Genomic DNA, 114,535 nt, shown 5'->3' with positions numbered 1-114,535 from the left:
GAAGTGCATTCACGTGGGGGGAAAGGAGTGGGCTAACAAGTAAAAATGTGTAATCCAAAAATGTTCACATCAGCCACACCTCTGGGGGTCCATGCAATCTGGGCCTAAGAAATCAGGGTAAACACATGCACTTGTGGTGGGAAGTGGGCATGGGCAATTGCGAGAACTTTAGATCTAAGCAGATTGGGACCAGGAAAGCTATTAGCTCTCTACTGCAAGGGATTCCTAGAGGAGGTGGGATTTCAAAAATATCTAAGTGACTGAACCAAATGGCCATAAGGTATTTGCAACCTGAGGTGAGAGTGGGATTAGCAGATGGAGTAGATTTTGATCAGGAAACTTTGAATCTCCAGTAATTGATATTCCTCCTCCTCCCCTCTCAACACACATTTATTGAGTGCCAACTCTGCCCTGGATACTGGGAACATAAAAATAATAATGATAGCAAATAGGTATTGAGAGTATTCACAATGTGCTAGGTACTGTGTTGGAAATCCTGGTGGTGTAGCGGTTAAGTGCTACGGCTGCTAACCAAAAGGTCGGCAGTTCAAATCCACCAGGTGCTCCCTGGAAACTGCACAGGACAGTTCAACTCTGTCCTGTAGGGTCACTATGAGTCAGAATCAACTCCACAGCAGCGAGTTTTGGTTTGGTTTTTAGGTACTATGCTAAGCACATTATATTACTTAAATTTCACATTAACCTTATGATGTTACTGTATTTTTATACAAATAACACACGTTATACATTTTTTTTCCCAACCGAGCCCTCCCCCTGTGAGGTATTTTCCTAAGCATGCTATGCTAATTTTTTGTGGGTGGGGGGCATGGTTGAAACATATAATGCACACATTATTTGTGTAAAATATGGTAGCTCTCATTATTATGCCCATTTTGCAGATAAGCCAACCATGCTTCAAAGAGATGAGGTGACTTGCCCCAAGATCATACAACCAGCTGTAAGTGTAAGAAGTGGGATTTGAATTGAAGCAGTTAGAGTCTAGAGCTCATCAATTTAACCAACATGCTCCACCCAATCTCTGTCTTCTAATTGAACAATGATAAAAATGGGACTCCTTTGGTGGCAGGGGAAGCTAGAAGAGGGAGGGCGAGAACTTTGAGAGCAGACAGATGGAACAGGGTAAAGCAAATATCCTGGAAGATCACAGCAGAACCAGCAACAGACCTGCCTTGGTTATCTAGTGCTGCTATAACAGAAATACCACAAGCAGATGCCTTTAGCAAAGAGAAATTTATCCTCTCACAGTTTAGAAAGCTAGAGATCCAAATTCAGGGTGCCAGCCCCAGGGGAAGGCTTTCTCTCTCTGCTGGTTCTGGGGGAAGGTTCTTATCCTCAATCTTCCCCTGGTTTAGGAGCTTCTCAGCACAGGGACCCTGGCTCCAAAGGACACACTCCCCTCCTGGTTCTTCGTTTTTGGTGGTAGGAGGTCCTTATGCCTCTCTGTTGGCTTCTCTCTTTGACATCTCAAAAGAGATTGACTCAAGATACAACCTAATCTTGTAGATTGAGTTCTGCCTCATTGACATCATAGAGGTGGGATTTACAACACATAGGAAAATCACATCAGATGATGAAATGGTGGACAACCACACAATACTGGAAATCATGGCCTAGCCAAGTTGACACACATTTTGGGGGGACACAATCCAATCCATAACAAGACCCCTTAACTAGCTATTTAAACAGGCAGGTAGAGCAAGCATCTGGGTAACCAGGAGGCAGCTGACACTAGGAGGAAGCCCAGGCAGGCAGGTGGTTGGCAGCCAGAGAGTCTGGCAACCAGTGACAAAGGCCCTGTCATGAGGCCTGGGCTTCCAGAGCAGGGTGCCAGGTGTCAAAAGGACTGGCAAGAGCTAAATGAAGTACTATTCCTGTGAAGACTAAGGTGCCAGACAGAGCACCAAAGTAGGACTCAGGAGCTGGAGGTATCAGAATAGGGGCTTAAGGCAGGGGTTTTTATTCAGTGAACCAAGAAGCAGCCAGTTATTAGAGCTAGGGACCAACTCCATTCATTCGCCCTCTTTTGAGCTCTGACTATGTTCCAAGTGGGATGCTAGGCTCTGGGTCACAGAGAAAAGTAAGACACACCCTAGTAGAGGAGCGAGGCTTGTAAAACAGATAGCTACAATACTGTGTCATAAGTTGTATATTAGAGGCACAAATTGTGTGCAGTGGAGGGAGAGTAACTTTTCTTGGGAGAGTTCACAGGAGTATTAACTCTAAGCTGGGTCTTTAAAGAAGAGGAGAAATTTCCTGGGCTCAGAGTCGTAGGGAGAATTTCAGCCAGAGGGACTAACATGGGCGAAGGCCCAAAGTTTTGAAAGAGTAAGGCACTTTTGGGGAACAGTAAGCAACTGATACTGAACCATGGGGTACATGGTAGGGAGGGGTAGGGAACATGAGTCTGAAGAAGACCTGAGGCCAGATTACGAAGCCTTTTGTGGGTACTGCTGAAGATCTTGGACATTCTCCCCTAGGAAAAGTGAAGCCAGCTGAGGTCTTTCAGCCTGCAAGTGACTGGATTGTATTAGGATATTTTAGAAAGAGGAACCCTGGTGGCCAGTGGTTAAAATGCTCAGCTGCTAACTGAAAGGTCAGTGGTTCGAACCTAACAGCCACTCCGCAGGAGAAAGATGTGGCGGTCTGTCTCCATAAAGATTTCCAGCCTTGGAAACACTATGGGGCAGTTCTACTCTGTCCCATAGTGTCGCTGTGAGTCAGAATCAACTCAACGGCAACGGGATTTTTATTTTAGGAAGACCACATGGGAAGTAGTGTCCAGATACACTGGAGGCAGGCAGATCACTCAAGACCTTATTGCAATTATCCAGGCAGAAAAGAAAAATGATGGGAACTTGAACTAAGATAGTGACAGAGAATATTAGTTCAGGAAAACATTTTTGAGGGAGAGTTGACAAGACTGTGATTGATGTAGTGAGGGGAAGAGAGGAATCGTGAACAACTCCAAAGATTTCTTGCTTGAGAAACTGGGTCTATGGTGATAGCATTCATACAGAGATTGGGAATCTAGGATGGGGAGCAGGTTTTATAGGAGGAGATAAGGAGTTCAGTTTGGGACATGTTGAGTTGGAGATGCCCAGTGGTAAATGTTTAACAACCAGCCCTGGGGGTAGGGAGAGCATCGATTTACCAGTTTCTGTGGTGTGAATAGTCTCACCGATGTGATATCAAGTCACTCACAAAATTACTGAAAATTTCACAATCAGCTGCTGGGACACGCAGGCTCCAGCATACGAGTAGAGGTGCCCAAGGAACATACAGGAGATGTTTAGAAGGCCATTGGAAATGCAGGTCTAGAGCCAACAAGGTTGAGGCTAATCTGCCCTTACCGTGATCTTTGCTCTGCCCCAGCTATTCCAGATGAGTCTGCCCCTCAGCCTTCTCCTAGAACCAGAGAGAGCAGCAGGTCAGGATCAGGAATCCACCCCCTACAAACCAATTGGATTGTGATTTAATCTTTTTGCAACTCAGTGCAAGAGTGTCTTGTTAGACTCTCCCAGAACACAGTTTAACCCAGTTCTCTCCCCTCCACCCTCCCTGAATACTCTGGCAATATTTCTCAAACTTTAATCACGCAAATATCACCTTCACAATTTTTGCCATATCCATGTGACTACTTGTACTGTTACTTACTTAATATTTTTCTTTAAACTGCCTTTAAGTCAACTCCTTCCCCATTTTTGTGTTTTTGCTTCTTCCCAAGCAACAGTACTTAAACTCACCCTAAAAAATTCATGAGGAAGATGTCACCCTGGAGACCGACATACTTTCCTTTCAAGAAATTCAACATAGCCATCTTAGGACAGATTGTTGTTTCTCAAGTTAAGCCCCTGATGAAGTTGTAGGCATGCAGTTAGGAGCCATGTTGTTGAAAAAGCCTTAAATTTGAGGCCCACTTTGTCTCGTGAGATTCCCTTGGGGCTGGAGATCAATTAGGAGAAAACAACAGATCCACATATCCTATGGTACTTACTCCAGACTACACATTCACTGATAGGGTATAGTAGTGTGAGGTTTCCCAGATTTGCACTATTTAAATATCTTTTGTTCTGTCTAAAAATCTTTACGTAGATTGATTCATCTCAGTTTAACGTGCTTATGATGGACATTACCCTGTCCACAAATGGCAGCTCTCTGATACATTCACAGGAGTGCCCTGCACCTTCGTCCTTCACCATAGAACATCATATAAATGGATTAAAAATCTTCTCATATGTGAGGCAAAGACTCCTGACATAGTTATTTACTGACCTCGCACAGGTTCCAGGAGAGGAGTGGGGAAGTCTGCAGATAAATGGATGCTCACACTGGGAAAGCTGTAATGGGCTGGAGGGTTGAGAGTGGGAAGGAACTTTCAAAACCTGAAATAGAGATGTAGGCATCATCGACATACAGACTGTACTTGAAATCAAGAGAGTCAAGTAAGTCACTCAGTAAGAATGTTGGAGTAAGAAGAGGACTGAGGCTAGAATTCTGGGGAACACATAGAGAGGAGAAGAAGCCAGGGAAGGAGAGTGAGGAGTTGAATCATGAGCATGACATCATGGAAGCCAAAGGAGGAGAAATTTTCTGGAAGCGAGGTTTGTTCTTAGCATGGAATACTACAGAGAAGTTCCCCTTGAAGTATGTCTATTGGTTTTGGCAATATGGAAGTCGCTTATGAGCATAATGAAAGCACTTTCAACCGATGGTGGGAGCACAGGCCAGATGGCAGTAGACTGAATCTTGATGGGGGTAAGAAAGTAGAGATAGTGAGCAAGGACTACTTTTTCTGGAAACCTAGCTGGGAAAAGAAGGAAGAAGATAGGTCAGTAGCTAGAGGGGGATCTTTTTTAAAAAATGTGTTTTGGAGTGTTCTGGAGAATTGAGCACTGTGCAGGCTGATAGAAAAGGATGTAAAGGAAGAGGTTGCAAGAGAGAGAAGATAACTGATAGGACAAGGTCTCTAGAAGAGGAGAAAGTACAAATGCAGAGCAGACTTCATGCCCAGCTGCCAAATTACTTAAAATTCTCCATGAGTAGGTACAGGCCTGGTCTGGAATCCCAGACAGGACTAAGCTTGTGGGTGGATGCTTAATGATTCTTGCTCAATGATTGGAGAGGTAAGAGAGCAAGGACCCTGGTGGGTTATTACAGGGAGATCAAAATCTGGCCATTTCTTTAAAAAGTAGCAATATCAGTTACCATGTGTTAAATAACAAATGTACAGAAAGTGAATATTAAAATTTCAATTCCACATCCAGAAAGAAGATCAACAAGGAAACAGAGGCCCTGGGGCAGGGTCTGGAAGGCAGGAGGGAACAGGAAAGCTGGTAATAGGGAACCCAGGGTTGAGAAGGAAGAGTGTCGACATGTCGTGGGGTTGTTAACCAATGTCATAGAACAATGTGTGTACTAACTGATGAGAAACTAGTTTGTTCTGTAAACCGTCATCTAAAGTACAATTAAAAAAGAAGGAAACAGAGGACGAATGACACTATAAACCAACTAGACTTAACAGGCACTCCATCCCAAAACAGCACAATATACATTCTACTCCAGTGCACAGGGATCATTCTCCAGAATAGAGGGCATTTTAGGTCACAAAGCAAGTCTTAGTAAATTTAAAAAGGTTGAAATTATATCAGGTATTTTCTCTGACCACAGAGGAGTGAAGCTGGGAATCAATTAAAAAAAAACTGAAAAATACACAAACACATGGACATCAGACAACAAGGGAGAAATCAAAAGAGAAATCACAAATGTCTTAGAGTCAAATGAAAATAAAAGCATAACATACCAAAACTTATGGAATGCAGCAAAGGCAGTACTCAGAGGGAAACTTATAGCAATAAATGTCTACATGAAAAAAGAAGAAAGATCTCAAATTAACAGCCTAACTTCGACAACTCCAGGAACCAGAAAGAGAAGTGCAAACTAAGCCTAAACATGCCAGAAAAGAAATAACAAGGATCAGAGCAGAAATAAATAATATTGAACACATAAAAACAAAGGTAAATAAAACCAGAAGTTGGTTCTTTGAAAAGATCAATAAAATTGACAAGCCTTGACAAGCTTTTAGCTAGACTGACAAAGAAGAGAAAAAGTGCAAATAACCAAAGTAAAAATGTGTACTGTTTAATGAGAAACTAGTTCGTTCTGTAAACCTTCATCTAAAGTAAAATAAAAAAAAAAATTCACACACACAGGCTCAAAAAAAATCAATTGAGTTTCTATACACTAGCAATGAGAAATCTCAAAGAGAAATTAGGGCAACAATTCCATTTACAATAGCATCCAAGAGAGTTAAATGCCGAGGAATAAGTCTAACCAGGAATGTGAAGGACTTGTACAATGAAAACTATAAAACACTGCTGAGAGAGATTAAAGAAGACTTAAATGAGTGGAAAGATGTTCCATGTCCGTGGGTTGGAAGACTTAATATTGTTAAGATGTCAATACTACCCAAAATGATCTATGGATTCAGCACAATCCCAACCAAAATTCCAACAGAGTTCTTTACAGAAATGGAAAAACCAATCCTCGGCTTTATACAGAATGGCAAAAGGCACCAAATAGCTCAAAAGCAATGTTGAAAGAGAAGAACAAAGTAGGAGGACTAACACTTCCTGATTTTAAAACATTTTATACAGCTATAGTAATCAAAACAGCCTGGTCCTGGTATAACAATAGACCCATAGGCCAACGGAATTGAATTGAGAGTCCAGAAATAAACCCATACATCTTACAGTCAACCGATTTTTTATAAGGGTGCTAAGTCTATTCCATGGGGGAAAAGAGTCTCTTTAATAAATGGTGCTGGGAAAATTGGATTTTCACATGCAGAAAAATGGAACAGGATGTATGCCTCAAACTATATACAAAAAACAAATTCAAAATGGATTAAGGACCTAAATGTGCAAAACGAAACCATAAAATTCTTATAAGTACAAGCAGGGGCAATTCTGTCAGGCCTAGCTTTCCACAATGGATTACTGAATATAATAACAAAAGCACAAACAGCAGAAGATAAAATAAATAAATGGGACCTCATAAAAATTAAAAACTTTTGTTCATCAAAAGACTAACAAAAAAATGAAAAGACAAGCTGCTAACTGGGAGAATATCTTCGGAGACCAAATATCCAGCAAGAATCTAATAACCTATACATATAACTTTGACAACTTAAGAACAAAAACCAAATAACTCAAATTCAAAGGACTTGAATTGACATTTCACCAAAGAGGACTTTCAAATGGCCATCAAACACAGGAAAAGATGCTCAGCATCATTAGCCATCACAGAAATACAAATCAAAACCACAGTGAGATATCATTTCACTCCCACTAGAATGGCTAAGATTAAAAAAACAGAAAATAACAAATTTTGGCGAGGATGTGGAAAAATCACTGGTGGGAATGCAAAATGGTACAGCCATTGAGGAAAACAGTGTGGGGGTTCCCCAAAAAACTAAAAATAGAACTACCATATGACCCAGCATTTCTATTCCTAGGTATACACCCAAAGACTTGAAAGCAGAGACTCAGAAACTTGTACACCAGTGTTCACCGCAGCACTATTCACAATAGCCAAAAGGTGGAAACAACATGAATGCCCATCAACAGATGAATGGATAAACAAAATGTGCTACATACATACGATAGAATACTACTCAGCCAGTAGGAAAAATGAAGTCTTGATACGTGCTACAGTATGGATGGAGCTTAAAGACATCATGCTGAGTGAAATAAGCCAATCTCAAAAGGACAAATATTGTATGACCTCACTTACACAAAAAGACAAGAAAAGGCAAATGTATAGAGACCAAAATTTATCAGTCATTACCAGGGACAGGAGGGAGGGGGAAAAGGGCAGCTAACAGTCATGGAAAAATCACATTGATTAAGGGTAGGTTTGCATAGTCAATTATTGTAATTACTGTCAATAAGTTTTACACCTGTAAAAAGCTGAACTGGCAAAAGTTATGTGATAGTTATATTTACAACCATGGCACACACACACAAAAAAAGAGTAGCTGCTGTGGCTGCTTATGGACAACCAAATACCTCAGTGGAGTTGGTTCCTTGGTTGGAAGGTTTAAGGTCATGGTTTCGTGGGACATACCAGTTAATTAGCCTAATAATGTGTTTAGTGCTTCTGTTCTACCTCCTAGTTCTTTGCATAGTGCCTGGAGTCTTAAAAGCTTACAAATGGCCCTCTAAGACACAACTAGTCTCTATTCACCTGAGGAAGATGAAGGAGGATATGGAATGTGTGGCTAATTGCCTCCATGAACAACTGCCTCCTTTGCCATGCATGAGACCAGAAGAACTGGATGGTGCCTGGCCACTGTTACTGAACATTTAGAGCAGATCCCATAGACGAATCCTGATCAAAAGGGAGGAGTAGGAATGCAGAACAGAATTTCAAATTCTTCTGAGCTCCAGACTTTCTGGAGCCACAGAGAACGGATAAACCCCTGAAACTATTGCCCTGAGATAACCTTTAAACCTTAAACCAAAAATATCCCCCTGAAGTCTTCTTAAAACCAAACAATAGTTTAGCTTAACTAGTAAAAAAGGTCTGCCTTGAGCATTATGCTCTTTTAAAAACTATCTCTAAAGGATCAAATTGACAACAGCAACTCGAAAGATTAGATAGGAACCTTAGGAGGCAGTAAGTTATGGGCAGTGTGTTAATGGGGAGGAATAACTCAGAAAAGGAGGGTGAGAATGGTTGCACAACTCGAAGTGTCACTAAATTGTACATGTAGAAACTGTTTGAATTGGTGTATATTTTGCTTGTATATTCTCCACAACAACAAAATAAATAAATAATAAAACAGAAAAAAAAATTTAATTCCAGCAAACATTTAATGGGTGCCTTGGCTGTTGGGGATTCGAAGAGGAACATGACATGGTCACTATCCCCAAGGTGATCATAGTGTAGTAGGAGACAGACATAGAGATCTGGGAGCACAGAGGAGGGAGCATCATTTCTGTCAGAAGGGATTGGGAATCTGAAAAGTCTTCACAGAATAAATGACAATGGAGCTGGGATTTGAAAGATGAGTAGACATTCCTTGATGAAGGCTGGGGAAGGCATTCCAGGTAGAGGAACGCGTGAGCAAAAGCATGCAGATGTGAATGCCTATGTCCTGTTTGGGGATGACTAATGGCTCAGTAAGAGCTCTGGTGCGCAGTGGTTAAAGCGCTTGGCTGCTAATCAAAAGGTCGGCAGTTGGAACCTGCCAGCTTCTCCAAGCGAGGAAGATGTGGTGGTCTGCTTCCGTAAAGATTACAGCCTTGGAAACCCAATGGGGCAGTTTTACTCTGTCCTATAGGGGTCGCTATGAGTCGGAATTGACTAGACAGCAATGGCTTTTGGCTCTTTAATGGTTCTGTGCAGCTAAAGTGCTGGGTGCTTGGGGCTAGATTGTGAAGGGGATCTTTTAGTCATGTTGGGAGTTTGGACTTTATTCTGCGATGTAGATAATGAGAAGCCTTCAGAGTTGTTTTTAAGCCAGGTTGGTCTCATGTCCAGAATAGGAAGGGTAAAACTGCAAGTAGAGAGACCAGATGAGAGACTTCCATAATTGTCTGAGCATGAGGGGCTGGGAGGCTGTTCTAAGACCGTGGCAAGATGTTGGAGGAGAATGAAACAAAAGTAGAGAAAAGGGAGATGAGCTGGTTTAGGAAATAAAGATGATCACTTCATTTTACATTGATCATAGTGAAACTATTAAGCTCTTGGGCTCTGGAATCAGGAAGAATCTTCGTTCTGCAGCACCCCAGTTGTGTTACCTTGGGCACATTATCTAACATCTCTGAGTCTCAGTTTCTTTTCTGCAAAATGGGAGTAATAAAACACCTCGTAAGACGTAAAGAAGATAAACCATGTGATATGCTTAGCACAGGAAGGACCTAGAACAGAGTAAGTATTCAATTAAATGTTAGCTATTATTATTAATATTGTTTTTACTGTAAGCTAAATTCCAGTGACTGGTGGAAATGCCCAGTTACTGTTGTTGTGCGCCGCTGAGTAGATTCTGACTCATAGCGACCCCGTAGGAGCAGAATTCAGCTACCCCATAGGGTTCCCAAGGCCGTAGTCATCTTTACAGAAGCAGATTGCTAAATCATTCTCCCCACATCTTTCTCACGTGGAGCGGCTGGCGGGTTCAAACCGCCAACCTTTTGCTTAGCAGTCGAGTGCTTAACCAGGGCTCCTGGAAATGTTCAGTAGGCAGCTGGACATGTGAATTGAAGTGCAAAAGGAAGGTAGGGACCAGAGACTTCTGATTCATCTTAAGAGATAACAGTTGATCTGGGAGAGTGACTGAGTTTCCGTGAGGGGCAGAGATTTGAATCTTACAGAATGTTCACATTTAAAGGGCACAGAAAATTAGCGGCATGAGAGGCAGGGAGAGAGTCCTACCTGAGAGATGATCTTTGAATTGCTAAACGCACTGGTTTCATCTAAGTTCTCAGCCCCTGACACCTCTACAGCATTGGATGCAAATGACCCCTTAAAACCTTCTTTTAGAAACTTCTCCTTCAGTTTCCATGGTGTCTGATCTCTGCTATCTTCTCTCATTATGCATACAATGTCATAGCTAAAAGCCTTACAGAGCTCACTTATTCCAACCCCCTCATTTGACAAACAAGGAGACTAAAGAGCCAGAAAATGGAAGTAGCTTGTTTAAGGTTCACAGGCAGTTGTTCCTTCCTTGTCTTTTTTTCCTTTTTTCACTTCCCATGGTTCTTTTCTCTTTGCTCTCTTATACTCGCTTCCTCTTTCTGCATAGCTTTAAGTATAGCCTTTAGGCTTTTGATGTTGTTGTTAGGTGCCCTCGAGTCAGTTCCGACTCATAGCGAGACTGTAGGACAGAGTAGAGAACTACCACATAGGGTTTCCAAGGAACGGCTGGTGGATTCAGACTGCCAGCCTTTTGATTAACAGCCTGAGCTCTTAACCACTGCACCACCAGGGCTCCAGGCTTTTGGCAGCCAAATTGAAATCCCCCACCCTTGCCTCTCTCCAGAACGTCTATCCCACCCTTCCAATAATTCACTAGCTATCTCACTAACACCTCACACTCAGCGTGTCTGAAACATCATCTTTTCCCCACAAGGCCAGCTTCCCTCTTTGACTCCACTATTGCTATTAGTAGGAAGTCCATTCTCCTAGTCAGCTAATCCCTTACCAAGTCTGACCAATTATCACTTGCAATCGAGTCAATTCCAACTCATGGCAACCCCATGTGTGTCAGAGTAAAACTGTGCTCCATAGGGTTTTCAATGGCTGATTTTTCGGAAGTAGATCACCAGGCCTTTCTTCTGAGGCACCTCTGGGTTGACTCGAACCTCCAACCTTCCAGTTAGCAGCTGAGTGCATTAACTGTTTGCACCACCCAGGGACTCCACTGGTCAATTGTTGCTGTGTGCCATCGAGTGACCCTATATGATGGAGTAGAACTGCCCCACAGGATTTCCTAGGCTGAAGCAAATCGCCAGGTCTTTTCTCCCCTGGAGCTGCTGGTGGGTTCAAACTGCTAATCTTTCACTTAGCAGGCTAGCTCTTAACGATTGCTCCACCAGGACTCCCTACTGGTCAATAATTCCTATGTAAATGTCAATGTAGTGCAGTGGTTAAGCACCCTGACCCTAAAGATGTGACCGATTGGGCCCAAATCCTGGCTCTGTGATCTTGGGCAAGTGACTTAGCCTGAATCAGAGACTAACAGAGCTGTGAGAGTCCTTAAAGATACTTATTTCTCCAAGCTTCACCTCTCCTTTTTTTTTTTTTAACTGTGCTTTAGGTGAAAGTTTACAGAGCAAATTAGTTTTTCATTAAACAATTAATACACAAATTGTTTTGTGGCATTGGCTGCGAACCCCTCGATGTGCCAACACTCTCCCCTTCTCCACCCCAGGTTCCCCATTTCCATGTGCCCAATTTTCTTGTCCCTTCCTGCCTTCTCATCTTTGCTTTTGGGCTGGTGCGCCCATCAGTCTCATATACATGATCAAACTATGAAGCACGTTCTTCACGTGTTACTGTTGGCCCTATCGACCTGTCTAAATCTTTAGCTGAAGGGTGAACCTCGGAAGTGACTTCAGTACTGAGTTAAAAGGGTGTCCGGGGCCACACTCTCAGGGTTTCTCCAGTCTCTGACAGACTAGCAAGCCTGGTCTTTTCTGTGTGTGAATTTGAGTTTTGTTCTACGTTTTTCTCCCACTCTGTCTGGGGCCCTCTACTGTGATCCCTGTCAAAGCAGTTGGTGGTGGTAGCCGGGCACAATCTAGGTGTTCTGGGCTCAGTCTGGTAGAGGCTGTGGTAGTGGTGGTTCATTAATCCTTTGGACTAATCTTTACCTTGTGTTTTTGGTTTTCATTCTCCTTTGCTCCAGCTGGGATGGGACCAGTAGATGTATCTTAGATGGCTGCTCGCAGGCTTTTAAGACCGATGCTACTTACCACAGTCAGATGTAGAACATTTTCTTTATAAACTATATTATGCCAATTGAGCTAGATGTCCTCCGAGACCATGGTCCCTGGCCCTCAGTCCAGTAATTCGGTCCCTCAGGGAGTTTGGATGTGTCTGTGAAGCTTCTATGACGACTTTGCCTTAGTCGAGTTGTGCTGACTTTCCCAGTATTGTGTACTCTTACCCTTCACCGTTTATCTAGTGTCTAGTGTTTTTCCTTCCCTACCTCTCACCTCCCTTGTAACTATCGAAGATTGTTTCTTTCTCTGTGTAAACCTTTTCATGATTTTTTATAATAGTGGCCTTATACAATATTTAGCTCTGATACTGTGTGCGTAATGAGAGGAGATAGACGAGATCAGACACCCTGGAAACTGAAGGAGTTTCTAAAAGAAGGTTATAAGGGGTCATTTGCATCCAATGCTGTAGAGGTGTCAGGCTTTTTTGTGATTGACTTATTTCACTCAGCATAACGCCCTCCAGGTTCATCCACATTGTGAGAAGTTTCGGGGGTTCATCATTGTTCTTTATTGTTGCATAGTATTCCATTGTGTGTATGCATCATAATTTGTTTATCCATTCATCTGTTGATGGGCACTTAGGTTGTTTCCATCTTTTTGCTATTGGGAACAATGCTGCAATGAACATGAGAATGCATATGCCTATTCATGTGAAGGCTCTTATTTCTCTAGGACATACTCCTAGGAGAGCTGCACCTTTTTCTGAAAAGAAAATGTGCCCTTGAAAGGTAAAGCCACGCAGACTGTAAGTGGAAATCAGGACTGAAACCCAGGGTTATTGGAGCCCCAGTCTGACGTATTTTGTAACTATGCCATATTGCCTCTTGCAGACTTGTTGAAACTGTCACCTCTTTTTCATCACCATTACCTAGATCAAATAATTAATGCCTGATTTTTAACACAGCCTCCTACCTACTTTGCTACCTTTAGTCTATTCCATCCCCAGTTCATTCTGTCAAGTTAACCCTCCTAAAGCATCATTTCTATCTTGTCATTCCCCTCATTGAAAAGCTTTCAGTGGTTCCTCGTTGCCTGCTAAATAAAATTCAAATATCCACGTCAGACTTTAAAACTCCCAAATCTGGCACCAGCACCCATTTGCATGCCTCCTTTCCCATACTACCATTTTATACCCCATGGTCCAGCCATGCCCAATATTTTGTGTTCCTTGCACACAAAGAACAAGGCTTATGTACTTTCATGGCCTGTTGCCTTTTTACATACTGTTTTCTCAACTTTGAATATTCTCCCTTTGATTTCCCTCCTATCCAATTCTTATTTACCTTTTAAGGCCCAAATCAAATGTCCTAGTGCACGAAGACTTCTCAGATTTCCCCAGTCAAAATTAATTTCTGTGATAATATATGTGACAGGACTTGCCATAGATAAACCGAAAAAACCAAACCCATGGCCTTCAAGTCGATTCTGACTCATAGCAACACTGTAGGACAGAGTAGAAGTGCTCCATAGAGTTTCCAAGGCTATAAATCTTTACAGAAGCAGACTGCCACATTTTTATCCCGTGGAGCAGGTGGTGGATTCCAAGTGCAGACCTTTAGGTTAGGAGCCAAGTGCTTTAACCACCACCAGGGCTCCTCTTTGCCATAGGTAGGTGTTTAGTAAACATGAGTTCCCATCTTCCTTCCTTTTTTCACCTTGTGTTCCCACAGCATATTGCTTATACCTCTGTTGAACACTTTTTTCACTTACCTTGCATTGGGGCCAGTTATTTGAACAACTATTGAAACTTATCTCATTCATCTTTGTATCTTCCAAAGCCTCTATCACAGATCTTGGCACAAAACAGGTCCTTAACAAATATTTGTTGAAATGAAATGGAATGAAAGCTGTGGGGCCAAGCCTTAAGATATCGTCTCATTAGTAATTCAGCAAGACCGACTCCTGTTGCTCAACGTGGAGTGACATGTTGAGAGAAGAGAAACCTGGGAAAGTTTGTTGGTGAATTTCCAACCTTGGTAATTTTCACTGCCCTTTCAACTTCACAGTTTGCTTCCTGAGGGTGGTAAAGTAGGAACGGTGACAGCTCAGATAAGAGTCTCGTCTACACACCCTTTAAAATCAGCTAAGGTCAATACAGACCAATTGTCTCCAGCCAGTGGATTATGAGTAGCTGGAGAGAGCAGTGACTGGTGCTGAAAAGGCAAGGAAGTGGAAGCGGAAGCTCTTTGGAGCCATTTATGAAAGAAAGCTACCATGATCCAGAAATTAATCTTTCCCTGGCAAGGGATTCTTGACCGAAGTCCCAGGATCATTTCCCTTGGAAGAGTGGGTAACTGTGATGGGTGAGCCAGGACAAGTAGGTTGGCATGTGTGACACACCTTTATGGTCTCTCACTAGCAGGGTCTCTTCCAGGCCACTTTGAACACAGCTTTTTAGCTGAGGCTACTGTGAAGATCATTCCAATTCTGGAAGTGCTATCTGGGGTATGGCCAAGATTAAAAAGAAAAAAAAAAAGGACTGCATTCTCATGTTGATAGGTCAAGGACAACTTGAAGGCCTCAAGTCATTTCCTTGTTGGCCACCTTCATTCATTCATCCATTCATCATTCATCAAGCTTTTTCTAAACACCTACTATGTGCCAGGTACATAAGTACTGATACAGAGATGAATGGTCCCTGCCCTTAAGAAGTATCTTGTCCACTGAATTGTGCATGTAGAAACTGTTGAATTGGTGTATGTTTTGGTGTGTATATTCTCAATCATGACAGCAACAAAATAAATTATAAAATAAAGAAATATCTTGTATAATGTAGGAGACGCACAAGTAAAGACAATACAGTGGGCTATGATACATGCTATCATAGAGATATACAGGGCAGAAGAGAAAAAGAAGAGTCAAGAAAGTGAGGGGAATAAAACTTAAACTCTTGAATTTAGTGCAAAAGGCAACTGGCTACTTCTTACCATTCTTCAGCCTTTGTATGTGAAGGGCAGAGCATGTAAGCTGAGTTTTGAAGAACGAATAAGAGTTGGAAAAGAAACTGGAAAAAGTTGTTATAGATAGATTTTATTCTAAAGGCAATGAGGGGCCAATGAAGGATTTTGAGCAGGGGAGTGACTTGATCATATAAACATTTTAGAAAGATGACTCTGAAGATAGTTTGGAGAATGGATTGGAAGGGTCCATGAATGGAGGTGGGAGACAGGAAGCAGATTTACTAATCCAGTTGAAAAATTATTGGAGTTTACACTAAGGTGGTGGAAGTGAGTAGAAATGAAGGGAAGGAGTCAAAAGATATAAGGAGATAGAACCTAAAGGATATGGTTATTTATTGAATATAGAGTGGTGGAAAGGTAAGCAAGAGGGGGCAACCAATGCTGACTCCCCAGATTCTTGACTTGGGTAATTGAATGGATGTGATACCGTTCAATGGGATAAGGGAGCACTGAAGGAGAAGCAGATTCAGAAGCAGAAGAAAGGAGATGGACATCCAATATATATATTTGGAGACCAGAAGTGAGGTCTTGCCTAAAGATACAGACTTGGAGCTGTCAATTATCAAGGCCACGGGAGTGGATGACACTGCTCAGGAAGAGTTTGAAAAGTGAGAAGAACAGAGAACAAAAAATGGAACCCTGAAGAACATCATTATTGAAGGAGAAAAGTAAAGGAAAGCATGGAGCAGTCTGAGAGATAAGAGAGTGACCAGTAGGAAAAATGTAACAAAAATCAAAACAGACCATGCAGCCATTAAAAATTGCGTTTTAGAGGAATATTCATTGACATTCTAAAATGATCATGATATAATGGCAAATGAAAAGAGCAGAATACAAAAAATTATATATTGTATTATGACAATTTTATTTTAAAAATACATGTATATATTTTTCATTGGAAGACTACTGTAAGGTTTCACAGTTAGTAATGAATATCTCTCGGTGGTAGAGTTACAAACCACTTTTATTTTTATCCGTAGGATTTTTTTTGTATTTTCCAGTTTTTTTCTATAAAGAACACACATTACTCGTATAATCAGCAAATTAAAATGTTAATATAAAAAGAAAAAAATCAAAGGAGAAGAAAGTTTCAAGAATGTGGGAGTGGTCAGCTGGATCAAACACCTCAGAAAGGTGCAGTAAGACTAGTTCTGAAGGGCGTCCATTGGATTTAGCAACAAAGTGACCTCATGAAAATTGTTTCAGTGAAGTGAGGAGTGGAGGCAGAGGGCAGGTTGAAGGTGGAATCTAAGCATGAATGGGAGAGGAAGACATGTAGATAGCAAGTGTAGAAACAGCTTTCAAAAAACTTAGCTAACAGCATCAAAGATCTTTAAACCAAAACCAAATCAAACTCACTGCTGTCGGATCGACTCCCACTCGTGGCAGGCAACCCAATGTGTTACAGAGTAGAACTACTCTGTAGGGTTTTCTTGGTTGTAATCTTAACTGAAGCAGATTGCCAGGCCTTTCTTCTGTGGTACCTCTGATTGGGTTTGAACCACCAACCTTTAGGTTAGGAGTTGAGCACAAACCGTTTGCGACACCTAGGGACCTTCCAAATGTCATTAGGAAATTGCAAGTAAAAACCACAAAGAGATATCATTGCAAGCCTGTTAAAAAAATGGCTAAAATTCAGAACACTGACAACACCAAATGCTGGTGAGGACATGGAGCAACAGAATTCTCAAGCATTGCTAATGGGAATGCAAAATGGTACAGTCACTTTGGAAGACAGTTTGACAATTTCTTACAAAGCTAAACATAGGCTTCCCATATGATCCAGCAATCATGCTCTTGGGTATTTACCCACATGCATGGAAAACTCATGTCCACACAAAAACCTGCACATAAATGTTTATGGTGGTTTTATTCACAATTGCCAAAAACTGGAAGCAACCAAGATGTCTTTCAAAAGGTGAATGGGTAAACAAACTGTGGTATATCCATACAATGGAATATCATTCGGCCAAAAAAATGAGTTATTAAGCCACAGAAAGACATGGAGGAAACTTCAATGCATATTGGTTATTGAAAGAAGCCAGTCTGAAAAAGCTTCATACTGCATGATTGCAACTATATGACATTCTGGAAAAGTCAAAACTATAGAGACAGTGAAAAGATCAGTGGTTGCCAGGAGGTCGGGGAGAGGGAGAAGAGGGAAAGGGATGAATAGGTGGAGAACAGGAGATTAGGGTAGTGAAACTATTCTGTATGCTACTCATTTGTGAAAACCTGTAGAACTATACAACGCAAAGAATGAATCCTAGTGTAAACTATGTGGTGTGTGGGGAACTATAGACTGTATTTAATAATGATGTATCAATATTGGAGCCCTGGTGGCACGGTGGTTAAGAGCTTGGCTGCTTACCAAAAGGTTGGCAGTTTGAATCCACCAGCCGCTCCTTGGAAACCCTATGGGGAGGTTCTACTCTGTCTTATAGGATTGGCAACAGGCTTGTTGTTTTTGTTTGTTTGTATCAATATTGGTTCGTCAATCATAACAAATGTACCACACTAATGTAAGATGTTAATAATAGGGAAAACTGTGAGTGAAGGAGAGAGGAAGTGTATGGGAACCACCTGTAGTGTCTGATCAATCTTCTGAAAACCTAAAACTGCTCTAAAAAATCAAGTCAGGGATCACAATAGAGGGTCCCAGACAAAGCTGGAGAAAAATGTGGAAGAAAATTCAAACTCACACACACACAAAAAGACCAGACTTACTGGTCTGACAGAGACTGGAGAAACCCCTAGAGTATGACCCCCAGACACCTTTTTAACTCAGTACTGAAGCCACTCCTGAGGTTCACCCTTCAGCCAAAGATTAGACAGGCCTATAAAACAAACAATGACACAGGTAATTCAACCATGTATATGCAACTAAATGGGCACACCAGCCCCTGGGCAAGGAAGAGAAAGCAGGTGGGGACAGGAAAAGCTGGACGAATGGAAATGGAGAATCCAAGGTAGAGAAGAGGAGAGTGTTGACATGTCTCAGAGTTGGCAACCAATGTCACAAAACAATACGTGTATTAATTGTTTAATGAGAAACTAATTTGCTCTGTAAACTTTCACCTAAATCACAATAAAAAAATAAAAATAAAGTCTACTTTTTTCAAATAATCCTTTCAACTAAATATCAAATAAAATTTTGGGGGGAAAAAAACTCAGCTAAAAAGGGAAAGAGGGAGGGCAGAAGCCCAGTTTAGCATACCATCCCGTTTGAAACTGGTGTGTAAACAAACCTTCACTGAAAACACAATGAAATATTATTTAAAAAAAAGATGCCATCCCATTTGGGAATCCCACTGTATGTTTGGTGGCTTTGAGCACCCTGGAGAGGTAGGTTATGAACGTCTTCTGACATCCAGTCTTTCAGTGTAAGGGATACAGCACAGTCTGGAATTGGAAGTGGCAGCCAGCTTAGGGCATCAACATCAGAAATTGCCCTTCCAGGCTTAAAGACAGACTTATCATTAAAACTGAACAAAATACTTCAATGCTGCATATGTGACCACATAATTGAGAGTGTAGGTTAATCCTTGGAAAAGAGCCCCTAAAAAAGCTTGTGATGAGTTTTAATCATAGCTGCATTTTGAAGTAGTCATGGAAGTTCTTGTGACTCGCGTGATAACAGTGAGGGCCCCTCTATCAATGTGTGTAGCTCAGTTCTGTAGACAATATTGTTCTCTAGGAATAAGCCAAACCTCAGTGTATCCTGTGACTCAACCTGGCCCTGACACTGTGAGGTGAAATGTCAATAGTGAGAAAGAGCATACTATGTTTATTGTGAAGCACTAGCTCAGATTCAGAAATCAATAACTGCTTGACATTCTGGAAAGCACTCTCATGATGGCAAGTCCTGTGTCACTGAACACCCATTTCCTAGTAGACAATGAAGTAGATCAAAAATTCTTGTCTTTTGTAGGAGGAAAACATAACCAAAATGGAGACTTCCTCAGAGCAGGGGCCCCGTAGATTGTGGAGTCCCTATTCTGGGGTCAGCAGAGGGAGGCAAGACGTTCAACTAGAAGAGACTTTCACCTGAGGAGACCCAGGGCAACAAAGCCATAGAGGAGAATTATAATCTTCAATTAAGCAGCAAGAAGAAGGTGGAAATAGAAGAGGGAAGATAAAATCTTTGGCTGGAAGACTTGGGAGCAGGATCGTCCTGTTCAGGTGCAAGGAACAGATTAAGAAGAGTACCACCAATGACCGCCCTGGACAGAGCAGGAGAAAAATGTAGAACAGAACTCAAGTTCACACAAAAAGATCAGACTTCATGGTCTGACAGAGACTGGAGGAGCCCCCGAGACTATGGCCCCCAGACGCACTGTTAACTCAGAACTGAAACCATTCCTGAAGCCCACTCTTCAGGCAAAGATTAGACAGGACTATAAAACAAAAAATAATACACGTGAGGAGTGTGCTTCTTAGTTCAATCAGATACTTGAGACCAAATGGGTGGCTCCTGCCCGGAGGCAGAATGAGAAGGCAGGAAAGGACAGGAACTGGTTGAGTGGACACAGGGAAACTGGGGTGGAAAGGGGGAGTGTGCTGTCACATTGTGGGGATTGCAACTAATGTCACAAAACAACATGTGTAGAAATTTTTGTATGAGAAATTAACTTGAGTTGTAAAGTTTCACCTAAAGCACAATAAAAATAAAATAAAATACGTATTGTAAAAAAAAAAAAAAGATTAAGAAGAGTAGGTTAGAATGAAGGCTGTGAAGGATGAGGGTGTATTAGAAAAACCAAAACCAAACCCATTGCCATCGAGTGGATCCCAACTCATGGCAACCCCATGAGAACTCTTCTGTCTGCAGGTTTTCTTGGCTGTAATCTTTATGGAAGCAGCTTGCCAGGCCTTTCTTCTGCGGCACCACTGAGTGGGTTTGAATTGGCAATCTTTTAGGTTAGTAGTTGAGCACAAGCCATTGCACCACTCAGGAACCTCAGGTTATTAGAGCCCCTCTTTTTCTTATGGTGTTCAGAGCCTGTTGTAGGGACTAATACAGCAGTTTAAAGAAGGCATACAGGACTGGATCCCATCTTTCCTTTGAATCCCTCTCACTCCCCGCTCTACAGGCTGAGGATGGAGCTGAGTTGGCTCTATAGAAGGAACAAAGCATTATGGATGGGGGTTAAAGTTAAGCTCTTATGGATGCCCCTCTGGCCCATAGTTCTCTCCACAGACCAGGTGCTGGAATCTACCTTGGTGGGGCTGAGTCCAGAAATCCCTGTAACCACATACTCTGGCTCCCTAACCCTGATAGGATGGTTGGATGTACATAGACAGGGAGGTGAGGAGCTTTAGGCAGAAGACAACGGAGTTCACGATTTTAGAGATCTGAACGAGTCTAGGAATCTGTCCTCTAATTTGCAGCAGGGTTGGATGGGGAAGGTGCAGTAGGAGGAAAACATCCTGGATTTCCTGGACAGCCCACCCTCCCTCCTCCTGTGAACAGTGCTTGTCAGCAGAAGCTTGGCTTGCAAGGTGTCATCAGCAGCCTGGCACTCCCCAAGACTGAGTAGTGCTGAGTGGTTCGGAGAAGTAGCAGGTATATGGTTGTTATTACCAAGGCAGGGGGATCCTGGATGAGGCATCCATGGTGTTACTGTTGGCAAATGTGGCTGCCAGGGAGGGCAGGGGAGCCCAAAGTTTTTTTCAACAGAAAGGGACAACACCAGGGCTTCTATTTAGGGCCTGGTTTACATGCTTCATTGGATCATCAGTTTGAGGAAATAGATGATAAACCAGTAGATCCATCTGGAAGACCTGGAAAAGGATCCTATGGGAAAAATATCTCCTGTATATATAATATGATTTCGATCACGGGTGTATATATAAAGAAAAAAAATGAAAGGAAATGTTAAATGCTTAATGGACAGAGCATTGACTCATCTGGTTGGCTGCCCAAACTTGGTCTATTAGAAGAACACTACCTCTAAGTCCCCTTGGGTAAAATTCCAGGATTGGATTCAACCGGGGAGCTTTATACCCCCATGCCACTTCATAGGACCTACAGTCCTCACTATACCCTCAAGAGCAGAAAGAGCAGGAAATGGACATCAAGCTGTATGAGCTGAATACCAGCAACATTAAGACAGGAGCCCAATGTCCCATTTCACCTGGCTACCTGATCTAGTGAAAGGATGTGGAACTTTCTGGAGTCTTTTGCAAGCACACCCTCTGTTAATCCAGTGATGGGACATCAGCGAAATACAGTACCATTCCTCAAACCTCAGGAATTAGGGTCTTCATAAAACACAACGGGGGCAAAATTAATTCCAAACTGCAATGAGTGGATGTGGTGCGGCTTAAGGGGCTTATTCCCAGTAAGTTTATATGCTCCAAGAAGTATTACATCACCTTTAGACTTTAATACTGGCAGAATGAGTATACCATCCTGACTATGTGAAGCTGATTTTAGGATGTTTCATGCAGTTGTTTTTTGGGGGGAGGGCTGTAATAATTTTGTTTTTGTTCCCCATTCCCCACTGTCCTTAGAGCAAAAGGTATAGGTCCAACTGTCAGGTGAATTGATGCAATATCTGAGTACGGTTCTTCAGAAAACCCCTTGGAAAAATTGTGATAACTCCCTGTAGTTGGCCTCTTCTAAAAATACGAATTCCAGGGGCACATATTCATTCATATAATTACGTGGCCTTTTGAGAAGGATTTGTGAAAAATAATACCAATCATGAACATAGAGCCACTTCCATCTTTCCCGAGCAGCCCAGACCAGGAACAGTTTGCATAACCTTCCACAGCCTGAGCTGGGGCGGGAACTGAAATGTTCTGCAGATTTTAGGAGTTGGATACTTTCTTAATCCTATGGACCCATTTGGGAAGTTTTTACCTGGGTGGCATGAGCAACATTTATATTGGAAGCTGTCCCCTCTGATTTCTGAGCCATACAGCAATGCTGTTTCATCGATAAAAAGTCACACAAAATGCCACATTTTGTTTGGTAATGAGTCCCAGGGATTACTGCACAGTCAAGGGAGTGCGGCTCCATGCCACCCAAGAAAGCCTCAAGATTGTCCTGCTGAGGCAGCCGGCACTACGCCATGATGCAATGCTCACCAGGTTGCTGATTCTGTTTGTGAGCCCTGAGCCTCTGAACTATGACAGATATTGCCTGCGAGACGTGCTCTTAGAGAACATGTGCTAAATTTCTTCTGTCAACTGTCCTTGTCTTGAGTAGAACAGGAGTGGTGAAAGCCATGTCGGAGCTCCATGCCCGAGCCATGTTGGAGGCAGCAGGCTTATGTTTAGGGTCTCTTACTTTGTTTGTCTCAAGATCTAATGACGATCTCCCTGAGTGAATCTTAGGAAATAAACAGACTGACATACAATTTTAAAATATTCTCCCAAAACATCCACTGTAAGAAGGTCTGCTCAGGAATCAAAGCGGAAGCTGAATCCAGCTGCTTACCAGGAACAAATAGATTTACTTTGTTCACTATAGTACAGTTTTCCTCCTTGCCTCTCCTTTTTCCCTCCCCTCCCCCGTCTTCCCTCTCCTCACCTTTTCTCTCCTGCAGCAGCAGTACCATCCTACCCAGAAGTTGTGCTCAAGTAGCAGTAAACAGGCAGTGAACAAGTTGATTCTAGCAATAGCATTTTTTATTCAGCTAAAAACTACTCAAATAGACTTCCAGTAGCCTAGAATTGCAAGCACCCCAAAGAAACCCTGCCAGGACTTCAAGGAACAATGAGTACACACTAATATTGACCTGTAGTTCCTGTCCCAGGAGCTCCAATATAGGAGCTCTGTCTTCTGGTCAAACAGGTCTGCCTACCATTAGCTAATCACATAGCTTCCTGTCATCTGGAATGCTTGGTCCCTCCATCTTCTTAAGGACCCAAGTCCAACTTCGCCTCCATTAAGTCTAGCCTTTTCTCATATGTTTGAACTCCTTCTGGTGCCTCATGTCTGCATATGACATTTAGAACATACTCCCTTGTTGTAGTTACTCAGGTGCATGTCTCATCTCTCCTATTAGCTCAGAACCTTCTGGGATTAGGGATCATTCCTTATTCAGATTCTCAGTGGGACCAGAGCTTATGAGCTATGATGCAGCGGTTAAGCAAACAAGTTCTGGAGCCAGACAGCTTGGGTTCAAATAACTTTTTTAATTTATTTTTTAATGGCTGATTTTGGGGAGGTAGATTGCCAGGCCTTTCTTCTGAGGTGCCTTGGTGTGGACTCGAACCTCCAGCCTAATATGTGGCTGAGCATGTTAACCATTTGTACCACCCAGGGACTCTGGGCTCAAATCTAACTTTGTTACTTACTAGCTGGGTGACATCAGGTATGTCACTTAACCTCTCTGTGCCTTAATTCTCCAGTAACATGGGAATATTAATATTAATAGTGCCTACTTAATAGGTAATTTTGAGAATCAAACAAGATAATAGGTATGAAGCACTTTAAACATTGCCTTTTACACATTAAAGTACTCAAGAAAGGCTAGTTAGTCCTTCTTATCTACCCAAGCTCTATTCTCAGCAGGAATTGCTGAATACCAAAGAATAGCATTCAGCCTGTCCTCCACAAGCTCTAGCTCTATTTTGCCTTCTACCAAGTTCACCAGATGCTCACTAAGGAATTCTCTAAAGCAAGTCCGTTGCTATCCAGTCGATTCCAACTCATAGTGACCCTGCAAGGCAGAGTAGAATGGCCTCATAGGGTTTCCAAGGCTGTAAGTTTTCCAGAAACAGATTGCCATATCTTACTCCCGCGGCGCAGCTGGTGGGTCCGCACTGCCAACCTTTCGGCTTGCAGCCAAGCGCTTAACCAGTGCACCACTGGGGCTCCTCAGAAATTGTCTACCTGACTTTAAATGTCTTCCATACTCTGAGCCCCTTACCTAACTTATCATATCTTCTACAGCTCCCCTACATAGTCCTGCCTCCTTATTGTCTCCCAGACATGTCTTGCTCATTCCTACCTCTGTGCTTTTACTCACATTGTTCCTCCTCCCTGGAATGCTAACCCTATATTTCCTGTTTTCAAATCCTACCCATCCTTTACTTCTCCACCTAAACCTCACCTCTTCTAGGAAGCCTTCCCTGATTACTTCAGTTTACTCTTATCTTCCCCTTCTTTGAACCCCCTCAGCAGTCAAAGTTGGAATCACGTAATTGAACATACACTGATATTTTTCATGATTATTTCTTGGGTCTTGGCCTTGTATCCTCAGAAAATTGACAAATTGCTTAAGAACAGCTGGCATGTTTTCCCCTCCCCTGCCACCTACCCCCAGCAGTAGCCCTAGGCTGGATACTCATTAGGTGTCCAGGAAAGTAAAGACTTGTTGGCTGATGTATTGATATGCCTGAGTTTGGCCAAGGGAGGCTCAGGCTCTGGCTATCTTTCCGGCAGTGAACACAAACTGGGTGAAGAGCAGAAGGCAGAGGGACTGGTGTCTGCTGACTTCACTTATTTGTTTACTGCCACACAGGCTTTAGACATGGCAGGGTCTTCAGGTTCAGCTAAGCCCTCAATGTGGAGACCTTGAAACTAGACTGATCCCTCAGTTAATGGTTGACATTCCCTGTTTACCTTAATGATTGCCAAGATTTGTTACTGCGCAAGATACACTTTGCGGTTCAACTGCTTTGGCCCCCAGGATGGAAGGCAATTTCTGAGGAGGTGTTAGGGTTCTGGGATGGGATTGGAAATACTCTGGTCCATTCCCAGTCGTTCAGGACATGGACAATAAGCAGGGGTCAAAGTACCTTGGTACTGCCATATGGGTGGGAAGCACTGTCATTCCCCACCTTGACCTCAGGAGCCAGTAGACATCGCCCATGGCTTTTTTTCTTCTGAGCGTCAAGTAATTTTAAAGCATCAAAGCTAGAAGGGATGGCACCCAATGCAGGATCCCTCTCTGCAGCTTGCCCACACTTAGATCTACCTGAGGCCAGCTTCAGGGCGTGGGGGAAGGCTGAAAGCTGTTGATGATCTCAGGTTCAGTTTTGCCTTGTACCAAGTTTACCAGACACTCACTAAGGAATTCTCTAAACCAAATCCATTGCCATCCAGTAGACTCCAACTCATAGTGACCTTATAAGACACAGTAGAATGGCCCCATAGGGTTTCCAAGACTGTAATCTTTACAGAAGCAGATTGCCACATCTTTCTCCCACAGAGCAGCTGGTGGGTTCGAACTGCCTACCAGATGGACTAAACATGGGCACGCAGGTGACAATGATGCCTCTCTTCCTCCGGGACAGGGCACTAACTCCAGGCTATGTGATCTGTCTCTCCAAACTCATTGGGAGTTCAGGGGATCAATCTTGTTTAATGATTGTGTGTGGGAAGAGGTGGGGCTGGTTAATGTTTGGTTCCTCTTGGGCTGTGGGCCATATCTGGCTCCAGCCCTGGACTCGTCCCTCCCCTGGGCTGGGCTGACAATACCTAGTGGCACAGGGCAGACACGCCTGCAGACATTCCCTGGGAAAGGGCAGCAGCCGCCAGGTGTAGCAGTGTCGGGGAGGTGAGAAGGCTGGGGGCTGAGGGAGGTGGGCCAGGAGGGTTGGTGTGGCGCAGGGGGCAGAAATGGGGGCTGGGGAGAGGGCCAGGTCTTGCCTTCTCTTGGTCTGGGCATTCAGTCACTTAGATTCCTTCCATGCTTATCCTCTGAGCTGAGGTGAGGCCCCTCCTGCCAGGTGCCAAGCTTGCTAAGCCTATCTCTACAGCCCCCAACTCTTATCCTCTTCCCATGCTCAAAGCTGCTCCTCCTCTCACTCTTTTTTCTCAGACAAGGGTTTTTTCCCTCGTTCCCACAGGGCCAGATTCCCAGGAAGACTTGAGGGACTTCCTAGGCTCAGGGTGGCCAAGTTCTTCTCTGTACAACATTTCCTGCCACACAGGGTTAGGGTTAGGTGGAACTGTTGGGCACAGCCAGGTTCTGTTTTTCTTCCATGATTACAAGGTAAACCAGGTGTGCAACCAACATAGGGGCTGCAGGTGGAGGAATACAGTGCACTCAGTGGGCAGCAGAGGGTCAGCCAACAGGATTGAAGATTTGGGAGTGTGTACTTCCATTTTCTTGAGGGAGGCAGGGAGACTCAAGCTGAGCTCGGAGTCGCTGATGGTTTGGAGGTCTGAATAAGGGGTGCCCCTCTGGCTGTCTGGAACTTGTTCCAGCTGTTGGGAATGGCACAGCAGAATGTATGGGCTTAGAAAATGAAATAAGGAGAATGGAGACAAGAGGGGTTTGACTGGAGAGAAGTATAGATGAGGATACAGCATGGCAATGGGGAAGGGACCCAGGCTTTGGTGAGAGACCCAAGAATCCTAACCTGAGCCCCAGCACTTACCAGCTGTATGATAAGTTTCTCAGCTTCTTTGAGCCTCCTTTTTCTCAACTGCAAATTGGAGACAATAACCTGTGGCTCACAGGGTTGTTGTGAGGATGAGAGTTAATGAACATATGGCTCCTAGCACGCAGTGGGCATTCCATAAATGGTTACTGTTGTAATAAGTCCAAGTACAGACCAACAGGAAGTCTGATGAGTGATGGAGGAGTAAGGGGGTATAGTTCAAACAGTTGGTAAAGGAACTGACATTAGCAGAAGTTCTGTGAAAAGACCACAGCACAGTGAGGGAAAGAAAAAGTTGTAATGAGCTAGACTGGACCCATCCCAAGCCTAGCTACAGAGTATGACAGGGGTGGAGAGGGTAAGTCCAATGAGATGCTGTAGAACCACGGGGTAGAGGCAAGGAAGAGAAGCAAGGGAAGAGGAACAGAGCTTGAAAAGTTTGGCCTTAGCCACAAAAACTGACGAAGGTGGTCAGAAACTTAGAAGGAAATCTCAAAGGAAGCCCCATGTCCTTTCCTGATTAGAGGCTGGGTAATGGGTTGCCTGTGGAGAGGTGTTCATGAATGCCACTGAGAGAATCTGGGGTTGCCTGTGAAGTAGGAGGGGGAGTATGGGGTCTAAGGCTAAATGTGACCTCATCCAGCCCAACCAGGCTCCTCTTCCCCAAGCTCAAAAAACACAAGGGTTTTCTTGTGGTTAGAAGGACAGACAAGGAAATAGATGGGAGCAAAGGTGGGAGAGGCAGACCTGATGAATGTGCGTGTGCATGTGTGTGTGTGTACATAATGTGTGGCACCTGTGCACACATACAGTCCCACAGGAAGGAGTATAAGTTTTTGAGTTGCGGACCTAGTCTCAGCTAGAATGCAAACTCCTTAAAAGGTAGAGAGGCAGCCAAAGGTAGTGCTATATACAAAGGCTTTGAGATCAGATGAAGAAAAATTTGAAATTTGACTCTACCACTTCGCAGCAGTGCAACTGCCATTGAGACACATTACTTAATCTCTCTGATCCTCAATTTCCTTGCCTGAAAAATGGGGATAATATTACAGGATTGCTGTAAGGAGTAAGTAGGATCCCCTGATTTTGAACTGTGCTTGAGTACTGGGGCAAATCTGAGTCTGAGGACAGGGCCAAAGCCTGACATGAACAGGGAGTTCCTATCTAATTAAACAGGAGGGCAAAACATGCCTGGAGTAACACAGAGCATATCAGCACTTGGACTTTAACCCAAAGTCACTAAAATGGTTTGGATTTCAAAACCAGGTCACTGCCCTGGATGTTTTTGCAGTTGTTGGAGTCTTAAATGAAAGTCTTGAGGTATTGATGTTGACATAATAATCAGCTCCTCTTTCAAAGTGGAAGGCAAAAATTGAGATCTCAGTGCCCACACAAGAGTCATTAGGGGCACCAAAGGGAGCTTACTGGCTTATGTCTCAGAGGGCTGAAGAAGATGAGAAACGGACAGCTACAAGAACCTAGGAACTCAGGGGTCGCCAAGCTGTCTATGGGGACATGCCTGGGGGGCAAAGAGAAGAGAACAGCTGGGGCTTGCTTTGGTGTAAGAGTAAGCAGCCGGACAAAGATAAGGAAGGGAAAAAAAAAGAATAAATCAGGAGGCAATGGAAAGCCCTGGGAAGGAAGGAGAGGAAAAGAGTTGTCAGTTGATAGGAAAGGAGAGGAGGAGGGGCTAGAAGAGAAGAGAGACCAGTTTTGAATTTCCCTGTTTCTAATAGAAAAGCTGTAATTTTATCCAAGGCAGTAGAGTTTATGAGAAAGAGTATGAGCTCTAAACTTAGTTTGGCCTGGCTCAAAGGCCAGCTCTGTCACTTACTAACTGTGTGATTCTTGGACAAGTCCTATCACCTTCCTTTGCCTCGGTGTCCTCGTCTGTGAAATGAGGATAAAAATACCCACTTCACGGGGCTGTTCTGAGAATTACACAAGATATTGTGCATGCAAGGGCCTGGCATTCAAGTGCTCAGTGAACGGTTGTAATTAATTCTCCTTGACCACCTGTTTTCGAGCCTAACACATCTCAGTGAAGGAAGCACTTCTTTAGAACTAACTGTGGTCCCTCCTGCAGCAGCTCTGCCTTCAGAATCCCAGGCTTGGAGAAGGGGCACCTGTATTCCTGCCTCCCCACACTGGTTTGGGCAGAGAGCATGGACTCACTGAGCCTTTTTTTTTTTTTAGATAAATAAACTTTGTTCAGAGAAGTAACCTATGTCCCATGGACTGTCCCTTCTTCCATTTTCTTTCATCCCCTTCCCTCTCTTCCAGTTATTGATGTCCTACCCTTTCCCCCTACAACAGAGAGGCCCATCCAGAGATGAGTACGGGGCTTCTACTGAAGTGGAGTGACGATTGGGGGAAGGAAATGCCCCTGCATTTCCTACCTGTCCAGGCCTATGTGTTCTCAGTACATCCCAGTTCCTTGCTTCTAGCTTGATCTCCTTGCAACTCAATAGCATAAGTAGCAGGAGGTGGGGGAGAGGCCTTCTTTGCCTGCCTGAGGGGCAGAGGGGAATTTCTTCCCTAGAGCAACTGGCAAGCTCATGAAAGCAGGATGTTACAATATGTACTTGATACTGGGGGCAGGGCAGGAACCCGGAACAGTCTGTTCTATCCCAGACAGACGCTATAGGTCAACAACAGCTTCAGGAATTAAAAAAAAAGAGGGATCTTGGGTTTAGCAGACCACTTGGTCCCCCCAAAGCAACATTGATTTCTCTTCCTGAGAAGATTCTCACCCCCCCTTGATCACCAACTACGAAACTGGAGCTGAGCTAAAAACTTCTGCAGGTTGCCTCATAAAACTTCACAATAACTCTGGGTACTAACCTCATTTATAGATGAGCAAAGAGGCTCAGAGAAGTTCAGTAACTACTCAAGGTTGTATTAAGTGAAAAATCAGTATTCGAACCCAAGTCTATGTGACTCTTACATATTCCATCTCCTAACCTTCTGTCTGGTGGCGACCCTCTGCTTTCTCTTCTGTCTTGTACTTACCGCATACCCACCTCACCACCTCCTAGCTGGGTTCCCTTTCCTGAAGCTCCGTGAGGGATGGTCAGGGTTTGCTCTATGACGCTGGCACTGAAATGTGCTCACAGGTCCACAGCTTCCATGCTTCTTGTGCTTTTACCAGTAACATTAGCTTTTGCTTTTTTTTCACCACTAGCCTTTTCTTTTGCTGATACCATCTGTAAAAGCACAGGAAGTATACTGTGGAAAGACCCTAAACTTCTGCTTCAGATAACACTTTTGTGTTTCATCCTACCCTACGGCTTCCTAGCTGTGTGACTTGAATGAGTTACTTAACTTATCTGAGCTTCAGCTTCCTCATCTGGAAAATGTGGTAACAATCTTTAGAGGCTTACTAAAACCAAAAACCAAACCCACTGCCATCAGGTCAATTCCGACTCACACGGACCCTATAGGACAGAGTAGAACTGCCCCATAGGGTTTCCAAGGCTGTAAATCTTTACAGAAGCAGACTGCCACATCTTTCTCCCAGTGGTTTCCAACCTCTGACTTTTGGGTTGGCAGCCAAACACTTTAACCACTATGCTACCATGGCTCCTAAACTCAAACCAAACCAAACCCATTGCCATCAAGTCGATTCCGACTCATAGCAACTCTATAGGATAGAGCAGAACTGCCCCCATAGGGTTTCCAAGGAGCAGCTGGTGGATTCGAACTGCTGACCTTTTAGTTAGCAGCCGAGCTCTTAACCACTGTACCACCAGGGCTCCAGAGGCTTACTAAGCAGATTAAAAAAAATTGTACGGGAAAATGCTTAGCATGGTTCCTGGCTTGATAAATATGAACTCCTTTTTTTTTCTTTCCCCTCTACCCATACCCTGGAGGGGATCTAAACCTAGGAAAAACCCTGCTGATCCTAAATTTCTGGTAGGGCCATTGGGGGAAGGTCTCAGCCCAGAGCCTCCTGGTCCCCTGGGGTTCTTTCTTACATATACCTGTTCCATCTCTCCTCCTCTCCTCACCCCCTGTGACCGTTCTTCTGATGGGGCTATGGGGCGGGTGCGGCGATGGACCGGGCGGGCACAGAACAGGTGGGTGCCGGCTGGGTGTCGGGCACTGGGACACAAGTGCTCTGTGTATAGGGTGGGCGGAAGTCAGGGCGTTTGATCTGAATTCTAAAGGGCGTTGTTCAGAGCCCCACAAAGGTCCCATTGTGCAGACACTGGGTATAAAGCAGCATATGACTCCCCAGCACCGGGCGGTGATGAATTGGAACGCAGGCGCGGACCCAGGGACTACTCCCCCTGCACAGACATGAGACCATAGGGGACCTGTCTGAGTGGCCTCAGGGATAGGCGCTCCCCAAGGTAACAGGACTTTATTGGGTTTGCCCCAGGTCCAGAGCGAAGGAGCTGGGAGATGGGGAGCAAGAGGGGGTGGCTGCTGGGAGAGCAAGATAGGTCTGGCAAAGAGAGGGGCTGGAGAAGAAAGAATGTTGAATGAAAGTGAAGAAAGGGGATGGGGCTCAAGGAGGTCAAGATGAGTGAGGAGAAGGAGAGGCTGGCAAGGAAGATAGAGTGATGAGGAAAGCTATGGCTATCCTTCCTTTCCTGCACTGACTCTGACTCTTGGGGGAGGGGTGTGGTTGGCAGTGTTATGGACCTGAGCTTCTGTCCCAACTCTCTGACAGCTTGCTTTGTGGCTCATGTTTTGCAGGTGTGAATGAGGCAGGATGAACTGGACAGGTTTGTACACCTTGCTCAGTGGTGTGAACCGGCATTCTACGGCCATTGGCCGAGTATGGCTCTCGGTCATCTTCATCTTCAGAATCATGGTGCTGGTGGTGGCTGCGGAGAGTGTGTGGGGTGACGAGAAGTCTTCCTTCATTTGCAACACCCTCCAGCCTGGCTGTAACAGCGTCTGCTATGACCACTTTTTCCCCATTTCCCATGTGCGTCTGTGGTCCCTGCAGCTCATCTTGGTTTCCACCCCAGCTCTCCTCGTGGCCATGCACGTGGCTCACCAGCAGCACATAGAGAAGAAAATGCTTCGGCTTGAGGGCCATGGGGACCCCTTACACCTGGAGGAGGTGAAGAGGCACAAGGTCCACATCTCAGGGACACTGTGGTGGACCTATGTCATCAGCGTAGTGTTCCGGCTGCTGTTTGAGGCAGTCTTCATGTATGTCTTTTATCTGCTCTACCCTGGCTACGCCATGGTACGATTGGTCAAGTGTGAGGCCTACCCCTGCCCCAACACAGTGGACTGCTTTGTGTCCCGCCCCACGGAGAAAACCGTCTTCACTGTCTTTATGCTAGCCGCCTCGGGCATCTGCATCATCCTCAACGTGGCCGAGGTGGTGTACCTCATCATCCGAGCCTGTGCTCGCCGAGCCCAGCGCCGCTCCAATCCGCCCTCCCGCAAGGGCTCGGGCTTTGGCCACCGCCTCTCACCTGAATACAAGCAGAATGAGATCAACAAGCTGCTGAGCGAGCAGGATGGCTCCCTGAAAGACATACTGCGCCGCAGCCCCGGCACTGGTGCCGGGCTGGCTGAGAAGAGCGACCGCTGCTCGGCCTGCTGATGCCACATACCAGGCAACCTCCCATCCCGCCCCCACCCTGTCCTGGGCCTGCCCCTCCTTCTCCCCTGCTGCTGCACAGGCCTCTACCTGCTAGGGATCATTCGATCAAAAACTCCCCCCGCCACCTGCCTTCCTCCCAGGGCCTTCTGTCTGAGGGACTGGGTGGCGTGGGGAGCTGGAGGCCACCGGAACCAGTGCCCCAGGTTATGGGGGTGTGGGCAACTATTGCTGCCTATACTCCTTCCTCTTCCCTCTCCCTTTCCCTGGGACCACTGGGGACAAGAAATGAGATGCTCTGACAGCATCTCCAATTATGAAACTAATCTTAACCCCGTGAAGTCAGATACCCTATTTTCTGGAGTCACATCAGTGGGGGAGGGGATGTGGGCAAGTGAAGCGAAGGAAGGGGTGCTGTGGACTTGTGGGAGGAGAAGGGAAGGTAGCAAAAAAAAAAAAAAAAAAAGAAAAAAGCTTTCGGGAGGGAATGCCTGGGGTGGGGGAGTTAGGAAGGGAGAAGCAGGCAGATAAGTTGCAGCTGAGGTTGGTCAAGGCTGCCTTTGCCTCTAGTCCCCAAGGCCTCTCTCTGCCTGAAATGTTACACATTAAACAGGATTTTACAGTAAATGAGGAGGTGGCTTGTGTGTTTGTCAAGTTCTTTCTCCTGTAACCTCTGACTGCCCCCTGGTTGAGCTGGCCTTGGCTTTTTGTAGAACAAGAAAGGAATGGGGCAAAAGCAATAGTGATGTGAGGAACTGAAGCTGCAAAATGAGAGACCACCGCACTCCTGGCCCAGCAAAGCCACACCCTGAGTCATTCTCTCCTTTGTTGTGTTGTGTTGTTGTTGTTGTTTCATTTTTTAAAAAATAACAGCTTTATTAAGATATAATTCACCTACCTCCCTCCTCTGATTTTAAAGAGATTAAAATAAGAACTCCCTCTGGAGTGGTAGGAGACGATAGAAAGATTTCTTAAATCTGAGTGAGACTTGCAAATATTCCCTGGGCACCTTGTTGAAGGCTCCCTTTCCCACACTCCTGGGAGAGGTATTCTCCTTACTCCCTCAGAACTCAGCATTCCTTGCAAACTGATGTCCTGCAACCCACCTGTGGGATTGTACAATGACTCTGACCGCTTTCCTCCAGACATAGCCCCTGATTCTATCCTCCTCCTCAATTCCCTTCCCTTAGGAATCAATATTCTCCACCCCAGAGGCGCCTCCACCACAGGTCAAAAAATTTACAGCCGTAGTTTCCTGCTAATATCACTCTCCCAAATGGGAGGTAGCTTCCCCTATCCCTGGCAGCTGGGGTGAGAAAAGCCCCAGGCTGGGACTTGACAAAGCTGGGTTCAAGTCCTGGTTCTGTCACTTATGAGCAAGGCACTGTCTTCCCCAAAACTCAGTCTCCTTGTGAGCAAATACGGACTGGCCTAGCGCATCTCTAAGCTTCCTTTAACACCGCGTTTTGGGGATTCCTAAAGATTTCCTCAGCCTGACATCTCAGAATTACTGCCCTCACAAATGGCCCCTCATAGTAAAAGTTTCCTCCATGGCAAGTTTCCCTTCTCATCTTCCCAACCTCCCAAGCAGGAAAAATTATTTGCCACTCCCTCTCAGAATATGCTGACTCCATGTGGGGAGAATAGCAGAAAGGAAGAGAGACTCAGGCATAATCTCATTAGAATTGTTCTCCCTTTTGAAACAGTTATTTTTTTTTTCAGAAAGCATGGAAGGTTTCCTCATTCAAGGAAGTTTCTCCTTTAGAAAAGGAAGGAGAGAGTAAGTATTCCTTTCTCTCACACTCCACAACCGCTGAGAAAGAAAGCTTTTCCCCCACTCTCTAAAGGAGAAACATTCCTTTCCTGCAAGAGATTTCCTTTCTCCTTAGAAACTGACATCATACCCTGTCAGAGGAGAGGTCCCCACCCTCCTCAGGGTGGGAGAGGTTTCTTTTCATATTGAAATATATCGACTCCTCCCACAACACAACACAACAAACACAGAGTATCCCCCCTCAGTCCAAAAGGCCATCAAGAGAAAGATTTTCTTTTTTTTTTTTAAATTCCATCCTTGTCATGAGGGAGCCTCATGCCCTGCCCACACTGAGAGATGCTAAATCCATCATCTCCTCAGAAATTAGTTTCTTTTCAAAGGATTCTACCAACTCCCCTTGGAAAGAGGGCCCAACTCCAGATTGAGGCTTTCCTCCCCAGGGGGCAGTGGTGGGACAATAAAGCTACCAGTATGGGTGTCACTGCAAATAGAGGACACATTATTCTCATGTCCTGTGACCCAGGTGGGGGGCAGGCCAAAGGAACCTTGAAGGTAGCCAGTGTGCACAATGTCTCAGGGAGGTAGGAGGGAGGATCAGGCTAACCCCAGGGCTGCCTTTTTAATTTGAGGCTCTGTCACAAGAGTATGAAAGAGAGAGACAAGGAGGCAATTGGGGCTTATTACCTGCCTCAGAGTAGACACTCAATGTGCTGAGTAACTGGGGTGGTAAAGAGGGTATTCGAATTAGGGAACCTGGTTCTCCATTTACTAGCGGTGTCCCCTTGGACATGTTATATTTACCCTCTCCAGATCTCAGTTTCCTTGTCTATTACATAAGGTTAATAATAACCTTCCTACCTCTTTCACAGAGGATCAAATAAAATATGCTCAAAAACTGTTTATAAGCTGTAAAAAAAGGAAAGATGGTATCATAAGCCCTGAGACCATAGCCTCAAGGTATGCTAGGTACTTGAGATGAGCCAGAAAGGAGTGAGGCTGGTTCAACTACTATAAAGAATTTGGCAATAGGGCTGTCTCCCCCCAGGCAGTGGACAGCAGTCCAAACAGCAAAGTCCAAGAGATGTTGCAAACTGGAGCATGACCCATTTAGGGGTCAATATTCCAGGGGGTTGGTCTGGGGGCAGAATAGGCCTCACAAGAGGTTATTGCACACTGTCGCTCGTGGTATCAGAGCTTTTTAGGGACGTCTATGGTCTTTTTGTTTTACTGTGCTTTAGGTGAAAGTTTACAGAGCAAATTAGTTTCTCATTCAGTAATTTATAAACAAAGTGTTCCGTGACATTGGTTGCAATTCCAGCAATACGTCAGCACTCTCCCCATTGCAACCCTGAGTTCCTGGTTCCCATTCCTCTGGTTTTCCTACCCCTTCCTGTCTTCTCATCTTTGCTTTTGGGCAAATATTGCCCTGTTGGTCTCGTATAGTTCATTGTTCTAAGGAGCATTTTACTCACGGGTGTCATTGTTTATTTTATAGGCCCGTCTATTATTTGGCTGAAAGATGATCTCTGGGAGTAGCTTCGGATCCAAGTTAGAAGGGTTCATCTATGGTCTTTTAAAGAAGCCCTAGTGTCACAACAGTTAAGCACGTGGCTGACAACCCTAAGGTTGGCAGTTCGAGCCCACCCAGCCGCTCCACATGAGAAAGGCCTGGCGATCAGCTTTCACAAAGATTAGAGACAAGAAAACCCTATGGAGCAGTTCTACCCTGCCACACGGGGTCACCATGAGTCGGAATTGACAGCAAAGGTTTTTGTGTGTGTGTGTGTGTGTGTGATCTTTCAGGGGCATGTCTCTGCAGAGATGCCAGGAGCTGGGGGTAAAGAGACAGAATCAGCTCCTGGATGAAGGAGGCTGGCTGAACTAGGAGCTCAATCAAGGCCCCAGCCAGCTGAGTTGGGATTTCAAAGCAAGGTAGAGTATCCATAGAGAATTGGCATGGCAACCACAAACTGGTTCAGATGCCCAATCAGATAGCCTGGCACACACAGAGAGGACTAGAGGGGGAATGTTTCATCCATTTACTGATTCCACAATACTTAAATGCCAGGCCTGACCTATGGTAGAGAAGGGTCTATAAAATCCTACCAAGCTGGGCTCCCTTTGATTCCTGGACTAGGCTAGGCTGAACCTGCAGATTCAAGTCGGGGAAGGATTGGGGTGTTCTAGGAAGGGGGAATAATGTGGACAAAAACACACAGACATCTGAAAGGGCCTGGTGTATCTTTAAAACCCATTGCAGATGAGTCAATTCTGACTCATAGTGACCCTAAAGGACAGAGTAGAACTGTCCCATAGGGTTTCCAAGGCTGTGAACCTTTACAGAAGCAGACTGCCACATCTTTCACCTGGCTGCATCTTCAGAGTTTGGAAAATAATCTACTGTGGCTAGAATGGAGGGTTTGAGGAGTGGAATGGCTAAAGGTGAATTGGGAAAGATAAACTATGACCAGCTTGTGATGGGTCAGTAGGTAGAGGGAAACCATTAATAGTTTTGAGGAGGGAAGTGACACCTTCAGATTTGTATGTTTAGAAGCTCACTCTGGCAGCAGCATGGAGAATGAATTGGGGATTGGAAACATTAGAGGCAGAATGACTAGCTATGGAGCTGTGGCAATAGCCCATGTGGGGACTGTAGGACTAGGACATTGGCAGAGGGACAGATGTGAGAAAAACTTCGGGTGTAAAATCTACAACAAGACTTGATGTCTGAGTGCGGGGAGATAGAGGAGCCGTAGATAATCTGGCAGTTCCCTTTCCCTTCTTTGACTGGCAAACTCATCATTCAAGACTCAGCTCAGATGTCATTTCTTATGTAAAGGCTTCAACTCTCTTCTCTTCCTCCAACCAGGTTCCTCAGAGAGAACGAGTCTTCCCCTGTACCCTGAGTTCCCATAGTACTCTGGAGTATATGTCTATTAAACCTGTTGCCGTCGAGTCAATTCTGAATCATAGTGACCCATAGGACAGAGTAAAACTGCCCTATAGTGTTTCCAAGGAGCGGCTGGTGGATTCGAACTGCTGACCTTTTAGTTAGCAGCTGAGCTTTAACCACTGTGCCGCCAGGGCTCCATATGTCTATTAGAGTGTGGTAATTACTTGCATGCTTCACACATTGTAGGTGCTTAGTAGCTTGATGAATTAAGGGCAATCAGGAAAAGGACATAGGCATATGCAAAGGTTTAGTGTCTTGAAAGAGTGTTGGCTGTGACTACAGCAGAGAGTGCATGGGGTGAGGGGTGGGCTGGTTGTAGTAGGAGGTGAGACTGGCAAAGTAGGTTGGACTAGTCAGTGAAGGGTCTTAGATATTGTGCACAGAAGCTTGCACAGGAATTTGGACTCTCAGCTATCACATGTAGGTCTTAGAAGTTAGGCAACTACTACGCTGACAGGCCTCGTGGCACAATGATTAAGCATTTGGCTGCTAACCAAAAGGTTGGCAGTTCAGACCCATCCAGTGACTGTGGGAGAAAGACCTGGTTGGTGACCTGCTCCTGTAAAGCAGCCTAGAAAACCCTGTGGGGCAGTTCTACTCTGTCACGCGAGGTCACTATTGACTTGATGGTACCTAACCACAACAACAAAGTTAAGCCGTGTGCTCAGACAGGGAAGGGCGGTGTGGAGGGAGAGGGCCCATCCAGGGATCTGTACCTGGAGCAGGATCCAGAAATTGTCCATCCCCAGGAAGCAAGGCAATTTGTGGTGTGCAGGGACAGGAAGAGACAGTTATTCAGAATCCCTACCCCCAAATGCCTAAATTAAGATAAGCTTTTGAAACATGCCTGTGATTACAGCCTCCCCTCTAATCTCTCCTTTCTCCTTTCGGTTCCTCCTCCAGCTTCCCTTCCTCCCTGCCTGAAATTCCTTGAACAAGGGACAAAGCCTTTCTTTCCTCCCTTAGAGACAAATGTCTTGAAATGCAGATACCTTGGAGTATTAAAACCAACTAAAACTCACACTACAGTGTGTTCGGTTAATCAACAAGGTCTGGTAATTCTGCTTCCCAAATCTTTCACAAATCCCTTTACTTCTCAGCATTCCTATTGTCCCTGTTTCTTTACTTCGGGCCTTGCAATAATTCCTGATAATGTGGACAATAAGAGCTAACATTAAGCGCCTGCTTGGCACTGTGCTAAACGTCATCTCCTTTAAACCTTTTCATGACCGGTGGGATATATGGTTGCCCAACAAAATTTTCTTCCTCTCAGATTCATTGGGAAACTCCTTTCCCACTGATAGTGCATGCTGCCACAAGGCAAGGGGCCTTTATGACTGTTTGAAACTGAAAAAATGGGCATATGCTGCAAATTACTGTTTTTACAGGGTGTTGTATGAGGCATGTGCATTTTTTGTAGGAAAAATAGAAATTTTGAAAAAAAATTTTTGGGATGCATATGTCCCAGTGGACTCAGGGGGTGGGGAGCTCTGGGGGTAGAATTAGTGGGACAATATATGTCTCTCCAGACTCTAAGGGTAGGCTTGTGGGAGGGGGCAAGAAAAAAAATCCATACTACCTACCAAAAATTCAACAATACTCAATGATTCAGCATGCTTCCATTAATGAAAACACATGGTATCACCAAAAAATTCAAAGCAGAAAATAACTGGTTCTTGAAAGGGTTTTAATCCTCACCATTCTTTTCAGGTAAGCACCATTATTGTCCCCATTTTACAGATGAGGAAGCTGAGGCCTAGAGAGGTTAAGTAACTTTCCCAGGCTGCACAGATAGGAAAGAAGGAGCTGGTTGGGGGACTGGAACTCACATCTGCCAAAAGGTGACACACACAAACCGTTTCTTCACCATACTGCCTCCCTCAGGTTTCTCTAGCACGTAGTCCTCCACATCACCCAGACATACTAAAGTCATCTTAAAACATGAAACATATCCTGCCAGTTCCCTGTGAAAATTCTTTGATGGCTTTCTACTGCTTCTAGGATAACGTATGACAGGGCTAGGGGGACCAATATCCCAGTTTGCCAGGACTGAGGGATTTCCCAGGATGCGGGACATTCAGTGCTAAAACTGGGAGAGAGAGTCCTGGGCAAACTAAGATATGTTGGTCACCCTGGCAAGGGATGGCAGGGCAGAGCAGGGCATGGCATTCAATGCCTGTCACACCTTGATCTCTGTTTACCTTTCCAGCAACACCTTTTACCACTCCTAACTCTTTCACTAGGCCCTCTCCACCTTCTCTCTAGCCCAACCACCCTCCCTTTCCTGAAGACACACCATGTTCTGTTATGCCTCCATGCCTTTGTACACATTGATCCCCGCACCTCTACTTGGTCTGACAAACTATTGCCCAATCTTCATGAAAGACCCAGCTTTCATGTTGCTTCTGTGGCCTTTCTTGACTTCCTGGGGGAAAATGAGAAGCAATTACATTCTATTCTGGTTATTTTATTGACATGTGAGTCTTCCCCAGGGTCAGTACAAGGGTGAGGCAACTGAGGCACCTAAGGTGCAAAATTTAAAGATCGTGCAAGTACAGGATTGGCACTTGCATGATCCCAAGAGTGAGTGCCTTCTTCAGTTTGTGCCCTAGGCACCTCGCCTACCTTATGTTGGTCTTAGCCCTGGTCTTCCCTATCAGACTAGGGACTTCTCAAGAGCAGATCCTAAGTACTCATTTTTTTACCCTTAGTAACTAGCATAAAGCTAGACACAGAATAGAAATCTAGCTGAATAAATGACATCAGTTCCTTCCCTGTTCCAATAGGGGAAGGAGGTAAGAAAGCCAGATGGCTTTGGACCTTGTTGAGGATGGGAGAAGTAGAGGCAAAAATTTTTTTTACTGTTTTTTTTTTTAATGTACTTTAGATGGAAGGTTTACAGAGCAAATCAGTTTCTCGTTAAACAATTAATACATATATTGCTTTGTGACATTGGTTGCCCAACCCCACAACATGTCAACAGTCTCCCTTTCTTGAACTTGGTTCCCTGTTACCAGCTCTCCTGTCCCCTCCTGCCTTCTTGTCCTTGTCCCTGGGCTGGTGTGCCCATTTAGTCTTGTTTTATGGGCCTGTCTAATCTTTGGCTGCACGGTGAACCTCAGAAGTGACTTCAGTACTGAGTTAAACAGATGTCTGGGGGCCACACACTTCAAGTTTCTCCAGTCTCTGTCAGACCAGTAAGCCTGGTCTTTTTGTGTGTGTGTGTGTGTGTGTGTGTGTGTGTGTGTGTGTGTGTGTGTGTGAGTTACAATTTTGTTCTACACTTTCCTCCAGCTCTGTCTGGGACCCTCTATTGTGATCCCTGTCAGAGCAGTCAGTGGTGGTAGCTGGGCACCATCTAGTTGTGCTGGACTCAGTCTGGTGGAGGCTGTGGTAGTTGTGGTCCGTTAGTCCTTTGGACTAATCTTTCCCTTCTATCTTTGGTTTTCTTCACTCTCCCTGGCTCCAGATGGGGTGAAACCAGTGGAGTATCTTAGATGGCTGCTCACCAGCTTTTAAAATCCCAGACACTACTCACCCAAGTAGGACATAGAACATTTTCTTTATAAACTGTTATGTCAATTGAGCTAGGTGTTCCCCTCAGACCATGGTCCCCAGCCCTCAGCCCAGTAATTTGGTCCCTTAGGGAGTTTGGATGTGTCTGTGGAGCTTCTGCGACCTTGCCTTGGCCAAGTTGTGCTGGCTTCCCCAGTATTGTGTACTGTCTTATCTTTCACCAAAGTTACTACTTATCTATTGTTTATTTAGTGTCTTTCCGTAGAGGCAAATTTAATAGACTTCATTTTGGCTGGGGCTATGAGAACAGCTTTTTATCAAGTGGTTATGCCTTTGGCATCTGGCAGATTTGGGTCTCCTCCTCCTCTCTGATTCCTTTCTTTGGTTAATGAGATATTCTCCAAGATGCCAGTTTTTTTTTTCCTTTGTTTTTTCTTCATTCTATTTTTCCTTGGAATAATCTTATGCATTTCCAGAGCTTCAGCTACGAGTCCTTTGCAGATGATGTCTAAATGTACACCTCTTCTCTCTTCCAAGCCTCAGACTCAAATTTCCAACTGCCTAGTATATATGGGGTCCCTGGGTGGCACAACCAGTTAAATCCTCGACTACTAGCTGAAAGGCTGGTCATTCGAACCCACCCAGAGGTGCCTCGGAAGACAGGCCTGTCAGTCTGCTTCTGAAAGGTCACAGCCTAGAAAACTATGGAGCAGTTCTACCTGCACACATGGGGTCACCATGAGTTGAAATCAACTTGACGGCAACTAATAACAACAGTATATATGGTAATGCCTAGCATCAATATTGCTCTTTCATACCCATTTTCTCATCTGACCTGCCCGACAATTCTGTGAGAAAAGCAGGGCAGAGTAAGAACCCACTTTTTAGGTGAGGGATCAAAAAGGTAGGCCTGCCCAAGTTTTAGTGGCAGAGCTATTATAGGAAACTCGGGTTTCGGTGTTCTTTCTACTATACCATGTTGCATGGCCCACTACATGGGTATCTCAATGAAATCATAAACCTAACATGATCAAAATTTGAACTTATTATCGACCTCCCACCCACCCCTGGTCCAACAAACAACAGAACAAAAAAATTCTACCTTTGTGTTTCTCATCTTGGTTAAAGACACCATCACGCTCCCAATCATCAAAGCTAGAAACCTAGGAGTCATTCTTAATTTTTCTCTCTCCTGAAACCCCCATTCCCAGTCATTCATCAAATCCTGTAAATTGACCTTCAAAATGTCTTAAATTTTATTTTGAATCCATCCCTATCCCCACATTCCCATTGTGGCACATGGAATTTTAGCCACGCTCCTTCCACTGGTCTCCCAGCCTTCAGATCTGCCCCTGCCCCCTATCTTCTATATTGTTCCAGGAATCTTTACCCTAAAGTAACAGATCTAATCCTGTCACTCCCTGGTTGGAAAATCTCAGCTTTGCACTTTCTTGCCCCTATGCCTTTGTTTGTGCTGGCCTCTGTTACTCTCTGAGGCCCAGGTTAAATGCCACCTTCCTCAGTGAACCCTCACTCAACTTCCACATATACTTGAAACTGCTTGTATCTCTGCTGTCCCATAAAAAAAAACATAGCGCTAGATATTTATGTCTGTCTCTCCCGTAGCCTGCTGGGGATAGGGTCCTGGTCTAATCAATTTTAGTCTTTTCTAAGGCATGTAATTCAGGGTTTTAAACATATTAGGTCCTCAATAGATGGCTGTTGAATACCTTTTTTCTTAAGTGCTTAGAAAATTATCATAAAAAGGACTATATTCCTACCAGAGTCATTCAGAGAGGTGTTTCATGTGAGCAAAAATGATCCTCAAACTGGGGTGGTACACTTCCCTCTTTTACACCTTGAAATTTGAAGTTATCCAGCATTACTCCTCTATATCCTTCACCCCTCCCAATACCCCTCTCCCTCCCTCAGAGAAAGTAAAAGACAATTTTAACTCTTTATTTGAAACGAACAATTCCAGAGACAGAAGATTAGTCCTGACGACAGCTTTTCACTACAACACAAGGGCAGACATGGCTCACTGAAGGGACAGGCCAGGTGCCTCAGAACAATATATACAATTTAAACAGTGGCTAAACTGATGACAGTTATAAAAACACAAAAAGAAGGCTGGGGAACAGCAAAGCCAATAGGGAAAGAACTGGGTACCCCCTTTACCAGACACTAATCATTTTCTAGGACTACAAAGGCAAGATGGGAAAGGGAAGATGTAGGCAATGAGGGTAGGACCCATGCCCACAACTCCTCACCTTTGACCACAGATCCCATCTTGCATTACCCAGGGCACCCACAGGCTTGGCCTGGCTCTTATGATGGGAAAGAACAAGAGTGGGGAACCCAGCCCCAACCCAAGTCAGAAAGTAGTTTTTTTTTTGCCTTAGGAGCTCTGTCCATTGAATTAAAGGGAGGCAGTTACAGAGGGGAGCTAAGCATGTTGACACCATGGCTCATGCCAACCTAAGATGGCCGAGAGAAACAAATACATAAACTGAGGGGGCCAGGAGTCTGCTGCCTATACTTAGAGTCATCTTCTGCCTTTGAGGGGAAAAAAATGCATTTGGAAGTTTTTCAAATTGCAGCACCAAGGGTTGGTGCTTGCAGGGGGTGGGATACAAGGTGGTGAGAGGGTTCCCATGACCAAGTATCTCATGGGAAGAGAAAAGTGTCTAAGCCCTGTGCTTTAGGTAAATGGTCCCCTCATTACTTTCATAGTTTCTTTCATACCTTTCATACAAGACCTTTTAGCATGATACTTGGGAAGAGTAGGGAAGGAAGTGGGCACAGGACAAAGAAGGCAGCTGGGTTCTTCCCTGGGCCAAACCTAGGAACAAGGGGCTTGACCTACATGGGATGGGTTAGGAAACCCAAAGCCAACAGGATCACCAGAGCTATTAATACTCTACCCAGGGTCTGGCCTCAGGAGGAGGGGTTTACTCTGAACATAAAGAAAATTAAGTGAGCTGGTTTTTTGCCCATCACTGGGAAACCAGCCCCTGAGTACAGAAGACTGAGGCCCCAAGGTTGTCCAGTGGTATGGAAGAAGGTAAAAGCCAGGGGCTCCTAGGAAAGGCAGGGAACAGGTGAGTAGAAAGGAGTAGTCAGGGCCCTTCAGAATGAGTAGCATTGGCTCCTGGGCCAGTCATCTTGAGGGATGTAGCCACAGGACAAACATTGGTATGAAAGATGGATATGGATGGCACATGGGCTCAGTCCAGGTCTTCCTCCCCAGGACGACTCAACTCCTCATAAATCTCACGCACAGCCAGAATGCGATTAAGCATGCTCTCCAACATGCTTCGGTCCATGGGGATCACAGAATACCAGAGAGGTGACTCGGCGATGCAGGACCGCTCAGGTTGCAGGTAGAACACATCGTTGCGAGTCCGGAGGCTTTCAGGACTGCAATGGTGGAGGTGGGGGTGGGGTTGGGGGTGGTAGTACAGAAGATGAGTATCAAGGCAAAGTAGATCCTTTGGGTCCCCTGCTAATGACATTCCTGCAAACCCACCAACTCACCATTTTGAGAGATAAAATTCATAGAACTTGACAGGGCAGCGAAGGGGATTCATACGGTTCTCACGCTGCTCTAAGACGGGGGCTTCATCTTCTCTCTTCCGTTTCCCGGGACCAGTGTCTGTAGAGGAGGCAAGTGACTCAGACTCAGAAGAGCAGAGTCTCGAGGAGTCACCTCCAAGAGCTCAATCCAGGACACAGGGAGAGGGCCTCGGGACATAAAACACAGTCTCATAAAGAAATTAAAGCAGAAGATGAGTCAGTTGTCTCTCCTCCACACCAACCAAACATCTTGTAGCTGTGTTGCTCTACAACCCTCCCTGGTTCTGGCTGCCAATATGTCTATAATTTTCCTCAAGTTGATTTCCTGAAGAGCTGATCACAGAACTTAGACCAGCTGACAAAAACAGACCCTATGGCAAGGCTGGGCTTGCTTTCTGGGATAAAGACACAGTATTGGTCCCAGCCCTCTGTACCTCAGTCGAGGTAGAGGCTCAGGTACATAGAAGGGACCTTGGGAGCTGCACACAGATAGGACAAGGATTCCTGGGCCAGAAAGAACAGAAAGCAAGCTGCACTTCCTGTTATGCCTAATAAACAAAACCCACTGCCGTCGGGTCGATTCCAACTCATAGCGACCCTATAGGACAGAGTAGAACTGCACTGTAGAATTTCCAAGGAGCGCCTGGCAGATTCCAACCACCAACCTCTTGGTTAACAGCCATAGCACTTAGCCAGTATGCCACCAGGGTTTCCTAATAGCAAAGAAATACAGAAAGCCTGTCATCCACTCTGTCAACTCTCCCCCACAGGCAAACATACCCAACAGCTTCCTACCTGACCACCACCTAAAAAAACAAGTAGGCAAGCAAGTAAATTGCCTTGAAATGAAAAAAGAAGGAAAACAGGCAGCCGAGTGACCTCCTGTTTATGCAACAGCTGCTGCCCATCAGATTGAAGGACTGGAGTTTTTCAGCTTTTCTGCAAATGCAGAAATGGAAGGATAGGGAAAGTAGTGGCAATGGAGAAGGCCAACCAGGCAGTTATGGTGGCGCACAGAAGGTAAAAGCAGAGAAGGGTAAAAAAGTAAAGGCGAGGAGGGCAGTCTCCTACCTCGCCCTTTCCTCTGGCGGACTGGAGCGTAGTAGCGGATGCTCACCACCTTGGTGGTGCCCCGAGGGGTGGTACACTTGCGGGACTGCCGCACCACATTGGTGAAAGAGAGCTGCATATGTTCCTCAGCTGTCTGCAGCCCGAAGAACTTAGTGTTGAAGAACATGAGGGTATTGAGAAGGACAAAGGGTGAGTAGACCCCCAGCTGCTTACACTCCCAGAGGTGCTCTTCCTCCACTCGGGAGAACACTGTATCTGCAAGGGTGAAAGAGAAGGGACCAGTCAGGAGTGATCTACTTACTACACAAGCCCAACCACTTCTCATCCCAGATGTTTCTCCTCACAAGCATCTACTACACATTACTCACTCAGTGAGTGACCACTGTACAGAAAACCCTGACACCCTGCTACAGTTGACTATATACAAGGACTGGATTTTTCCTTACGGTTTCCAACTGCATTTGGAGCTTCCCTCTCATCACAGGTAGGTAGATGTAAACCTTGAGGAGTCCCACAACTTCTTGCTTTCTTTCTTTACTTTACCACCCAGCCCCAGGCCATCTTTTTCAGTCCCAGAAACAGCTCTTCAGGCCTAAGTTTTGATCCCCTCTTCATGTTCAAAGATAGGGGCTCCTGCTCCTCTAGCGCTAAATCCTGAGGCATCCAGCTACATGCCTCTACCCTTGGACCCTTTGTGAAGAGTGGCACACCAAACAGTACAGGTCTTTTGAAGTGGTGTATCGTAAGAATAGAGATAAGAATGTAGGGGTTGCTAAGTCCCTATTCCTTACTGTTGGGGAGGAGTGTGGGTTGCCAGGTACTTAGAGACTTGTTGAGTTCTTGAACAAAAGTCAGGTAGTAAAGGTCCGTGAAAATGTTCACCATTCGGTTATTTTCCAGCAAGTACTGGAGAAAGAAAAAAAGAGAGATGTACATAAAGCTAGATTCGAGATCCTAGAGGAAAGGCAATGATGCCAAAGGCCCCAAGAATGGTGTCCTTGATAGTTAGGAGACTATGAGAAACAGTTTCCTGATTAGGTGACCCTGAGTGCTTTTCCCCAGGTATACCTACAACTCTCAGGTAGCAAGGCTTTGCTGTAAGAGAAGGAGGCTTGTAGATGTGTCACAACTGGTTCCTCAGAAGCTCAGGCCCCCTTGTCAGCTGGTACATGGCTTATTTCTCCCAGTGGGAACTAAACATTACCCCACCACTTAAGAAGCCCAACTCTGCCCATGCCTCCCCTCTTAAAGTGGGTTTAGGGATTAAAAAGGGGACCCAGATAGCAATGAAAACTGCTCCTTGGCCACTAGTCCTGAAATGCAGCTTTGATTTTAGAAGAGTATTGCCATCTCTTGTCCTATTTGGGGTAGGAGATTAAAGGCAAGCTGCCTGCTTAGGGTAGGAGACAAGGTGAGGAACAGGGTGTGGGACAGAAATCATTTCTGGTGGGACCCTGCCTGCTGTGAGGGACAAGTGAGGCGGTGTACAAGAGGTACCTGCTGGATGCCAAGACACAGATAGTAGATACTGTCAGGTTCATATCGTTCGCCGTTGGGTCGGGTGATTTCTCTCACAAACTGGGCCAGGCCATAGTTGAGCTCAGCAGCTGAGCAGGCCAGAATATCCTCTTTGATACGCATGGGTTTGGCTGCAGTGATATGTAGTGGAGGTGGATGAGATTAAGAGAACTCCACAGGGAGATTTTCTCTCAGCTCCACCATTAACCCCTTCATCTTCATTCCCTGAACAAACCCATCAATTACAAAAAGAGCCCTCAGCCTTTTGAAACACCAGATAGCATACCCTTCATTCTACAACTCCTCCCCATCTTCACGGGGCATCCTTTAAGTGATCTCACCCTTATCACTCCTAGGCATCTTCAGCTGAATCACAGCTCCAGCCCCTCCCTCCTTCCCCTTCCTCCTCCTCCTCCCTCTCCCTGCCTTCCTCTCCTGGGCACTTACGGCCAAAGCGCAGCTCATCACCCTTGCTGGTTTCTCCATTGGCATATTTTGACTGCACCCAGCACTTCCAAGCATTGACACCGTATGAATAGTTGAGTCCAGTACAGCTAGGCTGGCTGCTCATAGAGTCCCGGGAACAGCTTTCTGAGAGCACCAGCCGCTTTTGACCCTGGGGAGAAAGGAAAGAAGTGGGGCATGGGGGTAAGACCAGAGGCACCATGGAAACTAGTCAAGGCAGTATGTAGCACCAGGGGACTGCTAGAAAAACACTGCACACTTCTACAGCACAGAGCCCCAGGAATAGCTTTGAGGACGTTGTGAATTGGAGAGAGGGCAAAGTTTGGCTATATCTCAGTACTCATGGTGGTGGAAAAAGGTGGTTAGGGAAGGTCAAACTGAGGTTGCTGGCTTGGCTAAGACAGCACTCCCTCCCCTTTGGGCCTCCATCCTTCTTTTGTGGATACAGCAGCCCCAGCCCTCACCTTCCTCACGGTTCGGGGTAGGTCTTGTTCAGTAGACACGTCCTCAGGCCCCACCAGACCACAGTCAAAGAGGAAGTCCACACTGGGGTTAATGTCCAAAGGATCTAACAGAAGAGAAACAAAAAAAAAAATTCAATGCTTAATATATTAACCCTGTACTCCTCCCTCCGCACCCCTGCTACTTGCCCACTTGACTCAAGATGAGCCTCTCAGACAGCTTCATTTTATTCAAGAGGAACCAGAAAGCTACATCAAAAACATGCTCAGAGGCACAAAATCAAGAATCAGAAGTTTAAAACAGTAGACCTGTCCTGGTATCTCTGGCACTACTCCCTATGGGAACCTTCTGTCTCAGGGTCACAAGGAACACTGCTCAGGATCATGCTCAGGGTCACAAGGAATACTCCCTTTCTGATGGCATGAATGCTACTGGTACTCAGTGAGCAGGCCTTGAATCTTACTCACTTTTGGGAAAGTCTGCCTCCAAGTCTTGCCCAGGCTCATCTAAGACATTGGCCATCTTGACAGCCATGGCCAAAACATCATCTCGAGCTGGCCCAAACAGGTCACAGTCTTCTAGAAGTCCCTCTGCACTCTGGTTGCTCACAAGGTCTGGGAGTCAGAGAAACTGGCACAGTCATTGCAGCTACTTCCCAGCACCCTCACAGATTTCCAGGGGTTGATCCCAAATACTTCCCCATTCTGCTAGGTACCAAGATCACCATTCTCCACCCCCTTAGGCAGAGGCAGACTGGTATCACCCTGTCTCCCTCAACGCCGCTGTCCATGGCATACCACAAAGGTCAGATGAGGCCTTGTCTAACTCCTCAGCCTCTGCAATCATTTCTGCCATAGCCAGGATGTCGGCCTCCAAAGGGTTGGAAGGGATCTTCACCTTCAGCTCCTCAATTGTCTCCACAATCTTGTCTGTGCTTTCCAAAGTAGTGGGCAGGAACATGGGCACAGGGACCTGGAGGCACAAATCCCAACTAAATGCCAAGGACCATACCAGGAGATGAGAGAGACAGCTAACGAGAGTAGAGGGAAGTGGTGGGTCTCAATTCTGGAAGGGCGGGGAAACTTACCGGGATAGGCATTGAGAAAGGCACTGGGACTTTCTGGCAGTACAGATGCATAGGCACTGGCACAAAGATGGGCACTGGGATGGGCAACACGATCACCTGTGGCTTCCACTCTTCTGCTGACAAGAAAGGCTCTCCTCAGAGCTTCTGCTAGATTGAAGCCACCCTACCCAGGACGTGATGATGTTTGCTGGCCACTCCCAAAAGCTCTACCACATGCCCAGTGTCAAAAACTGCCCTCGAACCAAAGGTTGAGAGACAACTCTGGGATTCTAGGACAACCACATACATCATACTTCATTTCAGCCAACTAAAAAAATCCCCCTATCTAGCTCCCAGGTACAGGGATGGAGGCCTAGGACTACAAAATACAGCCTGTGGTGTCTAGGTCCCCTAGCTCACCTGTCTGACTCCCTTTGGATTTCATCTCCACCTTGCAGGAGACCCCCCGATTCTGCATCAGTGGCTTACACATGGCAGCTTTGTTTTTGCGGGGTGTTGCTGGGGGCGGTGGGGGTGGAGGTGGAGGGGGAGCAGTTGGAGCTGATCGAGTCTTAGCTGGGATCTGCAGAAATAAAGGACTGTCAGTGCTGCCAACTACCTTACCCTCCTCTGAGATTATCCTCACCCTTGGCTTTTGCCACGACCTTGCCCAAATTCCCATTTTCCTCTGACGTCCTCACTGTGTTGCTGTTCTCCACTTTGGTTTGAGAGGGTGTCTGGGGCTTCGACTCAGGAGACTGACCTGCAGATCCAAACAAATGAATGTTCACATCTGAGGAACTAGCTCTGCATTTTCATCAACCCTGTTCCAGGAGAGCTTCATTAAGAGATACACCCGATATAAATGGAAGTCTAGGATTTCCCTTCCTCATCACCCCAGGCCTAGTCTTCTCTAAGCCCCAGCAATAGTGGCCAAGAAGATTCTTTGTTCCTGGATGCCAAGAAGAATACAAAATATTGCATTTTTTCCAATAACCCACACTTTGAGGCCTTCCATTCAGATACCCCTCAAGAGTTTGGTACTCCTAGAGTTCCAGAGGAGCAGGGGTAATGGTCAAGAACCAACAACATTCCTCAATCTCACTAAAAGTACAGCTTATGATGATACTTCCTTCTCTCTGAAAACTAGAATCATGGTTACCACAGCCCCACCCCATGCCCCATCCTACCTGGGCAAGCCAACTGTTCCCTAAAAATATATCCTCTATTGAAAACCAGAAGAATCTAACTCTTAAGAATTTCAAAACAAGACCTTCTCTACTACTTACAGGCTTCACAAGCTAAATGAGAACATAGTATCAGGAGGTCTGGCTAGGGATGAGGTGAAAGCAATAGAGGAAGGAGAAAGGTGTTGGGCCTAGGATTAGAAGATTCTAGCCCAGGTCTAACAGAGTGTGCCCTCTGCCCTGGACTCACTGTTCAGGAGGCTCTCAGGCCCACTCTGGGTATCCAAGTTGGGTTGGTTCTGCTGGCTGTAGAAGCGCAGCAGACACTGCTGGTTGCAGAAATGACGGATCTGCCCACGCCAGTGGATGGTCTCCAGCAGCTTCCCCTGGCGTTTACAGGCATGGCACCGGGCAGCCTGAGGGTATCAACAGGAAGATTAGATCCACCTTCCTAAAATATGCCGGGCCCTTTCCCCTGGCCTAAGCCAGGCTCCTCCCTCTAGAGATTGAGCCAGCTAGACGCCCCCCCTCCTCACCTCACTCTAGAGATCTGTCCATACCCTAATTGGACAGTACAACAGTCCATGTTCCCTACTGCCCCCTTTCCCTCCTTTCTAACCTGCTGGTACTCCTTACCTTGCAATACCACAACAGGTACTTGCTCTTACAGTCCTCACTGCAAAAGTCCCAGGTGCTGCCATCCAGTTGCTCAGTGACTCCACGCTGGCAGGTCTGGGAGCAGTAGGTACAAGTGATGCAGCACAAGCCCAGCTTCTTAGTGAAGTCCTGTTTGTACAGCAGCACACAGCCTGGAAAGAGGGACACAGGAAAGGGTCTAGAGACACCCGAGGGTTTGAGACCCAACATTTTAAAGGTGCTGCACCTGAAACCTCTCTAAAGACCTAAACACTGCCTCTGCCCAAAGCCTTAGACGGACAGGGGTAGAGCATGCTGAGCAGAAAACCCTGCCCCACAGACAGCACTCCAAAGCCTTCCTCCCTTCTCCACAGCTATGAGGTGCAGGGCCTTCTGCCATTCCCATGTCCTTACCTTCGCTGCAGAAGCTCTTTTCCACCCCACTGAATCGGAGTTTCTCATGCAGGAGTTTCTCCTGCCGGCAGTGCTCACACTGGGACACCACACCCCGAAGCCGCTTAAAGTCCTCACAGCAATCACGGCAGCAGAATTGGAACACCTGGTCCTGGGGTAGGGGCACAGGGCAGGAAGGACAGAGCTGTGACATTTGGACCTGGCAGGAGTCAAATAAAAGGACCCCTTCAGAAAGATGTCTGGTTGTGTGGCAAGATGTGGGTGGGGTAGGGGTCTTACCTGCCAGTCCAAAACCTCAGGCTTGCCACTGAAGAGGCTGTGGCAGTAGTGGCAGCTCAGGTGAATGCCCCCCTCAGGGCTTGTGCGCTGGAGGGAAGGAAGACAAGTAAGGGAGGGGCAAGATGTGTGTGTGGGGAGGGGGAGTCCGGCTTGTTCTTTGCTCTGCCCAGGCCTACCTACCCCAATTCTCCTACCCTCTCTCTGTTGCCACACCCTTTATCCCTGGTCCAGGGTCTCGAGTACCTGGAACTTGGTCCAGCAGCTGGGGCTGCAGAACTGGTAGACTGTGCGATCAACCTTGTTGTAGTAACAGGGGTCAGAGAGGCTGCGGCGGCAGAAGCTGCAGGGTCGGGGAGGGCCTGGGGCATAGTGAGAAAGAAAGAGGGGGGAGAGAAAGAGAGAAAAGGAGAGAGAGTACACAGAAGGTGTAAGGCAGTGCAGAGATGGAACAGGAAATCCACGGAAGACGTGGTTGGGGCTGAGGTTGGGCAGCAGGGATTACTTCAGAAGAGGGGAGTACGGGAGGTAGAAGGAAGGCCAGCAAGGGTCTCAGAGAAGAGGGCTTTGCACCTACCAGTGAGCCCTGCCTGCTTCACTTTGTAAGAAGTGGTACAGCACAGGGAACAGAACAAGCTGGTCTTGCCATTACGATCCACATGTGATAGCATCTCAAAGTTCTTACACAGGGTCTTGCACCAGACACATGGGTACACACGTGTGTTTTTCTGTGAGGATGGGGAAGGAGAGGCTGAGGCTGGGTTTGTCCCTTCGCTTTTATTTTTTAAATTTTTTAAACATGAAATATTCAGGCATACAAAAAAGTATAGATGATGATATAACAAAGACCTGTGTATCCACCAGCCAGCTTAAAAAATAAAACATAACAGATACAATTGAAACCCCCTTTATTTATTTTTTTTTTATTTCTCCCAGCCCTCGACCCATCAGGCACCTTTATTTATCACCCAAGAACCGCACCCCCTTCTAAAGCCCTCTAATTCACTACTCCCTCGGCCCCACCTTCTTGTACGCCCCCAAGCAGGTTGTGTTGCAGAACCGCTTTTGCTGGCCCTCATGGAAGAGGAGCTCGGGGCCAGGGCTCCCGGTCTTGGTGTAGATGTAAGCCCCACACTGGTCACAACAGTTGGTTTTTAGTCCCTTGTTGGCCCGAAATTTGGAGAAACAAGAATCGCTGCAGAGTCGGTGCACCACGCTGCCATTGCTGACCTCATGCAGGACCTGCCACACACACACACACATATCCTGAGCTAGGGATCGGTCACTACCACCCACCCCAACACAAGGACATATCCCCATCTCACCCTAGACCTTCACAGCAGACAATGGGCCCAGGGACCCCCCAACCTGCACATCAGGCTGCCGACTTGATGGTGAGGTCCTGGGAGGCAAGGAAGGCCAGCTGCATACATCCTGGAGAAGCTCTATCCTTGAATATGCTCCCTCATGATGGCTGCCTTTCCTCCCCACTCCCCCTTTTCCACAGGGCCTGGCCCCTGCAGCCCCAGGATACGAGGGGCAGGTCAGGGAAGGCCAGGCTCTGTAAATCAGCCCCCATCAAGCTTCCTCACCTCTCCAGTCTTCTGGCATATGCTGCAACGAGTGGCATCGGCAGGATCCCCAGACTGGGGGAGTGGACGCTGTTGCTGGGCCTCATACAGGGAGAGACAAACAGACGTGCAGAACTCATGGAACGAGCCTCCCGAACCAGTCTGTGCCACAACCGAATCCTTGGTGTTCCAGATCTCCCTGAAGGTGGGAACAGGTTTGAATATTCACCCGGTACCACCGCCTCATTTTATCAGCTTCCGACCCTCCTCTGGGATCAGTGATCACAGAGCCAAATACTCTCTGACTCCCTAAATTGTCTGTCTCCCAGCACCACTCCGTTAGGTTCCTTCCATCATAGCCCCTGACTTAATCCATTACTCCCAGCCTGATCCCTGCCCTCCCCACACCCTAGGACCCTCACGTACTTCTTGCAGAAGGTACAGGTCTTTTTGCCTGATGGCTTCTTGGAGAAAGTGGTGAGACAGGACGAAGAGCAAAAGAGCTGAGGCAGTCCCTTGCGCTGGTAGGCAGTCTGCCCCTTCTGCAGTGGTGTCCGGCAATGTGCACAAGTCATCTTGGTGCCCACTGCAGAGCGCCCAGCCCTTTGTGCCACACTTGAGCGCAGGGACATGCGAGGAGAGCGCCGGGGCCGGAATGGCACAAAGTCCTCATCATTGGGGTCATCTACCATGGCATCAGAATCCTCATCTGATACTGGAACTGAGGAAGCGGGGAGCAGTGAAAAAAGGCTACCCAACCAGGTCTCCACCCATCCCAGGACCAGTAGTTAATCAGTTCACTTATGATACTGGGATCTCCCTTGTTCTTGCCTTTACACCCCCTCTCCCCATTACGTTGGTATCTTCAGCCACTGGTGGCTAACTCCCTTGGTTGTAATATCCCAGGGAGAAGAAGGGAGGGCTCTATGTGAGAAGATTTGGGAACAGAGATGGCATAGCTGAAACAGGAAGCTCTCCATCCTCACTGCTCGTTTTCAATTTCCCCCACTGTCCCTGGTTCCCATGCCAACCCATAGCAGAGATAGGCACTTCATGCTCTGTCTGCATGGAGCAGAAATAAAGGAGCTAGAAGACTCATGCCCTGATGCATCCCACTTTCTGTTCTTCTCCCATCCAGAATTCCCAGATTACACTTTCTCAAGTCCTACTCACTACTCTCAGTGGAATCCACAACCTCAGGTTTTGGAGGTTCTATTCTTCGAACGCGCTCGCTTCTCTTCTGCACCTTGGAAACATGGGGAGGGGAGGAAAGTTGACACCAGAGGCAGACTAATGGGCCAGCTGTACTAGTACAGGGTTTGGGGGGATATAGAGATGGGAGGGGAAAAGAGAGTAGAGACCTTTAGCCCAGGAGGAAGGAAGAAAAGGGGGCTGGAGTTTCTCCTTAAGAAGACACAAGAGCTCCCTCCCTCCTAACTCCACACACACACACACACACACACACACACACTTCCACAGAACACACACACACACACACACACACTTCCACAGAACAACATCTGGGAGGGAAAATGAAGGGTCTGTCCTTCCCAGAGCTACAGGGGAACCAGACTCCTTCCATTCCCCTCCCCCCCTCACCCTCTCAGGCGGCTTCTCACTGGCCTTCCCAGTCAGGCCATCTCCTGCAAAGGAAGCAGAAGGCAGACTAAATTCTTGAGCCTGCCCTCACCACCCTCACCTGGCCCAACCCCTGCCTCCATTCCTGGGGAAGAACTTACTCAGAACTAAAAGGAAAAACTCAGAGTGCCTGTTGCTTCTTGGGGTCCCTTTCAGGGTTACCTCAGACTCTGTACTAAGGGGGTGGGGGTGCAGCTATTCTCCATAAGAAAAAAACCTATCCTCCCCACCAGCTTTCAGTCCCCAGGCATTGAGAGTTAAGGAAACACAAATACACTTTGCACCTAGAATATATATTTTACCAACAAAAACAAATTCAATTACCTAGAAACATAAATGTATGGGTAAGTTCACCTGGCCTCGGTGGTTATATAAGCCCCAAGACCTTGGTCACAGTGGTATGTGGGAGAGGCACATACCACTAGGAAGAGCGGGAGAAACTAGAGCCTCTCAAGTCCACACTGCCCCTTCCCCATCACAGACACAATCTTGGATCCTGCATTTCTATCATTTCCCCGAAATCATTATACTGTTGATGGCTCTTGAATCAAGTTAACATTCACCAAACCTAGAAACCCCGCTCCTATCTAGAATAAAACAGCCAGAAAGATCCTAGAACCAAGAAACCTGGTGTCCTCCTCAAATCCTAAAGGAAAAATTCTGCCACCAAAAGCTCACTGGGGTAAGAAAAAAGGAACCTCTCCCACCATATTCACTCCTCCCAACCCACCCTGACACCTCATTCCTACTTCTCCCCCAAGGCCCCTGGGCTTCCCCCCATCCCTACTTTCCTTTCTCTTCTTCACCACCCCCAAGTCCTCCTTCCCCACCCTCCTCCTCCCCTACTTTTCCCAAAATACATGCCCACCTCTCCTTACCCCTACCCTCTCCTCAGCCTTGGTTTTCCAGCTGATTAAATAACCTACCTGGCAAGGAAGGGTGTGCAGGGGGGCTAGGGACCCCAGGTTTGGTCTGAGAACCGTTGATTCCATCCCCCAGAGTCTCTCCCACTGAAGGGCTGGGGGGGCCATTGGGGCTCTGTGGTTGTCCCTGAGGAAGCTCCTCCTCCTGCCCGGGGGAGCCCCTTCTCCCTGTAGTTATAGAGGTGGTCTCCTCTTCTTCAATACGGGGGGACTGCAGGGTTATTGGAGAATCTGGAGCCAAAGGCTCTAGGAGCCCCTCAGGTGAAGAGGGATTTGCCTCAGCCCCTGGGTCAGGTGGCACCACCTCAGGGGTTTGGCCCCCTGGTCCAGGCTCTAGGGTCTGATCCCCCGCATCCCATGCAAGGGTCCCCTCAGGACCATGGTCCACCTCCGGGGGAGAGGGGGCTTTATAGAGCAGTCCCCCCAGCCCCAGCAGCTCAGTGGCTCCATCCAGGACGCCAGGGTCTTTTTCCAGGCCAGCAGGGGTATCAAGGAGGTCTAGGGCTCCCGAGGATGGAGAAGGGCCAGGGGGGGCCCATCCCCGAGTTGGGGCAGTCTGGGATTCCAGCAGATCTTCTCCAAATTCCATGTCTACTGGAAGGTCTCCAGCCAGGGGCTTCTCTGGCAGGGTCAAGGGGTCAAATGGACTGGGGAAATCACTGGGGTCCATGAGGATGGCTGGATATGGGCTGTAGATTAGGGGTAGAAGAGGAGGCAAAAGAGGTGGTCTTAGCCAGAATTCCTTCTTATATAGGCTCTGGGACACACCCCATCTTCCACTTGGATTTCACATGAACAGCCCCCACACACAACCGACAAGCATTTCTACTGGCTTTAGAACAAACAGGAGCCCTGGTGGCGCGGTGGTTAAGCTTTAAGGTTGCTAACCAAAAGGTCTACAGTTCGAATCCACCAGCCGCTCCTTGGAAACCCTATGGGGCAGTTCTACTCTGTCCTATAGGGTCGCTATCAGTCGGAATAGACTCGACCGCAAAGGCAACGGGTTTAGTCCAAATGACCACTCCCCCCCCAATACAGCGCCCCCTGTGGAGAGAGGCGTTCCCCGCCCTGGCCCTGTGCCCACACTAACCAGGCAGTCGGTCGTTCCACCCTCCCGCCTGCCCCCCCACCCCCGGCTGCAACTCCCAGTTCCCCTCCCCCCCTTACCTTTCACACACCCCCAACTCGGGCTGAACGCCCCCTTAGAGTCTCCTAGGGCCGGCGCCACCAGGAGCCTTTCCCGCCCCCGCGATCTCAGTTTCTATCTCCTTCCCACTCCCCTAAAGCCCTCCAGTTCCCCAGTCTTTACCCACCCTGTCTAGCCCCACCCCCCTCCCCACGTTGCCTAGTCCTCCCTCAGCCCTTCCCCCGCCCCCACAAACTGCCCTTCCTAACCCCTCCCCCCTTACCTTTCGGGGTCGCCCACTTCCTCAGACCCGTCCACCCTTTCCCATTGCTCCCCCAGTCCTCCCTTCTGTTGCCCACCCCCCACCTCAGGCATTTACAGGAAGACATTTTGGAGCTACGATCTCTCCTTAGACCCCCCCCCGGTCAAGGCTACAGCAAAATCCCGCCTGCAGGTTCGGTTCGGCTTGATCAGGCCGGACCCCTACCTGCGGCAGGGTTAGTGTAACGGCTACAAGCCTAGAACTGCAGACAGCAACGGCCCCGCGCTCCTTCTCCACCTCCCTCCCTAGCAGCCAGGACAGGGGTCGCGGCCCCTTTAAATGGCAGCGCCGCTCACAGCACCCAGCGCTCTGCACCAGGCGGGCGGGCGGCGTCAGCAACCAACCCCATTGGCTGGCTCGAGGAGGGGGCTCGCGAGACAGCGCCGGCCCCCGGCGCGAGACTCCCAGCCCAGTGGCCGCCTGGAAATTGCGGAGTGGAGCTTAGTCGTTGGAGATGGAGCTTGAGCCCCGCTAAGGGCCCCGTTAGTTGAGGAGGAAAAGATAGCCTCTGGAGCTTTGAAGCCCGCCCCCAGGAAAGGTGGCACCCTCTTTCCAATGAAGGGCCGAGTCCACTAACCCACAAAAAACACAGATCTACGCACCTGCTTCCCTTACCTGGCCCAAGAGTCTGGCCCCCGTCACACCCGTGCCTGCCCTACCTTCTGGAGCCCACTCTACCCGTGATCCCCTCCTCTCATTCAAATGGTTCCCGGTCCCCTCCCCCTCCCCGTGTCGCTCTTCTCTTCCCACTCGTGTTCAACAACCGCCCCCCGCGTCCGTCCCCCTCAGCAATCCCTACCTACGCCATGCAGCAGGCGCCTAAGATTACCCTCCCCCCCATCCCCACCTCCTCAGGGCCCGCCCCCTGGGCGACTGTTGGGGTAATGAGTGACAGCAGAGAGTGGGGGGAGGCAGGGACCCAGCCTTCACGTGCCCCTCCTCTCCTTGTCTGCAGCCTCGGGCCCCCAACCTGTCTGAGAGTCACAGTTATGGGGCGTCTTAAGCTTGTTCTCCAGCCACCCAGGGCGGGTTAAATGATTCTGGCTCAGTGACAACGCCTATGCAGTAACCGTTACTGCCTGATGACCCCAAAACCAGGCCCTGCACAAACACCCCACCACCCCCTTAAAGATCTAAGGGTAAGTTCTGGGATCTTCTCCCTGAGTCCTCCTGCAGGAGCTCACTGCATTATCTCTTGAGTGGTTTTCCTCACCGGGACCGATAGCTCTCCTTCCTTTCTGTCTCTCTCTCTGTCCCCCTCTCCCTCTTCCTCTCTCTATCTTCGTCTCTTTCTTCTCTCCCTCACGCGCTCTCTCTCTCCTGGTCTCTTTTTGTCTTGGTCTCTGTCTCTCAGCCTCTCATACCTCGAACACGCACGCGCGCAAACACTCACACTCCCCCTCCTGGATGGTCCTTAACATGTGGGTGTGGCTGAGGTTGAGGCTAGAGAGGTGGGATGGGGGGAGGGGCACTAACATTAGGCCTAAGTGCTTTAAAAATACGTGCAAAGCTCCCTTCTCAGTCGTCTTTATAGTTAGAGTACTTTACGATCCCTGCTCCCAGCTTCCTTTCTCCAGCCCTTAATGGCTGGGGAGCATTTAGTAGCTGAGATACTAAAGGGAGTTTGGCCAGAGGTTTAGGAACCTGTAGACTCTGTCCAGTGCCTACTCTGGCCTGCCTCTTTGCCCTCGGGCCTTTCCTCCTTCTCACGCCAAGCCTCTTCTAGCCCTATAGTCCTCTGGAGTTTTATCCTCCCTTTTCTCCTTTACTTTCCCAGAAACCTTATCCTTCCTAGTTTCCCACATGGCCTTGAGGTTATCTTTGCTGTCTCCTGTATACAAAGATAAAAGAGTTTTTTCCTTTTAGGTTTCCCAAACCCAGCTTTCTTTTTATCTTAATCAGTATTCTGTGTACCCATCTCCCATCTTCTGCTTCTTTTTATGTCCTTGTGCCCCGCCTTTACTTTTCAGCTTGTTTCATCTCAGTTGGGCTACCTAGTTCTTTTGTATTGCTTGTCCTCATTAACACATGTTTGAATCCTTCCCTACTGTGGTTGTGGAGAGTGACTGGTCACTAGCTTTCAAGTTGAAGGGAGACAATTAAGGAGTGGTTAATGGTATAGTATTAATTCTAAAGGCAGTGTACAGAGCCCTGGTGGTGCAGTGATTAAGTGCTACAGCTGCTAACCGAAAGGTTGGCAGTTTGAATCCACCAGCCGCTCCTTGGAAATCCTATGGGGCAGTTCTACTCTGTCTTATAGGGTTGCTATGAGTCGGAATCGATGGCAACAGGTTTGGTTTTATTTTGGTTTTGGAAGAGGCAGTGTGGTGGGGTAAAAAAGTGTGTGGGTTCTGGAGTCAGACCAGGATTGCAATCTAAACTCTACCCAATTTTTAGCCAGATGACTTTGGACAAGTTACTTGTCAAGTCACTGGGTTTCAACATCTTTAAAACAGAGATGAGGAGTGCTTGCTTCGGCAATACATTTACTAAAATAGGAACTATACAGAGAAGATTAGCATGGCCCCTGCACAAGGATGACACACAAATTCCTGAAGCATTCCATATTTTTACATGAGACTATGTGGGCAGCTTCTGTCTGAAGGTGAGATGAGACAGCAGAGGAGGACAGGAACTGGTTGAATGGACACGGGGGATACAGGGTGGAGAGGAGGAGTGTGCTGTCTTATTGGGGGAGAGCAGCTAGGAGTACACAGCAAGGTGGGTATAAGTTTTTGTATGACAGACTGACTTGATTTGTAAACTTTCACTTAGAGCACAATTAAAAAAAAAAAGATGAGGAAACAATCTAAGTGTCCAATACTAGGGAATTGATTAAATCAGTTTTGGTGCATTCACACAATGGATATAGTCATTAACAACCACATTTGAAGAAACTAATGATATACGAAAAGGCTCATGATATAATGTTAAGTGAGAAAAAAGGAGTTGAAATATTCTAATTTTGTAGAAAAATCTTATATTACATGTATACATAGAAAAGGACTGAATACTTCAAAACATTAAGAGTAATTATCTCTGTGTAGTGGGAATACATGAATTTAAAAAATAATTTTTTGCATTGTTGTTGTTGGTTGCTATTTAGTCGATTCCAATTCATGGCGACCTCGTATGTGCAGAGTAGAGCTGCTCCATAGGATTTTCTTGGCTGTAATCTTAATGGAAGCAGATTGCCAGGCCTGTCTTGCAATGCACCTCTGAGTAGCTTCCAACCGTCAACCTTTCGGCTAGTAGTCCAGTGTATAACTGCGCCATCAAGAGACTCCTATTTTCTGCATTACTTCTCTTTATTTTCTAAATTTTTTCAATGAGCACAGATTGCTTTTATAATCAGGGAAAAATATTAACATTTTAAAATAGTAATAATTAATACCTAATTTGCAGGGTTATTGTGAGAATTAGAAATAATGTGCCAGGCACACAATAGACTTTCAGTGATTTCTTTTTTAAGGATCCAGTGTACTGAGTAAAAAGACCTGTCCTTTTCAGTCAGAAAGATGAAGGCCCAAATCCTAATTCTGCCATTCGGTAGTTATGGGGCCACTTTGAACTTCAGTGTCCACAGATGTAAAATAGAAATAATAATACCTCAAAGGGATGCTATTAAGTGAGATGTGATACCTGCCTGATATCTAACAGGTGCTCAATAGACTGGTTACTATTATCATTATAAAATAAATACATCTGGTTTCTTGCATAGACTGGGGATTCAAACCTTGGAGCTGTCATATCCCTAAAAGAAATATTTTTTTATTTGACTAAGCCAAGAGTACTCACGGTTGATATGTTTTATCATGTGTCAGCCACAGATGAAAGGCACTCTGTAGAATCTTTACTAAACAGGCATCTGAAGGGTTAACTGTGAAAGAAAAGTTAAGCTGCAGGCTCTTTAACAGTCATTTGATTAAACTGAGGTTCACGCTTTAAAATCAACTCTGAAACCACATGGATTTCTATTTAATGTTTTTGTAGCATTCCAGAGTACCCTGGAATGAAGAAAAAGAAATGTTGTCTATTTACAGTACACAATACTGGGGACGCCAGCACAACTTGACCAAGGCAAGGTCATAGAAGCTTCATAGACACATCCAAACTCCCTAAGGGCCGAATTACTAGCCTAAGGGCTATGGAGACCATGGTCTTGGGGAACATCTAGCTCAACTGGCATAACATAGTTTATAAAGAAAATATTCTACATTCTACTATGGTGGATAGCGTCTGTGGTCTTAAAAGCCTGTGAGTGGCCATCTAAGATGCACCACTGGTCTCACCCCATCTGGAGCCAGGGAGAGTGAAGAAAACCAAAGACACAAGGGAAAGGTTAGTCCAAAGGACTAATGGACCACAACTGCCACAGCCTCCACCAGACTGAGTCCAGCACAACTAGATGGTGCCCAGCTACCACCACCGACTGCTCTGACAGGGATCACAATAGGGGGTCCCGGACAGAGCTGGAAAAAAATGTAGAACAAAATTCTAACTCACAAAAAAAGACCAGGCTTACTTGTCTGACAGGGACTGAAGAAACCCCAAAAGTATGGCCCCTGGACACCCTTTTAACTCAGTACTGAAGTCACTCCTGAAGTTCACCCTTCAGCCAAAGACTAGACAGACCCATAAAACAAAATGAGACTAAATGGGCATACCAGCTCAGGGGTAAGGATGAGAAGGCAGGAGGGCACAGGAAAGCTGGTAATGGGGTCGAGAAGGGGAGGGTGTTGACACCTTGTGGGGTTGGGCAACCAATGTCACAAAACAATATGTGTATTCATTGTTTAATGAGAAAGTATTTTGCTCTGTAAACTCTCATCTAAAGTACAATAAAAAAATTAAAAAAGAAATATTGTCTCTTTAGGGAGACATTGGGAAAATGTTAGACTGTGAGCTCCTCAAATGTAGGGGCCACTTCTCACTCATCTCTATCTCCAGCATTTATCACAGTCTCTGGCAGATACTCAACAAATGTTTATTGGATGAACTGATGGATGGATGAATAAGGGAAAGAAAGAAAAGCCCTAATGAACTCAAATTATAATACTTTTATAAGGTGTAATAAGGAAAGAGATAAGAATGAAACGAGAGGAACAAAAGCAGGCAGGCAAAGATAAAAATTCTTCATCTTTACCTTTAAAAAGGATAAGTGAAATAGAGTGAGTCCAATGATGTGAATCAGAATTAATAGGGTGATTCTAGCTATACCCACTCTCTCTTTTTTATTTTCTTTGTGCTTTAGGTGAAAGTTTACAGCTCAAGTTAATTTCTCATTCAAAAATTTATACACATATTATTTTGTGACATTAGTTGCAATCCCCAATGTGACAACACACTCTCCCTTTCCACCCCAGGTTCCCTGTGTCCATTTAACTGATTCTTGTCCCTTCCTGCCTTCTCATCCTGCCTCCGGACAGGAGCTGCCCATTTGGTCTCCTGTATCTGATTGAACTGAGAAGCACATTCCTTAAGTGTATTTTTTTTTTAGTCTTGTCTAATCTTTGGAAACCCTGGTGGTGTAGTGGTTAAGCGCTATGGCTGCTAACCAAATGGTCGGCAGTTCAAATCCACCAGGCACTCCTTGGAAACTCTATGGGGCAGTTCTACTCTGTCCTATAGGGTCGCTATGAGTTGGAATCGACTTAACGGCACTGGGTTGTTTTGTTTGTTTGTTTGTTTGTTTGTTTTGGTCTAATCTTTGTCAGTAGAGTGAGCTTTTGGAATGGTTTCAGTTCTGGGTTAACAGTGCGTCTGGGGGCCATAGTTTTGGGGGTTCCTTCAGTCTCTGTCAGACCATGAAGTCTGGTCTTTTTATGTGAATTTGACTTTTACATTTTTCTCTTGCTCTGTCTGGGACTCTCTGTTGTGTCCCTGTTAGGGCAGTCATTGGTGGTAGCTGGGCATTATCTAGTTATTCTAGTCTCAGGCTGTTGGAGTCTCTGGTTCATTTGGTCCTTTAGTCCTTTGGGCTAGTATATTCCCTATGTCTTTGGTATTCTTCATTCTCCTTTGCTCCAAGTGGGATGGGACCAATTGATGTTATCTTAGATGGCCACTCGATATACTCCATTCTTTAACATTCACTTTATGCTGTCCAAACATCTGTCCCAATTTTGGAGGCAACATATCCCAGTCTACTCCACAGAAGGTCAACTGACTTTATAAGACACATGGCCCTAGGGTCTATGTGGGTACCAAGGCCTCTATAGGATTTTTTGGTATGGCATTGTCCTTTAGGAAATCAGCTTAGATTAAAACTACTTTCTTGGATTCCACTTATAGTTCTTTTTGTTTTTTTATGACAGCTTTGTTGAGCTATAATTCACAAGCCATACGATTTACTTATTTAAAGTGTACAATTCATTGGTTTTTAGTATATTCACAGAAATATGCAACCATCACCACAATCAATTTTAGAACATTTTATCACCTCAAAAAGAAATCCTGTACCCTTTAGCTATCACTCCCCTATGCCCCTATCCTCTGAGCACTAAGCAACCACCAATCTACTTCTTGTGTCTATAGAATTGGACATTTCATATAAATGGAATCATATAATATGTGGTCTTTTGTGACTGCCTTCTTTCGCTTAGCATAATGTTTTCGAGGTTCATCCACGTCGTAGCATGTATCAGAATTTCATATCTCTTTATGGTGGAATAATATTGCATTGTGTATATATACCACATTTTGTTTATCCATTCATCAGTTGATGGACATTTAGGTTGTCTCTACCTTTTGACTATTATGAATAATGCTGCTGTAAACATTTACGTATAGGTTTTTGTTTTGTGCGTGCACATGTTTTTGTGTGGATGTATGTTTTCATTTCTCTTGGGTAGATACCTAGGAGTGGAATTGCTGGGTCATATGATAGCTCTATGTTTAATCATTTGAGAAACTGTTTTCCAAAGTGGCTGCACCATTTTACATTCCCACCAGCAGCATATGAGGGTTCCAATTTCTCCACATCATCACCAACACTTGTTAAATTATCTGATTTTTTTATTCTAGCCATCCTAGTGGGTGTGAAGTGGTATCTCATTGTAGTTTTGATTTGCATTTCACTGATGACGAATGATATTGCATATCTTTTCATGTGCTTGTTGGCCATTTTTATATCTTCCTTGGATAAGTGTCTATTCAGATCTAGTTGTCTTTTATTACTGAGTTGCAAGGGCTCTTTATATATTCTACATACAAGTTCCTTATTAGATATATGATTTGCAAATATTTTCTCCCATTAAGGGTCTTTTAACTTTCTTGATAGTGGCCTTTGAAGAAAATTTTTTTTTAATTTTGTTGAAGTCCAGTTTATCTATTTTTTCTATTGTTGCTTATTCTTTTGGTGTCATATCTAAGAACCTATTGCCAAAAACTAGGTCTTGAAGACTTACCCCTATGTTTTCTTCTAAGAGTTTTATAGTTTTAACTTTTACATTTGGGTCTTTCATCCATTTTGAGTTACTTTTTTATATATATGGTATGAGGTAAGGGTCCAATTTCATTCTTTTGCATATGGAGATCCAGTTGTCCCAGACTCATTTGTTGAAAAACAATTATTTCCCCATTATATGGTCTTGGCACCCTTGTGGAAAGTCAGTTGATCATAGACACTTGGGTTTACTTCTGGACTCTCAATTCTGTTCCAATAATCCATATGTCTGTCCTTATGCTAGTACCACTCTGTCTTGATTATTATTGCCTTGTAGTAAGTTTTGAAATTGGGAAGTGTGGGTCTTTCAACTTTATTCTTTTTCAAGATTGTTTTGGCTATTCTGAATTTCTTGCGATTCCATATGAATTTTAGAATCAGTTTATCGATTTCTATAAAAAACGAGCTGGAATTCTGATGGGGATTGCACTGAACCTGTAGATCAATTTGGGGAGTACTGCTGTCTTAACAATATCAAGTCTTCTGATCCATGAACCTGGGATTTTTTTCCCCCATTTATCTAGATCTTCTTTAATTTCTTTACAATGTTTGGTTTTCAGCGTACAATTTTTGCACTCTTGTTAAATTTATTTCTAAGTATTTTATTCTATTTTGATGCTATTGTAAATTGTCTTCTTAATTTCATTTTTGTATTGTGTATTGTAAATGTATAGAAATGCAATGGATTCTTGTATATTGATCTTATATCCTGCAACCTTGGTGAACTCAGTTATTAGTTCTAATAGTTTTTTAATGTATTATTTTTTAAGATTTTTTATATACATGATCATGTCATCTGCAAATACAGCTAGTGTGTTAGTTTCCTAGGGCTGCTGTAATAAATTGCCATAAACTGAATGGTTTAAAGCAACAAAATTTATTCTTTGACGGTTCTGGAGGCTAAAAGTCTGAACTCAAGGTGTTGACAGGGCCATGCTCTCTCTGAAGGCTCTAGGGGAGGATCCTTCCCTGATTCTTCCTAGCTTTCGGTGGTTGTCGGCAATCCTTGATGTTCCTTGGCTCGTAGATGCATCACTCCAATCTCTGCTTTTGTCTTCACATGGTATTCTCCTTGTGTATGTGTGTGTTCTCTTCTTCTTATAAAGACACTAGTCACATTGGATTAGGACCCACCTTAATCCAGGATGACTTCATCTTAACTTGTTTACATCAAAAACCCTATATCCAAATAAGGTCATATTCATAGGTACAGGGGTTAGGACTTCAACATATCTTTTGGGTGGACACAATTCATCCCATAACAGATAGTTTTACTTCTCCTTTTCCAGTCTGGATATCTTTTATTTCCTTTTCTTCTCTAACTGTCCTGGCTAGAACCTCTAGTATGATGTTGAACAGAAGTAGCATCTACTTATAGTTCTTAAGACAGAGTCTTGCACAGTGAGGACATTCACTTTTTCTTGATTGGTATTTCCTGTTTATCCAGTTACTCAGTAATTCTTATTGAGGACAGAAATCATTCTTAGAACTGATAAACCCCAAATTACATTTTTTAATCTTCATGATTTTTATTTATAAGCTTTTAATCTCTCATTGTATAGCTAATTTCTACCTACATTTTTTTGGTGCTGAAAATACACACAACAAAACCTTCACTGATTCAACAATTTCCACATGTACAATTCAATTATATTGATTACGTTCTTAATGTTGTGTGCAACCTTTATTGCTATCCTTTTCCAAATTATTCCACCACCTTTAACTCAATGCCCCCTAAGCAAAAACTCCCTTTTTCCCTTTCCCTCCTACCCCTGGTAACCACTAATAATCTTTGGTTTCTATATATTTGCTTATTTCGTATGAGTGAGATCATACAGTATTTGTCCTTTTGCAACTGACATATTTTGTTCAGCATAATGTTTGCTAGGTTCATTCATGTTATGGCATGCATCAGGACTTCATTTCCCTTTATGGCTGAGAAATATTCCGCTGTATGTATATACCACATTTTCCTTATCCATTCATCTGTTCACGGACATTTCTGTTGTTTCCGCTTTTTGGCTATTGTAAAGTTCTGCAATGAACATTGATTAGTGTACAAGTTTCTGTTTGTGTTCCTGTTTTTCCTTCTTCTGGGTATATACCTAAACCCCAAATTATTATGTTCAGTACCTTGAAATACTATGTAAAATTGATAATGATAATTAGAAAAAAATGGGCCTCTCCAAGCCTCGTTTGGACCCTTTTTCTCTGTTGCTTTGGCTAGCTCCTGTCTTTCACCTGCCTCCAAACTGTAGATGATTTCCAGGTTTCTGTCCTAGGTCATCTTTTCTTTTCACTTTGCTGTTTTCATTCGTACCCTCAGCTTCCACTACTAACTTGTGAGGCTGACAGCTCAGTTATCTGTATCTCCAATCCAGACCCTTTTTTTTTCTTTTTTGAGCTTTAGGTCTACAGGTGCAATTGGTTAATAACCGATTTTATGTTATCTCCACCTGAACATTCCACATACACCTCAAATTCAACATAACCAAAAGTGCACTAATTGATTTCCCCCAGATCTTGCTCTTCCTCCTCTATTTTCTACCCTGGTTAGTGGCACAACCAGGCACCCAAACCAGAAACCTGGGAATTTTTCTTATCTTTTCCATTCCTTACTCTCTACATTTCATTGGTTATTAACTTGATAACCTAAATATTTGGATTTACTTCTTTTCTACCCTTAGTTCAGGCCCTCCTCATCTCTCACCTGAATTATCTTTAGTTTATCCTAACTGGCATCCCTATCTCCTAACTCATCTCCTCCAATCTATTTTACATACTGTTGCCAGCGTGACTGTGGCAGATGGAATAATGGACCCAAAAAATATCCATGTCCTAATCCCTGGAACCTGTAGATGTTACTTTATATGGCAAAAAAAACAAACAAAAAGCAAACAACTTTGCAGTATGATTAAGAATTTTGAGATGGGGAGATTATCCAGGTAGGCCCTAAATGCAATCACAAGTGTCCTTATGAGAGAGGCTGTGGGAGATTTGATACACAGAGGAGCAGAGGAGGCCATATTACTATAGAGGCAGAGATTGGAGTGATGCAGCCACAAGCCAAGGAATGCTGGCAGCCACCATAAATGAAAAGGCAAGGAACAATGATTCTCCCGTAGAGCCTCTGGAGGGAATGTGGCCTTGCTGGCACTTGGCCCAGTGATACTGATTTCAGACTTCTGGCCTCCAGAACTGTGAGAGAATAAATTTTTGTTGTTTTAAGTTTGTAATAATTTATTGCAGCAGATTCAGGAAACTAATACAACAATCTTTCTAAAGTTCAAACCTAGTATTTGAGTTATGAGGAACCACACTTATGACTGTCCTTTTTTTTGGTATATTTTATCATTAGTAATATGCGCTATATACAGTGTTGTAACACGTAATTTACTGATGTTATCATTGTCAGATATTCACTCGCAGACGTTCAATTTTGTGATTGATTTACTGTTCAAAACACTGCATATAGCAGGCTATGGACTGTTCTACAATGAAGCCAGTGTATCTACCTACTTCCCAATATGACAGCTATGATTCAACTTATGGATCAAGGAGCAATCACGACTTTCAAGGCATACTACCCATGGACTACATTTGCTCAGACAATAGCTGCAAAAGATGGAGGTATGGTAACGTGTGATTTCTGGAAGAATTATAATATTCTTCAGGTATCTGGAACATTGCATCTCCCTGGGAGAAAGGTGGAAACCCTGGTAGCATAGTGGTTAAGAGCTATGGCTGCTAACCAAAAGTCTGCAGTTCGAATCCACCAGGTGCTCCTTGGAAACTCTATGGGGAAGTTCTGCTCTGTCCTACAGGGTCGCTATGAGTCGGAATTGACTCGATGGCAACGGGTTTGGTTTTTGTTTTTTTTTTTTTTTGAGAGGAAGTTACAGGAAAATGCATGCAAGGGATATGGAAAAAATTGCTGAGTTATGTGAACATGCTCCAGGCATTTGATCAGGATAATATGATGAAAGTTGTTGATTCTGATTCATAGTCAGATTCTATAGGACATCCATGAAGCAGCAGTCAAGAAATCAAAATACACATTGCATTGGGCAAATCTGCTACAAAGGACCTCTTTAAAGTGTTGAAAAGCAAAGATGTCACCTTGAAGACTAAGGTGTGCCTGACCCAAGCCATGGCATTTTCGATCGCATGTGAAAGCTGGACAATGAATAAGGAAGATCAAAGAAGAATTGATGCCTTTGAATTGTGGTGTTGGCAAAGAATATTGAACATACCATAGACTGCCAAGAGAATGAACAAATCTGTCTTGGAAGAAGTATAACCAGAATGCTCCTTAGAAGCAAGAATGGCGAGACTGTGTCTTGCTTAGTTTGGACATGTCGTCAGGAGGGATCAGTCCCTGGAGAAGAACATCATGCTTGGTAAAGTACAGGGTCAGCGGAAAAGAGGAAGGCCCTCAACAAGATGGATTGACAAAGTGGCTGCAACAATGGGCTCAAGCATAACAAGGATTGTAAGGATAGCGCAGGACCGGGCAGTGTTTCTTTTTGTGGTACATAGGGTCACCATGAGTCAGAATTGACTCGAGGGCACCTAACAACAACAATACAATGAAAGAGGTTAGTGGGGGAGTCAACCATAAGGCAAGAAAGTTGAATTTAGAACTTGGTATTACCAATGTGGAACAGCTCGTTGATCTCGAAGAAGGGGAATCGACAGATCAGGACTTAATGAATTTTTTTTTATTATTCTGTTTTAGGTGAAAATTTACAGCGCAAATTATTTTCTCATTCAAAAATTTATCCACAAATTGTTTTGTGACATTGGTTACAATCCCCTCAATGTGTCAGTACTCTCATCCTTTCCCTTTACATCCTGGGTTTCCTGTGTCCAGGTTTCCTATCCCTTCCTGCCTTCTTTGCTTTTGGGCTGGTGTTGCCCATTTGGTCTCATATATATGAGATTGAACTAAGAAGCATGTTCCTCACGTGTGCTATTGTTTGTTTTCTAGGCCTGTCTAATCTTTGGCTGAAAGGTGGACCTTGGGAGTGGCTTCAGTTCTGAGTTAGCAGGGTGTCTGGGGGCCATAGCATCAGGGGTTCCTCCCGTTTCTGTCAGACCAGTAAGTCTGGTCTTTTTTCGTGAATTTGAATTTTGTTCTACATTTTTCTCCTGCTCTGTCTGGAACCCTCAATTGTGATCCTTGTCAGAGCGGTCCAGGACTTAATGGGTTCTGAAGAGGAAAGAAATGCTGAAGAAGAAAAAAAGAATGAGGAAGAGGAAGGAGAGAAGTTGTCAAAAAATTTTATGGTGAAAGAATTAGCTGAAGTTTTTTCTAAACTAAATTAGGGCCTTTGATTGGTTGAAAACATGGATCTAAATGCTGATCACTTTGCTAAAGTCAACAGGCAGATTCAGGAAGCAGGGAGATGTTACTGTGAAATATGTGAAGAAAAAAAGAAAAGCACCATACAGACAACTCTCGCTACTTTTCTGACTAAAAATGCCTTCCCCATTCCCAGGGATATTCTAGATGATCCAGAACCTTACATAAGTGGAGTTATTAGCACAACTGAAAAAATGCAAATGTAAGCCAATTATTCATCGTTGGAGTAAATTTTTATGATTTGTGTATTTTTTAGTATGTATGTATATTAAAGTACGTACATACTGTATATACTATAAATTTATATGTAATATTTCCAGCCTCCAAAGACAAAGATCAGATTTATAAAGATATTGATAATAAAAGGCAATAATAATGAAAACAAAAAAAAAAGGGGTATTCGATTTATGTCAGAACCATTTTTCTCCAACAGAGCTGTTGGAACAGGACCCCATTGTAAGCTGGGGACTACCTGTATGTATGTGTACGTGTATATATGTGTATGTGTGTGTATATATATATATATATATATATATATATATATATATAAGTGTGTGTGTGTGTATTATGTATTTATATCTGTGATAGATGGTCTGGAAGAAAATATGCCAAAATGTGAACAGTTATTTCTGGGTAGTGGGATTATGATAGTTTTATTTCTGTGTATTTTCCAATTTTTTCCTCAACAAGTATATATTACTTTTATAATCGGAAAAAGCAACATATGTTATTTAAAAAAAAACTCTTCCATGGCTCCCCATCTCCTACAGACTAAAGTACAAACTTCTAAGCATGGGACCAAAAACCAAACCAAACCCATTGCAGTTGAGGCAATTCCGACTCATGGCAACCCCACGTGTTACAGAGTAGAAGTGCTCTGTAGCGTTTTCTTGGCTGTAATCTTTACAGAAGCAGATGACCAGGCATCTTTTCTGCAGCACTCTTAGGTGGATTCGAACCACCAGCCTTTCGGTTAGTAGCCCAGCTCAAAGCATCTGTGCCATCCAGGGACCTAAGCATGGCACAGGCCCTTAATTATTTGACCTATGCCGAGCTCTCCAGCCTAATTTCCTATTATTCAGTCTCTTCGCTTCTCTTCAGTTATGAAAAACTACCTAACACATAAATCATTATGCCTCTGACCCTTTGCACATTGACCTCTCTGACATCATCCATTTGGTTAAGACCCAATTCAGGGGTGTCCTTTCCTGTGAAGCCGTTCCTGATCCACTCAAGCAGACTTAGAGTTACCAATGGATCTCCTATATACTTCTATTATTGCATTTGCCTACCCTATTGTAAATATTGTTTACAGGATCATCTCTCTGCGTACACTGTGAGTGCCTTAAAGAGCTACGCACACATATACACACATACAATTTTTCTTTGATTCTGTTACTTCAGTTTTTCCAGAGTATATAAACAGTTCTAATTAATTAAATATAAATATTAATTAAATAAAAATGTTATTGAATCCATAGTAGCTTTCTTTTCATAGTAGCTTTTTTATAATCATGTATTTTTTTCACTAAACCAAAAAAAACAAAAAAGGCAAACCTGTTGCCGTCGAGTCAATTCCGGCTCATAGCAACCCTATAGGACAGAGTAGAACTGCCCCATAGAGCTTCCAAGGAGCACCTGATGGATTCAAACTGCTGACTTTTTGGTTAGCAGCTGTAGCACTTAACCACTATTAACAGATGCTAAAAATCATCATGTGAGAGTCTATGAAATATTTGATATTAAAAAGGGGTTTTCACAGATCTTTTGTGCTTATATGGAAAGATAGCTAAAGTATTTTTTTAAAGTGAGAAATTCATGGCTCAGGAAAGTATGTATAGCTTACTCCTACATGTGTAAAAAAGTATAAAATATATGTCGACCAGGACACTACATACATAGAAAATAGAAATGCAAGAAAATTGCCGTAATTGTTATCTCTGGAGAGGGAATGGGGGATGAGTAGAAGGGGAGACTTTTCTGTTTATACTGTCGGGTATTGCTTGACTTTTTTCCACGAGCAAGTTTTGGGTTGTTTGTTGTAATAAAAAAGGTGTTATTCATGGGGCAGTTCCCTAGATGGTACATACGGTTTGTGCATGACTTCTAAAGGTTGGCAGTTTGAACCCACCCAGTAGTGCCACAGAAGAAAGGCCTGGCACTCTGTTTCTGTAAAGATTACAGCCAAGAAAACTCTATGGAGCAGTTCTACTCTGTAACACATGGGGTTGCCATGAGTTGGAATCAACTTGATGGCAATGGGTTATTCAAAAGGAACATAAATAACGTCACTGAATTGTACATGTAAAAATGGTTGAAATGGCAAATGCTTTGTTATATATATATATATATATATATATATATATATATTTCGCCACCAAAACAAAGTGTCATTTATTCCCAAAAAGTTTGGGACTCATTGGTCTAGCTATGTCCAATATGGCAGCTGCCTAATATGATAGCCATATGTGGCTATTTAATTAAAAGGAAATAGAATTAAAAATTTAGTTCCTCAGTCGCACTTGTCCTATTTCAAGTCCTCAATGGCCACATATAGCTAATAGCTACTGTGATGGACAGAGCAGATATAGAACATTTCCACATTGTGGAGAGTTCCACTAAACAGCCAGGTCTAGATCATTGTGTTCTCACATAAGGTGGTACCAGTTGGGATAGCCTGAAACTTGATTTGGTTAATTAGTGGAATTAATCTTACAAAGAGGGCATCTATCAGTTGAGTCTTGAAGCCCTTGGTTAACCACAGGGGCTAGTTAGGCATTACTGAAATAACGAAGGTGATTACCTTATTGGTGTCCTTCAGCACATAGAATCACTCTTATCTGGAGGCCTACTATGTATTCGCGACAAGATGACACCTGTTGAATCTTTCCGTAAATCAAAGGAACAATAGTAATGTTCGGACTGCTGGGTTCGCTGGTTACCATGGTAATGAGCGTGCTGGTTACAATTCTGTGTAATCACACAGAGACTAAGGTGTCAAGCCTCCTTCTCCACCCCCACCTCCATTCCTTTCTATAACCATAGAGATAACCATGGTCTGGCTTGGTGAGTAGCCATGGCAGCGGGAGAAGCAACTAGAAATTTGATTAAGTATGGGATGTCAGGGTGCATGTCCTAATGAGGAAGTGCGAAAAAAGAAACATGGCCGGGCTTTATTTCAGTAGAAAAAGCCTAGATCTACTACCTTGAATACAATGTTACTCTAGTTCTTTCACAGGCCCATTGCATGAATTCTCAGAGCACGCCTACGTGCTCTTTCTACTTTCCTCTCCCTTTTTTCCCCTCTACTTTCAGTCTTTCTTCGTTTAGTCCATTTATGTCTCTCCTTCTGACGCTCCATCCCCCCCCACCTCTTTATTACCCTTCCTCCGCTTTCCTTTTCCGTCTCACACGCTCGGCCACTTGTGCATGCGCACTACGTACAAAGCCTCACTCTTTGTCCCCATCTGTCGTTCACACGAACTCATGGCCTTGGCATTTGGTAGCCAATAGAATCGAAGAAATGGCGGAAAAATGAGTCCGCCTTTGGAGATAAACCTTGATTGGCAGTTATGATAACCAATCGAAGACGCCACTTTGGAACCCTCGGGAGGCACCGAGCTCCGTCGTCTCGTTTCCGGCGGTCGCGCGCTCTTTTCTCCGGACGGTAGAGGCCGTGCAGCGTCGCCGTTACTCTGAGGAGAGAACAGTCGGTGGAGGGTAAGTTTTCGAAAGGTTTTGTTATTGTTTGGGAGGGAAGTGGGATTTCTTGCTCTAATAGGTGAAGGACAAGACTAGGGCGAGGCTAGGTTTAGAGGGAGGATGGCCGTTCCAGAGCCGCTTGAGGCCTTGTCCCTGCCGTCAGTGTGGCGGCCTCAGCCCACCCGCGGTGGCCCATCGGTCTTGACTCGCTTTCTGGTTAACGTGTCTCCCGTTTTCTCTCCTGCCTCCTCTCTTGTAAGACTCATCTTCGAGTCTTAGCCCTGTCAGTAAGTTCCCAGGTCTTCAGCCGCCCAGGGCCTGAGGATGTGGGGTCTATTATCCGAGAGCACTGAAGTCGTTGTTGTAGGAGGAGGCGCTTTGTCAGGCGCTCCTCCTCTCAGCCCAGCGAGGCCATTAATTCAGAATGGGAAAGCGGGCCCACCACCCAAGCGATATTTCTTTGTCAAAACTCTTAGCTGGGAAGTTATGCTAGTCCCAGACCTCAGCGCTTTCATAGTCAGGTTTCTATGTGCCCTTTTTCTCGTCTTGTTGCCTATCTACTCTACCCATTTATAGCATCACTTTTCTAAATTAAACTCAATTTTATGGATTTCCTATTGGTTATTTTCCACTTTGAGAAACTGTTATCGTAAGCTGACACCTTTGTGTTCTTAACAGTCGAGGGTAGAGAGGACTGGGGAACACTTTGCTGTCTAAGTCGAAGTTGAGGTAGGTGGAGGGGATAGAGTTGCCAGATAAATACCGGATGTCTGGTTAAATTTGAATTTCAGATCCCCAGCGCAGTACTTTTTGGTATAAATATGTTTCATTGGACATACTTATACCAAAATATTCATTTTAAAAAATCTGAGGTTTAAATTTAGGTATGTCGTGTATTTCTATTTGTTAAATCTGGCAACTCTAGTAGGGGGCTAATGATTAGATTTATAGAAAGTCTTTGTCCAATTTGTTTATTAAATGAAAATCGTAAGAAACTTAGAAAGAAAGACCTTGCCATGTCAGTGTGGTGTAGTGTTGGGTCCTGTATCTAAACTAACATTTGTGCAACTGTCCAAGTTGTATCATGCCCAGTAGCCACAGTGTTTATAATCTAGCAGTACATATTTTCTCTCAAGGAAGTTCTTCATCGGGGTTAGTCTTCAAGACAGACAGAAATCTTTGCTGCTGCCACTTAGTGCTTTGTTCTCAGAGCCTAATTGTTAGGTGGCAGTGGATTTACTACTCAGAAGAGATTTTTGCGTATATTTCCAAATTATATTGGTGGTAATCATCAAAAGTAGATGATAGGAACAAATACTTAAAATTGCTACTTTGTAGGCACTGGTTTAGGTGCTTCATATAATATTTAGTTATCGCCTGCTTGGGAAAGAAACCAAAGGGAAAGATTGTAAAGACTAGCATTAGGGAGACAATTCAAAAACATAAAACCAGGCAATTTGGTTATAAAAAATGATTTTTGCTAAAATCCAGAAAAGGGGAAGGAAGAATGTATTTGATGACATTTGCCTAACTGGAGCATCCGCCATATGTATAAATAGGGGTGGTGGTTGTCAGCAGGAACAAGCGCCTGCCTGCTATGTTCCTGGATGGGAGCTAAGTGCTTTATGTACATTATCTCATTTTAGGCCTTAAAATAGCCAGCCTTGTGAGGTGGATATTATTACCCCATTTGACAGTGAGGCTCACTGGCTAGTAAATTTATTGGACTGTAAACTGAAATCAAGGTGTGTTTGACTACAAAGCGTATAGCATAGTGATAAATATGAACTTTAGAGTTCAACAGACCTGGGTTCTACTCCATGCTCTGCTCCATCACACTTAGCCTGTGACCTTGGATGGGCAAAGTACTTTAGGCATGATTTTGCTTATCCAGATGAGTAAAAGTTGAGCACTAAATGAGATAATACGGGCATGGCACAGTGCCTGGCATATAATGGTCAATAAATATCTAGTATTATCATCTTAACTACCAGGCTGCACTTTCAGAAGTCAAAAATAACCTCCCTTGAGGGTTTTGGTTTGGTGTTTATGATGATGGGAAATTTGGCAGTGATTATGGGTGGTGGTTGTACCACAGTATGATTAATGCAGTTGATATCATTAAATTGTACACCTGAAAGAAGTTGGATCGGCAAATGTTGTTTTATATAGATATATAAAATTTGCAAAAATAAAAGTAGCAATGCAAAAACATTTATGTTAGGATTACAGCTTTGTAACATGAACAAAGGGTGGCAAATGAAAATAATTATTTTCTAGGATTATGAGATTTTGGGTAATATCCTTTTATTTCTGTAATAAAATTGTATGAACAAAAATAACCTCCCTTGAAACAATCTTAAATGGTCCTTGAAATTTGGCACTCAGCGTTTTATCCTGTAGGAGGTAGATTGTTTTTACGAGAAAGTTGTGTTAAGGTGGCCTTTTAAATTAAAGAAATAGAGAGTGTCTGTTAAGATGTAAATGCAGGGTTTTGGATATTTAAATTTTGAGTGAATCTCTCTAGGAATTTCTATTCACATGTAAATATGTGTTGTGGATTCCTAAGTGGAATGCACCCACTGGCTCCTAAATTAAAGGCTGGACAAAAAAAAAGAGGTTCTTTGGCTAAACTAGTGGGAGAAATGGCTGTGAAGATAACCCAAGTTTCTGCCATGGACCACTTTGGGACCAGGAGAAGGGAAATGGTTAAAACTTGGGACCCAAATAGGAAGACCTAAGTCTGTTGCCTAGGTTATCCCACCTTCAGCTGTTTGGGGTATACTTTAGATTTTAAATGTTCTAATTTCCTATTTTTGAAAACATGATTTTGTTTTTGTTTTTGGCGGGGGGGGAGTTATCCCATGTGCCCTGAAAGTGCTATACCTATTCATTGCATTTAAAATAGTTACAGCTTTTTGGGAAAACTGCTGCATTATGTGGCAGGAGTCAGATGGATGTAGGGATCCTATTTTCAAGACTTTATGCTAAGGAAATAGAAAGTTATGAGCAAGAAGATATTTACTGCAGTATTATAATAGGAAAAAGCTGAAAACAACAAATATCTCATAGTAGGGAGTAGTTTAGTAAATTAGTGTATATCCAGATAGACTTAAAGTTTTTAAGTTGTAATTATATCGATACTTCAGAAATGAGGAAAAGCTGAATATACAGTGGTGCATTGTGATTGCAGTTATTAAAACAATAATGCATGTCTTGGAAGGTAAATAAAGAAAAATGGAAATTATGTAAAAATAATCATGCATGAGCCCAAAGATTGAGTTATTATAATGGCAAAAATTAGAAACAACCCAAGTGTCCGCTTGGTTAAAGAAATTATTGTGCATGCATGTAGTTGAATACTGTGTCCAGTAATAATTAATGTAGACGATTTAATGACATGAAAGCTGTTACGGTATAAAGTAGAAAAAGCATGTTAAAAACTACTTTTTATAATACCCCATTAAAAACACATATAGATATATAAATTAATGACTGGAAGGGTATACCAAAATATCAACGGTGGCTATTTTTTAGTGGTGGGTCTCTGGGTTTTTATTTTTTTAATTTATGTTTTCTATATTAAAATGTATTTCGTAGTAGATACCTTATTGTAACTTCTGAGACTTTGTAACAGTAATGAAAAACATAAAATTGATGAAATGAGAAAATTCAAGTCTTGGCTCAAATGTCACAGCTGTATTTAAAATTGCAATCTGCCCCCCCCACACACCAAATCTGCTTTACATCCTCCCCCCATTTTTTAAACATTTCCAGTAACACCTCTTAAGTGCTGCGTAATTACATATACTGTTTTGTCTGGCTAGAAGGTCATTTCTGAAGGCAAGAATCTTTGCCATCAAGTCAATTCCAACTAATAGCGACCCTAGAATAAAAACCAAAAAAAACCCGATGCTGCAGACCCTATAGGACAAAGTAGGGTTTACAAGGAGCGGCCGGTGGATTGGATTCAAACAGCCAGTCGTTAGCAGCCGAACTCTTAGCCACTGTGCCATCAGGGCTCCAATAGTAGGCATTTGGTGAATATTTGTTAAATGAATAAGTAAAAAATTATCAGTAACCTACAAATAAGACAGTTGTTTTCATTTTTGCCTACTTTCTGTTTATATTAATGCATTCAAAAAATTTCTTCTTAAAACATCAAACATTTTTCATGTTACATGGTCTTCATAATTTTTTCATGCTGTATGACATTCCATTGTATAGATGTACCATAGTTTATTAAAAACCATTCCCCTAATTTGGGATATTTAAATCATTTTTATTGTTTTACTACCATAAGGGCCATTACGGTGAACATTTTCATGTAAGTAGCTTTTAATTTTAAAATTATCTTCTTATGATAAATTTCTAGGAGTAAAGTTCCTGAATGAAAGAATGTGAGTACCTTAATAACCTTTGTTACCTATAGTCTTATGAAACAACTTTTGGATATAGATTTTGATAATTGAATTGATGCTTTCAGTTTGAGTGGGATATAATGTTAAAAAATTTATTCAGGAAGTTTTTTACTGTAAAATACATACGACAACATTTGCCATTATTTGGGTGTACAGTTCAGTGGCATTAATTATGTTTACCATGTTGTGCAACCATCACCACTATCCGTCTCCAATTTTTTTCATCACTTTTAACAAACTGAGTACTCCTTAAGCAGTAACTCCCCATTTTCCAGTCCCACGTGCCCTTCCTTGGTGACCACCGATAAATTTTGGTCTCTCTTCATTTGCCTATTCTAAATATTTCATTTAAGTGGGATCATACAGTATTTGTCCTTTTGTGTCTGACTGACTTCATTTAGCATAATGTTTTCAGGGTTTATCCGTCCATACCGTAGCCATACCAGAACTTCATTTCTCTTTATGGCTGGAGAATATTCCATTGTATGTATATACCACATTTTGTTTATCCATTTGTGTGTTGATGGACACTTGGTTGTTTCTACCTTTTGGCTATTGTGTGGAAAGTTTTTATACATATAAAAATATCCCATGTAATTATCATGCAAAATTAGCAGTTAATCAAGCCTTTGTCATATTTTGTTCATATGAGAAATACAGTTTTCTCTATTTTAAAGGGAACGTGTGTGTATGTTAACAATATAGTATTCATGAAAAGGTCTTTTTCTGTATCTTCAGCTGAATTCTGACTAAGAGGCCTGGTATTTGGGGGGAAAGGATTTAGGATTGACTTTGCACTTTTATGTCATTTTTTGGAGAACTATCCTTGCATGAGGAAGATGAAGATGGTCCTCAGCTTGTTAACCTGATCAGTGAGAAAATTTTCATTTCAAAACCTTCAACTTTTGAATTCAGGCATTTAAAATGTTCAGTCTGGATTGTACCAGGAATTTTCATTTTGTTATCTTTTTAATCTTATGTTTATTTTTAAAGGAGTTTAACATTTTATGATTGTATATTCATCTTTTTATATTTTCCTCTTATATTGCTTTGGCAGTCATTTATCTTTTGGATTTGCTTAATAATAATTTCTACTGCATGTTTACCACATGCCGGAGTCCCTGGGTGCTGCAAACTGTTAATGTGCTTGGATACTAACCGCTAGGTTGGGGGTTCCAGTCCACCCTGAGGTGACTTGGAAGAAAGCCTGTTAATCTACAGAAAAATCAGACATTGGAGATCCTGTGGAGGAGTACAGTTCTACTCTGACACACATGGGGTCACCATGAATTGGAATTAACTTGGTGGCAACGAATTTTTTTTCTTTCATGTATATGCCAGTACTGAGATAGTGTTTTTGCATATTTACTTAATCCTCATAACCACTTTGAGAGGAAGCTCCCTCCCCCCGTATTTATACATTTATACAAGGTGGGAACCTGACATTTTGTTTGATGTCACAGTTGCATGTGGTATATTGAAACAATGCAGTGGATCTTTTTTTTGTTTTTCCTTCTAAATTTTATTTTGTTGTTGAGAATATACACAGCAAAACATTCAGCAGTATCTGTGTATACAATTTAGTGCCATTGATTACGTTCTCACCCTCCTTTTCTGAGTTGTTCTTCCCTCATTAACATAAACTCAGTGCCCCCCAAGGTTCCCATCTAAATCTTTCCAGTTGCTGTTATCAGTTTGATCCCTTATAGATAGTTCTTGAAAGAGCATAATGCTCAAGGCAAACCTTTTTTACTAGTTAAACTAAACTATTGTTTGGTTTTTAGAAGACTTCAGGGGGTATTTTTGGTTTAAGGTTTAAAGATTATCTCAGGGCAGTAGTTTCAGGGGTCCATCCAGCCTCCATGGGTCCAGAAAGTCTAGAGTCCATGAGAATTTGAAATTGTGTTCTGCGTTTTCTCCCTTTTGATCAGGATTCTTCTGTGGAGTCTTTGATCAAAACATTCAGTAATGATAACCGGGCACCATCCAGTTCTGGCCTCATGACAAGGAGGCAGTTGTTCATGTGGGCAGTTAGCCACACATTCCATGTCTTCCTCCTATTCCTGACTCTCCTTCCTCCTCTGTTGCTCCAGGTGAATAGAGACCAAGTATGCCTTGGATGGCTGCTTGCAAGCTTTAAGACCCCAGGCAGTATGCAACAAACCAGGAGGTAGAACAGAAGTGCTATTCGGCTATTAGGCCAACTAACTGGGATGTCCCATGAAACCATGACCCTAAACCTCCAGACCGAGAACCCAAATCCCTTGACGTATTTGGTTGTACATAAGCAGCCATTCTTTTTTGAAAACTACCTATTACAGAATTTTTGCCAATTGAACTTTTTACAGGTGTACAGTACATTGACAGCAATTAATAATCGGCTGCGGAGAGGTAGATATTTTTATCATCCCCTCTATAACAGCTGAAGAAGAGAAGCAGAATTTTACTAGGTAGTATGTGTTGGGACCATGATTCAAACCTAAGTGTGTCTAATTCCACAGCCCATACTTTTCCCATTTTTCATTCCACAGTATCTCCTATGGACTAGAACTGAACCAGAGAACAAGACTTATTACTCCTTACCCTTGTAATAACTAGTCTTATTTCTGAACTGCCCAGTCTATTCCATTTACTCTGTATTTCTTTTGTATTGGTATTAGACCATTTCAATCATTGTCTTTATAATGTTCTTTAATATGTTTTAACTCACAGTCACCGCATGTGACAGAATAGAACTGCCTCTTTATTTTTTCTTGGCTGAAATTTTTACAGAAGCAGATCACCAGGTCTTTCCCCTGAGGAGCCACTTGGTGGGTTTGAGCTGTCAACCTTTTGGTTAGTAGCCAAGGGGTTTAACCATTGTGCCTCTAGGCCGCCTTTTTTAATATGTGATAGGCTATTTTTTAGGGGGTAGATTCTTTTCGGAAAGTGGTTTCCTATTAATATATAGAATTATTGAACTAGAAGTTTCCTTAAGTCATTCTTGTCCAAGCTGTTCTCATCCAGTACTTGTCTAATTTCTGTGTGTATCATAACTGCTAATGCCTGGTGGTTTTTTAGATTTTTTTGAATTGTACTCTTTCCATACTTGTTCAAAATAACCAGTTGTTTGGATCTGGCAACAGCCAAGGTACTAAAAGTGATAAATGACACAGGAAATCATCAGGAAGATGATTCTAGTGCATTCTCAGCACTGAATGTATTTGACAGTCTGTTTTCCTTTTTTAGGATACAAAAATGCAGAGCAATAAAACCTTTAACCTGGAGAAACAAAACCATACTCCAAGGAAACATCATCAGCATCACCATCAACAGCACCACCAGCAGCAACAACAGCAGCAGCAGCCACTACCCCCGCCAGTACCTGCAAATGGGCAACAGGCCAGCAGCCAAAGTGAGTAGATGCTAGGTAATGGGGTAGAAATAGGTTTCCTCTTGGGAATGGCTCTTTGGTTTTTAGATTAGTCTTTAGGCATTATAAAGGGATAGGACTTTATGGTACACCCTTGTTCTTTTCCCTCTTAATATCTTTATGATGGAAAAAGGCCAATTTCCTGAAACCAAGAAGCAGCTATATTGTAGGACAGCAGTTGAGTACAGGTTGTTCAGCTGTGTTGGCACATTCTAAACAGATATCTGCACATTTTACCTCAGAACTTGTCCTTAGAGGTAGTCATCAGGTGATTGGTAGTTAAAGAGAATATAGAACAAGTCTTTAAGACTTAATGGAGAAGTCTGGTACTAAGTATTATACTTTCAACCTGGGGCCTGTGCCAACCCATTTTTAAACATGCATTCCTGTTTATTCTGTGAAGCCTGTGTGTCTGTTATGTTTCCGTAACTAAGACTAGAGCCAGTCTTGACCCTCTTTACTTCCAGAGATTCCTAAAGAATATCATTTCCTAACTCATTCCTTTTCATTCCATTTTCCCAAACCTGAAAGAATGGGAACTCTTCAGTTACGAATAAAGATTGGGGAAATGGAGTAATTATATTTTAAATTTAAAAATCTGATCCCTTTTGATATAGGGCTCCTTGACTTCGTTAATCCTCTTTTTGGCCCGTGGCTTCTGTATTGTGTTTCTGACTCTTGCCCATAGTAGAACTATTGAGAAGTCCTCCCAGATCACTGCATACTGCTTTTGCATTCTAAAGTGCAATTTACTGATAAGTGGTTAGTGGAGAGGTTGCATTTGAAGACGGAGTTTTCCTTCTCTACAGCAATTATGTTTCCTAATCTAGCAGTAGTTATCGCTCTGTGGGAATGTGACTGTAATTCTCTTTCCCCAGTCTTTCTTTTTTTTTTATTGTGGTGAAATGTATGTAACAAAACCGTTTCCCCAGTCTTTTGAGTGACTGTGTCTTCTCTCAGATGAAGGCTTGACTATCGACCTGAAGAATTTTAGGAAACCAGGAGAGAAGACATTCACCCAACGGAGCCGTCTCTTTGTGGGCAATCTTCCTCCTGACATCACTGAGGAGGAAATGAGGAAACTATTTGAGAAATATGGGAAGGCAGGCGAGGTCTTCATTCATAAGGATAAGGGCTTTGGCTTTATCCGCTTGGTGAGCAACTGTGGGCTTTGGGGCATGTGCTCTAAAAGATGGGGAAGCTGGAAACGATATATACGGAAAAGTAGGCAGTGGAAATAATTCTCACGTAGTCTACTTCCCAAAAGCTTGTAGTTGATGAAACAGGACCAGAAATATAGATTTTATTTTAATTTATTTTTCCTCATGGGCTTTTTGTTTGTTTTAAGGACAAAATAGATTTATTTGCCCAAGGTACTGGGGCTAAAGTATGCCCCTTGGAACTCTTTTAACTGGAACAGTTTGAACATACAGAAGTAGACAGAATAGTATAATGAACCTGCATATACCCATTGCCCGGCTTCAACAATTACCAACTTACGGCTAATCTTCTTTCATCTGTGTCTTCCCCCTAGATGTTCTCCACCTCCAACAAAACTATTTTAGTATGTTAGGTGTTAATTTTGAAATTTGATTTGATTTAGGAAAAGATTTTTAAGTGTGTGGGAAAAACCATTTCTAGGCATTATCTTTCTCCTTAAATAATGAGGAACAAAATGATCACTAGATGGGGTAGCCAGAACTAGTTTTCATTCTGGATCTGCCACAAAATCATGAGACTATGTTACTCAAAACCAAACCAGACCCGTTGCCATTGAGTCCATTCTGGCTCATAGTGACCCTATAAGACAGAGTAGAATGCCCCATAGAGTTTCCAAGGAGCAGCTGATGGATTCAAACTGCTGACCTTTCGGTTAGCAGCCTAGCTCTTAACCACTGTAGGCAAGTCAATTTCTCCGGGGTTCAGATTCAAGAAGGTCCCTTCGAGGTCTGTGGTTCTGAAGAAGCTTCTTGGAGGGTGTAAGTAATTCTGGTTAAACTGGCTAAGCTAGCTAAGATGAAAATATTCTGGGTGTTGTATTTTAAGGGTAAATATTAGGGTGGTCTTTGTTTTCTGAATGATCTGTTTTCTCTTGAGAAAACAAGAAACTGACTATAGGTAAGTGGTGTTAACTTCTGGAATTTCCATTTATTTAATTTGTTGTCGGGCTACCAGAGCAGTTATGCTGTAACCAAAGAGTTAGCCTGAAATAGATGATTCCGTTCTTCCAGTTCTACCCATGTTTCTTTATATGCTTGTTGCCAAGGTTTTTTGGGAGACATTTTGTTATTGAGCTATGCTACTTTAGACTGTTGGTGAATGCATGGGTGGTTTTTGTCAAACTGAGTAATTCTGACTTTCCCGTTTGCCAGGAAACACGAACTCTAGCGGAGATTGCCAAAGTGGAGCTGGACAACATGCCACTCCGTGGAAAGCAGCTGCGCGTGCGCTTTGCCTGCCATAGTGCGTCCCTTACGGTCCGAAACCTTCCTCAGTATGTGTCCAACGAACTGCTGGAGGAGGCCTTTTCTGTGTTTGGCCAAGTAGAGAGGGCTGTAGTGATTGTGGATGATCGAGGAAGGCCCTCAGGAAAAGGCATTGTTGAATTCTCAGGGAAGCCAGCTGCTCGGAAAGCTTTGGACAGATGCAGTGAGGGCTCCTTCCTGCTAACCACGTAAGTGAGGGATTGTTTTCAGAAATAGACCTTAGGTTGCTACTTCCTTGTTGTGGCCTGGGGAGTTAGCCTCTAGGAACTATGTTCCTGTGTTTCTTTAAAGACTTTTTTTTTGGAAGGGAGGTAGATAGAAGTTTCAGTAACCAGGCATTTGAAGACTTTTGATGATACTAATTCAGTTTTCTAGTACGTTTGTAAAGTAATCCTCTATTTTAAATTGGGGAAAAAAGAATTTTCAACGTAATTTTAATGGAAATGATACGAGGATTAAGAAATGTACCTTTTCAGTCTTTCAGTAGGCTGTCGTTTAATCAGTGTTAAATCTCCACTTGGAGAAGTTTTAGAACTCTGAGAAGTTGCTTTGTGCACGTAACATCTTAGTATTTTCCCCAAATCATTTTCTGGAGTTCTACAGATAGCAGATACTTAAAATGCATTTACTTTGATCTTTTTGAAGCTATGTTTAGAGATCTGAAGCCTTGACTCCATTTTGTCAACCACAGATTCTCCACATGTCATTAAAAGGACTTGGTTCTGTGGGCTGGATATAAGAACCTTTTCAGAAGTATGTTAAATTGTCCAGCCCTGACCCCTTAACTAGTTTGTGCTAGTTAGTGGCAGATGTAGAGTGGGAAGCCTAATAGGATATGATTTGATTAACCCTGAGCTTCCTTCTTTTCTCCAGATTTCCTCGGCCCGTGACTGTTGAGCCCATGGACCAATTAGATGATGAAGAGGGACTTCCAGAGAAGCTGGTTATAAAGAACCAACAATTTCACAAGTATGAGTTCCTGGCAGATTCTCTGTTGTGTGTTTGCCTAATCCTAAGGAAGCTTGTAAAGGGATGTGTGAAAGAGGCAGGTCTTCGATGTATGTGATTGCTGATAGCCATTATCTTGGCCCTCAGAGAGAATGCGATGCTTAGTTGGGGGGACCCTTAGACAGAGTTAGTGACCCAGGACCCTTGTCTGTAGGGAGCGAGAGCAGCCACCCAGGTTTGCACAGCCTGGCTCCTTTGAGTATGAGTATGCCATGCGCTGGAAGGCACTCATTGAGATGGAGAAGCAACAGCAGGACCAAGTGGACCGCAACATTAAGGAAGCTCGCGAGAAGCTGGAGATGGAGATGGAGGCTGCTCGCCATGAGCACCAGGTCATGCTAATGAGGCAGGGTGAGTATTGGCCTATGAAGTCTTAAAACTAGAAGAACAAATTGACAGTTTTCAGGGGTTTATTTATATTAATCAGTAGAGAAAGGCATAAATCTCTACTTTTATTCTCTGAAATATTTTGTTGATCTTGGTAGGCAAATGAGCTTGGAGATGTGACAGAGAATACTGGATTCTGTGGAGAAGGAAATATAGGTTTGACTTTATTTTTGGAATCTGAATACCTCAGACAGCCACTCAGGGATTATACTCCCTTCACTTTCTGGATCTTATAGAAAATTATCGGGTCTGTGTGAGGAGAATGAAGAATATTCTGAATCATTTTGTTGTTTTTCTAGATTTGATGAGGCGCCAAGAAGAACTTCGGCGGATGGAAGAGCTGCACAACCAAGAGGTGCAAAAGCGAAAGCAACTGGAGCTCAGGTAACTTTCTTGACAACTCTAAGAGGAAATATCTCAGTCCTGCTTCCTACCACCATGCTACCTGGTGCATTTGTAAATATGTTGGCAAATATTTCCTGACTTCTTCTCAGGTTGTCCCTTTGGATGGAGAGATTTTCTAGCTGCCCATGACTCCAGGAATTACCTAGGGCTACACTACAGAGGAAGTAGCTGAGTGCTGGTCTCATGAGGCCCCTTTGGGAGAAGAGAACACGTATGGGTTAAGTTAGGGCCGGGCACAGTTAACAGTGAGTTTCCTGGAGAGCTATGATAGTTTTCAGTAGACTCTTGATCTCCTTGGCAGAGTCCTTCATTAAGATAGCCTGCTCAAGTTTTGGAGTGCCTGTTCTTTAAATACTTTGGAGACTCTGGTCTTAAATACCTTGATGACTTTCTAAAGGCAGGAGGAGGAACGCAGGCGCCGTGAGGAAGAGATGCGGCGGCAACAGGAAGAAATGATGCGGCGACAGCAGGAAGGATTCAAGGGAACTTTTCCTGATGCGGTATATCTCCCATGTGTCCATCATATGTCAGGCCATTCATGACTTGACAAACCCATCATGAATTCTCCACTAAGGACTCCAAAATACATTGGGCTCTGACCATTTTTTCCACATTATGAAATTGCTTTTAGAAAGAAGAATTCATAGGAAGGAGAGGTAAGGTTTGAAGGGGGCTCATCTTGCCTCGCAAGCAATTTAGGATGAAAAACTGGGGCCACTGTGCTGCTTAGACTTAGTGACTGTAGGATGAGATATGTCGAATCCTGTAGCATCCTTGACTAGTACTTTGCTATCCTTGCAGTCGTACAGGTTGGAGACCTAGGAGAAATCAATTCTCCCTCCCTCTTTCTCGTCTCCTATTTGTAATAGGAGACTCTGACTTGTGTCGTAGTATCTTTGTGACTTTGAACTTACTCCATAACTAGCAAGGAGCTGTTGGTGTTCCTCAGATTGGTCCCACTATTCTTACCATTCCATCTCCTCCTCTTAGTGTGTGGTCCTCAATGGATTGTGGTAGCGTGCACTACTGTCATGGATTGTCTTGAGTATTTTTTTTGTTTTTCAGAGAGAGCAGGAGATACGGATGGGCCAAATGGCTATGGGAGGTAAGGACTTAGGAGGTTAGACTGTCATTTCCTTTTTTGTCTGGTCTCTGGTGAACTATATAGCTTCTCCAACCTAGTCCAGATTTAAGAGACTTGACATTTCTGGGAGTGTCATTTTTGGGGGGTGACATGTCTTAGCGCAGACGTCTCACTGAATTATTTCCTTTGGTGGCATAGAAAGAGACTTAACAATCTCCACACCCTGTACTAATTACATTACTCTGCTTTAGGTGCTATGGGCATAAACAACAGAGGTGCCATGCCTCCAGCTCCTGTGCCAGCTGGTACCCCAGCTCCTCCAGGACCTGCCACTATGATGCCAGATGGAACCTTAGGATTGGTAATAAATTATAGGGCATTACAGTAACTGGTAGTAGGATAGGAAAGGTTTTTCCTTCACAGCTCCTGAAGCTACCTTGATTTTCCGATAAGTATTGATCTTCAGGACTAGTGGTATCCATTAAGTGTAATCTCAAGATCTTTATTTTCCAATCTTGAGCAAACCCAGTCTATACTTTGTCTAGGAGTTAAGCAAATGACTCTGTCTACCTGGCCAGTCTGATTGTTCAGCTGCTACCCTGGTAAGCAGATTATTTTTTGAAGAGAAGACAGTAAAAGCTACTGTAGATGTTATCACATAAAATAGATGGGAATCCAAAGGCTTTATGGCTTGTAAAATCTTGAAGTGGTTTTGGTTCTAGTGTCAAAATGCTTGGATTAAAACTGGGAGCCCTGGTGTCACAGTGGTTAAGTGCTTGGCTGCTAACCCAGAAGATCGGTAGTTTGAACCCACCAGCCATTCCGTGAGAGAAAGATGTGGCAGTCTGCTTCCATAAAGATTTATAGCAGTTCTACCCTGTCCTGCAGGGTCTCTATGAGTCAGAATTTGACTGGACGACAAGGGTTTTTTTTTTTTTTATGCTTAGATTGCTGAAGAGTGGTGGCCTGCCCTTGTCCAGATAACCTAGCTTAGGAAAAAGGACTTGACTAGAACTTAGCCCGAGTCCCTGGGCCATACAAACGGTTAACGCAGTCAACTACTAACTGAAAAATTGGTGGTTTGAACCTACCCAGAGGTACCTCAAAAGAAAGGCCTGGTGACCTGCTTCTGAAAGGTCACAGCCGTGAAAAACCTATGGAGTGCAGTTCTACACTGAAACATATGGGGTTGCCATGAATCAGAATTGACTTGGCAACCCTTTTTTTTGTAATTTGTTTTATTTTCTGTTGAGGGTATACACAGCAGAACACACACCAATTCCACCATTTCTACATATACAGTTCAGGTGTGTGTATGTGTGTTTTAAGAACTTACCCAACCTAGGGATTTAGTACATAATTTTGCCTAATAGTGAGGATTGGGGATAAAAGGTTAAAGGTAGGTTGGTTGCATGGGTTCTAATTCAGGTAATCTTCTTTTCAGGGTTATCCACTAATTTTGTTCTATACAGGCTTGGTCACCCCTAACATCAGGAGCTTTATTGAATAAAGACAAAAAACCCAGTGCCGTCGAGTCGATTCTGACTCCTAGTGACCCTATAGGACAGAGTAGAACTGCCCCATAGAGTTTCCAAGGAGTGCCTGGTGGTTTTGAGCTGCCGTCCCTTTGGTTAGCAGCCATACCACTTAACCACTACGCCACCAGCGTTTCCCCTTATTGAATAGTTGAGTGAAAAGTTCCTTCCCAGTTAGCTTTTACTGGCCTCCAGGGGAGGGACTACAGATGGGTGTGAAGCTTAGGACAAAGGTTCTATTGTAACATTGCTCTTTTTTCTCTTTAAGACCCCACCAACAACTGAGCGTTTTGGCCAAGCTGCTACAATGGAAGGAATTGGGGCAATTGGTGGAACCCCTCCTGCATTCAATCGTGCAGCTCCTGGAGCTGAATTTGCTCCAAACAAACGTCGCCGATACTAATAAATTTGCCGTCTAGTTTCCCAAAACCCGTAAAAGAAGGACCCTTTTTGGACTAGCCAGAATTCTACTCTGGAAGAATGTTAGGGATTCCTCCCAATAGTTAGGTCTTCCCTGCCTGTACTACTCTCTAGGGAGTATGCTGGAGGCAGAGGGCAAGGGAGGGGTGGTATTTAACACGAGTTTTGTGTGGTATATTGTTTAACAGATCAATTTCCTGTGGTGCATTCCTGAAATCTAAATAAAATGGATGTTGAGGGCCTTGGGGGCGTCATGGCAAAAATGGATCCAGTTAGTGCCCCCATCAATCTTGATCATTCCGTTATTTGTCCATGCTGTTTTCTTCATTTTCTCATACTTAAAAATTCAACCCCAGAGATAATGCCACATATACCACAAAAACCAAACATCCCCCAATGACCTTAGCCCCATTGCTCCATTCACTCCCGGGTCAGAATTTAGGCGAATGTCCACAGAGGTCATAGACAACATACATACGGTTCTGTTATATCCCATATATTACCCCTTCATGTCCTAAAGGAGACATTTTCTCTTATAGATTTTCATTTTAGTATATCTTTTAAAAAAATCTTGTGTTAACTTGCCTCCATCTTTTTCTTGGGTGAGGACAACCCAGAAATCGCCCTTTTGTGTCTATGATGTTGCTATTCACACCTTTTCTTGATAGGCCTAGTACAGTCTTGGGAACAGGGTTGCTGTATGTTGAAGGTCTGACAGTAGCTCTTAGCCCTGCCTGTCTTAGGTAGTTATGCTGTGCATTTTTTATTGGTGTACCATGTTTGATTTGTTCTTGATACATTAAATTTGGAATTTTCCTGAGAAATGGAGCAGTAATGCAGCATCAACTTATTAAAATACATTTTAAGCCTTTTAATTTCCTGTGCTATTTTTGAAGGGGAAGGGAGGGTGGAGGGTAATTCTGTCTTAGGAGATGAGTACTATGCTTTATAAGGGTAATTCTTACCGAGCTTTTGAATAAAGCATTAGTCATCCATCTGAGGAGAAAGTGGGGGTTAGATGCATACTACAACTGAAATGGTTGGCAAGGATCAATGCTATTGGGACTACACAGAAGTAGTGAGAATAGGAGCAAAGCTGCTGCTTTGAAAGGGGAAGAAAATGAGCTGGAGGAATTGGGGTATCATTGAGCCTGGGGTGTATCTCAAAGTTGGTATTCATTTCTGAGCAGCTGCTAATATGTCAGTGGCTTGGGATTGGCATGGTAAATCTAAAGCTGAATAGTGATTAGCTAACCTCACCCAAGTTCTAAGCCCTACTCTGGCCTGATCCTTTTTCCTGAGCCTCAGAGCTAAAATGCTCTTGAGCTCTTGCCTGTTGGCTGGGAAGACCAATTGAAGTTCCCTTGCCCATGTTAGGAGGTATACGCCTCCTGAACTAAAGATAGAAACAGCTGGCCCTTCTAGGCAGCTGAAAACCTCCAGACTAAGAGGTGTTACCCACTCAACAGCCAGGCTCCTTGAAATACCCTTTCTTTAATTCTACCAACGCCTCTATGTCTCTACTCTGCCATAACAAAGGCTGTGGGCAGCACTTTGACCCCAATACCAACCTTTCTGGTGAGTATTTCTGACCTTGTTTAGGGGTTCTGTGGGTGTTGGGCGGTCAGGTGTAGGGTAGCACAGCAAAGGAGCAGGGAAAGAAACTTGATGTACTTGCCTTAGTTTGGTCTGGATGATCTTCATCCTTCACTGATAACTTCTGTTACATTGGATGGGAAGAAACTACAAGAATATAAACCCGGGGAAGAGGTGAGACACGATACTCGATACAGTTATCTTTCCTTTCTTGATCCTCCCCTCTACTGGTGTCCAGATTCCTGTTGCCATCACCCTGGTGTCCCAGTCTTTCATGATGCGCTTAAGGTGAGGAGTAGGTGATGGGGGGATAGCAGGAGCATTTCCCAATGGCAATATACCCAGGAATCTAAGCTGAGAATGGGTCTTTTATTAGGGTTGGTCCTGCTGCCGGAAGCGAACTGTAGATTTCTCTGAATTCTTAAGCATCAAGGTAAATCCTTTTCTTCCTTTGATTCTGCCCATAATAGAAGGATTCTATCCCTAATCCTTATCTCCTTATCTATACTAGGGCTGTACTATGGGACCACATTGTGCTGAGAAGCTCCCTGAGGCCCCACAACCTGAGGGCCCTGCCACAAGCAGTTCACTTCAGGAGCAAAAAGCTCTGAATACGAGTCCAAAGTCAGCAGAGACTTTGCGCCGGGAGAGGCCCAAGTAAAGAGGAGGTTCCCGGGTTTTTCCTACATTTATGTATCCTAAAAAAAAAAAAAAAAAAAAACAGTGCTAAGGAGTGATTAATGAGCCATTGAGATTTTGGAACTGGGAACCAGAGATGTGAGGAGGGCCAGGATGGTGTATATTCTGTGCCTTCGGGAAAATTTGTGTCCAGAAATAATTTTACTTGCTCTAGGGTGGTTTGGGGTGGTGATGGGATGGATTTAAGTCAGTGGAGTAGATAATCCCTCACAAATAGACATACTTAGTATGTAACACAAGAGGGGTTGTTGAGAATGATGTAATTTTTTTTAAAGAGCCTTAAGCTAAGTCTTACATCAAGAAAAGCATGTGGTACTGGCAGCCAAGAGGCTGCAGAGGAGAATAATTTTGTGAGAATAGTATGAACAACAGAAGAAGATCATATTGAGTCTACAATTAAATTATAAAGGAAGGTGAGGATGAATAGAGGGGAAAGTGGAGGTCAAGAATCTGGGATTGTTAAATACTAGTGTTTAAAGGACTGGAGAGGAAGAGGAAATGACCTAGTTCTGAAGAGCAATGTGGTAAGAGCAACTGAGTGGATGGGCAAGAGAAGCCCTGGAATTTCCCCAGGGTTCAGGGCTATGGGATGTCCACAGAGATGGAAACTGGCAATGGGGTTGCTGCCCAATACCTCCAGTCCTGCCCCACTTTCACCAGACTTCTTTGACTCCATTACAACTGGTGGGAGTCTTGGAGCTGGTGGTCATGGTTAATGGGTCAAGACTAAATCACCTCACCCATAACTCCTAGGTCAGAGTTTCCTCTAAAGCTGCTGCCACTAAATATATCCCAAGCCCTGGAAATGGCATTGGAACAGAAGGAACTAGACCAGGAACCTGGGGCAGGTAGGTGGGTCCTTAGTAGGACAGCCATTGCAGACTGGAGTTCAGTGGATGTGGCCATTGGGTGGGGGGATGGATAGGTTCCTGACTTACTTTACCTTGCACAGGACTTGACAGTAGTCTGTTCCGGACTAGTTCCTGCTGCCAGAACCCAGGATGTGATGCTGTGAGTGAGAGTTTGGGGACTCAAGCATGTGGCTGAAAAATGCTACACCTGAGGGATGACTGGGTGTAGATATGAGACTGAGTGGGGTAACCGTAGAATGACCTGATTCCTTTCCTGATTCTCCATTATTCTTCTTAGGTTTACCAAGGCCCTGAGAGTGATGTTACTCCATGTACCTACCACCCAGGAGCACCCCGGTTCCATGAGGGGTGAGGGAGGGGACTGGGTGGGCTGTGAGAGAGGTTTCTCCCAACCAGTATTGTTCATAATACGGGAGTGGGTGTTTATGGGGGGGAAAGGAAGATTCAGTTGAATAATCTTCCCACCTCAGGATGAAGTCTTGGAGCTGTTGTGGCATCCAGACCCTGGATTTTGGGGCATTCCTGGCACAGCCAGGATGCAGAGTTGGTAGACATGACTGGGGGAAGCAGGTAAGCCCCAACTTGCCTGAACTCTTGATTAGAATCCAATCCCAGAGATAACCTCTCCTCCCTGTACCTCATGGCCAAGCTTTCTATCTTGTCCCCTTTGTACGGGCCAAATAAGATTCTGCTACTTATCCATCAAGAACCCAGAGGCTTTGCAATATGATGGAGTATTAATCTTTCTGAGACTTTCTGTCTCTTCTCCACCCATACAATGAGGACTCTCCTTGGGTTAAGAGTTCCTTCTTAACTATCCTCATTTCACATCATATCTTTAGCTGCCAGCATCTTGCCGCCATGATTGGCACCAGACAGATTCCTTAGTAGTGGTGACTGTCTATGGCCGGATTCCACTGCCTGCATTCAACTGGGTGAAGGCCAGTCAAACAGAGGTGAGGAATCATCTGATGCTGGATGGGAGGCAGACTTACTGTGTGTACTTAACCTACAGGCTTCATAGTTCCCTGAGAGGAAGGTAACAGTATCAGGTCAGGGTTGTTTGGATGACCCTTGGATATAGGGATCACACCTCTGGCCTGGTTCTCTGCCGTAACGACTTGTTCTGACCTTCTGGGGTTGTTACTACCCCTGTAATTCTTTTCTTTCAGCTTCATGTCCACATTGTCTTTGATGATAATCGTATTTTCCAAGCACAGATGAAGCTCTGGGGGGTAAGTGAAGTTAAGCGGGTACAAAAGGGGGAGGCAGGTGGGGTGAAAAGAAGGGTTGGACTGGAATGAATTAAGGATGTCTCGAGGGAAGGAGTTATAATGGGAAAATGGAGATTTTCTCTTCATTCGCTTAGATATTTTCTTTCTCTCTCTGTGTCTCTCCCTTACTATATTGTCTTACTCCTCCCATTTGTATTTTTTTCTCTTTACATTTTTCTTTCTTCTAACTTGTCTCCGTCTCATTCATCACCCCTACCCCAAATCCCTTTGATTTCCTCATTCTCTCTTCTGTGTCCCTCTATCTTTCCCTTCTCCTCAGGTCATAAACGTGGAGCAGAGCTCTGTCTCCTTGATGCCATCTCGGGTTGAAATCTCCCTGGTCAAGGCTGACCCGGGATCCTGGGCCCAGCTTGAGCACCCCAGTGCTCTAGCTGAGAAGGCTAGGGCTGGGGGTGGGTTAGAAATGGATAAGGAAGAACCTGAGGATTCAGATGATGATCTGAGCTGGACAGAGGAGGAAGAGGAGGAAGCTATGGGGGAATAGTGACACCAGACAGCTGAGTGTCTAGATAGGACCTCACTGACTCCTTTAGGACCTCAGAGACCAGGATATGGTTGGCCATGTGGTGTCATTAAGCAGCAGGGGGCTGAAGGAGGGGAGAACAAAAGTGTCCAAACCATGTTTTTCCCTTAAATAAATCTTGTATTCTGCAGATTTACATAGTGTCATTCTCTCACCTCACTATTTAAGATCCCATTAATTCCTCCCAACTTCTGTGTGTGTTCGGCACACGTGTGAAAACAAGCACAAGCACATTTGGTCCATTCTTCACAACCAGCAGGTATTTACTGAATACTTGCTATATATGCCAGGTACGTGTTAGGTGGCTTCGAGATACCTAAAAAACAAGATTTATTCATTCCTCTCAAGAAATTACAACCTGGCTGGCAAGCTAAGGCTAATTTTGCATGAAATAATAATAAACATTACCAGGCCATTTAACTGAATGTTAAATTGTACAGTCTAGTTTTTAAGAGCTGTAGGAGTTGAGGGAATATGGATTAATGTGGACTGGATTATTAAGGGAAGGCTTCATGGAAGAAGTACATTTTTTATAGCTTTATTGACATATAATTCACATGTGATACAATATATCCACTTAAAGTATATATTCAGTAGTTTTTTGTATATTCATGACTTGTACAGCCACAATCAATTTTAGAACATTTTCATAACTCCAAAAAGAAACCCTGTACCCATTAGTAGTCACTCTTCATGTCCCCCAAAACCCGTAGCCTTAGGTAACCACTAATCTACTTTCTGCCTCGATAGATTTGCCTATTCTGGACATTTTATATAAATGGAATCATATAATATGTGTTCTTTTGTGACTGGCTTCTTTTAGCATGATGTTTTCAAGGTTCGTCCATGTTGTAGTATGTATCAGTACTTTATTCCTTTTTATGGCTGCATAATATTCCATTATATGTATATACCACATTTTAGTTATCCATTCATCAGTCGATGGACATTTGGGCTGTTTCTACTTTTTAGATATTATGAATACTGCTGCTGTGAACATTGGTGTACAAGTTTTTGTATGGACATATTTTTCATTTTTCTTGGCTATATAACCAGGAGTGGAATTGTTGGGTCCTGTGGTAACTTTTTTTTGTGGTAACTGTTTAACCTCTTGAGGAACTGCCAGATTGTTTTCTAAAGCGGTTGCACCATTTTACATTCCTATCAGCAATGTATGAGAGTTCAAATTTCTCCACGGCCTTCCCAACACTTGCTACTACCTGCTTTGTTTTTTGTTTTTTATTATTATAACCATCCTAGTGGGTGTCTCATTGTGGTTTTGATTTGCATTTCCCTAATGGCTAATAGGAGTCCTTGGGTGGTGCAAACAGTTAATGTGCTGGGCTGCTAACCGGAAGGCTGGAAGTTTGAGTCTACCCAGAGATGCATTGGAAGAATGGCCTGGTGCTCTCCTTCCAAAAACCAGCCATTGAAATCCCTGCAGAGCACATAGTTTTACTCTGATACACATGAGTCAAAGGCAACTGGTTTTAGTTAATGGCTAATGATGGGCATTTTTTCATAGGCTTATTTATCATTTGTATATCTCCTTTGGAGAAATGTCTATTCAAATTCTTTGCCCATTTTTAAATTGGGTTATTTGTCTTCTTATTGTTTAGGTGAAAGAATTTTTTTTATGTATTCTGTATACAATTCCCATATCAGATATATGGTTTGCAAACATTTTCTCCCATTCTGTGGGTTGTCTTTCTACTTCCTTGATGGTGTCCTTTGAAGCACAAAAGTTTTTGATTTTGATGAAGTTCAGTTTATCTACTTTTTTTCTTTTGTTGCTTGTGCTTTTGATGTCATATCTTAGAAACGGTTGCCTAATTCAAGGTTATGAAGAGTTATACCTAGGTTTTTTCCTAGGAGTTTTATAGTTTTAGCACTTAGATTTAGGTCTTTGATCTGGTTTGAGTTAATTTTTGTATATGGTGTGTGATGGTCCAATGTTGTTCTTTTGCACGTGGATATCCAGTTTTCCCATCCCCATTTGTTGAAAAAAGTATTGTTCCTCCATTGAATTGCCTTGGCACCCTAGTTGAAAATCAATTGACCATGAATGTTGGGATTCAGAAGCATATTTTGAATAGAAATGTGAAGAATGGGAAATTTGGATGGGTATGAAAGAGTAGGGAGAGCCAGACTGGGACAGAAGGTATTTTATTTTAAATTGCACAAGTAATACACTGTCAGTGTAAAAAACTTAATGTAGAAGTATGTAGATAAAAAGTCAATGTTCATTTTTAACCTTCCTCCAGGTGTTTTTTTTTTTTTTCCAGGTGTAGTCCCTCTGATATTTGTAACCACTGCTAACATATCAGAGGGTATGTTTAAGGGGGATGACGGAAAAGTTAAGCAGGCCTGGCTAGATTATAAGGAGCATAAAATCCAAGGTCAAGAACTTTCAACATGACATAAAAGAGAGTAAAATAGGCATTATAGGATTTTTTCTTTCTAAAAGTTGATTCTTAATCGGAGGAGTTGTACCTCTTTTTTGAGTCTACCTTGAGTTAGAGGGTGTCAACAATCTGGGAGAATCAGACTCCAAGAAGCACCAAACTAGGAAGCTTACCAGACTTCTGATGATCTCAAGTTCTTTTCATAACACTTTCATAGGAGCATAAGGTCTCATTGGGAACGAGGAGTAATACACGGGTGGAAAAATGGACACGGGCAGTGAAGATGAAGGATTACTGCATTGAATGGCTAAGAATTTGGAGGTTGAGGCAAGACTAGGGGATATAAGAGAATGCGTCCAGGAGTATGACCTGTACCTTACAGAGAAGTTTGATCAGAGATAAAGGGGTTTCCCTGGACATCCAGGGTATTGCAACAATTCTGGATCTGCCCTCTGTTCTCATTCTATGGATTTGAAGTGCGAATAAAGTTTTCCCTTTGAACTGGACTCTTCAGGGCACTTCCTAACTTCTGCACCAGATTACTCCTTTTATTGTGGTAAAATATATATAACAAAAACTTTGCCATTTTTAAGTGTGTAATTCAGTGATACTAATTATATTCACCATGTTGTCCTACCATCACCACTATCCATTTGCAAAAGTTTTTCATCACTTGAAATAGAAACTCAGTAAGCCATCAGCAATAACTTCCATCCCCGTCCCCCAGGCCCTCTTCATAACCACTAATAAATTTTATTATGCATTTTCCTATTCTAGATCTTTGCAGGTCAGTATACCTCAAGAGCAGCCACTACTCATCTGTCGTTGGAGGCTTGCATGTTGCTATGATGCTGAATAGTTTTCAGCAGAACTTCCAAACTAAAACAGACCAGGAAGAAAGGCCTGGCCATCTATTTCTGAAAAATCAGCCAATGAAAATCCTATGATGACAACGGTCCGATGCCATTGTGCATGGGGTCACCATGAGTCAGGGTTTGACACCATGGCAGCTAACAACAACAAAGATGTTTCATATGAGTGGGAACCAGCAGCTTACTCTTGAGGGAGATTTGGTATGCATAGGGGCTTTGGTGGACATTTCTTTAGAGGCGTAAACTGCATGTAGAAAAGGACATAAAACAGACATCTTAAATGTATAGCTTGATTAATTTATATGTATATATATATATATATCCACCCTACCACCTTTGAGGAAACCCTGGTGACGTAATGGTTAAGTGTTACGGATGCTAACCAAAAGGTTGGCAGTTTGAATCCACCGGGCACTCCTTGGAAACTATGGGGCGGGGGGCTTTTTCCCCTATTTTCTTATCAAAATCGGGGGACCAGCAATTATCCAGAATTTCAGAGATAAGGAAGCAAAAAATTTAAGTAACCATTGTTGTACATAAACTTGATATATAAAGTTTCAAACTTATAGCGTTAATAAAGTAGGGTGCTAGTTTATTTTATATAGCCAAAGCCTAAAATGTAAGAAATTTTCAGGCAACTATGTCACATTAATAATAACAATAATAATCATACCTAACCATTTCTAGAACAAACTACATGCCAGGCAGTACAATAAGTGCTTTGCATGCATTATCTCATTTAATCCTCCAGTACCCACCATCAAATTTGCTCACATTAGCATAAATGTTCTCCCTATTTCCTTTTATACTTCTCATTTCTTATAACTGGGGAAACTGTGTACATGGAGTCTCTGGGTGGTAAAAAAGGTTAAGCACTTGACAGTTTGAAGTCATCTAGAGGCACCTCCAAAGACAGGCCTGGCGATCTGCTTCTGAAAGGTCATAGCCTTGAAAACCCTATGGAGCAGTTCTACTCTACACACATGAGGTCGCCATTAGTCAGAATTGACTTGATGGCAACTAACAACAACAACATGCTTTGTATCCTATCCCCTCACACCTTCCCAGAAACCATACACTATTAATTTATCCTTTCTCTCTCGTTTATTTAACCTTTCCCTCTCAATGGAATATTTTCATTGACATTAAAACATTCTTAAGCCTCTCCAATCTTATTTTTTAAAAATTGCCTTGAGTTCACATCCCCCGTCTTCAGCTTCCACTTAACTCCCTTCTCTCCTTTATAACCAAACTTCTTGAAGTAATTGTACTCTCTCTCCATTTCCTTCCTCCTGCTCATTTTACAACATACTTCAATCTGACTTAGAACCCCATCAGTCTATGGTGATGAGGTCACCATTGACTACCAGGTTACTAAATCCAATGGATATTTTCAGTCCTCATCTTACTTGACCTCAGAAGCAAAGTTTGACACTCCTCATGGTCATCTCTTCCTTGGAATACTTTCATACATTTGCTTCTGTGACCCATCACTCTTCTTGGTTGTCTTTTTATTTATCTGGCCATTCCTTTCAGTCTTCTGCGGGTTCCTCTTTTTCTACCTGGCCATTTAATGGTGAAGTTCCTCAGGACTAGTCCAAGGCATTCTCTCTTTTTCTTATATAACTTTTCTAGATGCTCTCAATTATGCCATGACATGTAGATGACTCACACATTTTTATCTCTAGGCTATATCTTTCCTCTGAGGTCCAGATCTGTGTATTAAAGTAATAATACCTAACACGTATTTTGAAACAGTATCTGGCATAGATTAAGTATTATGTGTTTGCTGCTGTTATTATCATTACTACTATTACTCTTTTCACCAAGTTGGGGTGGTTTTATTTTTGTTTGTTTGTTTTTGATAGGAGGGACATATCTCTAATATCCAATTTTATAATGTTTCAGTAAGGAAATAGGATCTGCTTGACCGTCAGGTTTTGCTAGTCTGAAAAGTGATAATGGAGTCCCTGGGTGGTACAAACGGTTAATACGCTCAGCTGTGAACCAAAAGGTTGGAGGTTTGAGTCCACTCAGGCACCTTGGAAGAAAGGCCTGGTGATCTACTTCTAAAAAAATCAGCCATTGAAAACCCTATGAACACAGTTCTGCTCTGACACACATGGGGTTGCCATGAGTCGAGATCGGCTGGACAGCAACTGAGAAAGTGATAATATATTTACCACCACATCATTGTATCAGCTTCAGGATTAAGGCAGATCATATGCACTTGCCAAGGGAGTCAAGTATGTATAGAGTATCACTGTGCTGGGCACTTTTACCTGTAATATTTTACTTAATCCTCACAGCTGCTCTGTGAGGTAGGTATTATTCCAACTTTTTACAGCTGAGGAAACCAAGGCTCAGAGAAGGAAATAGTGTGCTTGAAGTAACTCAAAAAAACCGAAATCAAACCCATTGTTGTCAAGTCGATTCCAGCTCATAGTGACCCTGTAGGACAGAGTAGAACTGCCCTGTAGGTTTTCCAAGGAGTGACTGGTGGATTCGAGCTGCCGACCTTTTGGTTGCAGCTGAGCTCATAACCACTGTGCCACCAGGGCTCCAAGGTAACACAGCTACTGATTAAGGCCCCAGTCATTGCTAAGAGCTGTCCTAGATGCATGAGGACATCCAAAACCTATGGAACCAACTGGACAGCACCTAACAACAACAGTCTTTGCGGAAGCAGACTGCCACATCTTTTTTCTGAGGAGTGGCTGGTGGGTTCGAACCACTGACTTTTCAGTTAACAGCCAAGAGCTTTAACCACTGCGCCAACCGGGGTTCCTGGAGCTTGTGGTTACGTGGGTGCATATATTCTCCAGAACCTATCGACATGTGTACTTAAGAGGAATGAATTTTGTTGTATGTAAATGATACTACTGTACAGTTGATTAAAAAAAAAAAACATACGCTTCCTGATTCAAAGAGGAAAGCCAAAATCAACCAAATCTTCACAAAACACACATTGGTTAGTTTTTCGCTTAGCCTAAAGGAGTTTTACATTTACTCACAGCAGGTTGTGGTGAAGAATGCTGACATCATACCCCTCTTGACTAGCAGAATACCTTTGACAAGTCTAACTGACTAGGTAGGCCCTTGGTTATCAATCTTACATTGATGTAAGGCTTTTCGCAGATAACATTTACAGCTCTGATCACCTGATCTCTAACCTAATGGGACCCCTAGATACTCCATCTGCCACTTCATCCAGATGAGTAATTATCTCCCAGTTATACTAGATTCCTCTCTCTCTCCATACTCCATGGGCAGCCAGTTCAGTGTTACTGTCTCCAGGACTCCTGCCTCCACTGTCCTCTCACTATCTGTTTCTGCTCCCAGTGTCCCAGAACACTGCTAGACTAATAAAAGATCATGCTGTTCAATTTGAACTTGGCCCTTGCAGCTGCTCAGAAGTTTTTTTTTTTTTTGTCTCATAGTTTCCCTGGCACTCTCTCCACAGAAGCTGTCCCAGAACTTCCTTTCTTCTCAAACTCCTAATTCCAGTTCCCCCTGCTTCTACTTTCACAAGTTTCATATCAGACACTTTCATCAGATTAACTGTCCCTTCTGCAACGAGTAAATATCTTCCTTTCAGTGCTGTCCTCCAGCCACTCAGTTTCTTTCCTAAGAGGGAAATCAATGTTATTTGTTTCTTATTTATCCTTCCAGAGATATTTTATGATTCTACAAGCCAAAATATGGAGAAGGAGGAACTTGTGCAGGTTGTTAGAGATAAGTAGGACTTGGATAGATAGAGAGAAAGGAGATGATATTCTAAGCAGAGGAAACATCCTGGGCAGAGGCACAGAAGTGAGAATGAATTAAGATGTATTTAGAAAACAGCGTATAGTGAGTGAAGCAATCCCCTGAGAAATAATCCCAGCTGCTGCCTCAACTGCTACTTCTCCTTTTCTAGTACAGACTTCAGCCTGATGATTGCTTCCCTGCCTGTCCTGCTCTACATACCAGCTGAGTGGAAATCTGACACTACATGGCCCCTCATCCATCTTATCTTGCCTGGACCTCTGTTACTATTTTTTGAGCTTTGACCCCAACCATCTGTTTCAGTCCTGCTAAAGAGGTCCCAGCTTCTTCCTGAGTCACTCTCCAAGCCAGATACCTTCCATTTCCTTGGTCACATGGACAGTTTCTCCACACCACTGAAAACAGGACAATGAGTGTAGAAGAAACATTGTAAAGATGTTATTGATTTTACCAATATACAGAACATACAGAGGTCAATGGAACATGTTAAAGTATACAGCATAGACGGAATCAGCAACATCCAGACTCTGTGAAACTCTACTAAAGAACAACCTGGTTTCTTCAATAAAAACTTGCAAGGAAAAAAAGAGATGGAGGGGGAACTTCTACCTTAAAGTAATTTATAACTCATATCCACCAATCACAGTGTATGGACTTTATTTCAACACTGATCCAAACAAAAAAAAGTTTTAAAAACACCAAAAAATTGACACTTATGAGACTACTGGAAATTTGAAAACTGACTGGATATGAAGGGATTATTACTTATTTTATGTGTGCTAATGCTATATTTTTTAATGCTATTGCAATTATGCTCTTAAAAAAGAATCCTTACCTTTTAGAGATTCATACTTAATTATTTAAGTATGGAATGATGTTTTGCTCTAAAATAATATGGGAAGAAGTGACTGGGGGCATAGATGAAACAAGATTGTCCAAAAGTTGATACTAGTGGAAGCTGAATGTTTGGTAAAGGAAGGTTCAATATACTATCTTGCCTACTTTTTATACATGTTTTGAATTCTCCATAAAAAGTTTTAAAACAATGTTATTGAATTATAAAGCATCTGATTAAAGTGTGTATATTAGTCTGAATGAGTGGGAACAGGAGGAGCTGGAATTTGAGAAGAGGAAAAAGTCTGGAATAGATAGCCTCTGTGGGGAGAGTGCCAGGGAATGTATGAGACAAATAAAAGGGTTGCTGAGCAGCTGCAAGGGCTAAGCTGAAATTGGACAGTGTGAACTTGTATTGGCTTAGCAATGTTCTGGGATTTGGGGAGTAGAAAAGGACAGTGGAGGCAGGGGGTCCTGGAGACAGTAACACTGAAGTGGCTGTCCGTGGACTGGGGTGAGAGAGGAATCTAGTGTAACTAGGAGATAATTACTGATCTGTGTGAAGTGAGAGACAGTATCTAGGGGTTCCACTGAGGTTAGAGTTCAGGTGATAAGTGATGTAAAAGCTGTTTGGGAAAGCCTTATATCAATGTAAGATATTGATCAACCAAGGGCTTCCCTGGCCTCCATTTAGGCTTGACAGAAGGACTCTGCTAGGCTAGAGAGATATGGTGTCAGGCTCCTTTTCTAAGATCCCTGTTGGGTCCTTAGGTTTTAGATATTCTCAAATGGCCCTAGGACAGCTCTTAGCAATGACTGATGTTGTAATCAGATGGATTTCATCTCTGAAACTCGAGCTTCTGCAAGAGGCATGGCAAATAGTAATAAAGAAAGAAATTTATTGAGGCCTTTACTATGATCTGGGCACTGAACAAAATTTTATATATATATATATATATATATATATATATATATATATATATATATATATATATATTTTGAATCCACCAGCCGCTCCTTGGAAACCCCATGGGGCAGTTCTACTCTGTCCTGTATAATCACTATGAGTTGGAATCTACTCAACAGCCATAGGTTTGGTTTTTGTTTTCTATATGTATATATATATGCACATATCATATATATTTTTCTCATTTAATTCCTACAACAGTGTATTAAGAATTAGAATTGCCATTTGTTTAACAGATAGGAAAACCAAATCTCAGGGAGGTTACATAATTTTTCCTAGTTCACACAGCTTGCAAATGGCAGAGCTGGGACCCAAGTCTAGATCTGAATATAATACAGTACTTTCTAGCAATCAATCATCTCCCTCCATTAAGTGAATCTTATTTTGCCTTATAGACTACACTGAAAGCTTTTAGTAAGGGATTAATCCAGCAAGATAGAAGAGAAGCTTGGAGGCAGTCAAACCAGTTGAAGATAATTGCAGTGGTCCAAGGGAGAAAGATGAGACTCCAAACTAAGTGGGTGTGGTAGTAAGAATGGAAGGGAGGGCAATGGATTCAAGATATAGTTCCACAGGAGGAGTAAAAGTAATGTGGCCGTATTAAAAGTAATATGCCATGCTGCATATGAATATATGCAGCTCACTCCTTCCTCAGCGCTTCTATACTATTTGATCCCCCAGCCTGGAATATGCTTCCTCTAGATCTTTGAATAGCTGGCTTCTTGTCATTCAGGCCTCAGCTCAAATACCACTTCTCATGATAGAGAGCCAACTAATTATCTTGAAAACTGGCCAATAAAACAAAAGAATCAAGCACTTATCCTGCCTTTCCTATATGAACCGCACAAAAGGGTAACAAAATAGTAGATGAAGGTATTTGTCTTTTTATAAAAGTATTCAGACTAATAAAAAGAAAGAAATGGAATACCACCATTTTGCAGCCCTCAATAAATAGATAAAGGTAGTAAGCACCGACAGCTTCTAAGATCACAAAGAGAGACAGCAGGCATTATGTGCCTCCTTAGTCTTGTCAAAGGGATAGAACCTGAGTCTGATTTAGTCTTTGGATCCATCTGCCAATTTGCAGGAATCCAGAGGACAAAGGGACTACACAATGAGTATGAAATCAGCAAAATCCAGACTAGGAGAAACTCTACAGTTCAAATGGCTTGAGTTCTTCCATAGATACATTGTAAGGAAAGGAAAGATACATAAGAAACCAAAAACCAAATCCACATTCCAACTCATAGTGACCCTACAGGACAGAGTAGAACTGTCCCATAGAGTTTCCCAGGAGTGCCTGGTGGATTTGAACTGCCGACCTTTTGGTTTGCAGCCGTAGCACTTAACCACTACGCCACCAGGATTTCCAGATACATAAGGGGTACCTGTAAATTAAGAAGCCCCAGTGACGCAGTGGTTAAGAGCTCAGGCCTTGAAAACCCTATGGGGCAGTTCTACTCTGGCCTATAGGGTCGCTATGAGTCGAAATCAACTTGATGGCAACGGTTTTTTTTTTTTGGTGGTGGTGCAGTAGTTAAGCACTCGGCTGCTAACTGAAAGTTTGGCACTTCAAACCCACCAGCTGCTCCATGGGAGAAAGATGTGGCAGTCTTCTTCCATAAAGATTTAAAGCCTTGGAAACCCTATGGGGCAATTCTACGCTGTCCTTTAGGATCTCTATGAGTCAGAATTGACTCGGCAGCCGTGGGTAGTGGGTAAGGATGCATATTTATTTGTTGATAAAACTATTTTTTTAAACCCTGCAAGGAAGTGATTACTATAAAAGCATAGGGGTTACTTATGGGGAGAAGAGAGTTGTGATTGGCATACGACACATGGAAGGCTTCAGTGATGGGTGGAGATCTCTTTCTTGACCTGATTAGTGTTTACTTAAAATAATAAACCATACATTTGATTTGTATAGTTTCCTGTGTATCTGCTTTATTTTACAGTAAAGATCTTTAAAAATTCAGAAATATCACTTCTCATAGAGTCCTTTCTTGACCATCTAAATTAATACCTACTGTCCAAGTCACAGAAACCCTGGTGGCATAGCGGTTAAGTGCTACAGCTGCTAACCAAAATGTCAGCAGTTTGAATCCACCAGGCACTCCTTGGAAACTATGGGGCGGTTCTACTCTGTCCTATAGGGTCTCAATGAGTTGGAATCAACTTTATGGCAGTGGATTTGGTTTGATTTTTTGGTCTAAGTCATTATTACTGTTTGATTTTTCCCCATAGCCCTTATCAGCTGAGGTTTCCTTACATGAGAAGCAATAATAATAGTTAAGAGGAAAGACTGTAATGTCAGGCTGCCTGGGTTCAAATCTTGGCTGTGCCTCTTACTAGGTGTATAACCTTGGACTCCTTAAGATTTCCGTACCTCAGCTTTCTCAAGTATAAAATGGGGGTGGTAACAGTGCCCTTGTCATTGGGTCATCAGAAGTATTAAACAAGTTAACATATTTGAAGTGCTTAGCACGGTGCCAGGTACTGGTAAGCATTATAAAAATCTTAAGAATATGGTTTGCATAATGATTTGTTTTGTCATTAATTGCTGTCAAGTCTGCTTCACGCATTGCCCGAGGTCCTGCGCCATCTTCATGATGGTTGGTATGTTTGAGTTCGTTGTTGTGGCTATTGTGTCAATCCATTACATTATTTCTCTTTTACTAGAATGTAAGTCTGTCTTAGTATACTATTCCCAGTACCTAAAAGAGTGTCCAGTACCTACGTAATATGTACTCAACAAATATTTGTTGAATGAAGGGCCTGAATTAGGGTGGAAACAGAATGGATAGGAGAGGCATGTAAGATATTAAAGAGAGAGAGAGAAAAAAAAACCTTTGAACTTGATTTTTTTTTTTTGGTCTGATACAGGAGGGAAGGTTATAAGCCTCTCCAAGGCTTCAAGCTTAAGTAACAGTTAGAAGGCTAGTGCTTTTAACAGAAATAGGAAAACCAAGAACTAGAGCTAATGTAATTCTAATACTATCCTGGTACTGAATTTTATTTTAGATATTATGAGTTTGAAGTGATGGCAAAACTTACAAGTGAAATGTTAGCAGGCAGTTAACTGTAAATGCAGAACTGGAATTGGTGAGAAATGTCAACACTGAAGATAACATTTGAGTATCTACATCAATGTGACACTTAAATGTTCAACATTCTGGTATGAGCTTCCTTTATTTTTAGAAAACAAACCTTTTAACTATTTTGAATTATGAAAAGTAATGCATGCTAGTTACAACAAATACGAATGCAGAAGTAAATAAAATTGTAAAAGATTTGAACCCTCAGAGAAACCCTGAAACTATGGCCCCCGCACACCCTTTCAACTCAGTAATGAGGCCACTCCTGAGGTTCACCCTTCAGCCAAAGATTGAACAGGCCCATGGAACAAAACAAGACTAAAGGGGTGCACCAGCCTTGGGGCAAGGACTAGAAAGTAAGAGGGAACAGGAAAGCTGGTAATAGGGAACCCAGGGATGAGAAGGGAAAGTGTTGACATGTTGTGGGGTTGTTAACCAATGTCACAGAACAATGTGTGTACTAACTGATGAGAAGCTAGTTTGTTTGTAAACCTTCATCTAAAGTACCATAAAAAAAAAAGATTTGAACCCTCAAATTTATTCTTCAGAGGATTTCTCTGTTAGCAATTTGACACGTATCCTTCTAAACAATTTTCTATGTATTTGCAAATTTATATTGGGATACAACATGCAGAGGCATAGAAAAAGTCTGACAGGGTACCTACATACATATGGAAAAGTTTTTATTTTTTTTTTGGCCTAATTGAAATCATTCTGTAATATTGTTATGTAAGTTGCTTAATGGCTAAATGTATCACTTCATAGTTCTTGAAGATATCTCCATGTCAGTACATATAGATCCCTGACATGCTTTTTTTTTTGTGCCATATAGTACTTTTTTGTATGGACGTGCCATAGTTTTAACTATATCCCTATTGATGGATACTTAGATTGTTTCTATTTTTTTATTTTTACAATTTATGCAGCAATGAAATTTTTGTACATGTAGCTTTGGGTATTCATGCTAACATTTCTTGAGGATAGATTCCTAGAAGTGGGATTGCTGGGTAAAAAGGCATATACATGTAACGTTTTAATAAATACTGCTAAATTTCTGTCCACAAAGGCTGTTCCAATTTACATGGCCACCCAACAGTGTATGAGGTACCGTTTTCCCCAATACCCTCATCCATACTTATATCAATTAAAATTGTATTTAAAACAACCAGATATGCAAATAATGGTATCTCATTTTTATTTTGCATTTCCTTTGATTACAACAAATGGTATTTTTTACTAAATATTCATGAACAGACCTTCGATTAAACTCTTTTCAGTTCCATATGTCACACACATTCCAGCTCTACCTGATGTCTTGGATTATGGAGCCCCTTCTCGTCTGTCTTCCTCCCAGCTACTGTTTCAGCTACTATTCCTCAAATGGCTTTCCTGCCTCTATAAAACCACTGGAACTTTTTGTCCTTTTGGGTTTATGTATATTTTATATATTCTATTAGCATACTTTTAGTGGTGTATCAGAAGGGATTTGAAATGCTGTGTTTATCATATACTTAATTTCTACACATAACTGCCTCTTTTTCATTTCCATTCATCTATTCTTTTTATTAATTTTTTATTGTACTTCAGATGACTGTTTACAGAGCAAATTATTTGCTCATTAAACAGTTACTACATATATTGTTTTGAGACATTGGTTGCCAACCCCACGACATGTCAGCACTCTCCCCTTCTTGACCTTGGGTTCCCTATTACCAGCTTTCCTGTTCCTTCCTGCCTTCTTGTCCTTGCCCCTGGGTTGGTGTGCCCATTTAGTCTCATTTTCTTTTATGGGCCTGTCTAGTCTTTGGCTGAAGGGTGAACCTCAGGAGTGACTTTAGTACTGAGTTAAAAGGGTGTCCGGGGGCCATGCTCTCGAGGTTTCTCCAGTCTCTGTCGGACCCATAAGTCTAGTCTTTTTTTGTGAATTAGGATTTTGCTCTGCATTTTTCTCTGGCTCTGTGCAGGACCCTCTATTGTGATCCCTGTCAGAACAGTCAGTGGTGGTAGCTGGGCGCCATCTACCTGTGCTGGACTCAGTCTGGTGGAGACTGTGGCAGTTGTGGTCCATTAGTCCTTTGGACTAATCTTTCCCTTGTGTCTTTGGTTTTCTTCATACTGCCTTGCTCCAGATGGGGCGAGACCAGTGGAGCATCTTAAATGATTGCTTACAAGCTTTTAAGACCCCAGATACTACTTGCCAAAGTAGGATGTAGAACATTTTCTTTATAAGCTAGATGAGCTTATAATTGAGCTAGATATCCCCGGAGACCATGATCTCCAGCCCTCAGCCCAGTAATTCAATCCCTCCGGGAGTTTGGATGTGTCTATGGTGATTCCATGACCTTGCCTTGGTCAGGTTGTGTCAAGTTCCCCAATATTGTGTACTGTCTTACCCTTCACCAAAGTTACCACTTACCTATTGCCTAGGTAGTGTTTTACCCTCCCACCCTTCTGGTCTCTTGTAACCATCAAAGATTGTTTCTTTCTGTGTGTAAACCTTTTCATGAGTTTTTAAAATATTTGTTGTTTTATGATTGACTTCTTTCGCTTAGCATAATGCCCTCCAGATTCACCCATGTTGTGAGATGTTTTGCAGATTCATTATTGTTCTGTATTGTTGCATATATTTATCTATTCTTGAACCATAAAAAAAAATCACAGCTTTAAATAATTTGCTATCTGGTAGTCAGGTTAATACTTTCTTGGCTCTTTTTGTATATTCTTCCAGATAAATTTCAGAATTAACTTGTCTAGTTTCCCCAGATTGCCCCCCAAAATTCCAATGGTATTGTTATTGGAAATTATAGTTATTTGACGATGTTTTGATTACGACACTTCTTATCCAGGAATATTTTACTTCTTTCCACTTATCAGATCTTCATACTTTTAGCTTTCGGTAAAGTTTTGTACATTTATTCATATAAATGTTTCGTACATTTCTTGTTAGGTTTATTCTCTTGTCAGTTTTTTTTCATTATTGTGAGATCTTTTTCCTGCCATTTATATTTTCTAAATGGATATTGTTTTTATTTTTATTGTGCCTTAAGTGCAAATTTGCAAGTCCAGTCAGTCCCTCATATAAAAATTTATATACACCTTGCTATGTACTCCGCCAGGCACTCCTTGGAAACTCTATGGGGCAGTTCTACTCTGTCCTATAGGGTCGCTATGAGTCGGAATGGACTCGATGGCACAGGGTTTTTTTTTTATGTACTCCTAGTTGCTCTTCCCCTAATGAGACAGCACTCTTCTCTCCACCTTGTATTCCCCATGTCCATTCAGCCAGCTTCTGTCCCCCTCTGCCTTCTCATCTTCCCTCCAGACAGGAGCTGCCCACATAGTCTCCTGTGTCTACTTGAGCCAAGAAGCTCACTCCTCACCAGTATCATTTTCTATCTTATACTCCCGTCCAATGCCTGTCTGAAGAGTTGGCTTTGGGAATGTTTTCTGTCTTGGGCTAACAGAAGGCCTGGGGATCATGATCTCCGGGGTCCTTCTAGTCTCAATCAGACCATTAAGTTTGGTCTTTTTATGAGAATTTGAGGTCTGCATCCCACTGCTCTCCTGCTCCCTCAGGGGTTGTCTGTTGTGTTCCCTGTCAGGGCAGTCATCGCTTGTAGCCAGGCCCCATCTAGTTCTTCTGGTCTCAGGCTGACGTAATCTCTGATTTATGTTGCCCTTTCTGTCTCTTGGGCTCATAATTACCTAGTGTCTTTGGTGTTCTTCATTCTCCTTTGCTCCAGGTGGGTTAAGACCAATTGATGCATCTTAGATGGCTGCTTGCTAGCGTTTAAGACCCCAGACGCCACTCACCCAAGTGTGATGCAGAATATTTTCTTAATAGATTCTATTATGCCAGATGACCTAGATGTCCCCTGAAACCATGGTCCCCAAACCCCCACCCCTGCTACTCTGGCCTTCGAAGCATTCAGTTTATTCAAAAAACTTCATTGCTTTTGGTTTAGTCCAGTTGTGCTGACCTCTCCTGTATTGTGCGTTGTCTTTCCCTTCACATAAAATAGTTCTTGTCCACTATCTAGTGAATACCCCTCTATTTCCTCCCTTCCCACCCTTGTAACCATGAAAGAATATTTTCTTCTGTTTTTAAACTATGGTTTTGAGCTGTTATAATAGTGGTCTCATACAATATTTGTCCTGTTGCAACTGATTAATTTCACTCAGCATAACGCCTTCCAGATTCCTCCATGTTATGAAATATCTCACAGATTCATCACTGTTCTTTATCCATGCATAGTATTCCATTGTGTGAATATACCATAATTTATTTATACATTCATCTGTTGATGACCACCTTGGTTGCTTCCATCTTTTTGCTATTGTAAACAGTGCTGCAATGAACATGGGTGTGCATATATCTGTTCATGTAAAGGCTCTTATTTCTCTAGGATATATTCCAAGGCGTGGGATTCCTGGATCATATGGTAGTTCTTTTCCTAGCTTCTTAAGGAAGTGCCAAATTGATTTCCAAAGTGGCTATACCATTTTATATTCTCACCAGCAGTGCATAAGTGTTCCAGTCTTTCCACAACCTCTCCAACATTTATTATTTTGTGTTTTTTCCAATAATGCCAGCCTTGTTGGAGTGAAATGGAATCTCATTGTAGAGTTGCATTTCTCTAATGGCTAATGATCATGAGCATTTCCTCATGTATCTATTAGCTACCTGAATGTCTTCTTTAGTGAAGTGTCTGTTCATATCTTTTGCCCATTTTTTAATTGGGTTAGTTGTCTTTTTGTAGTTGAGTTTTTGCAGTATCATGTAGATTTTAGAGATCAGGCGCTGATTAGAAATGTCATAGCTAAAAACTTTTTCCCAGTCTGTAGGTAAGCTTTTTACCCTTTTGGTGACGTCTTTGGATAAGCACAAGTGTCTGATTTTTAGGAACTTCCAGCTATCTAGTTTTTCTTCTGGTGTTTGTACATTGTTAGTAATGTTTCGTTTACTGTTTATGCCTTGTATTAGGACTCCTAGCATTGTCCCTATTTTTTCTTACATAATTTTTATCATTTTAGGTTTAAATTTAGGTCTTCGATCCATTTTGAGTTAGTTTTTGTGCATGGTGTGAGTTATGGGTCTTGTTTCATTTTTTTGCAGATGGATATCCAGTTATGCCAGCACCGTTTGTGAAAGAGACTGTCTTTTCCCCATTTAACTGTCTTTGGGCCTTTGTCAAATATCAGCTGCTCATATGTGGATGGATTTATGTCTGGATTCTCAATTCTGTTCCATTGGTCTATGTATCTTTTGTTGTACTAGTACCAGGCTATTTTGACTACTGTGACGGTGTAATAGGTTCTGAAATCAGGTAATGTGACGCCTCCCACTTTATTCTTCTTTTTCAGTAATGCTTTACTTATCCAGGGCCTCTTTCCCTTCCATGTGAAGTTGGTGATTTGTTTCTCCATCTCATTAAAAAATGTCGTTGGAATTTGGATCAGAATTTCATTGTGTCTGTAGATCGCTTTGGGTAGAATAGATATTTTTACAATGTTGAGTCTTCCTATCCATGAGCAAGGTATGTTTTTCCACTTACGTAGGTCTCTCTTGGTTTTTTGCAGTAGTGTTTTGTAATTTTATTTGTACAGGTCTTTTACATCTCTGGTAAGATTTATTCCTAAGTATTTTATCTTCTTGGGGGCTACTATAAATGGTATTGATTTGATGATTTCCTGTTCAATATTCTCTTTGTTGGCGTAGTGGGATTGAACTGATTTATATATGTTTATCTTGTATGCTGATACTCTGCTGAATTCTTCTATTAGTTTCATACTCTGCTGAATTCTTCTATTATTTTCAGTAGTTTTCTTGAGGATTCTTTAGGGTTTTCTGTGTATAAGATCTTGTCATCTGCAAATAGAGATACTTTTACTTCTTCCTTACCAATCTGGATGCCTTTTATTTTTTATTTAACCTAATTTCTCTGGCTAGGGCTTCCACCACAATGTTGAATAAGAGTGGTGATAAAGGGCATCCTTGTTTGGTTCCTGCTCTCAAGGGAAATACTTTCAGTCTCTCTCCATTTAGGATGATGTTGGCTGTTGGCTTTGTATAAATGCCCTTTATTATGTTGAGGAATTTTCCTTCTGTTCCTATTTTGCTGGGAGTTTTTATCATGAATGGATATTGTTTTTATATAGGAAAGTTATTCATTTTAAACTTATTAAACTCTTTTTCAGTTTAATTCTAATAGTATCTCAGTTGATTTCTCTTGGATATCTATATATCAAAAGAAAAAATTATGACTATTCCTTTACAACATTTGGAAACCCTGGTGGTGTAGTGGTTATGTGCTACAGATGTTAACCAAAAGGTAGGCAGTTCTAATCCACCAGGCGCTTCTTGAAAACTCTATGGGGCAGTTCTACTCTGTTATATAGGGTCGCTATGAGTTGGAATCTGTTCGGTGGCTATGGGTTTTTTTTTTTTTTTTGGTTTACAACATTCGTGTCTTAATCTTCTTCATTTGTCTTAATGTTTTTGATAGAACCTGCATAATAATGTTGAATAATAGGCATAAAAACAGGTCAGTATTCTTTTCTTGTTTTGACGTTAAGGTAATGCCACTAGTATTTCAATATTGAGTATGGCAATTCCAGTTACTTTCTGATACATACTTTTTATCAAGTTAAATTCTGCTCTCCCTAGCCTACTGAGAAAATATTTTTTAAGGTACTATAAAACCCAAAAACCAAACCCAGTGCCGTCGAGTCAATTCCAACTCATAGTGACCCTATAGAACAGAGTAGAACTGCCCCACAGATATTCCAAGAAGCACCTGGCGGATTCGAACTGCTGACCCTTTGTTTAGCAGCCATCACACTTAACCACTACGCCACCAGGGGTTCCAAGGTACTATAAGCATAAGGTAAAAAAATTCAAGTAGTATAAAAGGGTATGTAAAAGGAGTCCAGAGCAATATGGTTGTATGCGCAGCTTCATGCTCCTGTTCCCCCATGATGACAAACCAACAACAACAACAACAACAACAAAAAACTAAGCAGAAACTTGCAGAACCAACTTTGTCTGAACTCTGGAAACCAGTAAAAGGGTTACAGCAACTAAGCAAATGCTGAATCAAGAAAAAGGGGACATAAATAATAGGAAAGCTTTGGTTTTTTATTCACCTCTGCCCCACCCTCTCCATGGCTCAGTGTGGCCATCTTAAAGCAGTGGTGGGAGAGGAAACCTGTCTCTGGCTCTAGAGTGAGCAGAGAAAACTAATCACAAACGCGTGTGTGTGCGCGCGCGTGTGCGTGCTGTCTTCTCTAGGGTGTGCCTGAAGGACTGAAACAAGGGTCTTATTGTTTTGGCATGTGGTGGAGCTCACACAGGGCTGAGGGGCGGTAGGAAATGACTTAAGGCTATAGCCACCTGGGAGTAAGAAAGCTGTTAAAGCATATAAAAAAAAAAGGCATATAATTGGTGCTTAAAGACTGGAAAGAGAGGCTGGGGAGAGCATTTTTTTGTGGAAATTAAGGCTTTTAAAAGCACCATATAGGGACTTCTGGGAAGATGACAGTGTGAGCACATCTAAGATCCCAACCCTCCTACATGAGCACCAAGAAAAGCAACTAGAAATATAATCTCAACTGTATAAGAACTCTGAAAATTAGGCAGGGGTTTGCAGCAATTAACTGCAAACTGAAACAAGAAAAAAGTGATTTTTACATAGTAGGAAAACTTTTTTTTCTACTCTCTCTTCTGCTCCTCCTCTCGGTACAACAGCTGTGGGGGCTGCAGCAGAGTAGTAGCCCATTGTTCATGTTCTCAAAGAGGGAGCCACAATCTCTGTCTCAGTAGTGAGCAGGGCTGACTTTCCTGGCAAACTCTTCAATGAATCTGCTCTGATCTGTCTAGGAGCTGCTTGGAAGGACTAAACCCGCAGTATGACCTGAATCAGTATGACCTGAATCAGAGCTCCCACAGGGCAGGGGAGGGAGCAGTGAGTAAGGACTAAAGGCGGTGACTGCCTGAGAGTTTCTTACAGAAATTAACACTTTTGAAAAGACCACATATACCAGGTGGCAGGGGTGGAGCAGGGGGTGGGGAGTGGATTGAGAACGGTAACACATTGTAATATTCTAGCATCCCAGTTTCAACAAAAAATTACAAGGCATACAAAGAAACTGAAAATGATGGGCCTTCAGGACTGGACAATGGGTTGGAGAGAGATGCTGATGAAGAGTGAGCTACTTGTATCAGGTGGACACTTGAGACTGTGTTGGCATCTCCTGTCTGGAGGGGAGCTAGAAGGGTAGAGAGGGTTAGAAACTGGCGAAATTGTCACGAAAGGAGAGACTGGAAGGGCTGACTCATTAGGGGGAGAGTAAGTGGGAGTATGGAGTAAGGTGTATATAAGCTTATATGTGACAGACTGACTTGATTTGTAAATGTTCACTTAAAGCTCAATAAAAATTATTTTAAAAATAAAATAAAATAAAAAATGATAGGCCTTCAGAAGAACAAGACAAAGGGAGAGAGGTTGCCTCTATGGAAGCTTGGCTAATGGACAAAGTAGAAGACTTAAAGAAAAAAAAACCAACAGTATTAAGCATGCTCAAAATACTAAGGGAAAACATGGACAAAGAACTAGGGAAATCAGGAAACCAATGCATGAACAAAATGAGAACTCAATAAAGAGAGCTACTATAAAATGAAACAAAACAGAATTTTTTTGTTGTTAGGTGCCATCAAGTCAGTTCTGACTCATAGTGACCCTGCGTACAACAAAACGAAACATTGCCTGGTCCTGTGCTATCCTCACAATTGTTATTATGCTTGAGCCCATTGTTGCAGCCACTGTGTCACTCTATCTTGTTGAGGGTCTTCCTCTTTTTCACTGACCCTCTACTTTACCAAGCATGATGTCTTTCTCCAGGGATTGGTCCCTCCTGATAACATGTCCAAAGTATGTGAGATGGTTCCTCCATCCTTGCTTCTAAGGAGCATTCTGGCTGTATATCTTCCCAGACAGATTTGTTTGTTTTTCTGGCAGTCCATAGTATAGTCAGTATTC

The 114,535-nt window shown here is 43.2% G+C and overlaps 4 protein-coding genes and 1 non-coding gene across 15 annotated transcripts; 4 read left to right on the top strand and 1 right to left on the bottom strand.

Annotated features, from left to right (window-relative positions):
- Positions 1-25,928: 25,928 nt before the first annotated feature.
- On the top strand, positions 25,929-32,841 carry GJB1 (gap junction protein beta 1). Of its 2 annotated transcripts, none has more exons than XM_049872104.1 (2): positions 25,929-26,007; positions 31,541-32,841. In XM_049872104.1, the coding sequence occupies exon 2, from the start codon at positions 31,557-31,559 to the stop codon at positions 32,406-32,408; it is 852 nt and encodes a 283-aa protein (XP_049728061.1). In that variant the 5' UTR covers positions 25,929-26,007; positions 31,541-31,556; the 3' UTR covers positions 32,409-32,841. The 2 variants fall into 2 exon arrangements, with proteins under 2 accessions (XP_049728061.1, XP_049728062.1); XM_049872105.1 differs by lacking the exon at positions 25,929-26,007 and adding an exon at positions 31,105-31,191.
- Positions 32,842-42,597: 9,756 nt separating this feature from the next.
- Positions 42,598-58,230, bottom strand: ZMYM3 (zinc finger MYM-type containing 3). 9 transcript variants are annotated; one of them, XM_049871841.1, is made up of 25 exons: positions 58,113-58,230; positions 55,455-56,140; positions 54,490-54,533; positions 54,064-54,136; positions 53,317-53,611; positions 52,912-53,089; positions 52,343-52,561; positions 51,897-52,047; positions 51,566-51,681; positions 51,323-51,409; positions 51,044-51,194; positions 50,630-50,802; positions 50,244-50,409; positions 49,472-49,569; positions 49,227-49,389; positions 48,828-48,943; positions 48,538-48,712; positions 48,208-48,354; positions 47,743-47,846; positions 47,261-47,429; positions 46,793-46,944; positions 46,087-46,201; positions 45,296-45,550; positions 44,186-44,303; positions 42,598-44,068 (listed from the first exon to the last, which is right to left on the bottom strand). In XM_049871841.1, exons 2-25 carry the CDS (start codon positions 56,119-56,121, stop codon positions 43,876-43,878), a joined length of 4,125 nt encoding a protein of 1,374 aa, XP_049727798.1. In that variant the 5' UTR covers positions 56,122-56,140; positions 58,113-58,230; the 3' UTR covers positions 42,598-43,875. The 9 variants fall into 9 exon arrangements, with proteins under 9 accessions (XP_049727798.1, XP_049727800.1, XP_049727804.1 ...); XM_049871843.1 differs by lacking the exon at positions 58,113-58,230 and adding an exon at positions 57,699-57,735; XM_049871847.1 differs by lacking the exon at positions 58,113-58,230 and adding an exon at positions 57,065-57,213 and having other exon boundaries at positions 49,508-49,569.
- Positions 58,231-59,366: 1,136 nt separating this feature from the next.
- On the top strand, positions 59,367-59,471 carry LOC126069792 (U6 spliceosomal RNA). Its single transcript, XR_007516061.1, has one exon. It is a non-coding gene; the product is annotated as a U6 spliceosomal RNA (small nuclear RNA).
- A 13,853-nt stretch (positions 59,472-73,324) lies between these two features.
- On the top strand, positions 73,325-89,446 carry NONO (non-POU domain containing octamer binding). The gene is made up of 11 exons (XM_049871849.1): positions 73,325-73,431; positions 81,063-81,228; positions 82,207-82,400; positions 83,619-83,920; positions 84,606-84,701; positions 84,895-85,091; positions 85,427-85,511; positions 85,930-86,032; positions 86,598-86,637; positions 86,868-86,977; positions 88,420-89,446. Exons 2-11 carry the CDS (start codon positions 81,072-81,074, stop codon positions 88,552-88,554), a joined length of 1,419 nt encoding a protein of 472 aa, XP_049727806.1. The 5' UTR covers positions 73,325-73,431; positions 81,063-81,071; the 3' UTR covers positions 88,555-89,446.
- Positions 89,447-89,501: 55 nt separating this feature from the next.
- ITGB1BP2 (integrin subunit beta 1 binding protein 2) lies at positions 89,502-102,390 on the top strand. Of its 2 annotated transcripts, none has more exons than XM_049871851.1 (11): positions 89,502-90,149; positions 90,406-90,455; positions 90,544-90,600; positions 90,679-90,824; positions 91,620-91,714; positions 91,819-91,877; positions 92,016-92,086; positions 92,209-92,308; positions 92,581-92,694; positions 92,911-92,973; positions 100,753-102,390. In XM_049871851.1, the coding sequence occupies exons 1-11, from the start codon at positions 90,086-90,088 to the stop codon at positions 100,807-100,809; spliced, it is 876 nt and encodes a 291-aa protein (XP_049727808.1). In that variant the 5' UTR covers positions 89,502-90,085; the 3' UTR covers positions 100,810-102,390. The 2 variants fall into 2 exon arrangements, with proteins under 2 accessions (XP_049727808.1, XP_049727807.1); XM_049871850.1 differs by lacking the exon at positions 100,753-102,390 and adding an exon at positions 93,293-93,688.
- Positions 102,391-114,535: the final 12,145 nt, after the last annotated feature.

This window comes from Elephas maximus, chromosome X (genome assembly GCF_024166365.1).
Source record: "Elephas maximus indicus isolate mEleMax1 chromosome X, mEleMax1 primary haplotype, whole genome shotgun sequence".
In the NCBI taxonomy this organism is placed as follows: Eukaryota; Metazoa; Chordata; class Mammalia; order Proboscidea; family Elephantidae; genus Elephas; species Elephas maximus.
This window is presented reverse-complemented; position numbering and strand designations above follow the sequence as displayed.

Bases quoted from the DNA above. Each gene is read 5' to 3' on its own strand.
- GJB1 (XM_049872104.1), top strand. From the start codon at position 31,557: ATGAACTGGACAGGTTTGTACACCTTGCTCAGTGGTGTGAACCGGCAT.
- ZMYM3 (XM_049871841.1), bottom strand. From the start codon at position 56,121: ATGGACCCCAGTGATTTCCCCAGTCCATTTGACCCCTTGACCCTGCCA. The intron at 53,090-53,316 runs GTACGTGAGGGT...TCCCACCTTCAG, and splicing joins ACCTGTACCTTCTGCAAGAA to GGAGATCTGGAACACCAAGG. The intron at 50,803-51,043 runs GTAAGGACATGG...CCCTCTTTCCAG, and splicing joins AAAGAGCTTCTGCAGCGAAG to GCTGTGTGCTGCTGTACAAA.
- NONO (XM_049871849.1), top strand. From the start codon at position 81,072: ATGCAGAGCAATAAAACCTTTAACCTGGAGAAACAAAACCATACTCCA. The intron at 85,512-85,929 runs GTAACTTTCTTG...GACTTTCTAAAG, and splicing joins CGAAAGCAACTGGAGCTCAG to GCAGGAGGAGGAACGCAGGC. The intron at 86,638-86,867 runs GTAAGGACTTAG...ACTCTGCTTTAG, and splicing joins GGGCCAAATGGCTATGGGAG to GTGCTATGGGCATAAACAAC.
- ITGB1BP2 (XM_049871850.1), top strand. From the start codon at position 90,086: ATGTCTCTACTCTGCCATAACAAAGGCTGTGGGCAGCACTTTGACCCC. The intron at 90,456-90,543 runs GTGAGGAGTAGG...GTCTTTTATTAG, and splicing joins TCTTTCATGATGCGCTTAAG to GGTTGGTCCTGCTGCCGGAA. The intron at 91,715-91,818 runs GTAGGTGGGTCC...TACCTTGCACAG, and splicing joins AGACCAGGAACCTGGGGCAG to GACTTGACAGTAGTCTGTTC.